Below are 127,068 nucleotides of genomic sequence, written 5' to 3' on the forward strand. Positions count from 1 at the left end.
CTCAATACATCTTCAAATTTATCATAAAAAAATTATCATACAAGTGTTTATACTGTGCGTGAAGTTTAAAATGCAATCTGTCATTACTAAATGTGTAATGTCATACTTTAACAACTTTTTTTTTTTACACAAAAACAATTGATTAATAAAATATTTAATCAGTAATCTTCCTCAAATGAAAGGGATGATGACGCAATCTTTGCAAGAGGGAAGGAATCTAATTACATTGGTCCTCAAATCGTGGCTCAGTCATTTAATTCAGGGTGAGTGAAGTTCAGTGGAGGCTGGTGGGATGAGCTATAGGAAGGCTGGCTTATAGTAATACATTGAACGTATCAAACATATGGAAACCATGTTTGACTCAGTTCCATTTATTACATTCCAATGACCCTGTCCTCCTATAGCTCCTCCCACCAGACTCCACTGGTGGAGTTAGCTGTGAGCAGGTTAGTTCTGAAGGGTTCGTTGCCATATAAACTTACCTGGCTAAAAGGTGAGCCACTTTCATATGACCCGGTTATCCCGATCAGAGTTGACCAAAGATACCTCTCTAACTCATTAAGAAAGCTAAACTTAGATATGTATTTTTGGTTGTTGAAGCAGTTAACCTTGAAATGGGCATGGTCCATCTTTGTGAAAAAATAGAAAGTGATTTCAGAATATTAAGGCAAGTTAGCTGGCTAATGCATTGATCTTGCTTTGGAGTATACTCCCCTCTGCTCTGTCTCCCCTCAATCACCCATAACATAATGACATGTACAGTGACTGTAGGCCCACTAGGTAACTGATTTTAGAACCTATTGATCCTGCGTTCTGGAACAGCCCCTAGCAATCACAGCTACAAACCAGAGTGCCAATAAGAGGTTTATTTCAATGAAGTCAATATTGTTTTAAAAAAAAATCAGGATATTTTCTTCTGACATTGACATACACGTCATTACAGTGATTTTGGAAAATCTTCTGCGCAGGAGAAAACAAAAAAGGCCAAAGGAGATGTCTTCTAGTATTAAAACCCAAGCAGGTAAAAAATGCCTATTTTCCCCAAAATCAAACCAATAAGTGTACAAAATGTACACATTGAATTCTGAATAATCAAAACAAATATTTACAACTCCTTTTATGAAATGTGTATTACAACAAATGTCTGAAAAGATGGCGGCAAAACACGAGGAGATAAAAAACAAAACAATATATATTTCTGCTTTATCCACACCAAAGCATTTTGGAACTACGAAAGAAAACTACATTCACTACCTTTTGAGAGCATTTGAAATAATGAGAAAATGAAATCCTACATGATATTCATTATATTACCATTCTCCTCTCCCCGATTCCTTTTCTCATAAATATCTTTAGTGTCATCTTCCCTGATGCCTGACTGCACATCACCGTTCCTCTGTATTCTATGGGAGAAAGAGAAAGTGTGTGGTTTTTATACTTCGCTAGTTTAGATAGCAGGAGTCATTCAATCCACAGTGAGACCAGAATTAATGTGCCCTTTTTGGTGGCTGAAGTATAATATAAGCTACCACTGCTGCCAGAACAACACAAACTAAAGACGTCCCTTCATGCTTTACAGGAGAAAATAAAAAACAGATGTTATTTCTGGTAAAATAGAGCTTCACTGCCCAGAGTGTCAGTGTCTATATGGAGCTGTGATGTGAGGCAATGGAGTGATGAAGTCTATAAATGGTTGTTTTTTTCTGCTAGATATGATCTAATATTTCATTGCTACATATTTCATTAATCTCAGGTTCCATTGTCCTGAGCTGAAAACATCTCATCCAAGCACCTGCTACAGGTACATCTCAGAAACACATCTGAGCTCAGCATAAGGTCAAGGAGGAAAATGGTATCAGAGCATGGAAAACATGTAGCCTTACTTCTATTATAGTTGTTGCAATTGACTTAAGCAGCGCAACAGTAAAATGAAGCATATCGCACCAGTATGTCCAACTCGGTGGTTTGGCCTAGCGTCTGTCTACATGCAGTGAAACCTGCCTTCATTTATCCTCTAGAGCCAAAAACACTGAATCTTTCAACACTGCATAAATCAACTCTGTAGCCAAAACACAAAACACAATTTCAGCTTTGTAATTTTCACTTTCATAGCAAGCCTAAAAAGCAAATTAATATTGAATAGCTGAACTGAAAATAGAAAAACACAGGTTGTGACCATATTCCCATGAGGAGACAGAGGGTCAGCCGGAAGGCCACTTCATAAGGAGTGTGTTTAGATTGCCCTCCAACACTGATAAGCTCTGATACACACCAGCCTGCGTCTGATCTGGGAGATCGCCATTCAAATCATCATATCAAAGAGAAAACCTAAAAAAAGTTCTAAACAATGGACCGTCAGTAAACTTTCTGAGCTGCTTCATGTACTCAAGAGATCTCCAAAAATAAAAGGGAAAAGTAAGAACAAAGGAGCTCATGCATTGTGTTTGCTCTAAATTAGGAGAGAAGGAAAGGTAGTCCATAGTTTTCTTTCTCCTGTCTAAACAGACCAGTCCCAGTGTTGGGTGTAAGGGGGGGAGCCTATTTGATCAGCCTCTTGGCCACGTCTTGGTAGGCGATCTCGATCTCTTTGTCACTGGGGCAGGTGTTGGTGAACTCCTCGTGTGTGTAGGCGTTCTGCAGGTACTGCCAGATACCTATCATGTCCTTGGGGATGTCAAAGCCTCTGTACTTCTTGGTCACCACCTGTGGATGGAAGGGGACATTGACTAATTAATGTAGTCTTAGATAAACTTCTAGAGAAGAGGTCCCACTGTAGGCCAAGGATGGTACAAAATGATTTGGGTAGCAGAATGCATATATCACTAAGTGCTCTGGGCTTTGCTGTGTCAAGATGTAGATTTGTCCAAAATAAGCATTCCATTTTACAATAAGAATTCAACTGTGTGTGTACACTGAGTATACCAAACATTATGAACACCTTCAAAATATTGAGTTGCGCATGGACGGGCATTCGTCGGGGCATGGACTCTACAAGGTATCGAAAGCGTTCCACAGGGATGCTGGCCCAATGCTTGACTCCAATGCTTTCCAAAGTTCTGTCAAGTTGGCTGGATGTCCTTTGGTCGGTAACCATTCTTGATACACACAGGAAACTGTTGAACATGAAACTATGCAGCGTTGCAGTTTTTTGACGCAAACCAGAGCACCTGGCACCTACCATCATACTCCATTCAAATGCACTTAAATCTTTTGTCTTGCTCATTCACCAACTGAATGACACACATACACACCAATCCACGTCTCAATTTTCTTAAGGCTTAAAAAGTATTCTTGTAGTGAATTTAACAGGTGACATCAATAAGGGATCATAGCTTTCACCTGGATTCACCTGGTCAGTTTATATCATGGAAAGAGCAGTGAGTATACAATGTTCTGTACACTCAGTGTATAATGTCATGTTTATTGGCCTCTGCTCTTACCTTGACGATGTGCAACTTGGGAAGAAGGTTGCAGTCAGCCAGTGTCATGTTGTCACCATCCAGGAACTTGCGAGTGGAGTTCTTGACGTCCTCAATGCTGTTGTGGTCGATCTCGTCGGGCAGTGGGGAGCGCAGGTACTCATCCAGCTTCTGCAGGGTCTTCAACAGCCCACGCTCCAGACCTACAGCAAAAAAAGGAACATTTATCATCTCTATCTAAGTTTGTTGGAACCTCTCCAGCTTGCTGATACTAAATAATGATTAATTTAAGATTGACTTCAGGTGTCCCTGGTGGTAATTACCACAACACTAGCACAACAACTATAAACTGCATATAGCAATCACAAACCAGCCTGCCTGCATTGTGTTGAATATTCTAGACCACTTTTCAAACCGACACCACAGGATACGCACAGCAGTTCTGTAGTCTGCCACGCGAGGGCGGCATTTTATAGCAAGATGGCAGAACTTAAGCTGCCTTGCTGAAGTATTTTGAGAGAGTACATTCCTTGATCCCAGTTTTTGGCATTATCTTGAGAGCCCAAATAAGGAGTAGTTCATACAACCAAAATAGATAGCTGGGGTTGGACTAATTGTGGCTCACTGAGCAAATTCGACTTATTGGAATGTTATGTATTCAAGTCAGTTGGAGAGTGTGTGACTGGGCATATTGTGTTTTACATTTTACAGTGTGACTGTCCTATAAATAGGGCATGCCTATCATTCAGATATGACTTTCAGCAATAAAGTACTGTTGACATAGCCCAGAAGACATTCAAAGCCAACCATAACGATAGGTCAATATTTCCACAGGGTGGAGAATAGAAAGAAACCATACCATCCAAGATACCAGAGGACATGAACTGATACTGTGTCATAAACAGCTTACCCCAGATTAACATGGCATACAGACAGAGAAACAATAGCCAATATGACGGAGGCAAAGCTACAGTATACTGTCATCTGTTGTCTTGTACAAAACAATGCCTGTTGGCAATATATTTATAGCTGTGGCATGCCTGTTAAACAAAAGCCAGGGGAGACAAGAGAGTTGCTGTGAGCTCATTTCCAGACCATCTCGCTCTGTTGTTTTTACCAGGCTGTTTGGTTGTTTCTTTAGAGAGCCCAGCCAGGTGACATGGGGTACAGGGGGACAGTGTCAGGAATGGTACTGGGGACAGAGAGAGGCCACCACGGAGAACAAAAGCTCTATGTTGACATGTTAGCCAGCCCCCCCCCCCCCCCGCGTTGTCACCCAGCCACCAATGACCTCAGGCTACTGCTGTCACCTAGCAACCACAAAACTGTTGAAGCACATAGGTTTATGTGTGTGCTTGTTAATTCTGTTATAGGGAGTGGAAGCTCACCTTCGTTGGCATTGGGTTTTGAGTTTTTGATGAAGGCTGAGAACTTGGCAAAGATGTCCATCCCAGCTGTGTTGGACTCAGGGTGTCTGGCACTAAGCTTGGTGAACCTAAACACACACACACACACATACGATACACCTGGTTAGATCTCAAACAAGCAGAGTGTATACTGTAACCTAGGTATCTACACTTGGAGGCAGTGTGATGTACTTAGTGGGCGTGACGAGCTGTTACCACCCAGACTCACTTGGGTGGGCTGAGGACATCCTCCAAGAACTCCTCTATCTTGTTGACGTCTGTCTTGACCTCCCCGTTGAAGGTGATGAAGGGAGGGTGTGTGCCTGGGGCCAGGTTCTGGAGGTCTGCAGGCTTCCTGGGAAGAGGAGAAGACAGGGGATTTAGTGGGCATGTCACAACACACTGGTAAATACCCATATCAGCCAAATGCAATGCATACCTTATACTGTGTAAAGTCCTTAATGTTGTTGAAATGTCTGTCTCATTTGTATGGATGACTTTGCTGCAAAACCAAGTTCCCCCTGGGGATAAAGTTTTATACTACTACTATACAACTGAGACGTCACTGATTACTCACTAACCTTTCACTTTATATCCCTATAATCCATCTGGTCTCGGTCTAGTCTTTGACAATCATCAACTATCATTAGTGTTATTCTGTTTCTTCCCAGGGCCCAGTTCTATTGCTTTCTCATGTCATTGGAGGTGGCTGTGGCCCACGGACAGGACACAATTCCCAGTCCCAGTTCCATGCTGAACTGTTCTAGACTTTTCTAGCCCTCTCTAGTGCTCCCCTCACACACACAGACCCTGGGCTGGAATTTATTTTCAACAGGATTGTGTACGTGTGTTTGTGCATGTGTGTGTATGCCAAGTTCATTCCTCTGTCCACAGTGCTCAGAGCAGGCTTGTTTTGTTCCAGGTGACTGGGAGGTGAGATATGATGAGAACACACACAACATAATGAGGATGTGATGAAGGACCTGTCAACAGCACAAAGCACCTTTGTCATGTTTCATAATGACCCACACAAACCAAATCACTAAATTACAAAGCAAAATAAAAACCTTTTTAGGTCATACAGTGTAGAAGTATTAGCATTGCCATGACTGAGTTAATTGACAAAATAATATGGAGCAAATTAACTTTGATGCAGAGAACAGCCTACCACTGACCTATCCATAGAGTGATTCACATGCAAGCCAAGTCAGTGGTTAAGATGTCCCTATAAGGGGAGATGTGAAACACATTCATAGGACCAACAAGTCACAGGGGCACCAAAACAGGAAGTGACCTCAACCCTTTGGAATGAGCACAGGAAGCACACTTGCCCCATGGCAACATTAAGGGGGAGGAGGTAAAAGTGTTCACTCAAGAAGATAAATAAAAACGCTTTAATCATAGACCAAAAATAGTTTTCCATACCAAGGTTGCAAAATATAAGATTAGAAATCGGAATTCTACATCTTTCCTTACTAAGTGGGCTACTCACAATCACATCAATGTGGAACGGTAGTAAATCAAATGTAATGTATTTTGAGTTCCATATAGTAATAAAAAGGGATAAAATAAGACAAATGATTTTGCAATACTTTGCCTTTCTGTTGACTGGAGAAAAAGTGAAGCCTTTATCAGTCCTGGTCTGAACAGCTGAACAAAGACATGTTTGACAGAGGGGGAAACAGACACTGTTAAGTGGGCGGACATCCTCCACTGCCTTTTACAAGACCTCCAGAAGCTTGTTTCCCATTACACACCCTCACCACAGACATAGACGTACATGCACAAATACATTCACAGACACCCACAGACAACATTCACAGACACTGAACGACAACATTCTCAGACACCCACAGACAACATTCACAGACCCCCACAGACAACATTCACAGACAACTTTCCAGTACCTTCAAAAGTGAAAAGGTTGCTCTTGGTACTACTCAATCTTGTCTTGTCTAGATTACCCTCAGGACCGACCCTGGCAGAGGTAGCAGTGTTTCTGAGCTCTCTCAGGAGAAGAGATGCAAAGCGATAGAAAAGCATCTACGTGGATGAGCTTTCCCCTCTAAAACACTTCATCAGAGAGCCTGCTTTATACTGGACTGTCTGAGTCAAACAGCAATGATGAAAGGCCCATGGAAATGAAGAGTTCATTTGACCATATCTGAAAATAATCACACATATGCCAGCAGCCTTGGCCTGGGAAGAGGAAAAATAATCAGGTTGACTCATCGAAGGACATAATGGCTGGGTAAGGAGCTGCCACGCAGCATTACAGTGAACATGGGGAAGAAAGTTTGCTGTAGTTCCAGCCGAGGCTAAATAGTGTTCAAATGACTTTGGGAGGGGAAGATTATCATTTTAGATCCTGTTTTAGAGTAAGAAAAATAACATCTAGGGAGGAAGTGAGCACAACCTCAATTAGCCCCTCCAAAACGCAGCTTGTTTATTTTCCAGATTTCTCGGGTTTGGAAAGGTCATGAGAAATAAGACCAAATAAGCAATTAGGGCGGTGTGCCTGTTTGAGGTGTGGCTGGATCAAAGTGTTCTGCTAGGCTACTAAGGTCTTAGTGGAGAGCCCAGAAAAGCTCTGAGAGCCAATGAAAGAGGAGAGCAGAGAGAGAATATTCCCCTGGCTTTCCAGGAGCTAGTTGAGAGCTAGGGGACTGAGCTAGCTAGATAGTGTGACATGTGTTGGAGGAGTGAGCAAGCAAACTAGTGTGATGTCTGGTGGAAGAGTGAGCTAGCTAATGTGACGTGGTGGTCTGGTGTCTCCCTCACCTCTTCAGGTCCACTGTGGTGACGTTGAAGACCACTCCCTTCAGCCACAGGATCATGAAGAGTCTCTGGGAGAACGGGCAGTTCCCAATGCTCTCGCCATCACTTCCCGCCTGAGAGAGAGAGGGAAAGAGAGGGTGAGAGAGAGAGAGAGGAGAAGAAGGTTAGATTAGGTAAGACTACATCAGCATTATTCACGTGGCATTGTTTTCACACAACCACAGAGAAAATGCACCATGGCTGGAAGGATAAGAGGCAGGGAATCCAACATGGCTGACAAAGATTTAAATGGCTCTTGTAAACTGATCACAATCAAGTTAAGGTTGAGCCTTAAAATGGATAAAAGTCTTGGAACACTGATATTATCAGACCTCTGTTCTACAATCCAATGACCAGTGGTGTTTTACTGCACTGACCTATTTTGAGCAGACAATGTTTCTTTCACTCAGATTAGAGACTAGCTCCCTGAGTCCCAGAGAGCAGGCTAACCTCTGTCTCAAACCCTTTAGCACACTTCCACAGCCGCCTCCATTCATCCACACTACCAGGCAGCCAAGTGGAACACAAACCCCTGAAGTGACTGAGAGGGACTCTGAGAGGGAGCTGGACAGCTTCTTGTTTCTTTAGACCTAAAGAGAGTCTGATGTATTTGAGTGGGAGGGGGGATGATACAGTATGTCTACCAGTGTCTAATCACTGTGCTCAACAATCACCATGACAACATCACTGAAGGTATTTTGATTTGTAACACATGCATATTGATGTGTTTGATGTGTATTGAATCATGTATACAGGGCCATTCTGTGAGACAATTGGTCTCAGCATGAGTCCCTGTTAAAATAAAGGTTAAATAAAATGTAATTTATAAAATGAACAATCGACTACATGCCATCCAAACAAGAGACATGGACAAACTAGGCAACTGTTCTCAGACAATCACTGGACATGGGGAAAAACAAGCAACTACCCACTAGTACAGGCCCACTTTCACGTTGGGGATTTTCCTAACCCAAAATAGATCTGCCACCTTCACCTCCCTTTCATGACAAACTACTACCGTGCATTATGATAGTGTACACAGGCCTCCAGCCCTAGCAGTAAAAACGAGGCAGTGAGAGAGATATTCTAAACACTCCGCTGGCAGACACACTGTCCTATAAACACACCAGAGATCTCTCCAACTACCACTGTCAGCACACTCTCCCTCTCTCACTCCCGATCATCCTCCTCAAGCTGGTTCATATCAATGATGCTCTAGAGTACAAGCAAATCCCAGTTTCCAGCTTAGGTTGTGTGTACAGAAATAGTTGTGGGAGTAAGGAAAAAACGGTAGATCGAAGAGAGGGAGTTTTTGATGCAACTATCCTCCTCTCATGTAACATTAATATGTTACACGTGTGTAGTAATTACTAAATAGGAAAGTGAAATTAAATATTCATTAGTAAAGATCTTGCTTGTGTAAACAAACATACTATAGCTGGAGGAGCCAATCGCCGTTGATTTGACTCCTACTAGTAATTAGTAGGAGATTGACACCCAAACTACACAACACAAATAATTTGACTGTCACTAAAATGTCTTCTCTAGGCCGTCATTGTAAATAAGAATTTGTTCTTAACTGACTTGCCTAGTTAAATAAAGGTTCAATAAAACAAAACAAAAATTATCTGACATTGGCCCCAATGTCCCAGTTCCTTATGCCTCTTCCTCTTTTAAGAGGATCAACTCAAGCATGGTCTCAGCAGCCCCTTTCACACTGTCAAAATCTTCCCCCATTCGATTTACAGAACTGGTTATGGAGTGTTCCATAGACGGTGAGCACATAGAAGAATGCCATTCTTCTCAGTGCCAGTTAATTCTGAAGAATGCCCCGTATTCATTCATTCTGAAGGACAGGGACTCAAGGTAAAAGGAGCATTAAGAAAAGGTATGTATATTTTCTCACTGTGTATTACTTTAGCAAGTCTTGGCTCACTGAAAGGCGGCATGCTCATCAATTTGTCTCTCCTTGTCAGTCACTTTGTAGCCTACTCTCCCTTCTACCTAGCCTCCTGTCCATCTCTTTCACTTTCTCATTCCATGTCTCTCCTTCTGGCCAGTGCAGAGGGCATCTTAAGGAAGAGATAATTCCTCTCTGAGATTCAGGCCCATTCCAATGTCAAATACACGAATTAAAATGGCATACTACAGCCTTTTGAGTAATGGACTGGCGGACCTGTGCCAAGATAGGGCTGGGCTTCATGACACATTTATAAAACTTTATTTTTATTCCCATGGAGCTAACGTCCCCCTCTACCACTAGAAATCCGATAAATAATACGTATCCAAAACTTTTTTCAAAAGAGGTACGACCTGAAGTGATCTTGTGAATGAATAGGGAACTTTGTTTCCAGAATGTTCCTGGCAGTGTGTCCAGCTAACAGCACTCTGCTGGTGTGCACAGACAGTCTGTTTGTCTCTCTGTGGTGTGGAGGCCCAGTGTGTTCTCTCTGTTTGATCTGCCTGCTGGCTGTCCTACAGGCTGGAGTTGCTGTTCTGTTGTTAGAGCTCAATTCAATAAATCAAAAGGTTAGATTAGATCACAGCCTTTGTTCAGTGTCCCCTCCTTATGATTCGATTCCTGTGTATGAAAGGCTTGCCATCAAATCGTATTTCTCTGTTTGGAACCTCAGGCAATTGTTATCTAACAAGAGACCAGTAGCTGATACTTGTGGGACTATAGAGACAACAATGTGTTATTTTCTGCTTTTATCCAGAGATTGTATTCTTGTTGGTGTGTCAGGGGTAGGAATGACAGCACAACATGGTGACTATTCCCATGACGATCGAGACCAGACTCATAATAAAGAACTGATTATCATTGCACAGAGGTAACCATGTGAATGGCATCTTTCAGAATAAAATGGTACGTAAACATAAAGGACATGGGCCGTGTCTGAAATCTGTCTTGCCTACTACTTACTTAAAGTGCATACTGTGTACTATCAATACTACGTACTATTTATCACGTACTGTTTGGTAAAAAGTATGCCACAGGCGAAACAGATACTTTTGGTGCGTTCAAGACAACTGGGAACTCTAAAACAACGAGCTCAGACTGGGAAAAATCGCAACATCAGTGATCTTCAGCTCAGAGAAGTCAGAGCATGTTTTTTTCCCAGTTGTCTTGAACGCACCATCTGTTATGGCTTCACATATGAACCAGACAAGATCATTTATAGCCCCACCCAGTGACCTTTCTCCATTGCCTTTCACTAACACCGGAGTGTTGTTTTGGGCTAACATTAGCTAATTAGCTAGCATTTAGAACAACATATTTGGGGTAAACTTCTGTACCGTAGGTCTATGCAAGTATCAATTGAAGAGTCAACTGAAGCTTAAAAGGAATGGGAGATGAAAAGCGCTATAGAAATATTATCAATTACTATACCAAAGATGGTTTATTTAGAACAAAAAAATATAACAAAAAATCTCTGACAAAGGCCAAGAGGCCGAAGCGTAAGCTTCAATAGAAAAAGTGATGCTAGCAAGAGCAGTGTGTAGGTTTCTTTTTCCTTTCAAGTTATCTGATCGTTACCAGTCACCTGCAACATGATAGCTCAGATGTAGGAATGTATTTTTGAATGTTGAAAGTAAAACACACCAACAGTGGATGTACTGGTATCAAATCAAATGTTTAACAAACAACAAACACATTTCAATGAAAAAAAACTGAAATCCCCCCAAAAAATGACACCAAAAACATTAGAAAATGAATAGCTAAATTAAATACCATACAAAATACATAACTACTTCATGGCCTCTAAAATGGTCATAAGACGTGCCTCCCTGTCAGTCACCTCCTTCTCCTGACTGGACCTTTCTGGGAGGGAGAGGAGCCCACAGCTGCACCTTGGGAGGATGAGGAGATGATGTTCATGACCGGTGGGGTGATGGAGTGGCAGCCCCCCAGCGCCTCATCCATCACCACTTTTAGGATGCAGCTGTGGCCTCCCCTCCCTCAGTGCTGACTCCAGTGGGGGGAGCTTTCAACTCCTGAAAAATGATCACTTTCAGCATCAAACATACTACATGTAAAGCCCTGGTATTATGCCAATTACAGTACATTTCTCTGGAATACGTGAACCTTTCTAACATGTTTCTTTTCACACTTATATACATGAATGTGCAGTTGAAGCATAGGAAATATTTTTGGAAAGTTTTGGTGCTCTCAGAGAAAAGGGTAACTTTATTAGCCAAGTACAGCTCAGCAATAAATGTCAAGCTAACATACAGTAGCATACTGTGTATTTTTGCTTAAGGTTCTCCCACTTCTTTTTTCACCCATGCAGGTAATAGAGGCCCCTCCAGCTCACACTCCTTCACGTAGATCCTGAAAAGACACAAGATCAAGTACAACATTAACCAAAACATGAGCAAAGTAGAGTTGTGTGAACTTTATGTAGATAGCCAGACTGCCACATACATTATCAAATTGGAGCGCCAAGGTGAAACAGTAACGAGTGCATGTTACCATTACTTACACCATAGCAGGTTATGTGTGCAATGAAACTAGACCCATTCAAGCGGTAACCATTCAGGTATAAACTAATATTGCATGGCATGAACACTACAATCAGCTCAACGCAGATGAACCAACGTCGGGAGAACTAGAAGAGTTGTTGGGACCAGCACCGCTGTGGAAAATAGGAATGTAGGCTACCGCGTTACTAACGTTATAGCTAGTGATATTTACAAGTAGCAGCTAGCTAGCTAACATTAAATATGTTAGCTCATTAAATATAGTTGTCGCTCAACAGCAAGTGACCCTGTAGCTAAGGTTACTGTTCTAACAGTTAACTTCTAGACCTACTAAGGCATGTAGCTAGCTAAAGGCATGGTAGGCAGCAGGCTGCAGATCTGTTTTCAAATATCTATATACGATGAAATAGTTGTGATAATTTTAAGAAGAACAAAAACTACTTACATTTGAACACCACCGTAGAAGCTTTGCTATTCGCAATCTTCGAAGTTATTTACTCAAAACTTGCAGCCCCTCCACTTCCAATGCATTGTGTCTGTGAAATTCACAAAAAGTGTGCAGCGAATGCGTCATTGCGTTGTTCCCGCTATTCGTTCATTTCAGTTGGGCATCACCATATCTAATTGACAGCAGATGATCAACTGTCGTCAAATCCGAAATGAGTATGACATCCAAGCATTTCAAGTATATTTGATTTTCAAAATGTCACATACTCAAAAACAGCCTACTTTTTAGGACGAAAGTATTGGTATTTGGACACCGCCGTGTATTTCAGCCATGTTTAGTATATGAATGGAGTGAGCAGCAGCTTTAGGAATGAGCTCCTCTCCTCAGGCTGCAGAACCAGTGGTCAGAGATGGCCAGCCACAGTGCAGCAGCTGAGAAACCCTTTCTCTGTGTCAGAACATGGCAGGGATGCTGTCTACTGGAACTACAGCAGCAAAGAGCAGACACAGCCCTCTGGCATGTGTTTCCGGCAAAGAACCTAGCCCTAGTCTGCTATTTCTACTGAGACTCCCTGCAGCCCTACCTTATCTGAGACAGAGGAGAGGGGAGGGAGAATGGTGTAGGAGGAGGGAATACAGGAATAGAATAGACTGGTGGAATTAGCATAAACCTAGTTAAGGAGAAAGGGAGACAAAAAGGCTAGATTGAGTGGGTGAGAAGTGTCTAGGGGAAAGAAAGCAGAGCGCAAGCCACACCCTTCTCAGCACTGTGAGCTTCAGAAGCAGCATGCTGCTTGGCACTCTCCTCTCATCCTTCTTCCACAAACTCAAACTGTTTTTATGACATAGGAACAGAGTATGTGAGCGGTTGGAAATCCAGCTCATGAAGTCACTCCATCATGTCCTTTCCAACTGCTCACTCCACGCTCACAGGAGAAAAAAAATACTGCTGCAAATTCGCACCGTTCATTAAAATCACAATTTAACCAACGTTTTTGTGCCTACCTGGACTTGCCATTTGGGTTTGAAGTATTGAAACCAAACCATATGATTTGAATGAAATATATTTGAATAAACATTAAGGTGAATGTAAGAAGCGCACATAATTTCAAATAGTCTACATGTCACATTAAATGTCAAGCTGTATAAATGATTGGAGAAAGGAGCAGGAATACGTAAGAGGGGATTTTAATACTCGACCCAAAAATACAACATGCCATGAAAGGCACTGGGATGAAGCCCAAAACAAACACGTACACAAAAACACAGGGCTGTAACCCAAACAAAAGAGCGAGGTAAAACCTCTAATAAATACACAGGATGAGACCCATAATAACAAGTGCACAACAATACACGGGACGAGACCCATAATAACGAGTACACTGTACACTCAGCACCAAAACCACAGGTACTGACAAGACCCACAAACTTGGGAACAATAACCGACAAGACAATTGTGACAAGAGGGCACATGTATACAATTACTAATCAGGGGAATTGGAATCAGGTGTGCGTAATGAGACAGTTCAGTGTCACTGTAACCCCTGTCTGAAGCCCTTAATTGTCAATGAATCATGGCTTAGTTCTGTCTCTCTGGGTGGTGAAACAGGCCATCTTAACACTGTTCTCTCTCAAGTTTCCATTGCTCTGAGCAGTGTCTCAGAACCGTTACATTCACCAGTGTGAATACAGAGGTCCTTGTGGGGAATAACAAGCAGGAATATGGAGGAAAGGCACAGAGCTCTTTTGTTCGTGGACAGTTCTGTGGGTGTCAATGGATAAAAAAACAGACCAATAAAATTTGAAGTGAGGAAATAAATTATTTTGGGCCAGCACCTAATATGGTCATGAGATCACACAGTTTCCAGAAAACAAACCAGAATCTGGGATTCAACAGTAATCGTAATTTCACATGTTATATGTGGTAAAAAAATTACTTATTTAGAAATATTACTGAACAAGTATCATTCACTACACGAAATAGCCTAGCACTATCCATTTATCTTCTTACTTTTCATGTTAAAATTAGTCAGGAGTTGCTGATGATTGCATCATATTCCACATAAATTCCTCAGAGATTACACATTGTCCCAATGTTCTTTTGGTTTGAATAGGCCCATTTCACTTACAGCAAGCAACACGTGCTACAAAAGCTGGCAATTACCAATGAACGTTAGGCTTTTGATATGAAAGTAATGAGAGAACCTGAATCAACAGAGACACGGATCGACACGTGTATGCACACACACGCACACAAACGGTCACGTCACACACACACACAGCTGTCTGTCCGTTGGAGAGGATGACTCATGCCGAAGTCACAGAATTTCCAGGGACGCCCACCGGCGCACAATGAGACCTCAGTCAGTCCCCCATCTACAGGAGACACACATACTGCCAGGTCACCAGTGGAGAGGTCATAGATCATGATATCACTTCCCCCCTGACACGGTCTGATGGTAGAGCTACTGGTGTAAAGACAGTCTTGAGCCATGTCAAGACTGATGGTACAACTATATCACAACTATATTGAACAAAAATATAAATGCATGTAAAGTGTTGTTCCCATGTTTCATGAGCTGAAAAAAAAAGTGCCAGGAGTTTTCTATTCGCACAAAAAGCTTATTTCTCTCAAAATTGGTGGACAAATTTGGTTGCATTCCTGTTAGTGAGCATTTCTCCTTTGCCAAGTTAATCCATCCACCTGACAGGTGATGCATATCAAGAAGCTGATTAAATAGCATGATCATTACACAGGTGCACCTTGTGCTGGGGACTTATGTTCCCTCTAAGCTGCTTGCGTGTGCAGGCACACAGTGGCCCAAGACTGAGAAAAGCACGAGATTGAACTCAACTCAACTTTCTTGAGTTTTCCCTGTTATTTAACACTATTCATGTTTCCCTTTACTGTGGCAATTGTGATCGAATCAACGCAATATTAGCCACTTTCAATGCAACATACCGAAACAAAACAAACTATGCAAGAGATAATGTTGAAGGCAGAACGCATCAGAGTAGGATTCTATTGAATACGACTCAGCCCGTACTCTACACAGACCAGTGCAGCATAACCAATCAGTCAAGTGAAGAGCTTTTTTTTGTCTTGAATGGGCAGTGTTGTATTTTGAGACAGGCTTTAATAAGCTAAGTAGCCAATAGTCAGAGGGTAGCATAATTTGTCTGATTCTCTGTAATAATGGTATTGGAATAATAATGCATTTATTTTGTAAAGTGGTTTCTTGCATCAAACAACACAAAAAACATGTTCAGTCACCTCCTTGTCTGAAGGATAAGTAGATAAACAGATTAATGTCAAGCCAAGCATGTTTTTTGCAAAAGTTTTTTTTTTTTTTATGTAGGCCTACATTGAACATCCCATATTGGCTGCTACTGTAGGCTGAATGACAGAACCGCTATTCCCATGTTAAAATGTTATGGGATACATTTTCTCCATAGTTTTTGATGGTAGGCCACTCTGGCATTATCTACCAAGGGAATTCTCTTCGATTATAATCACAGCCGTATATATTCCCCCCAAAGCAGACACATCGATGGCTCTGAACGAACTTTATTTGACTCTTTGCAAACTGGAATCCATTTATCCGGAGGCTGCATTCATTGTAGCTGGGGATTTTAACAAGGCTAATCTGAAAACAAGACTCCCTAAATTTTATCAGCATATCGATTGTGCAACCAGGGCTGGAAAAACCTTGGATCACTGCTATTCTAACTTCCACGACGCATATAAGGCCCTGCCCCGCCCTCCTTTCGGAAAAGCTGACCACGACTCCATTTTGTTGATCCCTGCCTACAGACAGAAACTAAAACAAGAAGCTCCCGCACTGAGGTCTGTTCAACGCTGGTCCGACCAATCTGATTCCACACTCCAAGACTGCTTCCATCACGTGGACTGGGATATGTTTCGTATTGCGTCAGACAACAACATTGACGAGTACGCTGATTCGGTGAGCGAGTTCATTAGAACGTGCGTTGAAGATGTTGTTCCCATAGCAACGATTAAAACATTCCCAAACCAGAAACCGTGGATTGATGGCAGCATTCGCGTGAAACTGAAAGCCAGAACCACTGCTTTTAATCAGGGCAAGGTGACCGGAAACATGACCAAATACAAACAGTGTAACTATTCCCTCCGCAAGGCAATCAAACAAGCTAAGCGTCAGTATAGAGACAAAGTAGAATCTCAATTCAACGGCTCAGACACAAGAGGTATGTGGCAGGGTCTACAGTCAATCACGGATTACAAAAAGAAAACCAGCCCGTCACGGACCAGGATGTCTTGCTCCCAGGCAGACTACATAACTTTTTTGCCAGCTTTGAGGACAATAAAGTGCCACTGACACGGCCCGCAACTAAAACATGCGGACTCTCCTTCACTGCAGCCGACGTGAGGAAAACATTTAAACGTGTCAACCCTCGCAAGGCTGCAGGCCCAGACGGCATCCCCAGCCGCGCCCTTAGAGCATGCGCAGACCAGCTGGCTGGTGTGTTTACGGACATATTCAATCAATCCCTATCCCAGTCTGTTGTTCCCACATGCTTCAAAAGGGCCACCATTGTTCCTGTTCCCAAGAAAGCTAAGGTAACTGAGCTAAACGACTACCGCCCCGTAGCACTCACTTCCGTCATCATGAAGTGCTTTGAGAGACTAGTCAAGGACCATATCACCTCCACCCTACCTGACACCCTAGACCCACTCCAATTTGCTTACCGCCCAAATAGGTCCACAGACGATGCAATCTCAACCACACTGCACACTGCCCTAACCCATCTGGACAAGAGGAATACCTATGTGAGAATGCTGTTCATCGACTACAGCTCGGCATTTAACACCATAGTGCCCTCCAAGCTCGTCATCAAGCTCGAGACCCTGGGTCTCGACCCCGCCCTGTGCAACTGGGTACTGTACTTCCTGACGGGCCGCCCCCAGGTGGTGAGGGTAGGCAACAACATTTACACCACGCTGATCCTGAACACTGGGGCCCCACAAGGGTGCGTTCTGAGCCCTCTCCTGTACTCCCTGTTCACCCACGACTGCGTGGCCACGCACGCCTCCAACTCAATCATCAAGTTTGCGGACGACACAACAGTGGTAGGCTTGATTACCAACAACGACGAGACGGCCTACAGGGAGGAGGTGAGGACCCTCGGAGTGTGGTGTCAGGAAAATAACCTCACACTCAACGTCAACAAAACTAAGGAGATGATTGTGGACTTCAGGAAACAGCAGAGGGAACACCCCCCTATCCACATCGATGGAACAGTAGTGGAGAGGGTAGTAAGTTTTAAGTTCCTCGGCGTACACATCACAGACAAACTGAATTGGTCCACCCACACAGACAGCATCGTGAAGAAGGCGTAGCAGCGCCTCTTCAACCTGAGGAGGCTGAAGAAATTTGGCTTGTCACCAAAAGCACTCACAAACTTCTACAGATGCACAATCGAGAGCATCCTGTCGGGCTGTATCACCGCCTGGTACGGCAACTGCTCCGCCCACAACCGTAAGGCTCTCCAGAGGGTAGTGAGGTCTGCACAACGCATCACCGGGGGCAAACTACCTGCCCTCCAGGACACCTACACCACCCGATGTCACAGGAAGGCCATAAAGATCATCAAGGACAACAACCACCCGAGCCACTGCCTGTTCACTCCGCTATCATCCAGAAGGCGAGGTCAGTACAGGTGCATCAAAGCTGGGACCGAGAGACTGAAAAACAGCTTCTATCTCAAGGCCATCAGACTGTTAAACAGCCATCACTAACATTGAGTGGCTGCTGCCAACACACTGACTCAACTCCAGTCACTTTAATAATGGGAATTGATGGGAAATGATGTAAAATATATCACTAGCCACTTTAATATAATGTTTACATACCCTACATTATTCATCTCATATGTATATGTATATACTGTACTCTATATCATCTACTGCATCTTTATGTAATACATGTATCACTAGCCACTTTAACTATGCCACTTTGTTTACATACTCATCTCATATGTATATACTGCACTCAATACCATCTACTGTATCTTGCCTATGCCGCTCTGTACCATCACTCATTCATATATCTTTATGTACATATTCTTTATCCCCTTACACTTGTGTCTATAAGGTAGTAGTTTTGGAATTGTTAGCTAGATTACTTGTTGGTTATTACTGCATTGTCGGAACTAGAAGCACAAGCATTTCGCTACACTCGCATTAACATCTGCTAACCATGTGTATGTGACAAATAAAATTTGATTTGATTTGATTTGGTAGACCTACATTATGACCAAATAGCCACAGTAGCCCACTTGGCCACTGTTAAAACTGACTTAAAGCAGGTACAGCCTCAAGTGTTCACAGTAAACGCGCGCTGGAAGTTGCACAGAATTTTCACAATGTTCAAGTTTTCTCAGTGCTGAAAACAATTTGAGGGAACATTGCTGAGGACAATAAAAGGCCACTCTAAAATGTGCAGTTTTGTCACACAGCACAATGCCACAGGTCTCAAGTTTTTAGGGAGCGTGCAATTGGCATGCTAACTGCAGGAATGTCCTCCAGAGCTGTTGCCAGAGAATTGTACCATAGTTTTGGAGAATTTGGCCGTATGTCCAAGCGTCCTCATTACCGCAGACCATGTGTAACCACACCATCCCAGGACCTCCACGTCTGGCTTCGTCACATGTGGAATCGTCTGGAAGGGGCACTTAAGTGGGGAAAAACAGATTCTTATTGGCTGAGTCTAGCTACCAAGTGGGGCGGCAGGGTAGCCTAGTGGTTAGAGCGTTGGACTAGTAACCGGAAGGCAGCAAATTCAAACCCCCGAGCTGACAAGGTACAAATCTGTCATTCTGCCCCTGAACAGGCAGTTAACCCACTGTTCCTAGGCCGTCATTGTAAATAAGAATTTGTTCTTAACTGACTTGCCTAGTTAAATAAAGGTGTTCTCAACTAGCCTACCTGGTTAAATAAAGGTGTTCTCAACTAGCCTACCTGGTTAAATAAAGGTGTTCTCAACTAGCCTACCTGGTTAAATAAAGGTGTTCTCAACTAGCCTACCTGGTTAAATAAAGGTGTTCTCAACTAGCCTACCTGGTTAAATAAAGGTGTTCTCAACTAGCCTACCTGGTTAAATAAAGGTGAAAAAAAAAGAAGAAAAAAAATGATCAATGGAAACAGGATGCACTGGAGCTCAATTTCGAGTATCATAGCAAAAGTTGTGAATTCTTATGTAATTAAGGTTTCTGTTTTTTATTTGTAATAAATTATATTTTAAAAAATGTACTAGTTTTGGCTTTGTCATTATGGGTTATTTTGTGTAGATTGATGAGGATTTTAAAAAATGTATAACATTTTAGAATAAGGCTGTAACGTAACAAAATTTGGAAAAAAGTGGTCTGAATAGTTTCTAAATGCACTGTAGTTAGCTTCAGGATATTTTAATAAACTGGCTACTCAGCCTTTTAACTGGTATACACAAACAGTGTATTTTTCTCACGCCCCATAACGTTTTATGGCTAGGAACATCAGCAAGAAAATCATGAGATGTCCCACTCCGCCTCCCTCTCTCTCAGCAGCTCACTTTAGGGATTGTATAAATTACCAGTCAGGTCATTTTCATCAGTGCCTTTGTAATAACGATCATCCACCTAACCTTTTAAAAGGTCCTCATCTTTGAGGCCAAAATACTCCACTCAACCAAAGTGGTGGGAGATCAAAGCTTTAGACTGGGACCGGTAGCATGTCTGTTGTTTTTCCTTTGGAGAGTTCTGCCCAGTCTGCTCCAGGACTAATTTTAGTAAAATGACGGTCATATCCTCCCCTTCACTCACACTTAACATTCTAAATTGGGTGGGCTCAAATTCAAGCCACACTTTTACCAAATATGGAGCTGGCCGGCTGGCCAACAAGTGCTCCGCTGTTCTCCTCTCGTCTCTCTCCCAGTGACACAGGAGGAATTTCCTCTGGGAAGGGAAGAGCCACATCATGTTATGTCACGCCTACTCTGGGCTGGACGAGCATGCAGACTAGGCTGGGCTGGGAGGACTGGGCTGGCTGAAGTTGGGCTTGGTTTGGTGGACTGGTATCGGCAGAGTTGGCTGAGGTGGGCCTGTTACTTGGAAGGGAAGGGCTGGGACAAAGGCGGACTTGGCTATGGCTGGGTGGCTGTGGCTGGGTCTGTGGTCCAAAGGATGAGAGTGTGGAGGAGTCAGACCCTACGGGAAGGAAATGCAACACACCCTGGTGTGCCTCTGATTCATGTGGACGTCATGGAGTGGAAACCAAACATCTCCCAGACAGAACCTAACGTCTCCCAGACAGACAGGCCTACAGAGGTAGTAGAGGTATGGCTTGCAACATGAAGGGTTAATTGGGACACTGACCGAGGGGTGGAGAGGGATCAAATTTAGCTGACTGAGTTATCAGTAACATGACCCATTACTCTCTCCAGGTAAAGAATAATAACACAGTATGAAATTATAACTGAAAGTCAGGGATGAAGTTGAGTGAAACATGACTCAAGTAAAGTAAGAAGCAAAGAATAAGACAGAAACGGGGAGGGAGAAAAAGAGAGAGACACGTGCAGGAGATGTGAAGATGAAACCGTTCTGCTCATCTCCCTGTGACTGTCGTTTAAAGAGTTTGTTCCAACACAAACACTGAGGTCAGGTTGTGCTGTGACTCTCCACCGCCTTACAAAATAACAGACCCCAGACAGATGACTCCGAGACACACACTGCATTCCTCACCGACCATCCCAGTCCCACTCACTCTGTACACACACATCATTAAAACACTACATGTAGTCTTCAACATTAGTGGAGGCTGGGGAGGGGAGGATGGTTCATAATAATGGCTGGAATGGCGTGGTATAAAACAGATGAAAACACTGTGTTTGATACCATTCCATTCACTCCATTCCGGCCATTATTATGAGCCATCCTCCCATCAGCAGCCTCCACTGTTCAACATGCATATGATAGAGGCAACATCAATACAAAATATGGTGGTTCCCTGAAAAGATGGCTAGTCTAGACCACTTTAAAGAACCACCCTTTAGCTCAAACATTGTACTATGGGGGTTAGCCAGTTTGACATGGCAGCTATGCCTGCACCATGGACACACAAACAAACACTAGCCTCATTGCTCATTTTAAGTATTTGGTCCAACTGGCCAGAACACCAGACAACCCACCTTTGACCTACTGTAGCGTTTCATTCTGATCCAGAGTCTGGCACACACACAAAGATGTCCCAAAGCTTATGAGCTCATTCTTACAGTAACAATGCCAAGTACTGTAAGTGGTTGACTTGAGTAGCCCATCCACACGATTGTAAAAGGTGTAGAAGTATAGGTTAAATTGTATAATTAGCATACTATGGACCTAGTGGCTAGAGCAGTTCACCCACTGACACTGAAAACCAAACATGGCTTTAAATGACAGAGAAATTGATGTGGATAGAGTGAAGGAGGGAGTTAGAGGGATGGGTCCGGTTGGTCCCTTGCTACTCTATTCTCTATGTTTGGATAGCTCACTAAGGGTTATCTACACTAGGCATGGCTCACTGTCACTCATTTTACTAGTGTGGTGCTGTGAGGATGCAGGCAGCATGTGAAACATGAGCAGAGGGGATCGGGTAGTGACAGATTGGGTTACACTGCCTGCCCCGAGGGTAGATTCTCCTCATTTCTGAGGTTGAGCACTCGAGCACCCTCTTAGCGAAGTTGATGTAACAGAGAGCTAAAGATGTCAGAGGCCATGTCTATTTGTAAACTTGTTTAAATCTGATCTATAAAGTTGAATTTCAGTCCGAATTGTTGCCTGCCCTTTCCCAACACATCCTAAACCCTTTGCTATGTCCCCCCTCTCTTCTCCATTTTCTCACTCCATATCCATCATTCTCCCTCATTTCTTGTTGTTCTAAGCCAATCTTGTTTCCTGCCATTGGTCTACAAGATAAATGCCTCATTAGCAGAGGGCTTGCTTGGGACCAGAAGGATTAAAATGGCAACTTCCTCCCAACAGGCACCGAGCCTTTCCTCTGAACAGGATGGCATGAGGCACCGAGCCTTTCCTCTGAACAGGATGGCATGAGGCACCGAGCCTTTCCTCTGAACAGGATGGCATGAGGCACCGAGCCTTTCCTCTGAACAGGATGGCATGAGGCACCGAGCCTTTCCTCTGAACAGGATGGCATGAGGCACCGAGCCTTTCCTCTGAACAGGATGGCATGAGGCACCGAGCCTTTCCTCTGAACAGGATGGCATGAGGCACCGAGTCTTTCCTCTGAACAGGATGGCATGAGGCACCGAGCCTTTCCTCTGAACAGGATGGCATGAGGCACCGAGCCTTTCCTCTGAACAGGATGGCATGAGGCACCGAGCCTTTCCTCTGAACAGGATGGCATGAGGCACCGAGCCTTTCCTCTGAACAGGATGGCATGAGGCACCGAGCCTTTCCTCTGAACAGGATGGCATGAGGCACCGAGCCTTTCCTCTGAACAGGATGGCATGAGGCACCGAGCCTTTCCTCTGAACAGGATGGCATGAGGCACCGAGTCTTTCCTCTGAACAGGATGGCATGAGGCACCGAGCCTTTCCTCTGAACAGGATGGCATGAGGCACCGAGCCTTTCCTCTGAACAGGATGGCATGAGGCACCGAGCCTTTCCTCTGAACAGGATGGCATGAGGCACCGAGTCTTTCCTCTGAACAGGATGGCATGAGGCACCGAGTCTTTCCTCTGAACAGGATGGCATGAGGCACCGAGCCTTTCCTCTGAACAGGATGGCATGAGGCACCGAGCCTTTCTTCTGAACAGGATGGCATGAGGCACCGAGCCTTTCCTCTGAACAGGATGGCATGAGGCACCGAGCCTTTCCTCTGAACAGGATGGCATGAGGCACCGAGTCTTTCCTCTGAACAGGATGGCATGAGGCACCGAGCCTTTCCTCTGAACAGGATGGCATGAGGCACCGAGCCTTTCCTCTGAACAGGATGGCATGAGGCACCGAGCCTTTCCTCTGAACAGGATGGCATGAGGCACCGAGTCTTTCCTCTGAACAGGATGGCATGAGGCACCGAGCCTTTCCTCTGAACAGGATGGCATGAGGCACCGAGCCTTTCCTCTGAACAGGATGGCATGAGGCACCGAGCCTTTCCTCTGAACAGGATGGCATGAGGCACCGAGCCTTTCCTCTGAACAGGATGGCATGAGGCACCGAGCCTTTCCTCTGAACAGGATGGCATGAGCACACAGACACACAGTATCATAAGAAATCCCCCTAATCTTGTGTTGTGGTACATTGCTGGGTACATTTGGCCAAGGCCCAGTCCTGACAGTTTCAATGATGAAGCATTTTGAAGCCCAGATGCTGGAGGAGCAAGTCCATAGTGCAGAGAAGAGCTACCGCTCACAGTTAACAGCAGCGCTACACAACAACAGACCATTAATCTTTGTCCCCTAACTCATGATGCTGACTACAGCAGTACAATAGTGCTTGGGGAGAATAAACTGCTATATTGATTTGACTATAAAAACTGGCTACTCTCAATTGGCTTCAAATTGTCACCCCGGGGAAGAAAGAATGTCTTTACACTGAAAGATTCAGGTAAATATGCAAACAAGGGGCAAATTAAGATTGACATGCAGAAAAAAAGGTTGAGGGCAAGTTAATACTAGAATATACTTGTGAGGCCAAAAAACAGTTCCGTTTATTGATGGTGTTTTAACTGGATCTTACAACATAATGACATGACTAAGCAGAGGCAAAGGAGGGCAAAGATTAAACAAAACATATTCAAGCTATTCAAATATGTTCCTAATAATTCTCATGCCAAACTATTATTAACCTTTGATGGAAGATCTCACATTACATGGAGTCACATGCAATGTGCTATTTAACATTAAACAAATTGACAACATAATTTCAGCATGCTTATAGGGAAGGACACTCAACAAGCACAGCACTTACACAAATGACTGATGATTGGCTAAGAGAAGTTGATGACAAAATGATTGTGGGGGCTGTCTTGTTAGACTTCAGTGCAGCTTTTGACATTATCGATCATAGTCTGCTGCTGGAAAAAAAATGTATGTGTAATGGCTTTACACCCCCTACTGTAATGTAGATAAAGAGTTACTTGTCTAACAGAACACAGAGGGTGTTCTTTAATGGAAGCCTCTCAAATATAATCAAGTTAGAGTCAGGAATTCCCCAGGGTAGCTGTTCAGGCCCCTTGCTTTTATCAATTTTTACTAACGACATGCCCCTGACTTTGAGTAAAGCCATAGTGTCTATGTATGAGAATGACTCAACACTATACACGTCAGCTACTACAGAGACTGAAATGACTGCAACACTCAACAAAGAGCTGCAGTTAGTTTCAGAGTGGGTGGCAAGGAACAAGTTAGCCCTTAATATTTGTAAAACTAAAAACATTGTATTTGGACCGAGCTGACACCCCATGCATACCCCCACAAGACATGCCACAAGAGGTCTCTTCAGAGACCCCAAGTCCAGAACAGACTATGGGAGGCACACAGTACTACATAGAGCCATGACTACATGTAACTGTGTTCCACATCAAGTAACTGACACAAGCTGTTCAATTAGATTTTTTTTATATATATAAAAAACACCTTATGCTACTGCGGGAACTGTGAAGGAACAAAAACATTGGCACAGACACATGAATACACACACACACACACACACGATAACATACACACTATACATACACATGGATTTAGCACTGTAGATACGTTTTAGTGGTGGAGTAGGGGCCCGAGGGCACGCAGTGTGTTGTTGTGAAATCTGTGAATGTTTTTAAAATTGTATAAACTGCCTTAATTTTGCTGGACCCCAGGAAGAGTATCTGCTGCTTTGGCAGCAGCTAATGGGGAACCATGAGAAATACAAATAAACTCAGCAAGAAAAGAAATGTCCTCTCACTGTCAACTGCGTTAATTTTCAGCAAACATGTGTAAATATTTGTATGAACATAACAAGATTCAACAACTGAGACATAAACTGAACAAGTTACACAGACATGTGACTAACAGAAATTGAATAATGTGTCCCTTAACAAAGGGGGAGTCAAAATCAAAAGTAACAGTCAGTATCTGGTGTGGCCACCAGTACTGCAGTGCATCTCCTCCTCATGGACTAAACCAGATTTGCCAATTCTTGCTGTGAAATGTTACCGTCACTCTTCCACCAAGGTACCTGCAAGTTTCCGGACATTTCTGGGGGGAATGGCCCTAGCACTCACCCTCCGATCCAACAGGTCCCAGACGTGCTCAATGGGATTGAGATCTGGGCTCTTTGCTGGCCATGGTAGAACACTGATATTCCTGTCTTGCATGAAATCACGCACAGAATGAGCAGTATGGCTGGTGGCATTGTCATGCTGGAGGGTCATGTCAGGATGAGCCTGCAGGAAGGGTACCACATAAAGGAGGAGGATGTCTTCCCTGGAATGCACAGCGTTGAGATTGCCTGCAATGACAACAAGCTCAGTCCGATGATGCTGTGACACACCGCCCCAGACCATGACAAACCCTCCACCTCCAAATCGATCCCACTCCAGAGTACAGGCCTCGGTGTAACGCTCATTCCTTCGACGATAAACTAATCCGACCATCACCCCTGATGAGACAAAACCGCGACTTGTCAGTGAAGAGCCCTTTTTGCCAGTCCTGTCTGGTCCAGCGACAGTGGGTTTATGCCCATAGGCAACGTTGTTGCCGGTGATGTTTGGTGAGGACCTGCCTTACAACAAGACTATAATCCCTCAGTCCTGCCTCCCTCAGCCTATTGCATACAGTCTGAGCACTGATGGAGGGATTGTGTGTTCCTGGTGTAACTCGGGCAGTTGTTGTTGCCATCCTGTACCTGCCCTGCAGGTGTGATGTTCGGATGTACCGATCCTGTGCAGGTGTTGTTACACGTGGTCTGTCACTGCGAGGACGATCAGCTGTCCGTCCTGTCTCCCTGTACGGACATTGCAATTTATTGCCCTGGCCACATCTGCAGTCCTCATGCCTCCTTGCAGCATGACTAAGGCACGTTCACGCGGATGAGCAGGGACCCTGGGCATCTTTCTTTTGGTGTTTTTCAGAGTCAGTAGAAAGGCCTCTTTAGTGTCCTAAGTTTTCATAACTGTGACCTTAATTGACTACCATCTGTAAGCTGTTAGTGTCTTAACGACCGTTCCACAGGTGCATGTTCATGGTTCATTGAACAAGCATGGGAACAGTGTTTAAACCCTTTACAATGAAGATCTGTGAAGTTATTTAGATTTTTACTAATTATCTTTGAAAGACAGGGTCCTGAAAAAGGGCTGTTTCTTTTTTTGCTGAGTTTACAAATACAGAGACATATAGACACGGAGACAGTACTGGGAGAGAAGTGCAGGACATGAGCAGCTCTTTCCGTGACATCTCTCTGGTCTGAGACTGAGGGAGAAGTGTGCTGACCTTCAGGATGTTATCCTGGGAAGACATCCCTGCAGGTGTTCTTTAAAAAGCGGTGAATGGTACATTATTGGGCTCTGTTGCCATGGTGTCCGTGTGACTCTCTCCAGCAGCACATAACACAGACAGGGACATAGTAGATTACTTCCAATGTTTATTGTCACTGTTGTCATTATTGATAGGCGGTGGAGTTGTGCCTTTATCCCAGCATGAAACAGCCTTGCCCTTGGCAAACTTGCTGGCAGAGAGACAGCATACAAAGGTAACATACAAACTAAAGATTGAAAGCATGTCATTTCTGGTTTCATCTGTGGAGTCATCTGTATTGCTTCATGTTTCATTCAGTAACTAAGGTATATGGGTGCTGGGTGATTGAGTGGCCATTGTGCATTTGTCTGCCTATAAATGGCCGATGCCCTGAGTCTCGAGATAATATGAGTCATCAAGGAAAAGTGACCACACTTCCAGAGAGGGTAGTCAGGAGGGATGATTCAGCCTGAGGTGTGGTAGGGCTGGATGGGTACAGTAGGGGTCAGATTGGATTTGAGCCATCAAAATGACACCACGGGAGTCTTCAAGCCTTCATTAAAATCTCAGGCTGGGTATCATTCTGCATAACCACTTGCAGTTCAACTTTCTCTTGGCCAGATATCCCAATTACAGTTTGCAAACCAACTGTCTCATATGAGCAAACAGATGGCAGACATTACTAACTACCTATTTGACTGCTATGAGGAGGAATCAAGAGCCAACTGAGATCAACAACATTTACTTAGTATGTGTATGCCTACTGTAAAACAATAATTCATCTGCAGGGGATCAAGGGTTAAATTGACGTCAGGTTAATTCTGGAATTCCGCATCTATAAAACCTTGAGGTCTGAACTCCCTTCTACAATCCAAACAATTTCCATAGACTCCTGGCTAAACCAACAGTAAACAGTGTGAGTAGAAAATCCTGGACACTCAAATTAGCATTTGGATTTTAGTTTACTATCTTTCACACACCCGGACAATGGGGGAAGATCTTGTGTACACAAGTGCAGCAGAGAAAGATCACACAGCACAGTAACAGAGGGAGAGGTGCGGGAGAGTGGTTGTAGTCACATGTGTGGCGTCACCAGGGATGATGTAACTGCTCCTGAATGCGAGGGGTGGCTCACTCTGAGGTAGCTAGCTAGCCGTAGCTGGCTGTCGCTAACACCACCCTGTCTTCTGTTATGCAGTGAAAGCCCAGTGGCCAAAGGCAAACAGTCCAGCATTATCAATACAGAACACTCATCCTCCCTCAACAAAGGCCTCTCTCCTGGACGCTGAAGATCACCTCTGTGTCAGTAGATGAGAACAAAGGAGGATAAAGAGAGAGAAAGAGAGAGATCCCATCTGTCTACTGAACCCAAGCACCGAACAGAACAGGGCAAAGAGTTTTTGACCAATCTGTGATAACAATTAGGTATAGAGTTGTCTCCGTCTCCTTTCTCACACAGGCCGATGAAGAAGGCAGACTGCTAGATCCTGTGTCCGCCATAACTGCAGTCATATTGCAAAAAGTGAATGAGTCATCTGACAGATCGTGAGTCTGTCTATTGCCATTCACCCATTTCTTGCAGAAAAGAGACACATGTATCAAGATCTCACTGTCAGCAGCATCATAACCAGTGATGATCATAATCACTAGTGAAACACTGCTTGGAGGGGGGCAGTGAGTTTACATCACCATTAAAGCTTGTTTGCAGGCAAAAGGCCTCTGACGTTTTTCCCTAAATGAATTCAGGCCCCCAAACCCACTCACCCCTCCATTCCCCCGGGGTTACACCCCCTCCTCCTGTTTTCCCTCTCCCGCTCGTTTCCCGCTTTGCCAAGCAACTGGCAGAAGAAAATCAAAAACATTTACAGATCACAAACAGGGTTAATGGGAGTTTATAAAATATTTCAGTCCTATTCTAAGTCAGATATCAGTCTGATGTCCCGAATTTTCTAGTCTAGTTCATATACCTTTTTTTAAATGAGTAACTTTAGATTGATCGAAATGCAAGTTCAAAGATCTTCCTCACATACACTACAAGCTGTATTACTTCATCGCTAATGTATGCCAACTAAGAAGGGGGAGGTATCCTCATTCTGGCAGACTTGGTGAGGGAGAATATTGTGGGAGCCAAATGCTTCTTTCCCTTTCCTGTGTAAATTTCAGAAGTTTACTCTCCGACTTCTTATAAACTTGAGGAGGGGAAAGTCTGTTTTGTTGCATTTATTTGCACCACACCACCATCACTATCAGCCTAAGCAGGACCTAATAATAAACATATGACAGTAGTTGTATAAGATATTCGTTCATTCTCTCTTAAATTGACAAATATCACAAGTTCCATCCCCCTTTCAAGTGTGCCTCGACATGACAAAATAACAACTAAGCTCCCAGATATCCCACGACCGGAATTCTGTATTTAAGTCTAGGGCAGCAATTCTTTTGACCACAATGCGACCAAACCGTGCTACAATGTATGGTTTATCGATTGATTGAATGCAACAATGTTCCGCTGATTTAAGGGCTATTGCTGAACTTTCAATTACATTTACAATTCAAGCTTATTAATTAAAAAAATGTGTACCAAATCGAGACACACTTGAAAGGGGAGATGCTTTTTTCTTCCTCTCCCTCTTATGGTGGGAGAAGAGGGCCGTGGTATCCGCCCTACACGTCTGACATAAAACCACATGGCCACACTTTGGGAAATTTCAACAAAAAAAATGAACCTACTGAAATTGTGACAAATCTTAAAACGCTTGGGCAAACTTATCACCATGTTATTTGCAAGACTCGTTGACTTCTGTAGACCTATGTACGGTAAACTACGCTTCTCCAGGCAACCGTTTTTGCAAGCAAATGGCAGCAATATAACTAAAACCAAATGGTACATAAATAAGGACAGCCCACTTTTGTAACTGTCCTACGCACTCCAATAAATAAAAGTATATATTTTTCTACTGATAAATCCACAAACGACTAAATATATTTGTCAATGTAGGCTTAATAATAATTATGCTAACTTATTATTCAGAAGAATATTGATCATTAACAAACTAAACTTTTCCCAATGCCGAATGCGACGGCCGAAAGAGAGCCTGCTACTGGACAATCTATTCAGGGACGTACCTTCACAAAGAGCTCGATAACGGGTTCGTTATCCGCCTTGATTCCATTATGGGGTACAGACAGAGACATTGTGAACTAAACTTAAAAATGTTCCAAATGAAATATATATTATTTTCCAACAAACTTGTATCTTCAGCCTACTCGCTCTTCTTCGCCACCCTCTTTCCGCGCAGTATTCGGATAACAGCTTTTCCAAGGCTAGTGACCAGCTGGACAATCGCTGCAATTCTCACACAAGAGTGCTGAGGTGCTGGGAGGAGAAAGTCGACCACGAATATAGCAATGTGCTATTGGTGCAGCCAGTCTACAAAACTGACCGCTTTCCTCGGTGTTCAGCGATCGTTGATCCCTTTGACTCTTCAGTCTTTTTGATTGCTTGAGTGCTGGAGTAGGATGAAGAGAGGAGGACGGGAGGGAATAATATTTAAAGGCGTGATGTCCTCTGCAGAGCAAACAATACAAATGTGGGCAGGGTTTCAGAGAGGAGTCTTGATGGATGAAGGATGCCTGCTGCGCTCTCTGTGCGGCATGCGCCTTTGGGCAAAGTGCGAGCCTTGCATCCACAGCCGCGGGAAGCAGGGGTGCTGAGGGTGCTTGCAATAAACCAAAATATTTTTTTTATCACAAAAGTAGTGCACTGGGCCTTTACTAGTATTAGCAGACCAATCTAAACAACTGTAGCCAAGCAATTTTGTTCAGCATTTATGCTTTGGCATGGGTGTGGTATATGGCCAATATACCACGGCTGAGGGTTGTTCTTATGGATGACGCAACACAGAGTGCCTTTAGCTGTGGTATACTGGCCATATACCAAAACCCCCCGAGGTGCCTTATTGCTATTCTAAACTGGTTACCAACATAATTAGAGCAGTAAAAATAAATGTTTTGTCATACCCATGATATACAGTCTGATATACCACCACTGTCAGCCAATCAGCATTCAGGGCTCGACCCACCCAGTTTATAACAGACCGTATATCACGGGTATGACAAAATGTTTATTTTTACTGCTCTAATTACGTTGGAAACCTGTTCATAACAGCAATAAGGCACCTCGGGGATACCATGGCTAAGGGCTGTGTCCAGGCACTCTGTGTTGCGTCACGCATATGAACAGTCTTTAGCCGTTGTATATTGGCCATATACCACACCTCCTCGGGCGTTACTGCTTAAATATACCACTGCTGTCAGCCAATCAGCATTTAGGGCTCGAACCACCCAGTTTATAATTAAGAACAGTATCCTGCTAGATTCAAGTTGGAATTGTAAGAGTTGTTGCCCTGTCCCTTTCTCTGTGATTATCATTCGAATGGAATAACATGGAAAACAACCACTTTTTGTGAAGTATTAATTTACCATTCTTAAGAAACACCATGTAAATTACTGCATTGTACACAGGCTGGTCATCTAGGTTTTGTACCCGTAGACTTTCCATCACCATGAAGAAAAATAATGACCAATACAGTAATTGAGTACATTGAGACATTAAGTGGTTTGTGATGATGTGACTCAGTTGGTAGAGCATGGTGTTTGCAACGCCAGGGTTGTGGGTTTGATTCCCATGGGACCAGTATGAAAATGTATGCACTCACTGCTGTAAGTTGCTCTGGATAAGAGCATCTACTAAAATGGAAAATAAATGAATAGACCATTTCAGTTTTCACATAGAAATAAGTTGCATTTGCAAAGTATTATAAAAAATATATTTTTATATTCCACAAGTATTAACAGATTAACTGTTTTGTACAGATAATTATCAGACTCAAGTTACAAATGCTGGTAAACACACAAATGCATTTAATTACATTTTTTTCACAAAAGGCCTTTTCTAGTCCTTTATTTACAGACCTATATAGAAATCTGCATCCCCTCAGCACCCCCACCCCAAAACTGCTTCCTGCGGCTATGCTTGCATCACTTGTATTGCCTGGGCTTGCAGAACAAAACAGAATAAATTATAACCTTCATAAAATGTTATTGCAATTAAAATGTGCTGCCCATGATTCCCAAAAATGTTGATACAAAACATGTGAAGAAATAGTGATTTGCTTTCAGCCAAACTACTAACTAACTTTAAAAAATTATATGGTTATGGAATAGACAATCAAATAACATATACTGAAAAAAATATGAACGCAACAGGTAAAGTGTTGGTCCCATGTTTCATGAGCTGAAATAAAAGATTCCAAAAATGTCTTTATTTGCACAAAAAGCTTCTCTCTCAAATGTTGTGCACAAATTTGTTTTCATCCCTGTTAGTGAGCATTTCTCCTTTGCCAAGATAATCCACCTGACAGGTGTGGCATATCAAGAAGCTGGTCAAACAGCATGTTCATTACACAGGTGCACCTTGTGCTGGGGACAATAAAATCCACACAGAGACATGGATTGACACGTGTATGCACACAAACACACAGATGTCGGTCCGTTGGAGAGGATGACTCATGCCGAAGTCACAGAATGTCCAGGGAGGCCCACCGGCGTAATATGAGACCCCAGTCAGCCCCCCCCATCCCCCGTCTACAGGAGACACACATACTGCCATGTCACCAGTGGAGAGGTCATAGATCCTGTTATCACCCCCCCCCCCCCCCCCCCCCCCCCCCCCTCTGACACCATCTGATGGTAGAGCTACTGAGTTACTAAGATGCCAGGATTTTTCTATTCGCACAAAAAGGTTATTTCTCTCAAATTGGTTTGCATCCCTGTTAGTGAGCATTTATCATTTGTCAAGATAACCCATACACCTGACAGGTGTGGCATATCAAGAAGTTGATTAAACATCTTGATCATTATACATATATACCTTTGCTGGGGACAATACAAGGCCACTCTAAAATGTGCAGTTTTGTCACACAACACAATGCCACAGATGTCTCAAGTTTTGAGGGAGCGTGCAATTGCCATGCTGACTGCAGGAATGTGCACCAGAGCTGTTGCCAGAGAATTGAATGTTACTTTCTCTACCAAAAGCAGCCTCAAACTTTGTTTTAGAGAATTTGGTAGTACGTCCAACCGGCCTCACATCCTCAGACCACGTTGTGTGGCATCGTGTGGGCGAGCGGTTTGCTGATGTCAACGTCATGAACAGAGTGCCCCATGGTGGCGGTGGGGTTATGGTATGGGCAGGCATAAGCTAAGGACAACGAACACAATTGCATTTTATCAATGGCAATTTGAATGCACAGAGATACCGTGACGAGATACGGAGGCCCAATGTCGTACCATTCATCTGCCACCATCGCCATTCTCATGTTTCAGCATTGTAATGCACGGCCCCATGTCGCAAGGATCTGTATACAATTCCTGGAAGCTGAAAATGTCCCAGTGGCATGCATACTCACCAATGTCATCCATTGAGCATGTTTGGGATGCTCTGGATTGACGTGTTCAACAGCGTATTCCAGTTCCTGCCAATATCCAGCATCTTCGCACAGCTATTGAAGAGGAGTAGGACAACATTCCGCAGGCCACAATCAACAACCTGACCAACTTAACGTGAAGGAGATGTGTCGTGCTTCATGAGGCAAATGGTGGTCACACCAGATACTGACTGTTTTTTTGTGTTTTTTTTTAGGTATCTGTATTCCCAGTCATGTGAAATCAATAGATTAGGGCATAATTCATTTATTTCAATTGACTGATTTACTTTTATGAACTGTAACTCAGTAAAATCTTTGAAATTGTTACATGTTGTGTTCATATCTTTGTTCAGTATATTTATCTCATAATCTGTATAGTGCCTCCAAAACAGTATGACTAGTTTGGTTAAGATAGCCTACGGAAAATTGACAGAGATACCCAAGCATATTCAAATCGTTCATATTCAAATTTTTTCATACAGAAATCTCAACGAGACTGTGGAGCTCTAGTCCCCCTTTGAGACCTTGTTTTGACTGGCCTCTCTGCATGTTGCCTGTGGCAACAACGCTGATGTAGCAGCTTGTTCAGCAGACACACAGCCTGCGTCAGCCCGCCTCTGGAGCTGGTGTTACAACACAATTATTAACCATAAAGACAACAGGTTGTTGTTTAGTTACTTTAAAACCTTCACAAGATCTTCACTAGTACATTATATATCAAAAACTTCAGGATGGACTATTTTCAGTCAATTTTTTAAATTCTTCTGACAGATGTTGTCATTAGTGATAGCTGGCAGATGAGATACAAGGGCACTACAAAGTAATCCGTGTATCACAGCAAATATCTTTCAATTTTGTTTTAGCCAAACTATTCATTAACTGGCTTTTTAAAATTATATGGCTGTGGAACAAACAATCAAACAAATAACATATCTATCTCATGGTCTGTACAGTGCCTTCAAATTAGTATGCTAGTTTGGATGGGATAGCCCACGGAAAATAGATAGAGATACACAAGCATATTCAAATCGTTCATGAAAAGCAGGGATCATAAAGCAATCTCAACGACTGTGTGGAGCCGGCTCAACTCCCCATCCAGACCTTGTTTTGACTCGCCTCTGCATGTTGCCTATGGCAACGACGCTGATGTAGCACCCTGCTCAATGTGCACACACGGCTGGTGTCGGCCCGCCTCTGGAGCAGGTGTTACAACAAAAGCATTAACCGTAAAGACAATAGGTTGTTCTTCAGTAAATGTAAAACCCTCACAGGACGGATTGCCCTGTTGCTGTGTGAGTGGGACGCCTCTGGCCGGGTGGAGAGGTGCCGAAGTGCCCCTGAGGACTAATGGACCAGTAGCCTTGAGGTTAGCACATTGGGTCGCTGGTTCGAATCCAGGAGCTGTGCCCTTCAGCAAGGCACTTAACCCCAATGGTGAACCCTCTCCCTGTACGTGTCTAATGGGGAGTTGGGATATGCAAGAAATAACCACCCACCAAATTACTACATACTACCTCGTTATGTGCCCAATAATGTTTGTCCCATGTTGTGCTGCTGCCATGTGTTTCCGCCATGTTGTTTTCATGTGGTGTTGCTACCATGCTATGTTGTCTTAGGACTCTCTTTATGTAGTGTTGTGGTGTCTCTCTTGTCATGATGTGTTTTGTCCTATATTTTTAATTCCAGCTCCCGTCCCTGCAAGAGCCCTTTGCCTTTTGGTAGGCCGTCATTGTAAATAAGAATTTGATCTTAACTGCCTTGCCTAATAAAAATATGAATGTAAAGCCATTCAATGCATCTGCCCGCTAGATAGCCTTACTTGCAGGTGCTTTCCACCTAGTAATCAGTCATCTAGAGCAGCTGCTCCCATAGGCCCCAAATCTGGCATCCCAACAACATCACCATACAAGACAATAAAGGACAGGCTGTCATTACTAACACAGTGCATTCTGAAGTTCTCAGACCCTTTGACTTTTTCCACAATTTCTTACATTACAGCCTTACTCTAAACTTTATTAAATTGTTATTTTCCTCATTCATCTACACACAGTACCCCATAATGACAAAGCAAAAACAGTTTTTTAGACACGTTTACAAATATAACATTTACATAAGTATTCAGACCCTTTACTCAGTACTTAATTTTACAATTACAGCCTCGAGTCTTCTTGGGTATGATGCTACAAGCTTGGCACACCTTTATTTGGGAGTTTCTCCCATTCTTCTCTGCAGATCCTCTCAATTATGTCAGGTTGGATGGGGAGCGTCTCTGCACAGCTATTTTCAGGTTTCTCCAAAGACTCTCGATCGGGTTCAAGTCTGGGCTCTGGCTGGGCCACTCAAGGACATTCAGAGACTTGTCCCAAAGCCACTCCTGCATTGTCTTGGCTGTGTGCTTAGGGTCGATGTCCTGTTGGGAGGTGAACCTTCGCCCCAGTCTGATGTCCTGAGGGCTCTGGAGCAGATTTGTGTCAAGAATCTCTGTACTTGACTCCGTTCATCTATTCCTCGATCCTGACTAGTCTCCTAGTCTTCCCCACAGCACAATCAGTCCTTTAGGTGCCTTTTCGCAAACTCCAAGCGGGCTGTCGTGTGCCTCTTACTGAGGAGTGGCTTCTGTCTGGCCACTCTACCATAAAGGCCTGAATGGTGGAGTACTGCAGAGATGGTTGTCCTTCTGGAAGGTTCTCCCATCACCACAGAGAAAATCTAGAGCTCCGCCAGTGACCATCAGGTTCTTGGTCACCTCCCTGACCAAGGCCCTTCTCTCCCAATTTCTCAATTTGGCCGGGCGGCCAGCTCTAGGAAGAGTCTTGGTGGTTCCAAACTTCTTACATTTATGAATGATGATGGCCACTGTGTTCTTGGGGACCTGCAATATTTTTTTGGTACTCTTCCCCAGATCTGTGCCTCAAAACAATCATGTCTTGGAGCTGTATGGACAATTCCTTTGATGTCATGGCTTGGTCTTTGCTCTGATATACACTGTCAACTGTGGGACCTTATATAGACAGGTGTGTGCCTTTCCAAATCATGTCCAGACAATTGAATTTACCACAGATGGACTCCAATCAAGTTGTAGAAATATAAATGATCAATGGAAAAAGGATGCACATGAGCACAATTTCAAATCTCATAGCAAAGGGTCTGAATACGTAAGTAAATAAGGTATGTTAAATACTTAATTAGCAAATATTCCTAAAAACCTGATTTCACTTGGTCATTATAGGGTATAGTGTGTACAGCAGAAGTCAGAAGTTGACATACACTTAGGTTGGAATCATTAATAGTCGTTTTTCAACCATTCCACAAATTTCTTGTTAACAAACTATAGTTTTGGCATGTCGGTTAGGACATCTACTTTGTGGATGACACATAATTTTTCCAACAATTGTTTAGAGATTTCACAATTCCAGTGGGTCATAAGTTTCCTTACACAAAGTTGACAGTGCCTTTAAACAGCTTGGAAAATTCCAGAAAATGTAATGGCTTTAGAAGCTTCAGATAGGCTAATTGACATCATTTGAGTCAATTGGAGGTGTATTTCAAGGCCTACCTTCAAACTCAGTGCCTCTTTGCATGACATCATGGGAAAATCTAAATAAATCAGCCAAGACCTCCACAAGTCTGGTTCATCCTTGGGAGAAATTTTCAAACGCCTGAAGGTACCACATTCATCTGTACAAACAATAGTACGCAAGTATAAATACCATGGGACCACGCAGCCATAATACCGGTCAGGAAGGAGACGTGTTCTGTCTCCTAGAGATAAACGTACTTTGGAGCAAAAAGTGCAAATCAATCCGAGAACAACAGCAAAGGACCTTGTGAAGATGCAGGAGAAAACGGGTACAAAAGTATCTGTAAAATGAGTACTATATCGACAAACTGAAAGGCCGCTCAGCAAGGAAGAAGCCACTGCTCCAAAACCACCATAAAAAAAGCCAGACTATGGTTTGCAACTGCACATGGGGACAAAGATCATACTTTTTGGAGAAATATCCTCTGGTCTGATGAAACAAACATAGAACTGTTTGGCCATAATAACCATCTTTATGTTTGGAGGAAAAAGGGGGAGGCTTGCAAGCCAAAGAACATCCCAACCATGAAGCACGGGGGTGGCAGCATCATGTTGTGGGGCTGCTTTGCTGCAGGAGGGACTGGTGCTCTTCATAAAAATTGATGGCATCATGAAGCAGGAAAATTATGTAGATATATTGAAGCAGCAGCTCAAGACATCAGATAGGAAATTAAAGCTTGGTCGCAAATGGGTCTTCCAAATGGACAATGACCCAAAGCATACTTCCAAAGTTGTGGCAAAGCGCTTAGTATTGGAGTGGCCATCACAAAGCCCTGACCTCAATCCTATAGAAAATTTGTAGGCAGACCTACAACAAGTGTGTGCGAGCAAGGAGGCCTACAAACCTGACTCAGTTACACCAGCTCTCAGGAGGAATGGGTCAAAATTCACCTAACTTATTGTGGGAAACTTGTGGATGGCTACCCAAAACATTTAACCCAAGTTAAACAATTTAAAAGGCAATGCTAATAAATACTAATTGAGTATGTAAACTTCTGACCCACTGGGAACGTGATGAAAGAACTAAAAGCTGAAATAAATAATCCTCCACTATTATTCTGACATTCCACATTCTTACAAATAAAAGTGGTGATCCTAATTGACCTAACAGGGAATTGTTACCAGGATTAAAATGTCAGGAATTGTGAAAACTGAGTTTAAATGTATTTCGGCTAGTGTATGGAAACTTCCGACTTCAACTGTAGATTGACAAGAAATTAAAATATTTGTATCCATTTCAGAATAAGGCTGTGCTGTAACAAAATGTGGAAAAAGTCATGGGGTCTGAATACTTTCCGAAGGCACTGTACATAGTGTGGTGCAGGACTATTTGCAATGGACATCACTATGGTACAGTGCCCCTTTTACAAGTTTCATGCTGCACAATTAACTTCCATGTTTACAAAATGCAGTTTTTATATAAAACATATTTTAATTTTGAAAGGATGACAAATGCAGGAGTTTTTAAATACAAGTCAAATAGCACTTCCACAGCAATGAACGGCTTAATGCAAAAGAGTGGACCAGCGTGAACTCAAAGTATGACTGCATATCAACCCATGTGGGAAATCAAACCCCTGCTCTCTGGTGAGGTCAGAGAAGGGAAAAAAAGGGTCTAGTTCTTATTAAACGTGACTTTTTCCAAGCCAGAATTTACTGCAATGTCAAACACCTCTATTACATAAAAAAGGGAAAATCTGACTGTTATCCATTTTAGAGAGCAAACAGCATTCCCGCACCATACAATGCCTGCTGACAAAAGGGACAGATTTAATCTGTGCATTTGCTTTAGTTTACAGTCCATTTCATGCACATCAGAGGAGAGACTCGCTGGCTGCACATGCAATCCTAAATTACCACAGTTGAATATGTTGTATGTTGTAGAACGAGAGACGTAGAAGCTTGCACAATGCAAGCTTCATAATTAAAGAATTCCCCTCTATGATCCTATCTTGAAAATTGAGGGATCAAAACAAAGATACTTCTACAGTTTGGATATAAGCAATAACACATTTTGGGTCAAAGATATGGGAAAAAAATTAAATTAATTGGAAGATCGCGTGTGACAATTCAAGCGCTTGATAAAAAACATCCATCAATAGATGAGCAAAACTGTAAAAACAAAACTAAAGAATAAACAATTTGTACATTCTAAAGCTGAATCAGGTTAAAGACAAATAAAATAAAGTGTATGGAAGATTGAGGGAGGGGTGTGGCCGGGCTTCAAGACAGTGGCGGGGACAGCTTTCCAGCTTTCCTCATGGAACGCAGTGCCTTCTCTCGCAGGTGCTTCTCCAGGTCGTCCAGACGCTCTTCTACTTCACTGTCTGATTCCTTAAAGAAAGGTAGCATTAATTATATCATATTTCGGTTACGTTGCAAGGTAGGTGTGGTCATGCAGCAGGATGCGTCATCAAAGTAATAGAATAAATAAAAACATTAGCTGATGACATGCAATAAATGATAGCAGTGCACCATTCAACTTCTACAACCATGTCTAATTTGTTCATTTTGATTGAAATAAATGTGATGCTTAGATGCAGGGCTGGGCGGTAAACCTTATTTACTACAGTACTAGTCAAAAGTTTTAGAACACCTCATTCAAGGGTTCTTTATTTTGTACTATTTTCCACTGTAGAAAAATAGTGAAGACATCACAACTATAAAATAACACATGGAATCATGTAAACTCAGCAAAAAATGAAACATCCGTTTTTCAAGACCCTGTCTTTCAAAGATAATTTGTAAAGATCAAAATAACTTCACAGATCTTCATTGTAAAGGGTTTAAACACAGTTTCCCATGCTTAATGAACATGCACCTGTGGAATGGTCGTTAAGACACTACCAGCTTACAGATGGTAATCAATTAAGGTCACAGTTATGAAAACCTAGGACACTAAAGAGGCCTTTCTACTGACTCTGAAAAACACCAAAAGAAAGATGCCCAGGGTCCCTGCTCATCCGCGTGAACGTGCCTTTGGCATGCTGCAAAGAGGCACGAGGACTGCAGATGTGGCCAGGGCAATAAATTGCAATGTCCGTACTGAGAGACACCTAAGACAGCGCTACAGGGAGAAAGGACGGACAGCTGATCGTGTAACAACGGCACAGGATCGGTACATCACACCTGCTGGACAGGTACAAGATGGCAACAACAACTGCCCAAGTTACACCAGGAACACACAATCCCTCCATCAGTGCTCAGACTGTCCGCAATAGGCAGAGATAGGCTGGACTGTGGGCTTATTGTAAGGCAGGTCCTCACCAGACATCACCATCGCCTATGGGCACAAACCCACCGTCGCTGGAACAGACAGGACTGGCAAAAAGTACTCTTCACTGAGGAGTTACGGTTTTGTCTCACCAGGGGTGATGGTCGGATTCACATTTATCGCCAAAGGAATGAGCGTTACACAGAGGACTGTACTCTGGAGTGGGATCGATTTGGAGGGTCCGTCATGGTCTGGGGCGGTGTGTCACAGCATCATCGGACTGAGCTCGTTGTCATTGCAAGCAATCTCAACGCAGGGCGTTACAGGGAAGACATCCTCCTCCCTCATGTGGCACCCTGCCTGCAGGCCCATCCTGACAGGACCCTCCAGCGTGACAATGCCACCAGTCATACTGCTCGCTCTGTGCAAGACAGGAATGTCTGTTCTGCCATGGTCAGTGAAGAGCCCAGATCTCAATCCCATTGAGCACATCTGGGACTTGTTGGATCAGAGGGTGAGGGCTAGGGCCATTCCCCCCAGAAACTTGCAGGTGCCTTGGTGGAAGAGTGGGGTAATATCTCACAGCAAGAACTGGCAAATCTGATGCACTCCATGAGGAGGATGCACTGCAGTACTTAATGCAGCTGGTGGTAACACCAGATACTGACTTACTTTTGATTTTGACTCCCCTTTGTTCAGGGACATATTCCATTTCTGTTAGTCACAAGTCTGTGGAACTTGTTCAGTTATTGTCTCAGTTGTTGAATCTTAGGTTGATACAAATATTTCCACATGTTAAGTTTGCTGAAAATAAAACGCAGTTGCTAGTGAGACATCTTTTTTTGCTCAGTTTAGTAACCAAAAAGTGTTCAACAAATCAAAATATATTTGATACGAGATTCTTCAAAGCAGGGACCCATCGCCTTGACTACAGCTTTGCACACTCTTGGCATTTTCTCAACCAGCTCCGTGAGGTAGTCACCTGGAATACATTTCAATTAACAGGTGTGCCTTGTTAAAGAGTTCATTTGTGGAATTTCCTTCTTAATGCGTTTGAGCCAATCAGTTGTGTTGTGACAAGGTAGGGGTGGTATAAAGAAGAAAGCACTATTTGGTAAAATACCAAGTCCATGTCAAGAACAGCTCAAATAAACAAAGAGAAACAGTCCATTACTTTAAGACATGAAGGTCAGTCAACACGGAATATTCCCAGTACTTTGAAAGTTTCTTCAAGTGTAGTCGTAAAAACTATCAAGCGTTATGATGAAACTGGCTGACGAGGACCGCCACAGGAAAGGAAGACCCAGAGTTCCCTGCAGCACATAAGTTCATTAGAGTTACCAGCCTCAGAAATTTCAGCTGTTGGAATTGGCTAAACATTGAGATATTAAATACATGATAAAGACAAAGCCTTGAAAAGAAAGTTTGTAAAAGGCCCGAAGGCTTTGGAATGTGTTTGATGGAGGAGAGGAGAGCAATGTGTTGATATAGGGAAGACAGATGGATATCTGTGGATTAGGAGGTGAGGGGTGAGGTCAGTTCTCCTTAAGGGAGTAATCAGGGTTGGTATCTGGTTACCTTTCCTGTGGAGCCATAAGACACTCCTCCCCCTTACAGTTTAAGTAGGATGTATATAAACTGTGATGTCTGAAATGTTTTGCTGTCTGATTTCAGCTGTACAGAACCCTTGGGAAGAATCAACTTGGTTAAAGCTTCTCTAGTGTCCGTGGGTTATTTACTCTGAAAAATAAGAACACAGCCCAAATAAATGCTTCAAAGAGTTCAAGTAACAGACATCAACTGTTTAGAGACTTCGGGAAAATCTGGCCTTTGTGGTCAAATTGCTTTTTGATTTGTAGTAACTTTTGGTTACTACATGATTCCATGTGTTATTTCATAGTTTGGATGTCTTCACTATTAATCTAATATGTAGAAAGTAGTAAAAATAAAGCAAACCCTTGAATGAATAGGTGTCCAAACTTTTGACTGGTACTGTATACACACACCAGTACTGATGGACGGACCAGTTTGTATTTTTACTTTACCTTTCTACAAATGGTATATTAATGTATGGTGTATTAAATGTAATAACCACAGATGAAACTGGTGAAAATATGAAAGTTATGGCAATTATTACCGGCAGTAAGTTTAACAGCTGAGAACAGCCAACTTGCTAGCAAGAGCTTTAAATGCAGTCAGACTTCTCTATGAATGCTCGTTCCGTCTTTTTAGTCTAGTCTCTCTCGCTCCTCTGTATGTGCACATTCCCACCTACTCATAAACCAAGCCCATGCCACCCACAACAGAGCCCTCTTCTGACAAGCAGTTCCAAATCAATATTTTGGTTTGCTCCAACAGAATCGGTTATATGGATATAAAAAAAACTTAGATATTGTATTACTGTAAGAAAATAACAACCATTATAACGATACCATGTTTATGTCTCAACTCCCCAAATTGTGCACAGAGAAGACTACTGAAAACAGGAATATCAATGAACATTGATCCTGGAAGATTGCAACGTTTGTCAGCGCGCGGCATGAAGGTACCGCTAGCAGCATTTTAGCCACAGTGTTATGTGGTAGCTGTTTAGTAAATTTGAAATGAGCATAAAAGCAATTATATAAGGAATTTTCCTTCTGTGAAATAAGCATCTTACTTGATTTCAACATTAAAACAAAGTGAGCAGGTTAGCATGCTGTTCAAACAGGTGGAGATAGACAGGAAAGTGATTAGCAGTTCAACTGTTCTACCTTGATAGCTAGGTAATAGATCCAAGTTGGCTAGAATTGAAATATAAACATTAGCTGACTACTCATCAGCACATGGGCCTGTGCTTGGCAGATTGTTTATGAGACCTGTGTTAATTTTCTATAATGCATTCGCCTGCTACAAGAGCTTGGTCATTATTAGTGGCTGTGAATTGTTCTGGTTAAATAAGTAACAAAAGGGGCATTTTCATAGAAAGACTTAAAAGCCAGATCAGTGACTACTGCAAAATGGCAGGTTAAACTATTTTGATAAAATCATTTATTCATGGGTCCTATAGTTGTGGAAGGCTGACTGCTTGAAATACAGCGTATTGACCTTTAATTGTACAACAAAGGTAATTGAGAAAACATCTAGATGTAAATTGTTAGGGAAAAAAAATGTAGATTTTATTTTTAGGTCTTACTGCCCCGCCCTAATTCAAGTTTGATTGAACATCAAACAATCAGAATGGAGACAGACATTAAAACCACTTACAACTTATTTGTTGCCGCTCTAGTGTCATTATTATATGAAAAACTAAATACTGTCAAATTTGAAAAAATAAAACATCCTCATTGCTCACTCCTACTTAGAAACAGTGGAGCTGATGTGTGAAGCTGGCTAAACCCCCTCAGTAAATCAGAAGAGTAGACTTCACCTTTTTAAGGTCGGAGTCTACATCCTCTTCCATCCCCAGGTTCTCCTGGCCATCCCCAGCAGCAACCAGCACTCCACTCTTCTCCTTCTTGTGTTTCTTGTGTTTCTTGTGCTTCTTGTCCTTCTTGTGTTTCTTCTCCTTCTTATGTTTTTTGTTCTTCTTTCCTCCAGCCTCAGTGTCTGAATTCTGAGATGGAGAGGACAAAGCAGAGTGACTAAGTATTTAATTGGCAGTTGGGCCAAGAAGAGGGTGTGATGACGCACGTCATTACTATTTTACCGTCGACCACCACGTCAAGTCATCATAGTATTAGTACACAAAAACACACACCAGCTATTACTCACATGAGAACGCTTCCCCAACTAGCCACTTAGTTGAGTCAAACATTTTTAAATCTCACGTTGTACTATTAACAGACAGCAGCTTTAAACTCACCTTGTTTGGAGAAGGGCTGCCAGAGCCGCTGCTGGCCTTCTTGGCCAGAGGGGCTGATGGCGAGCCACTGGCCGAGCAGCCCGATGAGGGGAAGCCTGAGGCTGGGGCCGGCCGCTTCAAGGCTCCTGGTTTAGGAGAACCAGACGGTGACCTTGATGACGCTCTCCTCATAGGCTGGGGGCTCTGAGAGGCTCTGATAGGGACAGAAAAAAAATGTGATAACTGGAAAATACATTTAAAAATAGTGGTATGAGTTGTTGCTGTGCAGCACCTGCTTTGGCATCAATAAGACCAATTAGAAGCTGCTTACCTCTGGTTCTTGCGGGGCTCTGGTGTCCGGGACACCCTGCGGATTGCCCTGTTGCTGTGTGAGGGGGACACCTGGCGCCTCTGGCCAGGTGGAGAGGCGCCCGAGGAGTCAAAGCGCCCCTGAGGACTAGCAGACCCACGCATGGCCTGACCACGGTTGGCAGGGGAGGGGGAGAGGCGGTTACTGTGAACAGCAGGGGGGGAGCGCGTTCCCCGGCCTGGCCGGTTGGATGGGAGCATGGGGCTCCTCCTGTGTCGGGGGGGAGAGGTGGGGAGGGGAGGTGTGCGTCTCTTTTGGGGAGGGGGACTCCTGCGCTTCGGGGACCTGGAGGGATGGCGCTTGGGCATCGGGGAAAGGTATTTGGGAGGGGGAGACCGCGATAGCCTTCTCTTCTGTGGGCCCAGGGGAGTAGGGCTGTAGCGCCGCTGGATGGGGGGAGAGTAACGCCTGGGGGAGGGGGAGCGTCTGCGAGGAGGTGGAGAGGGAGACCTGGGGGAACAGAGGACATACGAGCCAAGTTATTATTTGAATCTCAGGTGTGGTACACAATTCTGGACAATGCTCAGTACTGAGGGAATCCGAGGAAAAAAAGAAGAGTAGCAAAAGTTTTTTTTACCTGCGTCTCGGAGGAGGAGAGGGAGATCTGCGACGGCGTGGGGGAGATCGGCGTCCTCCAGGAGAGAGGGAGCGTCTTTTTCTGTACAGGAAAGCAAACATTTAAATGAGGAACGCATGATGTGGGCAAAACCTCAACTTTAACCATGACATTGAGAGGGATAGGAGAAACCGTCTATAGCTGACCTGGGGGAGCCGTCCCTGTGTCGTCTCCTGGGGGAGGAGGGGGAGCGACTGCGCCTCCTCCTGACATTCCCGTTCCTCGCCGCTGGCCCTCCGCCCGGCCTCTTGGACCCCTCGTCCTCTGATGAGGAGGATGATCCAGTATCTGTAACCAATCCAAAAGTAGACAGCACATGTCATTTCCCTGTAGCAACAAAAGGAAAAACACCCAGATGGGGATTTGGGCACAACTTCAAGACCCACGAGATGAGGGTGCAAGACGAAATGGCTAGCAAAAAGATGGGGTGAGGGACAAATAAAAACAATTATAACCTGAAGACGTCTCCCGATTCTGCCTGCGATACTGACGTCGCTGCTGCACAGGATCTGCAGTAGCCCCCTCTGAAAAGCAAAGCAGTGAGACTCCATTCACTGCTTGAGAAAACACAGACCCACCCACACCCATTGTGCATCACACCACACAGACAAACGCTAAAAGGCAGACTCACCTGATTCCGATGCCTCAGAATGCCTGGGTTTTGGAACAGGAGACAGTGAATCATTCCTTGATCCTGGTTTCTTCTTTGAACCTAAAAATCAATAAGACGTTTAAAGGGCACAAAGTCTTTCCAGAAAGATTCATTCACAAATGCACTTGCTTGTATAACACCAGTGGTAGGACTGATACATTCTGGTTTCAGCAGCCCGAAAGGAGGTTTATGATTCAGTAGTTTCCATTAGTCACGGCCAGCCATTAAGCCCCCGCCAAGGACTTCAAGTGTCATACTTCTGTAACCAGGCCTGCCTAGGAATCAAGTAATCCAGGGATTTGAGATAATGAAAAATGTGTTTCCAGGTCACTGAGTTCAACAGGCATCTTCTGGCTGTATAGACATAGCCACCCCTGGTTGATTTTTTTTTTTTTAGACGAACGGTATATGTGTATCACACTCAGAGACTGATCATGTAACATGATGTCACTGGCAAGGTGAGGGAGTCCCACATCTGAGATGGTGATGGAGTTCGATAGGGATGATGGGCCAAGTTCATTACAGCCCTTTGTAAACTCCGATAGTACTTAATGTACATTAGAGCAGAGATGAGAAGGTGGCATGTAGCTATATTTAGAATGGAGAGAAGTAAGAAAAACCAACATACCAGCTGATCTGGACGGGGAGGCTGAGGACCGGCCCTTTCTAGCCCGAGGGGAGGCAGAGCGTCGGGCCTTCCCAGGGGGGCTACCATTGGGGGCTCTTCTCCTGGAGGGGCTGAGGGAGGGATCAGCTGCGTGGCCGCGGGGCTGTTTCCTAGGAGGTGTGGTTGACGTTCTCTTCATGGCCTTCTGAGGTGAGCGAGGCACGGAGGAGTTGCTCCCAGAGGATGATGGGGAGCGAGAGCGCCGCCTATTGGACAAACAAAGCACAAATCAGCCACAATGCAGGTTTACATGCTGTTTGGTAAGTTGGCTAGTTAATGACAGCTTCAGTAATGGACATTTCTGCACTCTGCTACACTTGCATGGCCCTCCACTCACCTGCGGACAGGGGAGCGACTGCGCCTGTGTCTGGGGCCTGGGGGGCCACGTCTGGGGGGGCTCCTTCGACGAGGGGACATCCGTCTCCTGGGGCTCGGCCTCCGGCGTGGGGAGTAAGATCTGGACCGCGATTTAGGTCGTCTGCGGGAATGGGAGCGAGAGCGGTGGCGGGGCCTGTCCCTCCTGCCGTCCTTCTCCCTGGGCTTGGGCCTCTCCTCCTTTTTAGAAGCCTTACCTGGGGAGGGTTCTTTGACCTTCATCACAGAGTCAGGTACCACAACCACAGTGTGCGGCTTCACCAAATCACTTGAAAATTAAAAACATACCACAAATTAGATTAAAATATTTTTTTAATCTAGAACTACCAAATCAGGAAAAATCACATCCCTGAATATTGCCAGATATGCCCAAACCAGCATCTTACCTGGTGGAAGAGGCCTCCTGAATGACTGGCTCGGGTACGGCGCTCTCAGAGGTGTCTGGCTCTGGCTGGGGCTCCTCAGTGCTCTGGGGCAATGTAACACTGACCAGGGTGACAGCTGGGGCTGTTGGTGGAGGGGAGCTGCTGGGACTGGGCTTACGCCTCGGGGAGCGGGAGTGACTCCGCTTTCTCTCTCTCTTCACTGGAGACCGTCGCCGTGGAGACTGTGACCTTGACTTCCTCCTGTACGACAACAACAAATGTGATAAGAACAAATGCTACATGAACCATCTTTAAATATTTTGATGGACATTGACTTCAAGGGATTTTACTTAATGTGATTTTCTCCCACCTTCTGGGGCTCTCCCTTTCTCTGTTATCTTTGTTTTCCTTCTCATCAATCTTCTTCAGAGAGGCAAGCTTCTCCTGCTCAATCTGCAACAAATAAATCTTATTGGTCACATACACATATTTAGCAGATGATATTGCGGGTGAAGCGAAACGCTTGTGTTCCTAGCTCCAACAGTGCAATAGTACCTAAAACTCTAATCTAAAAGTAAAATAATGGAGCGATGTTGGAGTGGCATCGAGTAAAATACAGTATATACACATAAAATTAGTAAAACAAGAAATTAGTAAAATATTATTAACATGACTAGTGTTCCACAGACAACATGCTAGGCCAAAGCCATAAAACACATACGTGACACCAATGAGGTAATTGTGAGATTGTGTCTAGTTGCTTACCTGTCTCTGTTTGATCTCCTCTTTCTTCTGCTCCAGGAAGGCAGAGGGGATACCGGCAATGTTGTCCTGGGCACTGAGCAGCAGAGGCCACAGGTCCCTCATAAACTCTCTGGCATTCTTCCCATTCAGGAATCCCGTCAGGTTGATCTGCATCATCTTACTGTCCGGGTGCTGCAACACACACCAAGGGGGAGAGAAAAACAACACACCAATTTAACATGGAGGGAGAACTCGCGAGAGCGAGAAGGGGGGGGGGGGGGGTCTCACTCAGACAACTGCCTTCCCCTTTGTTTCCTCACTAAGCTACACCTGCCTGCTAAATAATGGCAGCCATCTTCAAAACAAAAGACAATAGCTACAGTATATGACCCCTGGGCCCCAAAGCAGACAGTCATTGCAACCTAACAAACTTTTGTTGACTTGAGGCTGTGATTCCTTATCTCCACCCCATTAGTTCGGTAATTGAAACCCAAAACTGAGAATAGCTGAGGGGAGACATAAGTGCTACATCATCCATGTAAAGGACACCCACTGCATGCATCAAGGCTGACTTAACCTTCATAGAATATAATCTAATAAATATTTAACTATCCCACCCATCACCATTACTGTCAATAATCTTGATCATAAATAACTAGCATTCCTGTCCTGTTGTTCTCAGCCTCCCCACAGTCTATTCTTTGAGAGATGAACAGATATCCACAAAACAGAGTGCATCAAAACCCAAAACTGCATGTACAGTCCCGGTGTCTTCAGTGTGTCCCGCGGGATCAGTGGGTATGGAGCGCCCGTGTCTCCTGCAGAAAGAGACGCTCCCTTGGCTTGCTTCCGCCTCCCTACTGCTTGAGACTCAACCACCTTCAGTTTATTGTTATATCATTTATCTAAATTGCAAGAGACGAACAAGCAATAATGAGTGCACAAGACATTTAAAAAGGGGTTTTATTTCAACATCTAAGTCAAGAATGAAAGTTGGATACCCTTTTATCTAAATAATAATGACTAATAAGGCCTTTTATCATTACTGTGATGTTATAGCATTTAGCTTCATTTCTCTTTAAAAAAAAAACAAATTGCACAGAAACAAAAATTGGTAAGGCATAATTGAATGTATTTTCCCTCCCAGTATTAGGCTAAGTTCACTAAAACAGACAGTACCTTTACGAGATTCCAGCAACATATGAGAATGAATAAAAATCATCCGAGGATTGCTGTGAGTCATGCACCATTCATAAAAATAAGTTGTTGATTAATTATTAGGCTATCAGTAGAGTTAAACATTTCCTTTTTCTACATCCAATGTTTCATCCAGTGTATTATATCAAATTTCCCCTTGAAGTCATGTTTTATAGGCCAAATGCTACTTAAGTGGGGGAAGAATGAAGGCAATTATAATACACAAGTATAATTTGAACCATGCAATTGGACTTCCTAAATTGAGGGGCAATGAAATGTAACAAACTGGAGGGAAAACTTGAACAACTAGTGCACTGATGCAACTTATAATTTATGCAGAATAGGGTCCATGTGAATTGCAATGGATAATTTTAAAAGCACCGTTTTTCCGACAGCCCAGAAAGAAGATACTACAGATGTCATTATACTCTACACAAATAAAATAGGGATCAATGGCCTAACAATTTCACTGTATCCTCTCAACTTTAACACACTCCAAAGATAGGATACAGAGGAGATATAAAAGACAAACTAGGGGCGCAATTCAAAGGTATATGGAGAAAATGGCATGGCATTGTCCAATTGTTTCTATCACTAGCATGTTGATCCCTGACCAAAACTCACCTCAAACCACACACTGCATCAGGGAGTTGGGCTCAGTGACACTTTGGGCTCAGCAGAGAGCTAATAAGGTGTTGGTGCTATACTTCTGATGCAAGGTATAACATCCATATTGGTTCAGGCCTTTTGAATCATAAATCACATCATCATTAGAAAACTGTGGCACAAAGGCACTTTGTCACATATCACAGCAACAACTGTGTCATTCAAATTATGTATTTTTCCTTTACACTGGACACCGGTGGTAGCTCTTTCCCCATCTGCATTTATATTGCGTTTTTTCTAAGCAATACACTTTGTTACATCAATCTATCTTTTCCTCATTAAGTTCATATAACCAACATCTGATGTATGTACAAGAAAAGGAAGGAATTTGAGTCAATAGTATTACCTTTTCTTCTAGCTGGTTAAATATGAATTCTATGACGACATCATCCTCGAACCCCAGGATCTCCGTCACTCGCTGAGTGATCCAAGGTTTGATGACTTCCAGGTTCACCTTGGTCATATCCACCTAGGGAAGGAAGAATGAATTACTAACTTAAACCCATTCCACACTTAAACAAAAATCTGGCTATAGAGAAGCTACTGCCAATACCATATAATTTGTTGTGGGAACACTGAGCATTCAATTAGAAGATGTGCTAAAAGCAGTGTTGTTTATCATACCTTCTTTTCCAGACATTCTGCAAATTTCAGTTGTTTTAGAAGTTTCTTCTGCTTGTTGCTGAAGCGATTGTCCTGTTCTGCACTTGTGCCCTGTATGAGACAAGTAATAAACAGTTTACATAACTACTAGCTATATTAACTATTTCAGTTATAAAACGTTGGTTCTTTATTATTTGTACTTGTCCCTTTAGCAGAAACTAGTTACCTATGTCACAACATGGTGAAACATAATGTAAGCTAGCTGCAACTTTTGAAACAAGACTTAATTGAATAGGTGTCAAACAAAGTGGAAAATAAGTACCTAGGTAATCAAAACCCTTGTTATGGAGATACATGTGGGTTTATGTTGCTAGCCTGCCAACTACACTGAACAAAAATATAGATCCCATGTTTCATGAGCTGAAATAATAAAAAAAATCCCAGAAATGGTCCATACACACCACCTGACAGGTGTGGCATATCAAGATGATAAAACAGCATGATCATTACATGCTGACGAGTATTTCTGTCTGTAATGAAGCCATTTTGTGGGGGGAAAACTAATTCTGATTGGCTGGGCCTATGCACCCCCAAGGCCCAACCATAGCTGCACCCCTGCCCAGTCATGTGAAACGGTTTATTTTATTTAAATTGACTGATTTCCTTATAGGAACTGTAACTCAGTAAAATCTTTGAAATTGTTACATGTTGCGTTTATATTTTTGTTCAGTATAGTTGTGCTAATCTCGATGTGAGCTGAGGCCCGAATAGACATGCCCCGCCTCTTGTCTGGTTAGAATAAGCCAAACCAATTTTTCAACCAACAAGTCTAACACTAGGTAACACATGTAGCTAGTTATGACCTATAGTTACTGTACATCAGTAATGAACATAGTTTGAAATGGAAAAACACAACCTACGCATAATATAAATATATCTAGTTAGGCTAGTTTAATGCAGCCGCCATCTTTACATTAGCTTCCCATTGCAGCGGAATGGCGCACGAGCTCGTCTGTCTATAATGGCACATATTTACAAACCCAAAGGAATGTGCTATACATTTGTAACACCATTCAACAATTAATAGTAACATTGTAAATATCTTACGCGGAAGAATCCCGCGTCCATGTTATTAGCCGAGAAAGATGTAAAAGTTGATAGCGGAGTCTGGCGAAATACGTACTACCAAACCCCAGCATACAACACGCGACAGAACTCCTCCTTTACAGCAGAACGGAAGAAGTGAATGGACGATGACGAAATCGTTTTTTTTTTTTTGCTATCAAGAGTTTTACTTATCTTTTTTTAGTTACTGTTGCCAACTTACATCGACCTATAATTTAAATATCATACATTTTGTCGTGAATAGTATGTATATGTTGCAGCCTGATACCACAGATGAATGAACAATGAACCATATCTTTCACCGGATGTATAAATGTGAGGCATCCGGTTAGAGTTACCGCTCACTACCAAATATGAGTTTGAGAGGAAGCCCGGTAGTGGAATAACGTGGAGCGAGATGAATGTTGGCCGACATTCTGCAAATTTTCTCATCGATTAAACATTTGATCTCCATACAGTTTTGTTTCCAAAACTAAAATCTGTAACAAACTGAGTGGAATGCGTTTTGTAAAATTCACCTTTGCCAAAGTTGTAAAAAAAATGGCGTTGTTTAGAAGGAGCGCAAGGGCGAATGGAGTTATTGCACACTCGCACTTCGCAGAGTAGGCGTTCCCCAACGGAAATATGCTAAAATATGCTAAAACGCGCCAATGTGATCTCAGTAGCTCGTGCTTGGCTATGCCCACCCCTTCCTTGTTCTTCCCACTGTGATTCACTTGCTCCCATTGAAAACGAAAGGCTCTGGTCTATCTTGAGTTAGTAATACAAATATTTGCTGATACTGTAGGCAACATTCGCTCTCAATCAACTGTAGGCCTATGTATCTTTTGCACAAATGATTTATTTGAATTCCAGTCCAACTTATTGCTAGATTTATGAAACCCTAATATGTATTTCAGAATGATATAGGACTAGATCTGTTCAGTAACACACAGTAGGTTCACCAGTTAGCCTACTACCATAATAAATAACCTGAAAGCAAATAACAAAACAACAGAATGAGCAAATTAAGAGATTTATTCAATTTATGATCAAAAGTACACTGCAATTTTGTTCATTACTCACAAATATATTTCTAATTAGTTGTCAATTAAAAATAAGGCTTCAATTCTGAATTTATTTGGTACCCAAAATCACACTGACTGTAAAGAAATGTGGAGATGTTTGAAAATGTACTGAAGTTGTGTTGTAAAGGCAGGCCTTTTGTAAACATTGTGGATTTTATATTTCTTCTGATAGTTGTCCCTATATCTCTCACTGCTCCTGTGTCATTTCACTGTTCCCTCTATATTACCCTAACGCAACAGGCCAGGAAGGAAATCACTGTGCCCTCTATACTACCCTAATACAGCAGGCAAGGAGGAACATTTCCTTTTAGCACTAACTTTGCTGATAACTTCTTTATTAAGGAAAAATGTACTTACTATGACTGTGATATGTGGTTGTCTCCCCTAGCTATGTTAAGATGAATGCACTAACTGTAAATCGCTCTGGATAAGACTGTCTGCTAAATGACGTACTGTAAATGTAAAATGTAAATGAAACCCCTTGAGATACTGGAAACTGAAGGTAGGGTTATGACTAACTATATGTAAAATAATTTGCCTGAAGCCTATTTCCCCCAGACGTGTAAGGCCTATGTTAAACCTGCTATGATATTAAAATTCTCTATCACATTTAAAACAGAAACGGAAGACAGTCACAACATAAGAGAATGGTTGACAGTATGGTTCCCTGAAAAGAGTAAAGCTGCTATTATGAGAGGGTGCGGTGTGTGTGTGTGTGTGTGTGTGTATCTGTGGTGTCAATGTCCACTGTTGTGGAAAGTTGAGTGGTTCTGGCTGAAGATGACAGGTTTGAAAATAGTCCCTGGTTTATTGGTGTAATATTATCCTGATCTACAGAAGAGTCCTGGTTTGGAGATGATGCTAAGGAAAGAGGGTCTGTTGTGATAGGCAGACCCAGGCTGAAGCGGACTTAAGGGAATAGTGATTGGTAAGTCACTCTCTGTGGGCGGGACCTGCTAGCTGACTGGCAGTCCGGCGTTGGTCCTCTTGTCACGGATGGAGCTCAGCATGTCTGAGACGAGCTCCTCAAGCCCATATGTCGACTTCCAGCCCCAATCTCTCCGTGCGTTGGAGTCATCAAACCTCACCGGCCAGCTGTCCGCTGCACATCAGGGGACAATCAAGGTCAAGAGTTTTTACATATCACAACTTAAGACTGACTGTATGATGACATCATTCATGACTGGTGACCGTGTGAAAAATGAACATGCAAGGCTTTCAATATTTAATAATACTAGAAAAATACAATTTATTTATTTATATCTACTCTATACACTATGAAGGAGAAAACTTTCCATATACTTCTGCTATGGCTTATTTCAAATGATACATCTTGAAGTTCAATAACACTACACAGAACGTCAGACACACCACTAGGCTGAACAATGAACATACCAATTGTCTGGCGGACAGAGTCAGGGTTATAGGTGACCTTGAGGTGGGGCAGGTGCTTGCGGATTTCCGTGGCCACTTCCTCAGGGGTGAAGCTCATGGCATCGATGTTGTATGTGCGCAGCGACAGCTGGCATTCTGGGGCCTGCATGAACTCCACAGTCGCACGGTGGCAGTCACCAACATGCATCATTGGCAGACGCGTGTCAGCGCGTAAATAGCACTCGTGGTGACCCGTGCTGAGGGCATCGTGAAAAATCTGGACAGCATAGTCTATGGGAGGGCAAAAATGTACACAATGTATTGGAATATGTCCCTATAATGGTAACATTAATACTTTAATAAATGATTAAATGATAAATATGGGTTACCTGTTGTTCCTCCCCCAGGCTGTGTGTTAGCTGAGATGACGCCAGGATAGCGTAGGCAGCGGAAGTCCAGTCCATACTTGTGATGAAGATACTAATAGAGAGATTTAACACAATCGAAGGTACAGCAAATAACCAGCAAATGCATATTTCTGCAGCATACTTCTCTTAATCTGCCCTATCTGCTGTGTTAATGAATTTACTTACTCTCTCTGAAAAAGATAAATGGCAAACGATCTCGCTTTTCTTTCTAGATTTCTCTGTCTATAAGAGAGGACCAGCAGGTTGTGTGTGTGTGTGTGCATGCGTGCAGGAGTGTGCATTAGACAGCGATGTCGTTGCATTATGACTGCATCTACGACTGTTTGTGTGGGCATGTACAGTATGTATGTTTGTATGTGTGAACATAACAGGTCGCACCTCCCCCATCAGTTCGCCATGCACTTTGGACACCCCATAAATGGTGCGAGGCCTCTGGACACACAGGTCAGGTGCAGGGTCACGGGGAGAAGAAGGGCCAAAGGCTCCGATGGTGCTGGGGACAAAGAGACGTAAACAGCTCTCCAGAGCCAGGTCCAGCACATTATGAAGCCCTAGAAAGCACAGCAAAGAGAGAATCTTTAGACAAAAACATCCAGAAAGGGTGGTGCCCTGGATACTGTGGTAGCGTGTGTGTGTGATCCTAAAGCTGACCTGTGATATTGATCTTGCGTGCCAGGGCCACATTTGCCTCTCCCACAACACTGAGTAGAGCGCTGTAATGCACCAGCCAGGTGATGCGGTTATTCACCACCAACTCTCTGAGGTTCTTAAAGTCCAACACGTCAGCATACACAAACGGGCCTGAGGGAGAGGAGAAGAGAGACAAAGAGTTTGATAAGACTTTGAGACTTAAAATAGGATTAGTTATTTTGTAAAGGTGCTCACTAACGGAGAACAAACTGTATAAAAATAAAGAAAGTTGTACGCTATATTTTTTCCCAAAATTGTAATGGGTAAACCAAACCAACATTTCAGGTTTACCCATTGTTGGATATACATATATACTGTATACAGAGTGTACAACTTTATTTTTAATACAGTTTATTCTCCGCATTTTGAGCTGAAATGCTTAGGAAACCTAAGGTAGGAGACATGTTCTTTTATGCAGAAAATAAGAGGATTTGATAAGCACAGTATGGAGATGTGCATGGTATAGAGATTAAGAGAGAATTGTTGATCAGTCCAACAAAGAAATACGTACCACTTCTGCACACTTCTGGTGGAGGCTTCTTGATATCCGATAGGATAACGTTTTCTGTTCCGTACTGTTTCCTACACATTGATATTCAATTAATTTCTGCAATTTCAGTTCATTCCTGAATTTAACTGGAGTGAACCCCAGAATCCAAACGATCTATTTGTAGATGTTAAATGAGAATTCTACAATCTGGGGAAGATTCAGGCTATCAACATCTCTTACCCTTTGACGAAAAGATTGCTCTTTAGTTTTTTCTCACCTCAGGATTTCTGCAAGCCCCACACCTAACTGTCCAAGGCCACCTTTCCATGAAGATAAAATAAATAATACAATGCAGAATTAATAAAACACACCATCTCAATTGTTAATTTGTATTTGCTCAAAAGGTCTCAAAATTGAGAATATATGGGTGAAAATGTGTTTCTTGTATACAATATCAGAAAAAAATTGGTCTGGATGTTTTTTTCATATTCTGCTCCAACCAGGCTGTGACCTTTTTTTGTTTTCACCAAAGCTTTATGTAGCCTACAGACAAAAACTGTCCTCAAGCTATTATTCTGCCAGTGGTCACTCGCTGGGGCCTTTTTGTCCCTAGCACAGTCTGCTCACAGCCTATTGTAGTGAGGGAAAATAGGATTGCCACTTACTAAACAGTGAACACAAATCTAAATGACAAAAACGAGATTGACAACATGCCATTACCATTACTTAAAACATTTCAACAAATGGTTATATTTTCATAAACAAATCAAATGTATTTATAAAGCCATTTTTACATAAGCAGATGTCACAAAGTGCTTAAACAGAAACCCAGGCTAAAACCCCAAACAGCAAGCTATGCAGATATAGAAGCACGGTGGATAGGAAAAACTCCATAGAAAAGCAGGAACCTAGGAAGAAACCTAGAGAGGAACCAGGATCTGAGGGGTGGCCAGTCATCTTCTGGTTGTGTCGGTTGGAGATTATAAACACGTATAAAGCATATATAGCCTATAGTCCATAAAGTGTTATTTGCTATTTGAGATTTTTTTTAAATACAATTTAAAAAATGGTTTAACCTGTGATGAGAATTCGTGGGTTCTCCGCAGGAGGTAGGTCAATGGAATCTTGACTGTTCCACCGGCTGATCTTTCGGGGCGACCAACTAAAACCCCGGAATGACAAACTACGTGCCCAGCTGCGACAGCCATGGCACAACGAGCCGAATAGAGCTGCAGCGGAGGGCACACAGACCCGCATACCCGATAGCATGTCGAGCTGCTGCCCCTGAGGAAAAAGTTCGATCAAAGACAAGAGGCTATGTTATCAGTTTCATCCGTCAAATCAATCTTTCTCAGTAGGAAATTACACAACGTAGGTTATAGACACTATTAATTCTACGGATTTATGTAAATTTACCATGTTAGGTTTAGGCCAATAAGTTAGTTATGTAACATTGTTGTTTCATTTAAAACATAAACTTTCTAGTGTTCGTATTGACTGGAACACCACGCGTTATGTATCAGAAGAATTAATAGAAAACATTTTACCTGTGTGCTGACAAAAACCTGGAATCTGTCTCTGTTGATCGTGCCAACCACTTGTTGACCAAAATGAAGCTTTACAGATCGCACAAGCGCTTCCCACACTAGGCTAATAAACTAATTGATGTAAATTGCGCTGATAAAACGTTTTTCGTGGTATTTAACTCTTAGAATTAAAAGATTAGGCTACCCCCCGATTGGTCACTGAATAAGCGCACCGAGCATCCATTGGGTAACTAAATGGCTGAAGAAAGTCATGCTGGGATACGTGGTTTTCCTCGTTATGATGTAAGAACGCGAGAGGTCACGACTCAATTGTAAATTACTACAATATCCAGCCTGCTACGCTATAGGGCCAACAAGTGGGCAAACATGCTGACTACCTGCTCACAGGGGATTTGTATTGTTGTAATGTTGAACAGGGCTGCAGTGTAGAGGCTTACGTCAGAGTCAGAGAGGGGATTTAAAAAAAACTGACAAAACCCATAATGCTACTAGCAGGCAATGGGGAGGGGGGGGGGGGGGGGGGGGGGAGGGGGTAGGCTACATTTAAAAGCACATCACATTAGTCCCAGGGTTCTTGGGGTGGATCATCACACTACAAATGTTGTCAAGAAATAAGCTATACAATAAATTACATTCCTTTTAATAAAACGTTTGCATATTGAGTACCTTGACATGTATCAAATTATTCAAAACAATGCTAAAATGTGAAGTGTTTGTAGGTCGAAAATAAACATACACAATACATAATTTTTTAAAAATGGACTTGCAGTGAAAACGCTATAAAAAAGGTAGATAGAAAATATATGCATGTCACCATGAGAGAAAAGTATTTAAGAGTGAGGAACTTTCACAGTATGCAATGCAATTTGATATTCTTTGGGATGGATGAATACCTATCTAATTCATGTCCATAGGAGCATAATTGTCTCACAAAAAAAGTATTTATCTGTTCTCTTCCTCAACAGTCAATCAACCAGGATGAGTGTCACTGAGTGTTCCATCAGTCCAGTGTGTCACTGTATTTTTCGACCCCACTTTATCAGTGTTTTCAACTTGCCCCACGGCACTCAATGACAAGGTTCCGCAACTCCTCCTGAGCCTTCTCTAGGTGCACAGCATGTTGGGTCCAACGCAGGAACAGACCTGATACACATCCAGACAGAGGAATCTTGGTAGTAAATAAATGTATTTATTTACATGATCTACCATTTCATTGCTTATTACTCATCAATTAAGAAATTAATGTAATACCTATTAAAATTCACCCATCCAACATTTAGCATACTGTATGTCAGAGGGCTGCAGTAAGGGAGAGCAGACTCAGATCTGCCTGTGTTACTAACTCACCTCTCCAGAGCTGCAGGGACTGTGGCTGAATGGAGGGCCAGATGGCCAGCTCAATGGGCTCATACAGGGGGTTAGAATAATGCTCCCTCTCACTGGGCTTCAGGAGGAACTGGAACAGACAGTGGGTTCTCTCCTTCACCCCTGCAGCACACCTGATGAGAGCGAAAGAAAGAGGGAGAGAGAGAGAGAGATGAAGAGTAAGTGGAAAGGTACAGACAGATGGACAGACGGATGTGGATTTAGTGCAGATACACTAAACTCTTGGACAATGACTGTAGATTTAAGGACAGTCTGGACAACGCATGAATGTCTCACCTCTCCTGGTCACTGTTGCAGAGGAATGTGCCATAGTCTGAGGCGTAGACCTCCATGGCCAGACGCAGCAGCAGAGGCTCAGAAAAGCCCATGGCCAGAGGGAACTGTCGGGCCAGCTGCCACACACAGTCCAGCAGCAGCACGAACACTGGAGCCTCCAGCCTCAGACGGGCGTGGGAGTAGGCTGAGTGGGCACAGCGCTGCTGGAACGGGTGACCTGCCTGTGGAAAGGGAGTACACACACACACACACACACACACACACACACACACACACACACACACACACACACACACACACACACACACACACACACACACACACACACACACCTCAACAGATCAAATAACACACACACTGAGATAAAAACATACACACAGCTTCAGCTAGTATAGCTAGTTAGCCATTGAATGTACACAGGACTAATTTACACATTACCAGCTCTCAATCTACAGTATATGAGGGTTTGAAAATAGTTGTAACATAAGGAGGTAGCGTGTGACTATTTTAGGGGTCTCACCAGTAGCCACTCCCTCTCTAGGAGGCCCAGGAAGCCGGCCAGTGTGCGTGTGTTGGGGTCCAGGATGAGCTGGGCCAAAGAGCTCACCAGAAGGGTGGCATCTGTGCCCTCTGAGCCATGGACTAGAACAGAGTGGCCATCCCTGGCCAGAGCACCATAGAGGGTTACATAACATAGAACAATGTTACACGTAAACAAGATATTACACAATACAGGAAACAAAACAGCACATCAGCAATAAAAACAAAAAGCAAAACAACACGCATTATGACTCAGTGTAACACTATGCAGCAGTGTTCAAATCAAATTTTCAAGAATTCTTTCAGAATGCAATGCCATCGGCATTTGATGGTGTGGTATTCCAGATCGGGAGAACAAAATGACTTGAGTTCATGTACGTTACCACAATCACACCACTAGTAGTTAATTATGAAACATACACAAGAGCCTTTCCTTTTCCCAGAGAGTCCTTTCTTCCTGTCCGCACGAGAACCCTGCTGGCTGTATGGACGGGGACAGTATATCCGGAAAGAGCAATGATTCCGTGAAAGAGTATGTTACAAGTCCCTGATGTCTCTCTGGAAGAAGATCCTTGCCCTGAGCATGTTTACTTTATTGTCCAGGGATTGAACATTAGTGAGTAATGTACTCATAAGCGCTGGATGGTATGCACATCTCCTGAGTCGGACTAAAAGCCCACTCCATATTCGTCTTCTCATTCGGCGGCATCTTGGAGCAGCCCGTTACATGATGATGTACGATTATTATTATTATTTTTTTTATTTAACTAAGCAAGTCAGTTGAGAACAAATTCTTATTTACAATGACGGCCTAGGAGCAGTTGGTTAACTGCCTTGTTCAGGGGCAAAACGACAGCTTCTTACCTTGTCTGCTCTGAGATTCGATCTACCAACCTTTCAGTTACTGGCCCAACGCTCTAACCACTGGGCTACCTACCGCCCCAACCACTGGGCTACCTACCGTCCCATTCTGAAAACATTACATTTAGGGTTATGAGAGTAGAGTGCACATCTACCTCTCCACACACTCTGCCAGTAGGCCTGCTGTGGCCAGGGCAGTGTGGACGTGAGAGAGCCATTTGGAGTTCTCCAGCTTGCTGAGCCAGCGATCCACACTGTGGGAGTGATCCCCACAAGCCTCCACCAACTTTATCAGACTCTCCTGGAGCACCTTCCCCCTGGGGACACACACACACGCACAAATATAACTATTCAGTCAACAGGCATAGAGCTCCAAAAAAGTGGTTGGTTAAAGCAGAAACACCCTGGCAACTAGGTTAGACATACGTAGCCACAAACAAATGAAAAAAACTCACACACAACAGGCAAACACACAGACAGACACCTTTCCAGTTGACGGTGCAGTCTCTTCCAGCAACTGTAGCTAGATTTAGATTCAAACCCGCCCCCTGTCATCCTGGCCTGCTGAGCCTGTTGGTTGGAGCGGGTATCAATGATGTAACCCAGCCCAGAGCCGTCAATCACCGCCTGGAGGAGGAGCTCATCCTCTCTGCAGCGCTTCCTATTGGCTCCTGTCAGGGGTTGGCTGCTGCGCATGATGACCTGGGAAACACAATTTTGCTATTTGATAAAGAAGGGTTCCCGAGTGGCACAGCGTTCTAAGGCACTGCATCTTAGTGCTAGAAGCGTCACTACAGACCCTGGTTTGATCCCAGGCTGTATCACAACCGGCCGTGATCGGGAGTCCCTTAGGGTGGCGCACAATTGGGCCAGCGTCGTCCGGGTTAGGGGAGGGTTTGGCTGGGGTAGGCCATTATTGTAAAATAAGAATTTGTTCTTAACTGACTTGCCTAGTTAGATAAATAAAACATTATTTAAAAAAACATCTAATGTCAAACAACATTAATTACTGTACATTGTAGTGACATAAAAGTATTTGTGTGTGTGACTAAGTGCATATGTGTGGATCCATGCGTATCTCACCATGCCATTTTTCCTGTGGTAATAACAGAGGACAGGGAAGCGGCCCCCTTGTCTGAACTTGGCCACCTTCACCAATGTCTCATCGTCTATGGAGTGAGGGACAATAACAGCAGGGGGGTAGGAGGGACACACAGAGTAGTCCTTGTTCACATGACTCAGTCTCCACCTGTCCTGCTGCAGAGAAGGAGAGAAGATAGGAAGACACAACACAGATCAATAGGTGCATATTGGTCACTGTTAAAAATAAGGGTGATTTAGTGGTTAAGGGCACTGTACTGCAGCGCCAGCTGTGCCATCAGAGTCCCTGGGTTCGCGCCCAGGCTCTGTCGTAACCGGCCGCGACCGGGAGGTCCGTGGGGAGACGCACAATTGGCCTAGCGTCGCCCGGGTTAGTGAGGGCTTGGTCGGTAGGGGTGTCCTTGTCTCATCGCGCACCAGTGACTCCTGTGGCGGGCTGGGCGCAGTGTACGCTAACCAAGGTGGCCGGGTGCACGGTGTTTCCTCCGGCGCATTGGTGCGGCTGGCTTCCGGGTTGGATGTGCGCTGTGTTAAGAAGCAGTGCTGCTTGGTTGGGTTGTGTATCGGAGGACGCATGACTTTCAACCTTCGTCTCTCCCGAGCCCGTACGGGTGTTGTAGCGATGAGACAAGATAGTAGCTACTACAACAATTGGATACCACGAAATTGGGGAGAAAAAGGGGTAAAAAAATTAAAAATAAGGGTGATTTGCAGTTCTACAGTATAAAGAACCTTTTTGAGGGCCATATATGAAGCGAGCCATTGAACCCTTTTTGGTTTTAAATAGTATGATTTCTTATAACAGTGCCTACACCCACTATCTTGATTCTAATAGAGCACCTCCTCCCAGCTGCCCACTGCACTGAGACTAGGTAACATGGTCACCACCGATAAATCCATGATTATCGAAAACTTCAACAAGCATTTCTCAACGGCTGGCCATGCCTTCCGCCTGGCTACTCCAACCTCGGACAACAGCTCCCCCCCCACCGCAGCTACTCGCCCAAGCCTCTCCAGGTTCTCCTTTACCCAAATCCAGATAGCAGATGTCTTGAAAGAGCTGCAAAACCTGGACCCGTACAAATCAGCTGGGCTGGACAATCTGGACCCTCTATTCCTGAAACTATCCGCCGCCATTGTCGCAACCCCTATTACCAGCCTGTTCAACCTCTCTTTCATATCGTCTGAGATCCCCAAGGATTGGAAAGCTGCCGCAGTCATCCCCCTCTTCAAAGGGGGCGACACCCTGGACCCAAACTGTTACAGACCTATATCCATCCTGCCCTGCCTATCTAAGGTCTTCGAAAGCCAAGTCAACAAACAGGTCACTGACCATCTTGAATCCCACCGTACCTTCTCCGCTGTGCAATCTGGTTTCCGAGCCGGTCACGGGTGTACCTCAGCCACGCTCAAGGTACTAAACGATATCATAACCGCCATCGATAAAAGACAGTACTGTGCAGCCGTCTTCATAGACCTTGCCAAGGCTTTCGACTCTGTCAATCACCGTATTCTTATCGGCAGACTCAGTAGCCTCGGTTTTTCGGATGACTGCCTTGCCTGGTTCACCAATTACTTTGCAGACAGAGTTCAGTGTGTCAAATCGGAGGGCATGCTGTCCGGTCCTCTGGCAGTCTCTATGGGGGTGCCACAGGGTTCAATTCTCGGGCCGACTCTTTTCTCTGTATATATCAATGATGTTTCTCATGCTGCGGGCGATTCCCTGATCCACCTCTACGCAGACGACACCATTCTATATACTTCCGGCCCGTCCTTGGACACTGTGCTATCTAACCTCCAAACGAGCTTCAATGCCATACAGCACTCCTTCCGTGGCCTCCAACTGCTCTTAAACGCTAGTAAAACCAAATGCATGCTTTTCAACCGTTCGCTGCCTGCACCCGCACGCCTGACCAGCATCACCACCCTGGATGGTTCCGACCTTGAATATGTGGACATCTATAAGTACCTAGGTGTCTGGCTAGACTCTAAACTCTCCTTCCAGACCCATATCAAACATCTCCAATCGAAAATCAAATCAAGAGTCGGCTTTCTATTCCGCAACAAAGCCTCCTTCACTCACGCCGCCAAACTTACCCTAGTAAAACTGACTATCCTACCGATCCTCGACTTCGGCGATGTCATCTACAAAATTGCTTCCAACACTCTACTCAGCAAACTGGATGCAGTTTATCACAGTGCCATCCGTTTTGTCACTAAAGCACCTTATACCACCCACCACTGCGACTTGTATGCTCTAGTCGGCTGGCCCTCGCTACATATTCGTCGCCAGACCCACTGGCTCCAGGTCATCTACAAGTCCATGCTAGGTAAAGCTCCGCCTTATCTCAGTTCACTGGTTACGATGGCAACACCCATCCGTAGCACGCGCTCCAGCAGGTGTATCTCACTGATCATCCCTAAAGCCAACACCTCATTTGGCCGCCTTTCGTTCCAGTTCTCTGCTGCCTGTGACTGGAACGAATTGCAAAAATCGCTGAAGTTGGAGACTTTTATCTCCCTCACCAACTTCAAACATCTGCTATCTGAGCAGCTAACCGATCGCTGCAGCTGTACATAGTCTATTGGTAAATTGCCCACCCACTTTCACCTACCTCATCCCCATACTGTTTTTATTTATTTATTTTTATTTTTCTGCTCTTTTGCACACCAATATCTCTACCTGTACATAACCATCTGATCATTTATCACTCCAGTGTTAATCTGCATAATTGTAATTATATGCCTACCTTCTCATGCCTTTTGCACACAATGTATATATAGACTCCCCTTTTTTCTACTGTGTTATTGACTTGTTAATTGTTTACTCCATGTGTAACTCTGTGTTGTCTGTTCACACTGCTATGCCTTATCTTGGCCAGGTCGCAGTTGCAAATGAGAACTTGTTCTCAACTAGCCTACCTGGTTAAATAAAGGTGAAATAAAAAAAAATAAAAAAATAGGGTCTCTTGACATAGCGATCCCCAGGTTATGTGTTTTAGAACTAGAGTAAATTCCCCATGACAAGGGCTCCACAGGAAGCTGACTAATATATATATATATATGAGCATGGATTCATGTCGTTTCTCACATGTATTGTTTACACAGTCATAATGCAGTAAGTGGAACCACAGATAATCGGCTGCAGGGCTGGTATTGCGGCCTCAGCAGGATTGATTTATCTGAATCTTGACCCTTCCGTTTGGTATCCCCAGTGAAAAACCCAGCAGCGTTACAGTTCTTGACACAAACCGGTGCGGCTGGTACCTGCTACCATAACCCGTTCAAACGCACTTAAATCTTTTGTCTTGCCCATTCACCCTCTTGAATGGCACACATACACAATCCATGTCTCAATTGTCTCAAGGAGTAAAAATCCTTCTTTAACCTGTCTCCTCCCCTTCATCTGCACTGATTGAAGTGGATTTAATAAGTGGCATCAATGACGGATCATAGCGTTCATCTGGATTCACCTGGTCAGTCTATGTCATGGATGTTTTGTATACTCTTAATGTTTGTGATGATTAGCTCTGATTGTTGCATTTACTCTAAAACAACAGGACATCTGTGTGTGTGTGTTTGTGCTGCACTCACTAGATCCTCCATTTGAGCGTAGTTCTGTTCAGGCGATGAGAGGCCCCACTGGTCCTGCAGACTGAGTTTAAGTGGTCTGTAGAAGAATGGATACATATCGGACACAATGTCCAGAGAAGAGAGATACTAGAGAGAGAGAAAGAGAGAAAGAGGCAAAAAGTTACTGACTAGTCAAAACAAAAAGCAAAACACTAATTGTAATGTTGTCTAACCTTCATGACTGTAATACTAGTTTTTACACGCTTGGTATGTATGTACAGCCTGTGTGTATTCTACCATCCTGCTACTGTACCTCAATGGAACGGGCAATGTTCAGGCACTCCTCCATGCCTGGAATGTCCAGCTGCAGAACACACAGGTCCTTACACTTGAGGGTGATTGTTCCAGAGGACACGGAAGGCCTTCATATGAAATACACACACACATCATTATAGGGCTTCTGTCCAACCCCACATGTTACCCTCAACACTCCCCCTCAGGGTTCCATGATCTAGGCTGCCTCCCCTCCAAAAAAAACATTCAAAAAACCAAATCCAACCCAACCAGCTGTTGGGAGTGGAGATTCTCTCAGAGAAAGGATGTGAGGCCTGCATTTCCCCTCCATATCAAATCTTTGTCTGCACTACACCTCCAAATGTACTGTCTGAACCAGATTCATAACTGTAGTAAATGAGCACTGAAATTCCTGCATTTGGTTCTTCGCAGTTCATGACACAAAGCATATGGAGAGGATTCAAAGAGATGGCATGTGAGACAGAGCTTGAGCGAAGGTGGGATTGGTTATTATTCCTGCAGCATCAGAATCCTGTTATTTTCGCACAGTGCTGCACAGGACATGGATAGCAGCACACTGCAAAACGCACAAACACACACAGACTCACACGCAAGGTGTCACACTTATGTCAAACCTTTGACTCTGGCCTGTACTAGAGAAGAGACTGGAATAGCCCAACAGGTTTTCCACACTGGGCATGGAGGGAGAGAGACAGCGAGAAGGATGGAGGGAGAGAGACAGCAAGATAGGTTAGTGAGACATGTTTATTAACAGGCTACACAGGCACCCTGACCCAACATTCAGACTGATGTAGGCTGGGAAAATGTTAACATGTTAAACACTTTATTAGTAACTATTAGTTTCCCCCAATGTGACAATTGGCTGTCAGCACATTGAAATATGGGGTTCAGGCAATATGGCAGCAGTTCTGTATAAGGCTATATGGTCCATCATTACACCTTTGAATATGACATTTAAATACTTTAGTTGAAAAAGCGGCCACGTATTGCCCTCACTCCGTTTACCTTTTCTCTATGGCATCGATGTTTCTGAGAAGTAACAAGACCAGCCGCGAGCTGTCTCCATCTCTGTTAGAGAAGAGTAGGTGGTGGCCAGTGACACATAACGTTCCTTGCATCGGTGGATGAAACGGCCGTCTCAGAACGACATCTTCAACGTTCGCCGTCTTTATGTGCTCTGAAAACTCCATCGCATCAGCGCAAGATGACAAGAAGCGGACGGGAGATCCAAGTCGCGCGCGCCAGAAAAAGTATTCAGTTTATTTTCCTCTTCTGGATCTTGTTTAGGCTACTTATCTGAATTATTGAAATTAAACCACTTATTCTTGTCCCATGGGAAAGGGGCGTGACACGGTCCAAATGTTGACTGTAGCTTGCTGTAACTACAGCTAGGTGAAGTGTTTGTTTGAAGTTAATAACATCTTCATAGCAGTTATTTCCTTTCGTTTTCTCAGTAACCCACCCTTCCCGTGGGGACACCTCTTTAAGCCATACTTGGCTGCTTTCCAACCAGCCCCTAAAATGTGAAAACATCTTGTGGTTACAAAAGAAGGAAGTGAGCGTTTCCTGAAAGCAGTGGTGAGAGAACACAAAGTCAAAGATCCTATCTATACAGGGGCAATTCATTTCAAAATGCCTATTAGTGTGTAGCCTAATATTGGGTTTGCATTTTGTAGATAATCTTGCCTAAAAAAGTTCATACAATTCATACTCGGTTCATATTCATACCCAGTTCATGATAAGATAATGGTATCGTCTGCATCTAGTCAGTCATTATAGCGTATCCACAGGGCCCTGGTACCTGCTGGCGCCTGAAGAACTGACAATCTAAAGACAGCAAACCTCACCACTAGACCATTGGAGTTGAGTATGTATATAAATCACATGCTAGATTTTTTGAGTGAAATCAGCTGCTGACTGATTTCTGTCTCATTCAAACTGTTGTTGAACCGTACCAGACTAGTTAGTTTACATTACTCATTGATTTGATTTAGTAGCCTCTGCTTCCAACCAAGTAGATGCTACTCTAGTAACTTCAGGTCACTAACCTAAAGCAATACCCTTCTCATTTCCTTTGTGTGACCTGCATTTCCTGTGTGTGACCTAGTCTTTGATTTAAATATATATATATATATATATTAATCATCTGGAGATCAAGTAATAGGTGAGTAAATGTTTACACTCACATATTGTCTAAAACATGCAGCATATTGCTATCCATCTTTCCAGCACATAATTGGGAAATTGACCAGAAGTGTGTTCGAAAATTAACACTAGATGGAGGCATTGCCTCAAATTAAGACATTCCAATCCCTATTTCTAAGGAGTTTGTCTGTCAGGAAGACCATTAACTAATTACATTATGTTTGTACCTGCCCTATTAAACATGGAATGGCTACACCACAGTATTATCTGATCAAATCTAATCAAATAGCCTATTTTAATTACAAATATTTCATATAAACCCTAAATGTATCGAGGAGCCATCTTATATTGATTCTCAGGTACTTTTGTATACTTTTTAACCAGTAGTTCTGAAAGTAGCACTCAGGATACCAAAGTAGTCCCGAAAATTGCATACTATGTCACATATGTGCAGATATGTGCACCAGGTCATTGCTCTCACTCTCTTTCTCTCTATGCTTTTTCCACTGAGCCATTGGGCCCACACTGCTACCTTATTGGATAACACTGGACAGGCCTCTCACTAGCTTTCACTCAAATGTGAGGGGCTGAAGCTCATTTCCTAGAACTGGAATTGCTAGGGGCTGGCCCAGGTGGTGAGAAATGTAGGGAAAACAGCTTCAAGATAACAGTTGCTTTCAAACTAGGGATTTTGTGGCTAATTGAGGTAAGACAGTAAGTCTGCTCATAGATAATGCATTTATGAACTACACATCCTGCCCAAAGCTGGAGTTTTCAAAAATACTTTTTTAGTCGCTAACGTACAGGAGCATGTCTTTAACATAAAAGGTTTAAGAGATATGGCTAAATCAATTTCATCCCATTGCCATTTTAGTGTTTAAAGAATTTAGAGGGGACATTATACAAAACCTTTGAACCTGCACCTGAGTGCTGCCATAAGTGGACACAGCAAACTATTTATTTCACCTTAGTGTGGTCAGGTGGATAACATGAGGGAGGCTACTTGCATGAACTACACCTCTTCTTCATAATGGATATGGGAGGCCACTTCTGCTTCTCCTTATCATTCTATAAATAAAGGATCACCAGTACACTCCAATCTACATCTGGCAAGCCCAGTGACAGTACACTTCATGTGCTTCAAGAGGCATCGTGCTCTGTGAATAACTCATTCCAACTTTTTTGCAGCCTCTGAAATGTATTTTTACGGAGATCCTTTTTAAACGTCTAGAGCACTTGCAATGGATTTTAAAGAGCTGGGAGGTGATGATAACCCCGACGGAGATACTGATGGAGAAGCTGAGGATTTGAACAATGTGAAAGCACTTACCGAAAAACTAAAGTTACAAACCCGCAGACCATCATACTTTGAATGGCAGGAGCGCTTGCAGAGCCAACCATGGAAGGAGAACCCGAATGGTTCAAAAAATGGCCAAGAGACTGCAGAGAAATATGTGCTCTTGCCTGAAATTATTCGGGATGAGAACTCAGATCTAACCATCCGCAACATCTGTGGCTTCGATACCATTAATGACGCGTTGGAATTTCTTAGGAAAGAGTTGGTGAGCACACATTTTTTTGAATGCCGAAATTTTCTCCAACTCTGACACGGTTATTTGTACATGGACATGTTAGAAATTAATTAGGCTACACTATCTCTGCATTTCCTAGATATGTAGAATACAACGAAAATATTATAGTACATATGAATAAGCAGTGGTGTGAAGTACTTAAGTAAAAATACTTTAAAGTACTACTTAAGTCGTTTTTGGGGGTATCTGTACTTGACTTTACTATTTATATTTTTGACAACTTTTACTTTTACTCCCCTACATTCCTAAAGAAAATAATGTACTTTTTACTCCATACATTTTCCCTGACACCTAAAAGTACTTATCACATTTAGAATGCTCAACCAGGACAAAATTAGGACACTCTTATCAATATAACACTTTGTTATCCCTACTGCTGTCACGCCCTGGCCATAGAGAAGCTTTTATTCTCTATTTTGGTTAGGCCAGGGTGTGACTAGGGTGGGCATTCTATGTTGCGTTTTCTATGTTTTTGTATTTCTTTGTTTTTGGCCGGGTATGGTTCTCAATCAGGGACAGCTGTCTATCGTTGCCTCTGATTGAGAACCATACTTAGGTAGCTCTTGCCCACATGGGTTTTGTGGGTAGTTGTTTTCTGTTTTGTGTCTGCACCAGACAGAACTGTTTAGGTTTCATTTAGTTCTCCTGTTGTTTTTGTCATTCAGTGTTCTGTTCTATTAAATAATCATGAACACTTACCACGCTGCACTTTGGTCCTCACCTTCTTCCACCAACAGCAGTTACAACTGCCTCTGATCTGGCGGACTCACTAAACACAAATACTGTGGTTGTAAATGATGTCTGAGTGTTGGTGTGCCCATGTCTGTCCATAATTAAAAATTATAGTAAAATCGTGCCTCCTGGTTTGCTTAAAATAAGGAATTGGGTGTATAGCATTTACTTTTACTTTGTACTTTTACTTAAGTATTACGATTTAATACTTTTTCTACCACTGTACTTAAGTACAAAAAAACCAGATACTTTTAGACTTTTACTCAAGTATGACATTTTAGTACTTTTTCCACCAGTGTGAATAAGACGCAGTGCAACTATTTGGCAAACGTAACTACCAGGTAGTTACACTGGTTTGGCATCCTCATGACGCACACGTGCCAGAGCGTAGTCTCTGTGCCAGATGCCACTGTTGTGTGACGGAGAGATTTATGGGAAATAATCGTGCTTTCACTGTTTAATTTTGCTTGAATGCTTGTCTGACTAGAGCATGACTTTGTGCTATCTTTGCATCCAAAATAATACAAACATGCTTAAACAATAGGGACCTTGTGTTAATTTCAGAGCTGAAAAATCCCCAAATAGAAAGGCAAAGTATTTTTTCACATAGATATTGTGTCAGTATCATTACACATCAATAGCACCCACTAAATGCAAAAACCTAATCCTGGGGTCCGATTGCTAGAATTTTATATTTGATGACTGATTTCTCGCCATTCTCTCTCATCTCTCTCCTTTCCGCCTGCTATCCTCAGAGGGAGATGCGGTTCCAGGACAATCGTCTGGCTCGGCAGCTGATCCGCCTGCGTGTGGAGATCCACCGGCTGAAGGTGGAGCAGGTGTGTCACCGCCACAAGGAGATGCTGGACGACGCCACCTACGAGCTGAAGGAGTGTGGTGAGGAGTCTGACCTGCTCTGTGACATCCCCATGAAGGCTGCCTTCGCCCTCTCCACCCCCCTCAAACACCTTGGCCTCACCAAGATGAACATCAACTTCCGACGCTTCTCCCTCTGTTAAAACATATTCCACCCTGTGAGGATGGATTTGCTGAATTAACACCTCTGTCTAATCTACGCAGGGTAATCAGGGGTGTTTCACTGCAACGGTTTCTGTTATGACACGAGAGGGAAGATGAATGGCTGGAAGAGTGTGCAGACAGTAATTAGCCAAGTGGGAGGAAATGGAAACGACTCCTTTGATTTGTGCCCCAGCCCTGACTTGAGAGAGATAGATACAGGCCTCCATAGTAAAGCCCTGTAAGGGCAAAACCCAAACCCATCGCATAGCAGCACCTTTCTACTGTACCTCAGGGAAGGTGCTGACTGATAGGTCAGAGTTGACAGGGAAGATAATGATGAGGTGTGGTTCTGGGATGGAGCTGGTGCGAGTCTGGATCGCCATGGTGTCAGATATATTGCACTGTACAAAAGCAATAGTTAAGATGACCCTCTGATATAATGAATAAGACTGCCATGATGGTGAACACAACTGTAACTAGAGATGTCTCTTGAGATTTGCAAAGGGGAATTGTCTTTCTTCAGATTAAGAAACATCTATCACAGCGCTAACACACACTAACTTGAGTTCCATACTGTAACCCCAGCCCAGGAGCAAGTATATATAAGACACTAGTCACATCACTAGGGACATGTTCCCAAACTCTGTTGAAGGCCCCCCACCTCTGTGTTGGCAGTCCCAGACAGCAGTCCACAGGAAGCTGGAGGTCACATTCCAGCATTCTTTAACCTCTTTAGGGACCAAAAATAACAAGGACCTCCATGGGGTCATGGCTTCAGTGATATGACATAATTGAAGGCTATGTCCTATGTACTCCATGCATTTTATTTTCCATTAGATGAAGACAGATCACAGTCCAATCTGACAATGTTGTGTCAGATTATCAGGGTTGAGTTTAGATGTGTTTAAAGATATTGTTCTCAGGAAAAGAGATAGGAGGAGAAACTGAAAGTATCTTTGGGGAAATTAAGAGGGAGTTAATTTTGGACAGGGTTTGGTGGGTTTTTATCGATGTTTGCTGAATATTACCCAACAAAGTTTAAAACTTAAAAAGTTTAAAACTTTGTTACAAAGTTGTAATACATCAAAATGTAGATTTGTAAGTGCCTTATGTACAGAGTTTTCACCTATATAATGCAGGAATATGTTATGGTTATCATTTAATCTATGAGGGAAATATAAATGATTGGATACAGAGCTGTTCTTTCAAGATGCTTGTTAAAAGTTTTTTTGTTTGCTATTAACTCACATGTAAAAAGGCAACAAACTTGAAATTGAAAATAATGTTTTTTTTATTTGTCTGTCAGTCTGTCTATCCATTAGAGAACTGGTTAAATGACCTCTGTTATTACCTGTGACCTCACTGAGTGCTCATTTAGCTGTAACCTTTCACATCCTGAAATTCCATTAATGCACAGTTTCATCTTTCAACTGCATCAGGTATTCATCTTTTTAAAATTATGTGGTATAGGCTTAATTTATCAGAAAACCCCTTAAAGGTCCAATGCAGCCATTTTTTATCTCAATATCAAATCATTTTTGGTTAACAATTAAGTAACAATTGGTAGAGCCCCACCAGCCAAACCCTCCCCTAACCCGGACGACGCTGGGCCAATTGTGCGCCATCCTATGAGGCCACTCAGGAAGTCTTTTCAAACAGTTCTTACACCATGAGGGCAGTTGTCACCATTTTCACAATTTCACAGTATTATACCAACCTCATAGTGTGAAAACATAACTAAAACACAGAAAATTCACATTTTTGACTGCACTGGGCCTTTAAGGGGTACAAGCATAAATTGATGAGTTCATAACCATGTCAAGTTGTTATCAATTATTGTACAAAAGGGGTACATATACAAGCTGTGTGAAGTAGACGTGATATACTAGTTTATGAGATGACCTCATGTATGACGTGAGAGAGAGGGAGAAAGAGAGAGAACCAGGCCAATTGTAATGAATGATAGGATAAATACAGGGTACACAGGGTCTCAGGTAGTACCTTAAGGCCTGGTCTTTCATTGGATATCCTCATGTCATTTCCTGTGTAATGTGGCTTCTATTTCTAGTGTCTCTCACCTATGCTGTTTCCATTTTTTCATAAAGACCAACTGCCCTGCAGTTAAGATGGTTTTCTCTGTCCTCACTCCCCTCATATGCACTGCTAATCAACTAATAAACTGATAGCCCTAAGTACGTTATATCTTGACTGTTTCAGCATTTTCTTTTATCCTCCAGGCTAGGGTAGGCTTACACAAGTTCATTTCCTTTGTCTGCAATCAAATACATGCAGCTTTAACTCCCTCAAGTAACTATAGTGGCACTGTATTGTGTGTCTGTAGGGAAGACAAATGTCATTTCTGTCTATGTCTGTAGATTAGTTACGATACATAGAATAGTCTCACAGTGCAGCTTGTGAAATATTGTAGTGTTTACTGACTTTATTGTCCCCTTAGGGAAAATATGTTGGTGGCATTATCTACACGTGATGGTTGTGTGCAATAAAATACGAACACCACACAACTCAATGTAAAGTTTAATATTGCAAACTGCAGGCCAGCCCACTGGTCTAACTGACAAATAATACATAAGACTATGTAATATTACTATTTTAACCAGACATTCAAAAATGATACATACCGTACATTTTCAGTAAAACAAAGATAGGGTGACAGTAGCTTACTACCCCTATGATTTAATGGAGCAGATCAGGAAGCTTACGGGAAACAAAAAGCATAGCACAAAGCATTGTTTAGTTTTGAGAATAGCGGTAAGCTCATCCACTCATCAGCAGCCAGATAACACATGTATCATAGAGAAAAGCACTGAAGTGACAGGGTTGGAAAATGGGTTTTACTGCACCTAAATAGTTATCACAATGAGCCTGCGCAAGAGACATGATTTCAAACCCACGTTACGAATAAGTGACAATAATCTGTGGTAGAAAAGAGAAGAGGAATCCCCCTGATTTAGACAGATGCTAATTGCTGAATAGTTTTTTCATTTTCCGTCAATAGTTTTCACTCATTGTAGCTGCAGTCACTGCGAATGTCATGAGATTCCACATAATCACTTCACCAAGGTGAGGGCCTTACAATAGATTATGTTCTGTGCCTGCAGAATTGTATTTATATGGGGATAGTTGAGACATAAAGACAGAAATGTGTGGCATGTGCTTCTCCTAAAGAGGTTCCCTCAGAGTTCTGAGTAAGGGTTAATCAGTTCACTTAAAATGCACTTCAAAAGAAATTCATTAAAACCTTAGACTACCTGCAGGTATTGGATTATGTTTATGACACCAACATTACTTATCTGATTAGACGTTTACATTGAATTGGCCTTGTTGCAGACCAGGCTTCCTGAAAACGGGAAGCCTGGTGAAGATCATTTTGCTACTTCTTCTTCTTCTTTGGAGATTAATGGAGGTTGTCATCCAATATGTTGCATCACCTCCCCAAACTGGACTATAATATAAATCCATTATACTTTGTGATACAAAATGGGGGGGAAAGAAAACACCCTTCCAACTAACCCTACACTCAATTAAAAACCCACTACCCCATTCCACTACTTTGATCCTATCTACTCCTGTACTATGCCAACGGCCTGGGAGGATGGGACACCACCACTCAACACACACTGTAGCTTCTCTGAAGTCAAATCTTGTATACCCAAATACTTCTCTGCAGATGCCACCACATCTATTTTCTGTGATTTACGTTCCATTTATGTGGTATAGTGGATAACCATTGCTATGAACGCTAAGAAGCCAACCTTACTGAAGCATATATCACTCGTTGACCTCTCCCTCTATGCTGACACAGATCTACTACTCACAGGGATCCTCTCAGGATCCCTCCCCCTTGACCCATCTTCCTCTACTTTCTTCACTGCCACAGCATACGGCACTTTCTTCACAACTCTGACTCTAGCCACCTCAACCTACCTCTCTCGCACCGGACACTTCTGATCTCCAGCAACATGGGCACCCCTACAGATGACACACACAAAATTATCCACCAAAATTACACAATCCTCTATCCCATGCCCTGCTGCACCCTTCCCACATCTTGGAATCTCCCTCCTACAAACTGCTGCGACATGACCATAAACACTGCACCTGAAACAGAGCAGTGGATTCTGCAAAAAGCTCAAACTGGATAACTGATATCAGGATAACTGTTATCTGCTTTGCTCTTAGGAACAGGGCACCATTGAAAGGAGTGATTTCTGGGGTATAGTTAAGTGTGGAGGTGGAGTAATTGAAGTTGAAGATTCCTGGAGTTTGTGATGCCCGCTGTTTGGTGTGACGCAGACCCGGTGGTGAGTGTGGTGAAACAGAGGAGTCACTGTCAGTCCTTTTTGAGTTTTGAATCCTAACATAACTTTGACGGGTAAGACTGATTCAATGGTAAGGGGTGAAATAAGTAAGGGGTGAGGGGTGAAATAAGTATAGCCAGTTATAATTGTAACGGTTTAGCAGATCATAAAAAAATGTTTGTACCTTGTCAGCTCGGGGATTTAACCTTTCGGTTACTAGTCCAACACTCTAACCACTAGGCTACACTGTACATGGCTTATTAGAAATGGAATATAATATATACTGTTTACAGGAAACTCACTCTACATCCTTAGATGAAGTTGCGTGGAAAAGGGAATGGGGTGGTGAAATAATTTTCTGTCATGGACAAAGGAACTCAAATGGTGTGATGATATTAATTAACAAATATTTGTATCTGAATGTGCAAATAGTCAGGAATTATTCGCAAGGAAGGTGGATCCTTTTAAATATGAAAATGGATGAAAAAGAGATTTGGCTCATTAATCTATATGGTCCAAATCAGGATGATCCACACTGCTTCGAAAACATTTAAACCAATTTGTTGAACTTACAGACAACAAATGATCTAATTATTATGGTAGGAGACTATAACACAGTGTTAAGTACCTCAATGGACCGTAAAGGTAATCACTCTACCAACTATCATTACTGTGCCCTTAAGGAAATCACATATATTATGGACACATTAGAAATAGTGGATATTCGGAGAGTATAAAAACCCTGACATAGTGAGATATACTTAATCAAGCTAGTCGTCTTGACTACTTTCTTGTCTATTTCTCTCTTGCATCAAAGGTTAAAAAAGTTTTAATAGGAGACAGAATGCGATCAGATCATCATCTAATTGGCATTCACATAACTCCTATTGATTTTCCACATGGACAGGGATATTTAGAAAGTTTACTTGAGGACAACTTATTTTTAACTAAGACAAAATAATTTATAACTGAATTTTTCCAGTAAAATTAAGGTTCAGCAAATTCCCTTATTTTTTGGGATAAATGTACATTCAGGGGTCATTCAATTCAATATTCATGAATAATAAAAAAGCAGTTTATGGCTAAAGAGACTAGACTAACAAGGGAAATCAATGAACTAATAGTACAGGTAGATCACAATAAAAACGATACTACAGAGATACAAAATAAGTTAGAGGAAAAACAAAAAGAACTTGAGGAACTAGTTAAAGAACGATCTAATGTAATCTATTACAAAAATAAAGCAAACTGGATGGAATATGGAGAAAAATGCACAAAATTCTTTCTGAATCTCCAATACAGGAACGCTAACAAAAATAATTTGCAGAAACTCGTTACTGAAGACTGAGTCATCTATGATTCTCTGAATGATATTTTAAAAGAGGAAGCTAATTATTTTAAGCATATGTTCTCTTTTCCATATCAACCTTTCCCACTGAATGAAGATTATGGTAAGGAATTATATTCAAATAATATAAAAATAGAAAATTAACAAATGTACAGAAAGATCAGTGCGAAGGCCAAATTGCAGAGGAATAACTTTGAGGCTATTAAATCCTTTCAGTTTGGAAAACTCCAGGGCTTAATAGCATAACGGTAGAGGTATATCAAGTATTATTTGATGTACTAAAAGCTCCATTGTTAGATTGTTTTAACTACTCCTATATAAATGGTAGTCTGTCAGGTACTCAGCAGGAAGGTCTGAATTTATTTTTATTTATTTATTTTATTTTATTTCAATTTCGGTAATTCTCTTATAAAACGGGTAAAAATAATGTTTAGCAACCTCAGGTGTAAAATAGTAAATAACGGCTACTTCTCAGAGAGTTTTGAATTGTCAAGAGGAGTTAAACAAGGGTGTCCGCTGTCACCATATCTATTCGTTATGGCCATTGAAATGCTAGCTATTAAAATCAGATCCAATAACAACATTTGAGGATTAGAAATCCAAGGCTTAAAAACAAAGGTGTCCATGTATGCCGATGACTCAAGTTTTATATTAAGTCCGTAAACTAGATCCCTGCAATGTCTCATTGAAGATCTAGATAACTTTTCTGTACTCTCTGGACTAAAACCTAATTATGATAAGTGTACAATATTACGTATTGGATCCTTAAATATACAACTTTTACATTACCCTGCAGTTTACCTATAAATAGGCTGACGGTGAAGTGGACATATTTGGTATTCATATCACAAAAGATATAAGCTCTCCACAATGAATTTCAATAGAAAACTGCAAGATCCTGCAACCATGGAGAGGTAAACACCTGTCTATTTATGGAAACTCCTTAGTCATATCTCAGTTTACTCACTTACTTATGGTGCTGCCTACTCCCGATGATTCATTTTTCAAATCATATGAGCAAAAAATATTTAGCTTGATCTGGGATGCTAAACCAGACAAAATAAAATGTGCCTATCTATATAATGAAAATGAATTGGGTGGGTTGAGATTATTAAATATGAAAGCACTAAACCTCTCTTAAAAGCTTCACTCATTCAAAAGTTTTATTTGAACCCTAAGTTGTTCTCAGGTAGATTACTAAAATAAAAGCTTAAGTTTTAAAATTGCCTTTTTGGCTTTGTGCAGATTGCCATGTCTCATTTTCGATTAATTGAAAATTATACTTTTTTCAAGGTATCCTTCTTTTTCAAACAAGCATTGCAGAGCTGGCCACAATTTCAATTTCATCCACCTGAAAAGATAGAACAAATATTACAACAAATAATTTGGCTGATCTCAAATGTGCTGGTTGATAAAATACTTGTATTTATTTCTGGTCTCAGGTTCAGGAATGGTGGAAAATGCATAGCATTGAACTAAAATTGACCCTAGAAATAGTACTGTTAGGAGAGACCGGGTCAGTCAATTACTAATATACTAATACTCTTAGTAAAAGTATTTATCTTCAACTCGCAATCTGTGGATTCTATTCGATTAGATCGATTGAAATTGTACGTTAAACATCACAGCATAGTTGAAAGATATGTGTTGCGTAGAAAACCCGAAGTGGGTGGCCAGCAGATAGATGGGATGGGCTGAGGGAAACTGAGGGTTGGGATGTGGAATTGGAATTGGAGAGAAGTGGGAGTGGAGTTGCTGTGTGAGATATAGAATGAAAAGATAAGTTACAAAAATAAATACTAAAAGTCTGAATAAAATATAATAAAAAGTACATTTGAATGACACTAAGTGGCAGTGTTTTCACAACTGATGCCGGTTTGCCTGAGGCTGATGCCGTGCAGGTGTTTGTACACATGTATGCACACTCTCATTCAAATAAACACATACAAAAACACACACATACATGTAATCGTGCCAGACATGCACACAAACATATACAGTTGGCATTGCTGTTATGATTTTAGTTGTCCTTGATGTCCTTTGTTCTAAATGTATTATTTATTTATTTTATTGGCCTCCCTGACCAGCCCTGACCCTAACGGTCGGCTATCTAAGGAGTGCACGGGGAAGGGTGGGTCTATCGGCACCAACGGAATCCCCAACCTACAGGCGAGTCCACGATCCATAAAACTCCCATCTGCGCCTGAATCGACTAGCACCTTATGCTGGAGAGAGGGAAAAAACACAGAGAAAAAAAAAAAAAAAACATGTGACCAACAGGGTGCTCTGGGTGAGTTTGGTGCTTACTCACCTGGGGTGGCCGAGAAGTGTTCCGCCTGCCATCTCGACTCCCAGACGGACTCCTCCAGCACCGGTCCGAAGTGTGTCCTCTCCGCCCGCAGTAGGTGTAGGAGGAGCCTCCTCCTCCGGTCCCCCTCGATGCAGCTCCTCCCAACTCCATCGGAGTTGGAGCAGGAGGGCTGGGAGGTGGAACTGACAGGACCTCCTCTGAACGCCCGCGGGTTGCTAGCAGGTTGTCCAGCCGGATCGACAAGTCTATGAGCTCGTCGAGGGAGAGTGTGGTGTCCCGATAAGCTAGCTCCCTGCGGACGTCCTCCCGGAGGCTGCACCGGTAGTGGTCCATCAGGGCCCTGCCATTCCACCCGGCACCAGCGGCCAAGGTCCGGAACTCCAAGGCGAAGTCTTGCACACTCCTCGTCTCCTGTCTGAGGTGAAACCCGCCGCTCGGCCCTCAGGAGGGTGGTCGAACACGGCCCGAAAATGGCGGGTGAACTCCGAGTAGTGGTCCCGAGCAGAGTCTGGGCCGTTCCAGACAGCGTTGGCCCATTCCAGGGCTCTACCCGTCAAGCAGGAGACGAGGAGGCTCACATTCTCTTCACCCGAGGGAGTCGGACGAATGGTAGCCAGGTAGAGCTCAAGCTGGAGCAAAAATCCCTGGCACCCAGCCTCCGCTCCATCGTACTCCCTCGGGGGCGCAAGACGCAACGTGCTGGGACCGGACACAACCGGTGGAGGAGTGGGTTGCGTCGTCTGTGGGGGAGCTGGGGTGGATGTCGGGAGACCACTCCTCTCCCATCGCTCCATTCTCTCCATCATCAGGTCCATCGCCGAACCGATCCGATGGAGGACGGCTGTATGATGGAGGAGGGGTCGTCGCTGCTCCTGCTGACTCCATGGTTGGTGCGGGCTTCTGGAGGTAGTGGGTGGAGGAGTCAGGCGCAGAGAGCAGAGAGCAGGGTAGTTCAAAGATGTGGATCTTTTATTTCCAAAAACAGAGTGACGGTCAAGCCACACACACAAGGGAGCATAAAGACCCAGTCCAACAAACAGGACGAAACTGTTCGGAAAAATGGAATCCACATAATATTCACACACCATATACAGAAAAACAAGCCCACACAAAAGCCGGCAGGCCTACCAGGTTTAAATAGCCCAAAACAAAACTCAAACAAGAAACCGGTGAACTAATCAGACAAAACTAAATGAAACAGAAAATGGAATCGGTGGCAGCTAGACGACCGCCGAGCGCCGCCCGAACAGGAAGAGGCACCATCTTCGGCGGGATTCGTGACACATTTTAAGAGCATGAGAAGTGGCCTGTCACGAGAATTTTTATCCCAATGGTTGAACTCAACCATCACTATAGCTTTGACCAATTCCCAGAAGTTTGAAGACAAAGCCCCCAGTCTGCAATAGGTTAGTTCTTTATTCAGAGAACGTTCTGAAGTCAAAATGCAAACACAGTCAAAATTGAGCTCAAGTGCATCCTGTTTCTATTGATCATTCTTGAGATGTTTCTACAACTTGATTGGAGTCCACCTGTGGTAAATTCAATTGATTGGACATGATTTGGAAAGGCACACACCTGTCTATATAAGGTCCAACAGTTGACAGTGCATGTCAGAGCAAAAACCAAGCCAAGAGGTTGAAGGAATTGTCCGTAGAGCTCTGAGACAGGATTGTGTCCAGGCACAGATCTGGGGAAGGGTACCAAAACATTTCTGCAGCATTAAAGGTCCCCGAGAACACAGTGGACTCAATAATTCTTAAATGGAAGAAGTTTTGGAACAAATAAGACTCTTGGTCAGGGAGGTGACCAAGAACCCGATAGTCACTCTGACAGAGCTCTAGAGTTTCTCTGTGGAGATGGGAGAACCTTCTAAAAGGACAACCATCTCTGCAGCACTCCACCAATCAGGCCTTTATGGCATAGTGGCCAGACGGAAGCCACTACTCAGTAAAAGGAACATGACAGCCCGCTTGGAGTTTGCCTAAAGGCACCTAAAGACTCAGACCATGAGAATCAAGATTCTCTGGTCTGATGAAACCAAGATTGAACTCTTTGGACTGAATCCCAAGTGTCACGTCTGGTGGAAACGTGACCCCATCCCTACAGTGAAGCATGGTGATGGCAGCATCATGCTGTGGGGAAGTTTTTCAGTGACAGGGACTGGGAGAGTCGTCGGGATCGAGAGAAAGATGAACGGAGCAATGTACAGAGAGATCCTTGATGAAAACCTGCTCCAGAGCGCTCAGGACCTCAGACTGGGGTGAAGGTTTACCTTCCAATAGCTATGCAGCAAAGCTTCCCATCCAACCTGACAGAGCTTGAGAGGATCTACAGAGAAGAATAGGAGAAACTCCCCATATACAGGTGTGCCAAGCTTGTAGCATCATACCCAAGAAGTCTCGAGGCTGAAATCGCTGCCAAAGGTGCTTCAACAAAGTACTGAGCAAAGGGTCTGAATACTTATGTAAATATGATATTTCATTATTCTTGTTTTATATATATTTTCAAAAATGTCTAAAAAACAGTTTTTGCTTTGTCATTTTGGGGTATTGCAAACCAATAAAAAAAAAATCAATTTTAAGATAAGGCGTAATACAATTTGGAAAAAGTCAAGGGGTCTGAATACTTTCCGAATGCACTGTATATAAACTCCCAGTAATGTATTGGGTAAAACACCAATGTTTCTGCATCACTGTGCCTTTTACAAAGTAAAACTATAAAACATTGTTTTCTGGATACATAATACGATTTCTGAGGCACACTCATGCTTCTTATTAATAGAAAAGGTCTTCAATTAAGTGGTTTAATATGTGAGAATCACACGTGGCAGTCACAGTTGCACATATTTCAGTGCACTTCCTGTACATGTTTGGGCTGACTTCTGTACATGCTCTAGAGTCTAAAGTTGCAACCTGCCACTGCAACAAAGAGCTATGTGGTCCACAGCGTTGACAACGTTCCCTCACAGAGGCACAGAAGTGAGACCAGAGAGAGGAACTGGGGACCAATGACTCATTTGGCAATTGCAACTAAATGTTGATGACACAAATTTTCCCATAATAACGGTCTCATTGCGATACACAGAAGATCTGAATCAAAATGTCTATCGACTGCCTGAGACTCTCATTTACCAAGATCTTACCCAATTCCCAAATGGCGCCGCGGTCTAAGGCACTGCATCTCAATGCTAGCGGAGTCACTACAGACCCTGGTTTGATTCCAGGCTGTATCACAACAAACCGTAATTGGGAGTCCCATAGGGCGGCACAATTGGCCCAGCGTCATCCGGGTTAGGGGTTGGCCGGGGAAGGCCATCATTGTAAATAAGAATTTGTTCTTAACTGACTTGCCTAGTTAAATAAAGGTAAAATAAATAAATAATTGTGACTGATGGAACATTTACAAATATCTATTATGTACTTTTTAAAATGACATTGGACACATCCACCCCCCCCACCCTCTTCGGAGGACAAAAATAAACTTTTTTTTTTTTTTTACAGTTTTTTATTTTGTTGTTACATGTAAATTATACACACATTTTACATACATGCCACTTTTCTTTTTTACAGTAGTTACATAGCAAGAATAAAGTAATTTGATAACTTGATATCCACTACATCTAGATAGATATTACTTATACATTATACATCATATTTTCAGTCATAAATATCATAGAGCATTCACAAGTATTCACACACTAGGAGAGAGGTACTGTCTTGACCCATTTACAGAGGAGCCTAATGTTCCCTGTGTAACACACAGCTGCATGGGTAGCACCTGTCAGAGCCACTGCAGAACAACCCTCAACCTTTCAACGACAGGAAGCCCTTTGGGCTGCTATATCTCCACTGAGGTGTGTGTGCACGTGTGTGTATGTGTCTGTGTGGGTGTGCGAGTATACGTTTGGATGGCAATGCATGAGTGAGTGATGAGATCTTCACATATAAAACTCCCTGCCTGAAAAACTCACTCAACATCCTATTGTTTCTTACGTTCTCTCCAAAAGTAGTGTTATATTCTTAGTTGCTGTTTTTGATAGGATTACTAAATCCTAGATATCTAGATATAGATATCTAAATCATGGATAAAGCTGCTCTGGCTGTAGACCAGTGAAATCGCTGACACCCTGTTGAAGAACACATTGGGGAAGTTTCATGAGGTACGTCTTCAACCTGATGTGCTATATAATGCACTCATCTATATTGGTGTGTTCTCCCATTGAAAGCTTCATTTATCAGGATGATTGTACCACAATGTATAGACCTGTCTTCTACAGTAAATGAGCAGAGTCAGAAATGTTTAGGCTATATTCAATATTGAGAAGATGTTAACTGTACTGAAAAAACAACATTTGGCTTATAAGGTCATACAAAACAACAGGGGAAAACTGGTAATTTAAGTTAAAACATCTGGTTTGGTGAACGCAATTCTTGTGGTTATTATGCTTTTATTACAAGTTGACACACAATTGTTTAGGGTTTTTGTTTGTCAGGGAGGGATCTGGTGACCAAGAATGACTTTGTGATATAGTATCCATCTTTATAGCAAATCGTTACAGCTATAGAGTATCTAATATGCATATGTAAAATGTGATAATTTCATGAAAGCAACAACATATTTTCAGAGCAGTCTGGCAGATCAGTTGATGTACTTACGGAAGGCCATCTTGTCGATGTAATTCATGAATACAGCTCTGTGAAGAGCAATGCAGGTTAGTCATACCACTAGGTAGCCTAAAGAGCAGTGTGTCCAGTCTCCACCTCTGTGTGACCAATGTCCAACCTCCAGTATGACCTTCATCACACCACATAGCATCGCAGAGTGGAGGTGAAACAGACAGAATCAAAAACAATGTCTCGACAAATGCAGCACAACATAATGATAATAAAGTCAACAAACCAAAGGCAGCGCACTGTGAGTCACACAAACCAATCTGGCCTTTGGCCTTGAGAGGAGGGCAGCCCATCAGCAGCTGAATATGATTAAAATACGAAACCAAGAGGGGAATTTTGACTTTGTTTCGATTTATTTCTGTAAGAGGCTGCCAGACAGGAGCAGAAGAGATGTCACCCAAAAACAATCCCTCTCGTCCTCCACCATTCCGTCCCTGAGCATCCCAGTGTAGGGGTAGACTATCGCTACCGGGGTCAGGCATTTCCCAACCCGTCAGATTTTCTCGCGGATTTGTGCCCTTGGGACAGGCGGCGACTCCAACTAGTCCACTGACCCCGTTACATGAGCCGAACAATGGGATAGGAGTGTAGAACGGGCCTGAGAGCACAGGGTCATACTGTACTGCTGAGGGGTAGAGCACTCCATCCGCACTGAGAGCGTGCCACACATGGTTTAACACCGGATAAGTGTGATTTTACATATAATCACATTTTCTATCAAAGAATCCAAACTATGATTCATTCTGAAATGAAGTAAAATAATTATAACACAAAATGTACCTTGTGAAACACTTAGTAATTTGGCGTCTCAACAAAAAAGGTCTCATTAAATTACACAAAAAAAGTATGTGGACATCTGCTCCTCAAACTTCTCATTGCAAATTCATGAGCATTAATATGGAGTTGGTCCCCCCATTGCTGCAATAACAGCCTCCACTCTTCTGGGAAGGCTTTCCACTAGATGTTGGAACATTGCTGCAGGGACTTGCTTCCATTCAACCACAAGAGAATTAGTAAGGTCGGGCACTGATGTTGGGTATTAGGCCTGGCTCGCAGTCAGCGTTCCAATTCACCCCAAGGGTGTTCGATGGGGTTAAGGTCAGAGTTCTGTGCAGGCCATGGAAAGCCATTTCATGAAGCTCCCGACAAACAGTTATTGTGCTGACATTGCTTCCAGAGGCAGTTTGAAACTCGGTAGTGAGTGTTCCACTGAGGACAGAAGTTTTTACGCTCTACGCGCTTCAGCGATCCTGTTCTGTCAGCTTGTTTGGCCTACCACTTGCGGCTCAGTCGTTGTTGCTCTTAGATGTTTCCACTTCACAAAAACAGCACTTGCAGTTGATTGGGGCGGCTCTAGCCGGGCAGATATTTGACAAACTGACTTGTTGGAAAGGTGGCATCCTATGACAGTGCCACGGTCAAAGACACTGAGCTATTCAGTAAGGCCATTATACTATGTTTGTCTATGGAGATTGCATGGTTGTGTGCTCGATTTTATAAACCTGTCAGCAACAGGTGTGGCTGAAATAGCCGAATCCACTAATTTGAAGGGGTGTCAACATACTTTTGTATATACAGTATAGTGTATATTATTGGCAAATCTCTTCATTTAATCTGTCACCATCTTAAATCTATCATATCCCAGCAAACTACACAGTATATGGATCAGTTTTCAGTTCCATGCAGTTCCTCATCACATTACTATTGGACAAGGCCTATACAGTTTACTGAAGGTGTACATGCCAATGTGTTGTAGTATTTGAAATTGGGGATTTTTGGGGGATTTTTTAAAATCCTGCTACACTCTGGTTGTTGTGTATTGATGTGAAGCTACACAAAAACAAGAATGTATATTTAATACCTCCTGATCCATTTCACCTTTTGGTCTGGCCAAGATTATTACTTAATTTTTTCATTCTGCTGATTTAGTCATATCAAGACATCCTGAGTTGTTTGTGCAGGGCTTGGGACTTAAGGGATATTAGATGCTTACATGAATGTTAAAATAAAATACATTCTGGGTAAAAAGTTTTTCTTATTAAAGATTTTGTTTATTTGAAATTTGAACAGCTCTTTACTTTTAAGAGGGTAATATAATAAGCTACAGATATCTAGTTCACTAAGTCTCTTGGGAACCAAGTCTAAGTATGAGGCACTAAGCAACTATATTGTTTAACTCAAGTATTCAAAAAATTGTATTATACTTTGTCAATCAATCTCTTCTATTATGTGGTGATGTACACTGACAGAAACACTTGACTATGTTCCAGGTAAAATGGGATGCAACTATAGTTCAGATTATGATGATGACTGGATAGAGAACCTAGACGAAGTGTGTGACCACTGCAACTGCCCGATTCCCCTCAAGTCAGCTAAATTGGTGAGTGTGTTTCGACGGCGGTATAGCGTCTGGACGTGGCTGGGTAACTGGAGTGGAATGTGAAAACACACAAACATCTCCAATATGCATTTAATTGAGGTATCAATGAATATTACCTATGCAACCATGGTCTACCTGAAAGGGTGTTGTGCATGTCAGTGCTTGGGAATTGACAACTTACATCATTTGGGGGGAAGTTGGCTTTTGTGTGGGCAATTCATTTGGACTGTAAACATTCACTAAATTATAATTTTTTGGGTAACTGAAATTTTTTTGCCAAAACAATTCACTTTTTGCCCCAAATACAAAGTGTTATGTTTGGGGCAAATCCAATACAACATGTTACTGAGTACCACTCTCCATATTTTCAAGCATAGTGGTGGCTGCATCACGTTATGGGTATGCTTGTAATCGTTAAGTACTGGGGAGTTTTTCAGGATAAAAATTAACAGGATGGAGCAAAGCATAGGCAAAATCCCTGAGGAAAACCTGGTTCAGTACGCTTTCTTCCAGACACTGGGAGATTAATTCACCTGTCAACAGGAAAATAACCTAAAACACAAGGCCAAATCTACACTGGAGTTGCTTACCAAGAAGACAGTGAATGTTCCTGAGTGACCGAGTTGCAGTTTTGACTTAAATCTGCTTAAAATCTTTGACAAAACCTGAAAATGGTTGTCTAGCAATGATCAACAACCAATTTGACAGAGCTTGAAGTTTTTTGAAAAGAATAATGGGCAAATGTTGCACAATCCAGGTATCGAAAGGTCTTGCCCAGATAGATTTACAGCTGTAATCGCTACCAAAGGTGATTCTAGCATGTATTGACTCAGGGGTTGAATACTTATCTAATCAAGATATGTTAGTGTTTTATGTTTTATGAATTCTTTACAAATGTTCACATTTTTCTTCCACTTTGACATTACAGAGTATTTTGTGTAGATTATTGACCAAAACGTGTAGATTTTGTGTAGATTATGTAACACAACAAAATGTGGGAAAAATCAAGTGGTGTGAATACTTTCTGAAGGCACTATAGATTACAGATACAGAAGAAGAGAACATGTGAATGCCATTTTGTTCTGGGCCAGTTTGTTGGCACAAAGTAAACATTATGTAAAACCTGTTAAATGAAATTTAATCTTAATCTGGTTAAAATTGAATTGTTTTTTTTACCATCAATTAAATTGTAAGTGGAAACCCCCCAGACTTTTCTATTTACTGTTCTCATGCAAATAACAACTTGAACTTCCATATTGTTAGGACACTGAATGACAATCTTTGAATTCTCAAGTGGAAACCTAGGTTATTTTACTGAACCTTAACCTGCTTTGCTCTTATCAGTATACAGACCAAATGATCCCATACCCCTCTCATCTCACGCGTCCCTCTTCCCCTCTACCAGGTATGTTCTTATACTTGAATATGTGGGTAAATATGTGCCATCTTCTTGTGGGTCAAATCTGATCATTACTGTTTATGTTTTCCTAACCCATGCGGGTTTTGTGTTGTGCAGATAGCCTGGTGGTTGCCATATACAGCTATGAACCCAACCACAGTGATGACCTGGGATTTGAGAAGGGAGACAAGCTGAAGATCCTCAATAAGTAAGAATAGTAGAGGATGTGTGATGATGCCATTTACTTTTTAGAGGATGTGGTATATTTGTGTAGTTACGTAAAAGAGCGTAGTTGTTTGAAGGAGCATGACACATTGCCAAGGCTTGGAAAGTATGATATAGTGAGATGTTAGTTAGAACAGCTATAATACATGTAAGTGTTGTTGTTTTGTGTGCTGTCTAGGGATGACCCGGAGTGGTTCATGGCAGAGTCGCTCATCACAGGCCAGAAGGGCTTCATCCCATACAACTTTGTGGCCCCCCTGAACTCCATGGAGATGGAGACGTAAGTCAATTCAGAAACTCAAATAACTGTATTTAATGTCACTTGAAGTCACGTAGGAAGAACATACATCCCCCAACAGTCTAACTCAACCCCAACACCATCTCCCCATACACAACAGTCAACACCCGTTAAGGGAAAGGGATGTGGTTTTGTTTGAAGTTCTACGCCTGTTTCATGTGTTTCAGATGGTTTTTCAAGAACCTCTCCAGAAATGATGCCATGAGGCTCCTGCTAGCTCCGGGGAACACACAGGGCTCCTTCATGGTCAGAGAGAGTGAGACCACCAAAGGCTCCTTCTCCTTGTCTGTTAGGGAATTTGATCCGAACACGGGAGACACGGTCAAGCACTACCGAATCCGCAACTTGGATACTGGTGGTTTCTACATCACCGCAAAGATATCCTTCAACTCCCTGAAAGAGCTGGTCCAGCATCACTCACGTATGTGCTATGACTCACATCCTGTCTGAACTCCTGGAGCGATGCCTCCAGTCAGAACACAATAATACATCAGCCAAACAATACATATAGCTTTGGTACCAAAAACCATTACCATACCATCCATAGTGCACATACTCATCTGTTTTAAAATGTGAACCGTATAAGGTGGCATTGATTGACCTTTGACTCTGCCTGTGTTGCATGTGTCTGCAGGTGAGGCGGATGGCCTGTGCACCCGGTTGATGAAGCCCTGCCAGTCCCGTGTGCCCCAGAAACCCTGGTGGCAGGACGAATGGGAGATCCCCCGAGAGTCCCTCAAGATGGAGCGCAGGCTCGGGGCAGGGCAGTTTGGGGAAGTCTGGATGGGTGAGTAAATGAAATGTTGTACTTTTTACTCCATAAATTTTCCTTGACACCCAAAGGTACTCGTTACATTTTGAATGCTTAGCAGGACATGAATAGTCAAATTCACACACATATCAACAGAACATCCCTGGTCATCCATACTGCCTCTGATCTGGCAGACTCACTAAACACGTATGCTTTGTTTGTAAATTATGTCTGAATATTGGAGTGTGTCCCTGGCTTTCCGTAAATTTCAAAAACAAGAAAGTATATTTTAAACCAAATACTTTTAGACTTTTACTCAAGTAGTATTTTACTGGGTGACTTTTACTTGAGTTCTCTTTTCTTAAGGTATCTTTACTTTTACTCAAGTATGACAATTGGGTACTTTTTCCACCCATGTTCAGGCTATATTCAACCACAGTGGACATTTTCAGAATACAAATGAGTGTGTTGGTTTACATCGATTCCCTAGATATAAAGCAACCAGTTGCTCAATCTGGCTTTGGGCCTGTCTCTCTCTGTGTCTGCCAGAGCAGCTTTTTTTAGGCTTTAGTTCTGCATTGTTTGTAATTTCCTAAATACTGCCATGACTGCAGGGCTTGTTTGAGCTGGTATAAAGTCTCTTGGGATTGATGTCAGGTGTCAGTTGGATTACGCAAGAGCCAGTGAGCGTTCTAGGTTGAAGATCTAGTCAAAAACCAGTCTGTAGCTAAGTCTCTCTGAAGCTCTTCACATGCCTATATTAGTTCATACATGTGTGTCTATATTACAATATTTACTATCGCCCCTCCCATTGTGACCCTAAAATCAAACATTAGACAAAAAACTCCAATGTTTTGATGGTGAGAATATATTTTAATGTAATCTAAACCCTCCACACTACTTTTCCATTGAAGGGGGAGATTTCCCTATCGTCCATCTTCATGTATGTGAACACAATGCTACATTCAAAACAACCCCCTATATCAGACCTCAAAATAGCCTGCCATGGAACTTTGTATTAACAACTTCCTCCTGCATGCGATCTTGGCAACATAATTGTTTTTCCTTTCCTCATCCGAACAGCAGCAACTGAATACACCCACATCATTGGGGTGATTGTTGTTTCAGATTAAATGTTTATCCATGCATGTCAGATTGGAAAAAACTTCATCACCATTTTTGTTTTAGATAAAATGTAGAGAAGAATGCTTTCAATAACAAAACAAGTTGATTCTCACCATTACAGAATAGGTTATATAACTCAACTAGTTGAGAGTGACCGATAGTGAACTTGCATGTCCTCAACTGACTCAACTGGCCTACACATCGTATACTACACTACTGAATAATAACACTGTAGTGTGATAGTAGTATTACTATATACTGTATATTTATTTACTGTATCACCAATGGCCTTCCTCTATGCTGCAGGTCTATACAACAACCACAGACGGGTGGCCATTAAGAACCTGAAGGTGGGCACCATGTCCATGGCTGCTTTCCTGGCCGAGGCCAACCTGATGAAGGAGCTGCAGCACCCGCGCCTAGTGCGCCTCTTCGCCGTGGTTACCCAGGAGCCCATCTACATCATCACAGAGTTCATGGAGAACGGTGAGTGTCACTATCTAGGTTAACATTGTTATTAGGCTAATGGTCAATGCTCGTCTTTCAGGGTAAGACTAACTCCCTATAGAATAGGTAACCTTGATCCTATTCTTTTCAGTTCTGTTCTTCTAGTTTGATGAACCTGCGGCACTTGCCTTAACTAAAATAATCAAATCGACCAGCCGAGGCCTCTGATGTCTACACACCAAAGGGAAGTCTGTTCTGATGGGAAAAAGGTGATGTCAAATTGGAGAGTGGTGATTCACCGTCTCATTGTTCAGTGATGGGACCTGTGTCAACCCCCATGGGCACGTGGCTCCATTCCTGTGTCAGTACACAGACCCCCCCCACCCCCTTCAACCCCCATAATCCCCCAGTCAGACGAGGCCTTTCAGCCACTGTCCAGTGACTACTCTCTTTCTCTCCTCACACAACAAAGAGAGAGGCTGCCTGTAAAAGGGTAGCAAACCCAGACCAACAAAAATGTTGCCATGGTTACAGGTGCACTGCACTGCACACAGACTGACACTGAAAACGTAACTTCATAGAATAACAACATATTTTGATACCAATATGTTCTCTCCAGTAGCCTCAGTCTTAACCTTTGACTACTGTTAGTATATCACCTGCATGTTTTCAATTTGCCCTCAAAGTTTGTTGTTGCCTTTTTGAAGGCCTTACATTGCGATAGACAATAACAAAGCACATTGGAAGACACTGTTACTCGTGCATCAACATCTTCAGTATGCAAGTGCTCTGAGCTAGTGAATGTCAGGCCTTTGTATAGTCCTCTATAAACTGTCTCTTTGTTTGTGATTCACGTGTTCACAGACACAATTGTTGCCTCTGTTGTCACTAGAAAGGAAGGCTTGATGTTCCCATCCTCTCAATTTGTCCTTTTTTTAATCACTGAAGATAATACAACTGGAAAATTACAGGCATGGCACCCTTAAAACTTCTTAGGGCTGCAGTCCCGTTAACGGGATGATATGACAACCAGTGAAAGTGCAGGGCGCCAAATTCAAAACAACAGAAATCTCATAATTAAAATTCCTCAAACATACAATGTATTTTATACCGTTTTAAAGGTAATCTTGTTGTTAATCCCACCACAGTGTCCAGTTCCAAATATGCTTTACAGCGAAAGCACCACAAACGATTATGTTAGGTCACCACCAAGCTACAGAAAAACACAGCCATTTTTCCAGCCAAAGAGAGGAGTCACAAAAAGCACAAATAGAGATAAAATGTATCACTAACCTTTGATGATCTTCATCAGATGACACTCATGGGACTTCATGTTACACAATTCATGTATGTTTTGTTTGATAAAGTTCATATTTATATAAAAAAATCTGAGTTTACATTGGCGTGTTATGTTCACTAGTTCCAAAAACATCCAGTGATTTTGCATAGCTATATCAATTCAACAGAAATACTCATCATAACTGTAGATGATAATACAAGTTATACACATGGGATTATAGATATACCTGTCCTTAATGCAACCGCTGTGTCAGATTTCAAAAAAACTTTACGGAAAAAGCAAACCATGCAATAATCTGAGACGGAGCTCAGAAAAATAATCAAATTAGCTGCCATGTTGGAGTCAACATAAACCAGAAATTACATGATAAATATTCCTTTACCTTTGATGATCTGCATCAGAATGCACTCCCAGGAATTGCAGTTCCACAATAAATGCTTGATTTGTTCGATAATGTCCGTTATTTATGTCCAAGTAGCTACTTTTGTTAGCGTTAGGTACACATGTCCAAACGCTTGTGCACAAAAACTTCAAAAAGTTATATTACAGGTCGAAGAAACATTTCAAACTAAGTATAGAATCAATCATTAGGATGTTTTTATCATAAATGTTCAATAAACTTCTACCTGGAGAATTCCTTTGTGTCCAGAGGAGCAACGGAACGCAAGTCGATATCATGTGGAATGCGCATGACCAGGAAATGGCTCTCTGCCAGTAACCTGACTCATTCAGCTCTTATTCAGTCTCACAACACAGTAGAAGCCTCATTCAAGTTTCTAAAGACCGTTGACATCTAGTGGAAGCCCTAGGAAGTGCAACTTCCTTCATATCCCAATGTGAATTCAATAGAGCCTGAGTTGAAAATCGACCAACCTCAGATTTCTCACTTCCTGTTTGGATTTCTTCTCAGGTCATATGAGTTCTGTTATACTCACAGACATCATTCAAACAGTTTTAGAAACGTCAGAGTGTTTCCTATCCAATACTAATAATAATATGCATATACTAGCAACTGAGACTGAGGAGCAGGCCGTTTACTCTGGGCACCTCTGGGAACCTTTCATCCAAGCTACTCAATACTGCCCCTGCAGCCATAAGAAGTTTTAACATCCCCTGCAACCTTGGTTATACCGTGACCTTGGCTTATACTGGACCTTGGCTTATACAGCGACCTGGACACACATACATCAAAGGAGTCCTTCTGGACTGAAGCACAGAAGTCTGTTGCCTTTCTTTCCTGGAACAGTCATTCCTCTTTTCTTAAGGCATTTCCTGCTGCTAGCCTTGGCTGGCTGAGGTCCTGTGGCATCGTTCTGTTTTAATCAAACACAACATAGAGACGGAGGAGCCATGCCCTGTCAAATAGAAGCCATGCATCACATCGACTGATGGTGAACGGACTTTCTGGAAATGTTAATTTTCTCATTTAAAAATCTGTCTGAGACATCTAAATGTAGTTTGAATGGCAGTGTTAAGTGTCATTGATCTTTCCCACAAGGAATTTCACTGAACATAGTTTGAGATAACATTATTTGTGTCTTATAATAATTCCACCTACATTTTTGTAGGTCTTGCCAATTCATTGATATTAAAATTATTATTACATTCTAAAATATGTGAGAATAACATGGACATTGCCTGACTAAATAGATTGGATGCATGCATGCTGATTTTTCTGTAGCCTATGTGGCCGACACAGAGACACATAATAAACCCATGAATAGCGGTAGAATTCATCTCAACATTTTTATAATGACAGTGACCCAAAAACAGGTCTTCTTTTTATGGATGTATTTGTATTGGACGCCAAGTTGAAACCAACATTAGGTGTCGTCCTCATAATAACCGCACTTGGTTTTACCGCAACACCCTTTAAATGAAGTGACGGGAAACAAACGAAAGTAGCCACATCGCTCACAAAAACGGATAAAAAATGTAATCACGGGTAATTATAAAGGGAGCAGGAGAACTTCTAAATTGTCTAGAATAATTACAATAACTTTTCAAGCACCAAGTAAGGAAATGTCTGATTTTCACGGGTTGGCCTATTCCAGTACAAATTCATGTTCAATAGGCTAATTCAAGCCACTTGTATTGTTTCAAATTGCAGGTGTAACATGGAAAACTAAATGTATTTGTCATGTTATTTCATTAACAGATCATGTTGTGAATAAGCCCACTAGACGATGTCATTTGTTGTCATTTTATCCAGAATAACTCATATGAATAGCGTTGGGTGTTGCTCAATAGTCTGTCCTATACAAGTGTTCACAGTAGACTCGGTGTCCAATCCAAGGTACAAAAACATAAGAAAACACAAACTCATTACCTTGATGATTTCTCTGTTAAACCTAACGAGACCCTGCTGTAAATGAAACAGACAACAATAGATTATTAACCTCAATTCACTCGGGATATTAGATTCAATGTGGATTCAGGCACAATATATATTCTAGACATTCCTCACAAACACCTTTTTTCCCAGCACTTGGGCTGTTGTTGCATCGCTTCCCATATCACAACAGCTGTTCGTCACTTGACTGTCAATCGGAAAATTCCTTCCTGGTTCAGATGATGAAGTGTGAAAATATCACAGCATAACTAACCAATTGGACACCAAATGGCATTCATCAAGTATTATGCATAATTACTGAAGAACCACATTAATGACAGTATCGATTTAGGTTTTAAGTATCAAGGTAAGGTAGCTTTTTTGGTTAGATGCACTCGATTTTGCAATGCCTACATTATTTTGGATTTGTGTGCCCATGAAAACTGTTTTCACGCCATACCATAAGGAGACACTAAATGTTATGTGGCTACACTACATTTCTGATACCTCTATACAACAAACTGTCCAACAGCTAGATCCATGATTCTTACAGGGTTCAAGTTCAATGTCTAATTTAACTGATTAATGCTTAATATATGTATAACGACAACTTACACTGCCATAAATGCAAGGATTTTGGACAAATCCTTCAAGACACCAACCATGATAAAGGGTTAAACATAGGTTTTAAATCAACTCTTGAATTTGATTGACTATAGCTATGATCCCCTTATATCTTAATGTAATGACATGAAGAAAAGAATCTGCTGATTATTATCAATGACTTATCAACAGCTGTAACAAGTTGTCCGGTGTAGGAAATATTCACTGGTACCCTAGCTTATAGAAAGACCTATTTCTGTCATTTGAATAACTTGATCACACTTTATTACAGGCGCTCTTGTAGATTTTCTCAAGACGTCCGAGGGATCCAGAATACCCATCAACACCCTCATAGATATGGCGTCTCAGGCAAGTCCCCTGCTCTTTACTTCAATCTCAATAGCTCTCTATACACTGTCTCCCAAACTCTGTCTCACTATCCCCTCCATTCACTCTTTCATTTTCTATTCTCTCTGTATGATCCTCGTCGACAGGAAACAGCCCTTGCTATTATGAGGCTTATACTAATCTCACTGTAACAATGGAGACCCCTGTGTAAGGTTTATTAACAATAACACCATAAGACTAGACACATTGACACAAATCTAACTGTGTCACCACCGCTGTGTTACTCACCCCTTGAACTTCAAAAGATCAAGAATGCAGCTGTATTGCTGCTTGAGCCTCTCGTATAAGGACAAATTACTTAGGAGTAGTTTGACGGCCAAATATCGGGCCAAAGATGGGCGAACATCTGCTTACACCGACATCTAATTTAATTGGGCTACACTAACATAATGTTATGGTTCAATTATATTAAAAAACACGAGCTGGCGCACACCCAGAAAAATAGTTTGTGTGGAGGTGATGACTAACAGCGAATAAACTATAAACTATCAAAATAAAGAAAGTTGCACACTCCATGTATACTCCCAGCAATTTCATGGGTATTTACCAACGTTTCGGAATCACTGTGCATTCTTCAGGGTTCAATTATGTACCTCTCATTTACAGTAATGGAAATTGAGCCACATGGAGGTGTAATGGGGTTACAGGGATGTCAACTAGCCAAGCTCAGAGTACTTTCAAAGCCGCCTGTTACAGAGGAAGAGCCTAATCTATGGAAGGTATTATGGAAAAAGACAACGTTCCTGAGCAATAGCTAGAACACTGATGGCATTCAGCATCATAAGTTGCTGTGAGCGCGTAGTGAGTAAGAACCCAACTGCCATGGAATTGGATTTAGAATTCAAATGAGTCCTGTAAGAAATGACTCTGGCCCAACAGTGGAAACTCTGTGTATCGTGCTATTGAGAGCAGGGCTGCCTGTTTAGAGCCAGAATATCTTCACATCAACTGAAAGTGAGGGCAGAGGGGCATCTAAGATAGTTAGGGCTAAGGTTAGGGTTACTACCAGGTTAGGGTCGGGGCTTCTTGAAGATGAAGACTTTGTGTTATACTGTGTTTTTTTGTGTGTTACGTGACAGACAGTGAAAACATGAACCCTAGAGCTAGTGAGTGAAAATGTAGACATTTTTGGGCATGATGATGAGGTCAAGTTCATACAACACACGCACCTCTCTGTTTTCTCTCAAGGACCTCGGGCCCCATGACGCCTATCTGTGAGATTATTACGTCTGAAATATGCACCAATGTCTGCCTAAACACACACGTACATGAAGGGGGCGGTGAGAACACACTCCTTGCTACCACAGAAATACTTGCACACTCAAACCATCATATGTTTCATAATCATACTCATTTTTCTCACACAGGAAATGTTATGGTTTTACTTGTATTAAATTAATTTAGGGTAAAGACAAATATGATTAGATCAGCCACAATTATAACCTGCCTGTGAAAACTGGGTGGAGCACCAAGGTGAGGAACAGAGATTTGACCTGGGGAAGTGGGAACCTCCCTGTCACAGGAATCTTCCTCTGCCCTGTCTGTCTCTAATACACACACGCACGCACGCACGCACACACACACACACACACACACACACACACACACACACACACACACACACACACACACACACACACACACACACACACACACACACACACACACACACACACACACACACACACACACACACAGTGTATTCATAAGTCTTTGCCAGGTAAAGCCCTGCCTTATCTCAGCTCACTGGTCACCATAGCAGCACCCATCCGTAGCACGCGCTCCAGCAGGTATATTTCACTGATCACCCCCAAAGCCAATTCCTCCTTCGGCCGCCTTTCCTTCCAGTTCTCTGCTGCCAATGACTGGAACGAACTGCAAAAATCACTGAAGCTGGAGATTCATATCTCCCTCACTAGCTTTAAGCCTCATCCCCATACTGTTATTTATTTTGCTCCTTGAACCCCAGTATCTCTACTTGCACACTCAACTTCTGCACATTTATCTCTCCAGTGTTTAATTTAATTGCTATATTGTAATTATTTAGCCACTACGGCCTATTCATTGACTTACCTCCCTTATCCTACCTAATTTGCACCCACTGTATATAACATTTTTTCTATTGTATTGACTGTATGTTTGTTATTCCATGTGTAACTCTGTGTTGTTGTTTGGGTCCACTGCTTTGCTTTATCTTGGCCAGGTCGCAGTTGTAAATGAGAACTTGTTCTCATCGAGCCTACGTGGTAAATTAAGGTGGGAAAAAATCCTTCTTATGTTGTACTGCCTCCTGCAGGTGGCTGAGGGAATGGCCTACATTGAAAAACAGAACTACATCCATCGGGACCTCCGAGCAGCAAACATCCTGGTGTCTGATGAGCTCATCTGTAAGATTGCTGATTTTGGACTTGCAAGACTCATCGAGGACAACGAGTACACAGCCAGAGAGGGTAGAATGACTTTCCTTAGTTTACACTATAAAAATGGATGTGCTTAAATGTTCTAAGTGCTTTCTGCTATGCCAGGAACTCTCTCTGTACTATAGCCCCACCAAGTGTTCATGTAGAATGCATAGGGTGCTATTGAAATGAACATATGCATAAAGTAAACCTATTTCACTTTTCAGGTGCCAAATTCCCCATTAAATGGACAGCACCTGAAGCTATAAACTACGGAACCTTTTCCATCAAGTCAGATGTGTGGTCTTTTGGGATCCTCTTGACAGAGATAGTGACGTATGGTCGTATCCCATATCCAGGTATTTGACTGAGAATACTCCACACCATTCTCCAAATAGCACCTGTATACAGTAATCCTCAAAAATTACATATTTTGTTCACCAAAATACAACACTTTTCCCATATTATCAGCCAGACTGCATCCCCATCTCTTGTCTTCTCCCACTGTCAGGCATGAGTAACCCAGAGGTGATCCAGAACCTGGAGCGAGGCTACCGGATGCCCCGATCGGAGGACTGCCCTGAAGGTCTGTACAATATTATGAACCTGTGCTGGAATGAGAGCCCAGAGAACCGGCCAACCTTTGAGTACCTGAGGAGCGTTCTGGAGGACTTCTTCACAGCAACAGAGGGGCAGTACCAAGAACAGCCTTGCTAAGGCATACAGACATGGGATAGGAGAGGAGAGGTCATGACAGACATTAACTCCAACTGTTAAAACACAGAGATATAATCCCAGTTTATATGCTTTTGATACTGTCTGTCTGTGAACCTTACTGGATCTCCTTTCAAAACACACTTTGTAATCTTAGGCTCTGTAGACAGACAGATATACACCTAATACTTTGAAGAAGGATGCAATGAAAGCATATTTAGTGTAACATTTTAGAGAGCTCAAGGAAGATACCACAGTACTTTTGTATCATCTAATTTCTTTGACATTTCATGTCATTTGTTCCATTTTGTACTATTTAGATATTGCTATAATCTATTTGTATATTTTGCTATGCGTTTGAAGACTATAAATGGAAGATGACATGATGTATCTTACAAAAGCACAAATGTTAGGCCTACTCTGTTAATTTACCTGTTAATGCCATTGACAAGAAATTCATATGAAATGTCAATGGTGCTCATTCAATAAAAAGTCAAGTAAAACATAAAAAGGAATGTAAACATTAACAATACGTGTCAAAAGTTTTTTTTTTTATAGTAAAAAAAAAAAGAAGATGCCTACCTGAAATCCAAAACCATCCCTTGCGGGATGTGTAGCCTAGTGGTTAGTGCGTTGGGATTAGTAACCGGAATGTTGCAAGTTCAAACCCCCGACCTGACAAGGTACAAATCTGTCGTTCTGCTCCTGAATAGGCACTGTTCCTAGGCCGTCATTGAAAATAAGAATTTGTTCTTAACTGACTTGCCTAGTTAAATGCAAGCGTTGTGTCTGCAACGCCGTCTACATTGTAAACTACCACTTGATTGGTTCAAGTGACGTTCTACACAGTAACCGATTGTATACACCCCTTTTCTCAAGTACAGCTGCCGCTTTTCGCTCGTCTGTGATGTAAAATGGCGCTGAGTTCTCAAGGAACAAAGAAAAAAGTGTGCTACTATTACGATGGTAAGTACTGATTTTGCTATACATCGAGTACAATGTGCCATGTTAAAAGTGGTGCAAATGGTCAGATTAGCTAGCTAACTTCGATGTGCAAACGTGCAGCATCTCTAGCTAGCTAACGTTAGCTTTGTGAAAGAGCGAGGCATTTCCAAATTCTGTACGTTGGTCTTTGAGAAATGTTCACTATTATCAAATATTATTCTCCATTGTGTATTAACGTGAAGTTAGCGTTACTTGTCCACAATGTATATTTTCGGTTAACTTGGTAGCTAGCTTGTACAAAGGTAGAACCGATTAGTTAGCCAACTAACGTTAATTAGCTTATGCAAGCATTGGACTCCACAAAAACACTAAGCTAGCGCTACATTAGCTAGCTATACTAGCAAGCTAACAACGTTAGCTACTAGCTACCCTATTTCACTTCCTAGACGTAATAACCTTTCGATTTATAGGGATTTTCTTTTTAAAAAATGCATCGTTTCGTTGCATTGGCCAGATTGCTTGCTTAGTGACCGTCCATTCTCCTCAAATGTGCATACGTTGGTCAGAATTGTTACATCTAAAGTGATACTAAGGGATTTTGGATAAAGGCCTCATTTCCAAAATGGTCATAGCTAGAACTTTTGTCAGAATTGACTTTTCATAGCAGTTTTAGGAGAATACACGTTTCAGATGAAGGTTTGGAAAAGAGTTGGGGTTAGCTAAAACGCAACAACAAAAATATTAAAATTTTTGAATGAGTTTGACATGCTGGTTCCCAAGTAGATATGACTGCCGTAATTCCGGGTAGTATCTCTTCAATCAATGAACAAATGGTTTGTTACTGCAAATCACTTTTGGTCCATACACAGTTTAGCAGGTGTTATGGCGGGTGCAGTGAAATGCTGATGTTTATCATTAATACAGTAAATGTAAAACAAGTACACAGTACACACAAAAAATATATATATATATGACCAGTCAAAGGTTTGGACACTTGTTTTTTTTTAACTATTTTCTACATTGTAGAAAAATAGTGAAGACACAAACTATGAAATAACACACATGGAATCATGTAGTAACTAAAGTGTAAAACAATTCAAAATATATTTTAGATTCTTCAAAGTAGCCACCCTTTGCCCTGATAGCTTTGCGCAGTCTTGGCATTCTCTCAACCAGCTTCACCTGGAATGCTTTTCTAACAGTCTTGAAGGAGTTCCCACAAATGCTGAGTACCTGTTGGCTGCTTATCTTCCACTCTTTCACTCTGTGATCCAACTTATCCCAAACCATCTCAATTGGGTTGAGGCCAGGTCATCTAATGCAGCACTCCATCACTCTCCTTCTTGGTCAAATAGCCCTTAAACAGCCTGGATGTGTGTTGGGTCATTGTCCTGTTGAAAAACAAATGATAACCCCCACTAAGTGCAAACCAGATGGGATGTGTTTTACTGCAGAATGCTGTGGTAGCCATGCTGGTTAAGTGTGCCTTGAATATTAAATAAATCACTGACAGTGTCACCAGCAAACACCATCACACCTCCATGCTTCACTGTGGGACCACACATGTGGAGATCATCCGTTTACCTACTCTGCATCTCACAAAGACACAGCGGTTGGATCCAAAAATCTCAAATTTGGACTCATCAGACCAAAGGACAGATTTCCACCGGTTTAATGTCCATTGCTTGTATTTCTTGGCCCAAGCTAGTCACTTCTTCTTATTGGTGTCCTTTAGAAGTGGTTTCTTTGCAGCAATTTGACCATGAAGGCCTGATTCAGTCTCCTCTGAAAAGTTGATGTTGAAATGTCTGTTTGTTACTTGAACTCTTGTACGACTGCACATGAAGAAACTTTCAAAGTTCTAGAAATGTTCCAGATTGACTGACCTCCATGTCTTAACAAGGCATGCCTGTTAATTGAAATTCATTCCAGATGACTACCTCATGAAGCTGGTTGACAGAATGCCAAGTGTGCAAAGCTGTCATCCAGGCTACTTTAAAGAATCTTAAATATAAAATATTTTGATTTGTTAAACTTTTTTTGGTTACTACATGATTCCATATGTGTTATTTAATACTGTTGTCTTCGCTATTATTCTACAATGTAGAAAATAGCAAAAAAGTATGAGCAGGTTTGTCCAAACTTGACTGGTACTGTATATATTTTTAATAATCAAATGAAGTACAATAGTAGATAAAGGCTATGCTGTACAGAACAATTAGCTAAGATTAATTCATTGGACATCTGCTGATGTCCACTTTCTTCCTTCAAAGGTGATGTTGGGAATTACTACTATGGCCAGGGGCATCCCATGAAGCCACACCGTATCCGCATGACACACAACCTCTTGCTGAACTATGGTCTCTACAGAAAGATGGAGATATACGTATGTTGAGAATCCTGGAACTATTCATAAGAGCAGCAGAAAGCCTGCAAACTCAATAGTTCTGAATTGAAAGGTTAATACCTAGGTAGTGAGGTCTCGGTAACTGATCTTCTCCCTGTCGGTCTCAGCGACCTCACAAAGCCAGTGGAGAGGAGATGACCAAGTACCACAGTGACGACTACATCAAGTTCCTGCGTTCCATCCGGCCTGACAACATGTCGGAGTACAGCAAACAGATGCAGAGATGTGAGTTTTAGGCAGAGAGGATGTCATGTCTCAATATACCTATACAATTGAGCAGTAGCCCATGAAAAGTCAGAAATAAATACTTTGAAAAGCTTTGTCCTTATGTTTTTGAGATTAACACATTTTCTGCAATTCTCACATAGTTAACGTTGGTGAGGATTGCCCTGTGTTTGATGGCCTGTTTGAGTTCTGCCAGCTCTCAACAGGAGGCTCTGTTGGTAAGTTAATATACAGGTGTAGGTCTACTCTTTTAGGTGAGACACATTTTGCCTGGATAGATGGAATATTCTCTGGCTTACTTGGCCTCATCTGTGACTGTCCATTACAAAAATGTAGCCATAGTTTTATGCTCTCTGATTGGCTTCTTTTCCCCTGTGTTTTAGCTGGAGCTGTGAAGCTGAACAAACAGCAGACAGACATTGCTATTAACTGGGCTGGAGGTCTCCATCACGCCAAGAAGTCTGAGGCGTCAGGTTTCTGCTATGTGAATGACATTGTGCTCGCCATTTTAGAGTTACTGAAGTGAGTACAACCTCTCCACTGCAGTTCATCAAGTTTGTGAAATGTAGGGAATGATATACCCTAACGGATCTCAATAGTAACTTCACTTTGGTACGCCATATTTAGGAGATTTTTATTCAACCTGTTGATGGTAAATCTTCTCTTCCCCCAGATACCACCAGAGAGTTCTGTACATAGACATTGACATTCACCATGGAGATGGAGTGGAGGAAGCGTTCTACACCACAGACCGGGTCATGACCGTGTCCTTCCACAAGTACGGAGAGTACTTCCCCGGCACTGGAGACCTGAGGGTGAGGCTGTCATGTCATCATCAGGGGATGCAATTTGGTGGCATTGTTTATTAAATGATGTCCAAAGGATAGATTTAATTCGTACTTAGAAAACTTCACGGCCTGGTGATTGTAGTTTCATAATTGCTTTGTTGGTCAGAGCTTGTGTCCACATTTGTAGTTGACTGAGTCTGCTTTGTTATTTCTCAAGGATATTGGCGCAGGGAAAGGCAAGTACTATGCTGTGAATTACCCTCTGAGAGATGGGATAGATGACGAGTCTTACGAAGCCATATTCAAGCCTGTAAGTATACTAACTTCTTATCTTGGCTGTATTTAATCTTTCCTCCCTGTAACTCAAACAGACCCAAGTGTAGATGGACTACATTCTACTTTCCATTTAGCCAACCAAGCTCTTCTCTGTCCTGCTACCCCAATGGTGGAACCAGCTTCCAGAAGCATCTGAAAGGGAAAGGGGGATACCTAGTCAGTTGTACAACTGAATGCATTCAACTGTGTCGTTCTGGGTAAGCGTTTCGGGTAAATGACTAAAATGTAAATTTAATTTATGTCTGTGTGTGTGCAGATCATGACTAAAGTGATGGAGATGTACCAGCCTAGTGCAGTGGTTCTTCAGTGTGGAGCTGACTCTCTCTCGGGAGACAGGCTTGGCTGCTTTAACCTCACCATCAAAGGCCATGCTAAGTGTGTGGAGTACATGAAGAGCTTCAACCTGCCCCTGCTGATGCTCGGTGGTGGAGGCTATACCATCCGGAACGTGGCCCGCTGCTGGACCTATGAGACAGCCGTGGCCCTAGACAGCTCCATACCAAACGGTGAGCTCTCCTGCTGCAAGCTATAAAAAATAAATGGTTGCACACACATTTTTGGGGGGCCCTGAAGGTGGCCGTTTTGGGGTTTTACCCAATAAATTACTGGGAGTTTATATATATAGTGTGAGACTTCTTAAAGTTTTATAGCGTTATAGTTTATTTGCCATTAGCACCTCTACACTAAATACTTTTCTCTGGGTGTGCTCCAGCTCATGTTTTTTATTAGAGCCATCCTGCTACACTGTTGATTTATGTACTTTTACTTTCTAGCATTACTATGTTTACAGTAGTATTTGACAGGTCTGAGAGGGGCATGAGTGTTTTAGGATAGATTCCACTACAGTAGATATGTCACTATGTTGATAAATTCATGTTTTCTCCACAGAGCTTCCATACAATGATTACTTTGAGTACTTTGGGCCAGACTTCAAACTGCACATCAGTCCCTCCAACATGACCAACCAGAACACCAACGACTACCTGGAGAAGATCAAGTGAGTTGTTGACCACACTTTGTTGTGCTCTTTATACCTACTGTACTTAATTAGAACAATATTTTTGTTCACAATCATACTATATTAGTCATAATGAAGTAATGTTTTTAGATTTGGGTCATAAACAATAACCGTTATGTAAGCTAGTTATTGACGAGGTCATTTCAGATACCACATAGGTCATATTACGGCACTTGTTATACATATTATCCTTGACACGTGTATTTTTGCCACTGTTAGTTGAAGTGATGTTGCGTAGGTTAATGCATCTCACTTGTATGTGTCCATTCAGGCAGCGTCTGTTTGAGAACCTTCGAATGCTGCCCCACGCCCCGGGGGTCCAGATGCAGGCCATCCCAGAAGACGCCGTGCAGGAGGACAGTGGAGACGAGGAGGAGGAAGACCCTAACAAACGGATATCCAGTAAGTCCCCTGTCCAAATGTTTAGACCCAACTGACAATGAGGGGGGGGGGGGGGGGGGGGGGGGGGGTCAAATACAGTGCAATTGGAAAGTATTCAGACCCCTTAACCTTTTCCACGTTTTGTTACATTACAGCCTTGTTCTAAAATGTATTACACCCCCCCCCCCCCCCCCCCCCCCCCCCGGTGAAAACAGGTTTTTGGAAATGTTTGAACATGTATAAAAAATAAACATGCCTTAATAACATATTCAGACCCTTGGCTATAAGACTCGAAATTGAGCTTAGGGTGCATCCTGTTTCCATTGATAATCTGATGTTTCTACAACTTGATTGGAGTCCACCTATGGCAAATCCAACTGATTGTACATGGTTTGGGAAGGCACACACGTCTAAGGTCCCACAGTTGACAGTGCATATCAGAGCAAAAACCAAGCCATGAGGTTGACGGAATTGTACATAGAGCTCTGACAGAAGATTGTGTCGATGCACAGATCTGGGGTAGGGTACCAAAAAATGTCTGCAGCATTGAAGGCCCCCAAGAACACAATGGCCTCCATCATTCTTAAATGGAAGAAGTTTAGAACCACCAAGACACTTTCTAGAGCTGGCCACCTGATCAAATTAAGCAATCGGGGGAGAAGGACCTTGGTCAGGGAAGTGACCAAGAACCCGATGGTCACTCTGACATGGCTCCAGAGTTCCTCTATAAAGCTGGGATAAACTTCCAGAAGGACAACCATCTCTGCAGCACTCCACCAATTAGGCCTTTATGGTAGAGTGGCAAGACAGCAGCCACTCCTCAGGAAAAAGCACAACAGCCCGCTCGAAGTTAGCCAAAAGGCACCTAAAGACTCTCAGACCATGAGAAACAATATTCTCTGGTCTGATGAAACCAAGATTGGCCTGAATGCCAAGAGTCACGTCTGGAGGAAACCAAGCACCATCCCTATGGTGAAGCATGGTTGTGGCAGCATCATGCTGTGGGGACGTTTTTCAGCGGCAGGGACTAGGAGACTAGTCATGATCGAGGGGAAAATGAATGGAGCAAAGTACAGAGAGATCCTTGATGAAAACATGCTCCAGAGTACTCAGGACCTGAGACTGGGGTGAAGGTTCACCTTCCAACAGGACAACGACCCGAAGCACACAGCCAAGAAAACGCATGAGTGGTTTCGGGGCCAGTCTCTGAATGTCCTTGAGTGGCCCAGCCAGAGCCCCGACCTGAATCCGATCAAACATCTCTGGAGAGACCGGAAAATAGCTGTGCAGCAACGCTCCCCATCCAACCTGACAGCTTGAAAGGATGTGCAGAGAAGAATTGGAGAAACTCCCCAAATACAGTTGTGCCAAGCTTGTAGTGTCATACCCAAGACTCAAGGCTGTAATCACTGCCAAAAGTGCTTCAACAAAGTACAGAGTAAAGGTTCTGAATACTTAGTAAATGTGATACATTTGCTTAACCTGTTTTTACTTTCTCCATAATAATGACAAACGATTTACTCCATTTTAGAATAAGGCTGTAACATAACAAAATGTGGAAAAAGTCCAGGGGTCTGCTTCCTGAATGCACAAAGTGCAGTGAAATGTTTTACAGGGTCAGCAATAGTAGTATAGTGCTCCTGTAGCAAATTAGGGTTAAGTGCCTTGCTCAAGGACACAGATTTTTGTTCACCTTTGTCTCGGGTATTCAAACCAGCAACCTTTTGGTTACTGGTACAACGCTCTATCCTCTAGGGTATCTGCTGCCACAAGCCTACAAGTTTTAAAACCTGACAAACACAGCCACAACACATGCGTCTCTTGGTAACACAATCTTTGCACCATTGGCATGCCTACTTTTTCTCAGAATTAACATATGAGAAATATACCTTCTATATGCCCCCACCACGCAAATCTTTGTCTGAGATGCTCATGTCCTCTTGTGCAGTTCGCGCCCATGACAAGAGGATAGCGTGTGACGAGGAGTTCTCAGACTCTGAGGACGAGGCTGAGGGTCAAGGGGGCGGACGGAGAAATGCTGCCAGCTTCAAGAAAGCCAAGAGAACAAAGACTGAAGAAGACAAAGAAAAAGAGGGAGAAGAGAAGAAAGTAGGCGATGACAAGAAAGCTGATGACAAGAAAGGTATCTCAATCAATTTTCTCATTCGTGTGGAATACTCATGCTTTTTGTGTGGTGCACAACTGCAGTCATCTAACATTTTGAAGCCTTATAGACATTAAGTTCTATACCATGTCCCATTGTACATTGAGGATCATTTTTTGTTGCTTCTTTATGATAGAAGTAAAAGAAGAAAAGTTGCCAGAGGAGGAGAAAATGGACACAACAAAGGGGTTAGCAAACATTCATTTTAAATGTTTAGGGAATATCTGATAGTCAATGTGTTTTAAGTCATTTTCCCTCTGTTCAACAGACCAAAAGAGGAGTCCAAGACACCGTGAGGAGCTCCTAGCCATCTTTTTTAAAGCATCTGAAGGCTAAATTCGTTTTATGGATTATTTCACTTTTGGGAAACCGGGCCCTGTTGAGAATAGTCCTGTTTGCCAGACCAGTCACCTTTACTGGCTGCTGCAAGGGAAAAATCCCACCCCTCCAGATTGAAATGGACTAAACATGTATTTTCTAGAACACTTAATGTTGCAATTTTTATAAATACTGCTGTTTTTGTATTCTTTAAGCCCATTTAGCTTTATCCTATCAATACTGCTCCCCTTACCCAAACAAATGTTGTCTACAGTATATTAAAGGCCTGGCACAAAATATTATGCATTTTATAAATTTCAGATTTAATTTAAATCATAAATATGTTGACATCTCTTGTACCCCCTTTTGTATGTTGTCCTGTGCCTTTGGAAACATAGTTGAAGCATGACATGAAGTCCACTTCTTAAAGATGTATTCATTCTGTGTTACCGGCTAAAGCTACTCTGAGCAATATTGTCCGGAGGATAGAATTAACCTGAATACTACACCAGGCCTACCGTATGTGATAAAACAGAAATAATCCAATGATTTCCATGTATTGTAGTTTTTTTTTTTAAACAGGTAATTGTTTAGTTCCAGTGACTAATTCGGACCCAATTTCAATTAAATCAGCGTTCCTGGATTGATGTTCAGCAATGATATTTTGGTAAGGGCACATTCCTTTAATGTCATGACACATTTACTGATTTTATTCTGCAAACATGAAATTGAAGATGTCTTCCCAGTAGTGCTTACAAATATGAAGGGCCACACATTAAGAAACCAATGCTATGAGAATCTACAGCTATATACTACAAATGCATTGAATTGTTTAGTCCAGAACATCTTCAGTTGCTCCTTGATTAACTTAGTGTATTCTTTTTTTGATTTACATCTGTCCATCTTGTACATTAATTTCTAGTGGATAGAACATATGTTCAAGAGGAAATAGCCTAATTAATGGAGAACTAATCAACAATGGCATTATCGTCAATTAACTCTGCAACTGCTCCAATATGACTTTCCATGTGCCAAAACATTTACAAAGTGATTTCATGTTGAAACCCTCAAATGGTATTCACTAAGCTTGTTTTACAGGTTAAAAAAACTTTATCGTAATTTACCTGTGATAATCTGAAGTACCTAAAAGGCCACTAGATGTCATGCGATAAAGTTCTGGTAAACCTCGACAGTAATATACCCACCCTTTGCAACCCTACTCCTTTTCCATGGCAGGGGAAACGAGTTAAGTAAACAATATTTACAGTGACATCGAGGTTAGTCTTGAACATATTCCTTTCAAGAAACAGTAATCATGTGACAAGAACCTCAAATTTGGCTAGTTATTCAATAGCACTACTTCCTCCAGTCAACATACAGGAACCATGGGTCCTGAACAGTCAGTGCAGATGGTGGATTAGTTCAGACCCATTCACTCCTCTCGGTCGGTGAGTCAGGCTTCAGCAGTTCATGTTGCTCTGCCGGCTCTGACTCAGTTTCTGACTCAGGAGAAGGCGACACCGGTAACATTTCACCTGGAGTCTGAATGCGCACCTGCAACAAAGAGGTATAAAACATGATCCACACACCCACACATTAGTTATGAAACCTTAAGAGCAAAGTTTTTCTATTGGACAAATTCAGGTAGGTACCTCCTGTTTTGTTTGAAAAATGTTTTGCAACATAACAGGCATAATGAATATGCACACGGTCAGTGAAACGTTTAGCATTGCCGTTTGTAAGTGAAGATAGGACTTTGCAACCTGGATTTGATCAAATGTTATCCAGGCGCCTCAAGGCTGCATTAGCCCACACCTAGGGTTCAGAGCTAATACAAATCTTCAGGTCTCAGACAAGCTAACTCATCCTAAGGGTAGTTAACTTACCCTTCTGCCATTGACAATCTTCCTTCGTCTTCTGCACGTACAGAGGCGGAGAAAGGAGGTGCAGACAGCAAAACAGCGGCCTGAGAACACCACTTCCACCACACACATTAGAATGAGAGGAACCCACAGAATAATAGTCGTTTCCTAGGGAGAACAAAGGTGTGTTATACGCCTACAAGCCCGTACTAAGTCTATGTAAACAAACAACCTCAATTCTTAAAATGATCTTAATATTAAAATTCTACTGTTGTGTGCATTTGAAGTTAAAAACAAGTGCATGTCATTAATAGCTTTTGATAAATACTTACATAGATCCTTGTGGGGTCAAAGGGGCACTCATTGACACTGGAGTAGCCAATCGCGTCAGGGAACTTGCAATTCTTCAACAGGCCCCGACCTCCACTCATAATGGCCTTAACCATGGAAATGGTTAACCCCACAGTGGAGGCGATTGCCAGAAGGCCTGACACTAAACTGACCACCAACAGCGCCCACATCTGCAAGGGGCAATAAACAAAAAAAAGCTTGTGAGGGTTTGAGTGGAGCTGAAGGGTGGGACTAAAAACGTGTAAAATAGTATCTGTAAAAAATGTAAAAACTGGAAGTAGAAGCTTAAGTGTTGATGTCTATTAGTTTACTCCAATTAGGGGCGGTAGGGTTATGGGAATACAGAGTGCCTTGCAAAGGTATTCATCCCCCTTAGTGTTTTTCCTAATTTGTTACATTACAACCTGTAATTTAAAATGATTTTTTGGGGGGGATTTCATGTAAATGGACATACAAAATGTTCTAAATTGGTGAAGTGAACTTAAAAAATTAGTGCGTGCATATGTATTAGAGGTTGACCGATGATGATTTAACGCCGATACCGATTATTGGAGGACCAAAAAAAGCAGATACCGATTTAATTATTATTATTTTTTTTTTTAAATTGCCAATTTGTATTTATAATAATGACAATTACAACAACACTGAATTAACTTATTTAACAATACATCAATAAAAATCTATTTAGCCTCAAGTAAATAATGCAAAAACAAAGTGTTGGAGAAGAAAGTAAAAGTGCAATATGTGCACTTGGTTGCTCAGAACATGAGAACATGAAAGCTGGTCGTTCCTTTTAACATGAGTTTAATATTCCTAGTTAAGAAGTTTTAGGTTGTTATTATAGGACTATTTCCCTCTATACCATTTTTATTTCATTAACCTTTGACTATTGGATGTTCTTATAGGCACTTCAGTATTGCCAGTGTAACAGTATAGCTTCTGTCCCTCTCCTCGCTCCTCCCTGGGCTCGAACCAGCAACACAATGACAACAGCCACCATCGAAGCAGCGTTACCCTTGCAGAGCAAGGGGAAAAACTACTAGAAGGCTCAGAGCGAGTGACATTTGAAATGCTATTAGCGCACGCTAACTAGCTAGCCATTTCTCTTCGGTAACACCAGCCTCATCTCGGGAGTCAATAGCCTTGAAGTCAAACAGCGCAATGTTTGACGCACAACGAAGAGCTGCTGGCAAAACGCACGAAAGTGCTGTTTGAATGAATGTTGACGCTCCTGCTTCTGCCTACCACCGCTCAGTCAGATACTTAAATACTTGCATGCTCAGTCAGATTATATGCAACGCAGGGCACGCTAGATAATATCTAGTAATATCAACCATGTGTAGTTAACTAGTGATTATGATTGATTGTTTTTTTTATAAGATAAGTTTAATGCTAGCTGGCAACTTACCTTGGCTTACTGCATTGGTGTAACAGGCAGTCTCCTTGTGGAGTGCAACGAGAGGCAGGTCGTTATTGTGTTGGACTAGTTAACTAAGTTTGCAAGATTGGATCTCTTGAGTTGACAAGGTGAAAATCTGTCGTTCTGCCCCTGAACGAGGCAGTTAACCCACCGTTCCTAGGCAGTCATTGAAAATAAGAATGTGTTCTTAACTGACTTGCCTAGTTAAAAGGTACAAAACATTTAAATAAATAAAAAAAAAATGCAATTTTAAATATTATTTTATTTATTTTTTAAAATCGGCAATCAAAAATACAGATTATGAAACTTGAAAATCGGCCCTAATTAAAAAAAAAAAATTTAAACGGCCATTCCGATTAAAATCGGTTGAACTCTATGTATTCACCCCTCTTTGCTATGAAAGCCCCTAAATAAGATCTGTTGCAACCAATTACCTTCAGAAGTCACATAAGTTAAATAAAGTCCACCTGTGTGCAATACATACACATTGCAGATCCTTCAGGTTTCGGGGCTGTCGCTGGGCAATACGGACTTTCAGCTCCCTCCAAAGATTTTCTATTGGGTTCAGGTCTGGAGACTGGCTAGGCCACTCCAGGACCTTGAGATGCTTCTTACGGAGCCACTCCTTAGTTGCCCTGGCTGTATGTTGTTTCGGGTCATTGTCATGCTGGAAGACCCAGCCACGACCCATCTTCAATGCTCTTACTGAGGGAAGGAGGTTGTTGGCCAAGATCTCGCGATACATGGCCCCATCCATCCTCCCCTCAATACGCTGCAGTCGTCCTGTCCCCCTTGCAGAAAAGCATCCCCAAAGAATGATGTTTCCACCTCCATGCTTCATGGTTGGGATGGTGTTCTTGGGGTTGTACTCATCCTTCTTCCAAACACGGCGAGTGGAGTTTAGACCAAAAAGCTCTATTTTTGTCTCATCAGCCCACATCACCATCTCCCATTCCTCCTCTGGATCATCCAGATGGTCATTGGCAAACTTCAGACGGGCCTGAACATGTGCTGGCTTGAGCAGGGGGACCTTGCGTGTGCTGCAGGATTTTAATCCATGACGGCGTAGTGTGTTACTAATGGTTCTTTCAGACTGTGGTCCCAGCTCTCTTCAGGTCATTGACCAGGTCCTGCCGTGTATTTCTGGGCTGATCCCTCACCTTCCTCATGATCATTGATGCCCCACAAGGTGAGATCTTGCATGGAGCCCCAGACCGAGGGTGATTGATCGTCATCTTGAACTTCTTCCATTTTCTAATAATTGCACCAACAGTTGTTGCCTTCTCACCAAGCTGCTTGCCTACTGTCCTGTTGCCCATCCCAGCCTTGTGCAGGTCTACAATTTTAGCCCTGATGTCCTTACACAGCTCTCTGGTCTTGGCCATTGTGGAGGGGTTGAAGTCTGAGTGTGTGGACACGTGTCTTTTATACAGGTAACGAGTTCAAACAGGTGCAGTTAATACAAGTAATGAGTGGAGAACAGGAGGTATTCTTAAAGAAAAACTAACAGGTCTGTGAGAGCTGGAGTTCTTACTGGTTGGTAGGTGATGAAATACTTATGTCATGCAATAAAATGCAAATTGATTACTTAAAAATGTGATTTTCTGGATTTTTGTTTTAGTTACCGTCTCTCACAGTTGAAGTGTACCTATGATAAAAATTACAGGACCTCTAGATGCTTTATAACTAGGAAACCTGCAAAATCGACAGTGTATCAAATACTTGTTCTCCCCACTGTGTGTGTATGTATTTATGTATGTACGTATGTACACACAGTGGGGAGAACAAGTATTTGATACATGTACACTGCTCAAAAAAATAAAGGGAACACTAAAATAACATCCTAGATCTGAATGAATGAAATATTCTTATTAAATACTTTTTTCTTTACATAGTTGAATGTGCCGACAACAAAATCACACAAAAATGATCAATGGAAATCTAATTTATCAACCCATGGAGGTCTGGATTTGGAGTCACACTCAAAATTAAAGTGGAAAACCACACTACAGGCTGATCCAACTTTGATGTAATGTCCTTAAAACAAGTCAAAATGAGACTCAGTAGTGTGGCCTCCACGTGCCTGTATGACCTCCCTACAGCGCCTGGGCATGCTCCTGATGAGGTGGCGGATGGTCTCCTGAGGGATCTCCTCCCAGACCTGGACTAAAGCGTCCGCCAACTCCTGGACAGTCTGGTGCAACATGGAGTTGGTGGATGGAGCGAGACATGATGTCCCAGATGTGCTCAATTAGATTCAGGTCTGGGGAACGGGCGGTCCATAGCATCAATGCCTTCCTCTTGCAGGAACTGCTGACACACTCCAGCCACATGAGGTCTAGCATTGTCTTGCATTAGGAGGAACCCAGAGCCAACCGCACCAGCATATGGTCTCACAAGGGGTCTGAGGATCTCATCTCGGTACCTAATGGCAGTCAGCCTACCTCTGGCGAGCACATGGAGGGCTGTGCAGCCCCCCAAAGAAATGCCCCCCACACCATGACTGACCCACCGCCAAACCGGTCATGCTGGAGGATGTTGCAGGCAGCAGAACGTTCTCCACGGCGTCTCCAGACTCTGTCACATGTGCTCAGTGCGAACCTGCTTTCATCTGTGAAGAGCACAGGGCGCCAGTGGCGAATTTGCCAATCTTGGTGGTCTCTGGCAAATGCCAAACGTCCTGTACGGTGTTGGGCTGTAAGCACAACCCCCACCTGTGGACGTCGGGCCCTCATACCACCCTCATGGAGTCTGCTCAAACGGTCAGAAACAGACACACATTTATGGCCTGCTGGAGGTCATTTTGCAGGGCTCTGGCAGTGCTCCTCCTGCTTCTCCTTGCACAAAGGCAGAGGTAGCGGTCCTGCTGCTGGGTTGTTTCCCTCCAACGGCCTCCTCCACGTCTCCTGATGTACTGGCCTGTCTCCTGGTAGCACCTCCATGCTCTGGACACTACGCTGACAGACACAGCAAACCTTCTTGCCACAGCTCGCATTGATGTGCCATCCTGGATGAGCAGCACTACCTGAGCCACTTGTGTGGGTTGTAGACTCCGTCTCATGCTACTACTAGATCTAAAGCACCGCCAGCATTCAAATGTGACCAAAACATCAGCCAGGAAGCATAGGAACTGAGAAGTGGTCTGTGGTTATCACCTGCAGAACCACTCCTTTATTGGGGGTGTCTTGCTAATTGCCTATAATTTCAACCTGTTGTCTATTCCATTTGCACAACAGCATGTGACATTTATTGTCAATCAGTGTTGCTTCCTAAGTGGACAGTTTGATTTCACAGAAGTGTGATTGACTTGGAGTTACATTGTGTTGTGTAAGTGTTCCCTTTATTTTTTTGAGCAGTATGTATATATATATATATATATATATATATATATATACACACACAAAAGCACATGGACACCCCTTCAAAATTAGTTGATTCTGCTATTTAAGCAACACCCGTTGCAACATTCACTACACAGTTCCAAACTGTCTCTGGAAGAAACGTCAGCACAGGAACTGTTCGTCGGGAGCTTCATAAAACGGGTCCAATGCAGAGAAGCCGCACACAAGTCTAAGATTATGCAAAATGCCAAATATCAGCTGGAGTGGTGTAAAGCTCGCCGCCATTTAACTCTGGATCAGTGGAAACACGTTCTCTGGAGTGATGAATCATGCTTCACCATCTGGCAGTCCGACGGACAAATGTGGATTTGGCGGATGCCAGGAGAACGGTACCTGCCCGACTGCGTAGTGCCAACTATAAAGTTTGGTGGAGGAGGAATAATGATGTGGCGATGTTTTTCATGGTTTGGGCTAGACCCCTTTGTTCCAGTGAAGGGAAATCTTAATGCTACAGCATACAATGACATTCTAGACAATTCTGTGCTTCCAACTTTGTGGCAACAGTTTCAGCATGACAATGCCCCCATGCACAAAGCGAGTTCTATACAGAAATGGTTTGTCAAGATCGGTGCGGAAGAACTTGACTGGCCTGCACAGAGCCCTGACCGCAACCCCATCGAAAACCTTTGGGAAGAATTTGAACGCCCAATATCAATGCGTGTGGCTGAATAGAAGCAAGTCCCAGCAGTAGTCTTCCCAGAAGAATGGAGGTTGTTATAGCAGCAAGGGGAGGGCAACTCCATATTAATGCCCATGATTTTGGAATGAGATGTTCGACGAGCAGGTGTCCATATACTTTGTCACATAAATGTATTTACCAACATCAAAAAAGCTCACGTGACAGGTAGACTAGGATGTACTAGGTGTATACCAATATTATTGGATAGTAAAATAAGTGGCTACACATGGTGCAGTTCAGCACAATTTTATATATAGACACACTGTACAGCGCCTATATACTGTAAAGTCTACACCCCCCTTGGATTTCCTTTCATCTTGTGTTACAATTGTCCTTTGTCTATGATCTATACAAAATACTGTCAAAGTGGAAGAAAATGTATTATATTTAAAGATTAATGAAAAAGAAAACACTAATATACCTTGATTAGATAATTATTAACTTCAAAACATGTTAGAAACACCTTTGGCAGCAATTACAGCTGTCTTATTCTCTGCAATATTTGGCCATTCTTTTCTAAATTCTTCAAGCGCTGTCTAGGTGTTGGGTCCATGGCTAGACAGCAAGTTTCAAGTGTTCCCATAGAGTTAAGCAAACTTAAGTCAAAACTGTAACTTATCCACTCAGGAACATTCACTTGTCTCCTTGGTAAACAACGCCAGTGTAGATTTGGCTTTGTGTTGTAGGTTATTGTCCTGCTGAAAGGTGAATTCCTCTCCCAGTGTCTGGTGTAAAGTAGACAACCATGATTTCCTCTTGGATTTTGCCTGTGCGTCACACCATCCTGTTTCTTTTCATCCTGAACAACTCCCCAGTCTTTGCAGATGTCAAGCATACCCATATCACGATGCAGCTACCACAATGCTTGAAGATGAGGCAATTACTCAATGATGTGTTGTGTTTGTCCCAAATATAAGGTTTTGCGTTTAGGCCAAAAAGTCCCTTTGCCATGTTTTTTTGCAGTATTACTTTAGTGCCTTCTTGAATACATATTTTCTCAATATTAGTATTGTTTTATCATTATTGTAGTCACTACAGTGTCGTTGAATCATCCTCAGTTCTCCCATCACAGCCAATGGTCGTTTTAAAAATCAGTAACGGCCTCATGGTGACATCCCCTAGCAGTTTCCTTGCTGTCCTAAGGCTTAGTTCAGAAGGAGGGCTGCATCTTTGATGTGTGTGTGGTTTAATACATCATCCACAGCATAATTATTAACTTGACTATGCTAAAAAGATACCGTATATTTAATGTCTGATTTGTTATTGTTACCATCTACTAGTCACTGCCCTTCTTTATGAGGCTTTCAAAAAAGCTCCCTGGTCTTTGTCGTCGAAGCTGTGCTTACAAATGAATGAGGAAGGGGTAATCATTCAAAAATCATGTCAACCCCTATTATTTCAGAGTGAGTCCATATAACTTGTGATGTGTTAAGCCAACGTTTAGTTCTGAACTAATTTAGGCTTGCCTAAACAAAGGGGGTGAATACTTATGCAATGACTATATATTTTAGTTATTGAATTTATCACATTTGTAGTTTTTTTTTGACTTTGATATTATGGAGCATTTTGTGTAGATCAATGATAAAAGTATAGTTAAATCCCACTTTGTAATGCAACAGTGTAAATGTGTATATTATGCCTATACAGTATATATTCTTTGACTTGGCTGACAAGTTACAAATTATGTATGTGTATGGAGGGTGGGTTCCATTTTTGCATGTGTATTGATAATGCCTGCCTTTATTTGAATGTACATGGCACCCAAGACATTTTTGAATATGGGTTTAACTCACCCACACACATAGATAAAGAACCAGAGGATACTAAAACGTGCCCAGACACAAGGGCAAGTTCTGACAAATACAAACACAAAACAGTATTTTGCCCAGTCAATGATAGGTGGAGAAAGAAACTACTGTAGGAGAGAATGAAGCAATATTTACCAGAATCCTGTTTTTCAGGTTTTTGGATAGGACAATGGCTACTATTCCAGCTATGATTCCCTGAAGACACAGAAGTCAAGTCACATGTTAGCTAATACACTGTTCCTATTGGCCCACAGGCTAGAATGGTACGAACAACAATTCACTAACTAAAATGGCTCCAGTCTACCAAAGGACCACAAACGGAGATACTACTACTATCAGGTCACATGATAAAGTTACCAGAATGTCACCAAAAGGTCACAACCTTTACAAAATTGTGTTTGGGCTCTTTGTTACTACCGGCTGATACTGTATTCCAAACAAGAATCATAACTTGATTAAAGAAAACCAAAACACAATATACTGCTCAAATGAGCAATACACAATGTAAGGACAACACAGGGAATAGTTTGGCTGCTGATGATCAGTGCTTTTATTATCTGTGCCAGCCTCCAGTCACTCACCACGAGCCCTGCCACCAGGGCGATGATGATGTAGATGGCGTACCCCATGACCCTGGCTTGAACATGCACGTTGATGTGCCTGAGCACAACGCCGTGTACCAGCGCTCCCAGCAAGAAGTTGACGTGTCCCACCAGCACCAGTCCTAGGCCCATTTTCATAAGGGTCTTGTTGTCCTTCAGGTCTGCACAGCACACACCTGGAGCAGAGGATAGAAAAATTACTTCAATATTTCTCGTCACTGTAGATAATCTGTGGGTAAACAGTAAACACTGACTTCAATGTACACTACAGTTCCCAAAGTATGTGGACACCTGCTTGTCGAACATCTCATTGCAAAACCATGTGCATCAATATAGAGTTGTTCCCCCTTTGCTGCTATAACAGCCTCCACTCTTCTGGGAAGGCTTTCCACTAGATGTCGGAACATTGCTGCGGGGACTTGCTTCCATTCAGCCACAAGAGCATTAGTGAGGTCGGCACTGATGTTAGGGGATTAGGCCTGGCTCGCAGTCAGCGTTCCAATTCATTGCAAAGGTGTTTGATGGAGTTGAGGGGCTCTGTCAGGGCTCTGTGCATGCCAGTCAAGTTCTTTCACACCGATCTCGACAAGCCATTTCTGTATGGACCTCGCTTTGTGCATGGGGGTATTGTCATGCGCTAACAGGAAAGGGCCTTCCCCAAACTGTTGCCACAAAGTTGGAAGCACAGAATCGTCTAGAATGTCATTGTATAATGTAGTGTTAAGATTTCCCTTCACTGGAACTAAGGGGCCTAGCCCAAACCATTATTCATCCACCAAACTTTATAGTTGGAACTACACAGTCGGGCAGGTAGCATTCTCTTGGCATCCGCCAAACCCAGATTTGTCCGTTAGACTGCCAGATGGTGAAGCATGATTAATCACGCCAAAGAGCGCATTTCCACTGCGCCAGAGTCCAATAGAGGTGAGCTTTACACCACTCCATCCGACGCTTGCCGTTGCGCATGGTGATCTTAGGCTTGTGTGCAGCTTCACTGTCATGGAAACCCATTTCATGAAGCTCCCAGCGAACAGTTCTTGCGCTGACGTTGCTTCCAGAGGCAGTTTGGAACTCGGTAGTGAGTGTTGCAACCAAGGACAGATCATTTTTACGTGGTTTAGCACTTGGCAGTCCCGTTCCGTGAGCTTGTGTGGCATACCACTTTGTGGCTGAGCCGTTGTTGCTCCTAGATGTTTCCACTTCACAATAACAGCACTTACAGTTGACCGGGGCAGCTCAAGCAGGGCAGAAATTATACGAACTGACTTGTTGGAAAGATGGCATCCTATGACGGTGCCATGTTGAAAGTCAAAGCTTTTCAGTAAGGCCATTCTACTGCCAATGTTTGTCTATGGAGATAGCATGGCTGTGTGCTCAATTTTATACATATGTCAACAGGTGTGGCTGAAATAACCAAATCCACAAATTTGAAGAGGTGTCCACATACTTTTGAATACACTGCCGTTCAAAAGTTTAAGGTCACTTAGAAATGTCCTTGTTTTTGAAAGAAAAGCAAATTTGTCTATTAAAATAACATAAAATTGATCAGAAATACAGTGTAGACCTTGTTAATGTTGTAAATCACTAATGTAGCTGCAAACGGCTGATTTTTAATGGAATATCTACATAGGTGTACAGAGGCCCATTATCAGCAACCATCACTCCTGTGTTCCAATGGCACGTTGTGTTAGCTAATCCAAGTTTATCATTGTAAAAGGCTAATTGTCCATTAGAAAAACCTTTTGCATTCATGTTAGCACTGCTGAAAACTGTTGTTCTAATTAAATAACCAATAAAACTGTTCTTCTTTAGACTAGTTGAGTATCTGGAGCATCAGCACTAGTGGTTTCAATTACAGGCTCAAAATGGCCAGAAACAAAGTACTTGATTCTGAAACTCGTCAGTCTATTCTTGTTCTGAGAAGTGAAGGCTATTCCATGCGAGAAATTACCAAGAAACTGAAGATCTCGTACAACGCTGTGTACTAACTACTCCCTTCACAGAACAGCACAAACTGTCTCGAACCAGAATAGAAAGAGTGGGAGGCCCCGGTGCACAACTGAGCAAGAGGAAAAGTACATTAGTGTCTAGTTTGAGAAACAGATGCCTCACAAGTCCTCAACTGTCAGCTGCATTAAATAGTACCAGCAAAACACCAGTCTCAAAGTCAACAGTGAAGAGATGACTCCGGGATGCTGGCCTTCTAGGCAGAGTTGCAAAGAAAAAGCCATATCTCAGACTGGCCAATAAAAAGAAAAGATTAAGATGGGCAAAAGAACAGACACTGGACAGAGGAACTCTGCCTAGAATGCCAGCATCCCGGAGTCGTCTTTCTCAAACTAGACACTAATGTACTTGTCCTCTTGCTCAGTTGTGCACCGGGGCCTCCCACTCCTATTTCTAGTCTGGTTACAGACAGTTTGAAAACAAGGCGATGTATAGTGTAATTACAACTGAATCAACATATCTAACCCAGGGCAACACCAGAAATGGTAACTGTTGTGAGTATAAAGACCAATTTCCATTCTCTGCAAGTTAATTATGCATTTGTTGAGAAGAAAATACAGTATGCTAAACAATGCACAAAGTATAAGACTATTAGGCTACCAGCCCCTGTCTATGAAAATAAAAGAGGGGCCTAGATAATTCACTTTATGCCACCTTCTCTAAAGCAAATTGAACCAGGTAGTTTTAAAGTTTAGCCTCCTCTCACCCAGCTAAACCGAAATACAATTGGTCAATTCAGGCCTGCTCCTTAGTGTAAGTGATGATATTGCGATCCGCTACTATTCCTCATCTACTAATCCATCAGTTGTTTACGAATAGGCATACACAACCAATATTATTACTTTACGCCCGCCTAATGAGCAATCATTGTTCAAACTGGGAAATGACGTTATTGACCCACGTTCTGTTATTCATACTGTTTAATGTTACTATATTAAATCAGATAGCCAGATAGTTAGACTACATATGTAGTATATGCATTATACTGGAAACGACATTTGCTAGAAACACGACGACATCCCATGGTAGTTCCTTTTATGACAGACACTCTACAAAAAAAAAAAAAACTTCGGCATGCCGACCCCACCCAGAAAATAATGCTCAGATTGGTAACTCACACTTCTGAAGTAGCCTACGTATCTTCACTTCCATTTAAACTACATATCCGTACAATGAATACAAGTAAACTCACCTAAATTCCCCATGTTGAATTCCGTTTGCACTCAAGTCATTTTAAAGGTATTTCTGTATCGCCAGTTGGCTCTTGAAACAGCGAACGCCGCTTCTGCTTTGTTCGTTCTCTTCTCTTTCCGCACACCTGCATGGAATCCAACCCGTGCTTCAGTTTGAGGACGCTACGCTCCGCCTCGAGTTGGCTATTACCTGTGAAATAATAGTTCTCTGTCAAAACTGATCAGAAAGGAATTTATACTGTATTTCCAATGACGTAGCCTACCTACACATATATAGGTAAACAAGTAATGTAAGGCTGCGTTTATACAGGCAGTCCGTTTATTTTAACTTATCTATTATTATTATTATTTTTGATATTTTTTATTAACTTCTTAAAGCGTTATTGGTTAAGAGCTTGTCAGTACGCATTCCACTGTACGGTGTACGAAATACACTATACGAAATACAATTCGATTTGATATTTTTTCACTAATTGGTCTTTTGACCAACCAGATCATCTCTTTTAATTTATTTAACCTTCATTTAACTTGGCAAATCAGTTAACAAGTCAGTTAACATAAGGACGCATTCTTATTTACAAAGACGGCCTACCAAAAGGTAAAAGGCTGAGATTAAAAAGAAAATAAAAAAACAAGTATTTATCCGTTATTTTACAAGGTAAATTGACTGAGAACACGTTCTCATTTGCAGCAACAACCTGGGGAATATTTTTTTATTTTTTTTATTTCAATATTTTTTTATTTTTTTTATTTCACCTTTATTTAACCAGGTAGGCTAGTTGAGAACAAGTTCTCATTTGCAACTGCGACCTGGCCAAGATAAAGCATAGCAGTGTGAACAGACAACAACGCAGAGTTACACATGGAGTAAACAATAAACAAGTCAATAACATATTAGAAAAAAAATAATCTATATACATTGTGTGCAAAAGGCATGAGGAGGTAGGCAATAAATAGGCCATAGGAGTGAATAATTACAATTTAGCAGATTAACACTGGAGTGATAAATGATCAGATGATGATGTGCAGGTAGAGATACTGGTGTGCAAAAGAGCAGAAAAGTAAATAAAATAAAAACAGTATGGGGATGAGGTAGGTAAATTGGGTGGGCTATATACCGATAGACTATGTACAGCTGCAGCGATCGGTTAGCTGCTCTGATAGCAGATGTTTAAAGTTGGTGAGGGAGATAAAAGTCTCCAACTTCAGGGATTTTTGCAATTCGTTCCAGTCGCAGGCAGCAGAGAACTGGAAGGAAAGGCGGCCAAATGAGGTTTTGGCTTTAGGGATGATCAGTGAGATACACCTGCTGGAGCGCGTGCTACGGGTGGGTATTGCCATCATGACCAGTCAACTGAGATAAGGCGGAGCTTTACCTAGCATAGACTTGTAGATGACCTGGAGCCAGTGGGTCTGGCGACGAACATGTAGCGAGGGCCAAAACGGATGGCACTGTGATAAACTGCATCCAGTTTGCTGAGTAGAGTATTGGAAGCTATTTTGTAGATGACATCGCCAAAGTCTAGGATCGTTAGGATAGTCAGTTTTACTAGGATAAGTTTTGCAGCGTGAGTGAAGGAGGCTTTGTTCCGAAATAGAAAGCCGTCTCTAGATTTGATTTTGGATTGGAGATGTTTGATATGAGTCTGGAAGGAGAGTTTGCAGTCTAGCCAGACACCTAGGTTGCAGGGGAGAGGAGGGGGAGGAATGAGCCAATTGTAAACTGGGGATTATTAGGTGACCGTGATGGTTTGAGGGCCAGATTGGGAATTTAACCAGGACACCGGGGTTAACACCCCTACTCTTATGATAAGTGCCATGGGATCTTTAATGACCTCAGAGAGTCAGCACCCGTTTAACGTCCCATCCAAAAGACGGCACCCTACACAGGGCAGTGTCCCCAATCACTGCCCTGGGGCATTGGGATCCTACTGGCCCTCCAACACCACTTCCAGCAGCATCTGGTCTCCCATCAGGAACTGACCAGGACCAACCCTGCTTAGCTTCAGAAGCAAGCCAGTAGTGGTATGCAGGGTGGTATGCAGCTGGAATGCTGCCATTTACAGTATATACAAATATAGGACAAAACATACATCACGATAAGGGAGACAACACTACATAAAGAGAGACTTAAGACAACACAGCATGGTAGCAACACAACATGACATCAACGTGGTAGCAACACATCATGGTAGCAGCACAAAACAGGGTACACACATTATTGGGCACAGACAACAGCACAAAGGGCAAGAAATTAGAGACAACAATACATCACGCAAAGCAGCCACAACTGTCAGTAAGAGTGTCCATGATTGAGTCTTTGAATTAAGAGATTGAGAAAAAACTGTCTAGTTTTTTTTTGCTGAAAAAGAGCTGATGTGAAAATATCTAATGTGATTGGTCAAAAGACCAATTTTGTGGAAGAAATAATTGGGCTGCCTGTGTAATAATAGCCTAATAACACACCAAACAATAAGGCTAGCTATTAAAAAATAAAAGATTGGTCAGAAGTCAGTGATATAGGGAAACTGGTTGACAATGACATTGGTAGAAGTTTATGCATTTTTACAGTTTTTCACAGATGGATCCAAGGACCCAGATTGTGGGCGCACAGGAGCAGGCTTTTACATTCCTGAATTTTATCTGCAGATATGTAGAAGACTAACAGATTAACTGTCTGTACTCTGTTGAAATGTTGGCAATAGTGGCTGCCCTCCAGTAGGTGGAGGATGTTCAACCTGTCAGAATTGTATTATGCTCAGATTCTCTTTCTGTATTGAGTAGTTTATCCTCTGGAAAATCTAATAGGAGTGATCTACTATTGCAAGCATTAACGCTATTAAGGAGAATCGAGAGACTGGGTGTGGAAGGGAGTGAAATTGTAGACCAGATAGGCAAAGGGGCTTTAAAACTAGATATAATTGATATTCATGCTCCACTGGATGGAGCTGAGGCCAAATGTAATATCAGAGCAATTTTGATAGATGTGTGGCAGAAGAGATGGGACTGAGACCAAGGGCCGGTATTTATATGCCCTCCAGAGAAATGTCGGTGGACCAAGATTCAAAGGTCAGAATAGGAAGGAAGAGGTGTTGTTTGCTCGGTTGCGCCTAGGACATTGAACTCGTCATTACATCTGGTTGGCAAGCATGTAAATGGTATGTGTCTGGATTGCAGGGTCGATGAAACGGTGGAGCATGTGTTATATTGGTGTAAGTATGTTGCAGAGAGGGAAATATAGAAGTGTAGGGTTATTGATGTTGGGAGGGGATGGGGTAGGGTTTTTTAGAAGTTAGTAGGGCTCTTTATTTTTTATTATCTCCCTCAAAGCCCTCCTGAAGGATTAGCATATGTTTGTATAATGCATACATCTATATTTTAGGTAACTAATGATAGGATACAATATATATAGGGGTGACAGGAAGCCTAGTGGGGTCGGCAGGTAGCCTAGTGGTTAGAGCGTTGGGCCAGTAACTGAAAGGTTGCTAGAACGAATCCTTGAGCTGACAAGGTAAAAATCTGTCGTTTTGCCCCTTTACAAGGCAGTTAACCCACTGTTCCTAGGCCATCATTGTAAATAAGAATCTTAACTGACAAGACTGCTTCAAAACCTCAAAAGGACAGACAGTATCTTCTCAGTTTCACCATGCTCACCACCGGGTCTGCGTTGCACCAAACGGCGGGCGTCACAGATACAGGGAATCTTCAATTTCAGTTACTCCACCTCAACACTTAACGCAACCCCAATAATCACTCCTTTCAAAGGCACCATGCTCCGGAGAGCAAAGCTAGTCACAGGTCTTGTTCTGAGGTGCGTGATGCGATGTGCCCGCTCCCTCTGGGCAGAAGAAACACAGAAAATCCTCACAAGTCCACTTCGAGCTACCTTCACTCATTTAACAGTACTCAAATTATTTTCTACCCAGCCTGATACTACATATGGGTCAGACAAAAGGCAGGGGGGATCCACTTTCTTCAAGAACTTCACTTCCACTGAGCCAGAATCATCCTTTGCATGACCATAGGGGGCGAGGTTTGGACTCGGAGGTCTTCACCGCACCTGCCACCGCAGGTAATTCATTCTCATCAGGTTACATTTCTGAGCCATCAGAGACAGCAGAGTACAGTTTGTACTTGGTGCTATTCTTCCTCAACACGCATCTTCCCTCTGCACTTCACCTTCTTCTTCACTGCTCATAACCACGTCTATCCGTTCACCAAGTTCATGCACCTTCATCAGCTGTATTGTCTGGTAGAACTGATGGCCTTTCTCCAATATCCAGCTTCTGTTCCTTAGCACACTTTACTAGTCTGACTATCTCTACCCTCTCCATGCTCGCAAGCACGTCCTCCTCAGCTCAATCTTCAGATTCCTGGACCTTGGTGAATTTCCAATGGTGTCTCCGGGTCGGTCGGTCCACTATCGCACCCCTCTCTCATACTCCCAAAAAGACTTTCGCTTGAAAAATGAGAACAAAGCGGAAATATTACTGTTGTATGTCTCTCTTGACCCACAGTAGCAACAACATAGAAACACTTACTAAATCAAGTAATCTGTCATTCATTTATACATTTTTCAAGAGGTCATAGTCACACAAACTTACATCAAGCTAAGATGTTTGGTGCAGTATTTCTCAAGTAAAAACATCTACATGAAAACTAGTCTTCTCTTGTTGAATGACAACAAACACTTCGGGCCGGTTTCACAGATAGGGTTTAGATTAAGTCAGGAGTAGGCCTTAATGTGTACTAGTTAAACTAGGGCATTTAAGTAGTTTTCATGAACGTGGCTTAAATTTGGCTTAGTTAGTCTGAGACTATGGACTCCTGGAGTAAGGTAAGTAAGCCTAAATGAGAACACCGGGTTAATTCTGTGTAACCGATGTGAAATGGCTAGCTAGTTAGTGGGGTGCGAGCTAATAGCGTTTCAATCGGTGACGTCACTCACTCTGAAACCATGAAGTAGTTGTTCACCTTGCTCTGCAAGGGCCGTGGCTTTTGTGGAGCAATGGGTAACGATGCTTCGAGGGTGGCTGTTGTCGATGTGTGTAGAGGGTTCCTGGTTCAAGCCCAGGTAGGGGCGAGGAGAGGGACGGAAGCTATACTGTTACACCTGATTAGGTTATGTATGAGCACATTGCTGTTCATGCTGTTATGTATGAGCACATTCAAACATTTGTTTGCAGACCACCATGATATCATAGAAGTTTCCATTACCTATGTAGGCCGAATATTCTCATTAATACATTGGTGACGGTTTACATGCCCTCACACCGATCTGTGTAATGTATCAGATCGCCTATAGCCTGAGAAAGCCAGCCTGTAGCCTATAGAGTTCTATAATTGACATATTATAATAATTCTCATGTCCCAATGTATACAGTCCGTGCCATGGTGAAACTTGCACTCCTGTAGGCTAGATCTGAAATAATTGGATGGTGAAACTTGCACTCCTGTAGGCTAGATCTGAAATAATTGGATGGTGAAACTTGCTAGCCAACCAGAAAAGCAAAGCGATGCACTTCAGGCATTCTAAGTCTTTGTCCTGCAAATAAACATTTTTTACAGTTGAAAAACATTGCAAGCAGCAAGCCTAGGCATTTAGAATTAAATGTGGAGTGAGCATTATGGTTACATAAATCACAGTCCAAAGACACTGATGCAATAGTCTAGTATCCCATTGTAGCTACATGGCACTGAGACCACCATGTGCAGGGTACAAACAGCCCTAACCAGCACCTCCCCACAATTCCCAACCAATGCATCACCGGTATGCATCCTCTATTCATTTTAAAATGTGTTGACAGTTGGAGAAATTGCTTGATCTGCTCTGAAAATTTGAAAAGTATGAAAGCCAACAGTCCAATATTCTAGAACACTGCTGTGCATGTACGTACAGTGCATTCGGATCGTATTCCGACCCCTCGACTTTCTCCACATTTTGTTACATTACAGCCTTATTCTAAAATGTACTCATTTTTTCCCCTCATCAATCTACACACAATACGCCATAATGACAAAGCAAAAACAGGTTGACATTTTTGCTAATTTATTAAAAATGAAACTGAAATAACACATTTACATAATTATTTAGACCCTTTAATCAGTACTTTGTTGAAGCACCTTTGGCAGTGATTACAGCCTCGAGTCTTCTTGGGTATGACGCTTCAAGCTTGGCATACCTGTATTTGGTGAGTTTCTCCCATTCTCTCAAACTCTATCAGGTTCGATGGGGAGCATAGCTATTTTCAGGTCTCTCCAGAGATGCCACTCCTGCATTGTCATGGCTGAGTGCTTGGGGTCATTGTCCTGTTGGAAGGTGAACCTTCGCCCCAGACTGAGATCCTGAGGGCTCTGGAGCAGGTTTTCATCAAGGATCTCTCTGTACTTTGCTCCGTTCATCTTTCCCTCAATCCTGACTAGTCTCCCAGTCCCTGCCGCTGAAAAACATCCACACAGCCAGGGTTGGGGTGTAACGGATTACATGTATTACGTTACATGTAAGGGATTGCAAATAATGGTAACTGTAATCCATTATATTACCAGCAAAAATATTGTAATCAGATTAGACATTTTTGAAAAACTAGATTACTTCAAGGAGTACTTTGAAATTCAGAAAAGATGTTAGATTTTTTTTGACACTTCTCTGTTCTCAATGACATTCAAATCATAATTGAAAACAGGCAAAAGTTTAAGTTCGTTCCACCTGATCGAGTCTGACCACAAGTCAGAGAGCACTATGATGACACACCAAATGTGTTTGATGGATTGCGGGAAAAGCGTAGGAGTGGGCTTTTGTAGGCTACAGTCCAAACTATGTCTTCCAATGATGCGACTGCTGTCGGCAACCTAAGATGATCCAACTTGAATAAACACTTGGAGGTAAGGATGACAGCAGAGGTGTTGTCTATGGCGATACAGATATAACTTATTGATATCTACATAGCGCATTGATGTGAATCAGCATTATGCTGCCACCATAATGCTTCACCGTAGGGTTGGTGCCAGGTTTCCTCCAGACGTGACACTTGGCATTCAGGCCAGAGTTCAATCTTAGTTTCATCAGCCCAGAGGATCTTGTTTATAATTGTCAGAGTCCTTTAGGTGCCTTTTGGCAAACTCCAAGTGGGCTCTCAAGTGCCTTTCTCATGGTCTGGCCACTCTACCATATAGGTCTGATTGGTGTTGTGCTGCAGAGATGGTTGTCCTTCTGGAAGGTTCTCCCATCTCCACAGAGGAACTCTGGAGCTCTGTCCGAGTGATCATTGGGCTCTTGGTCACCTCCCTGACCAAGGCCCTTCTCCCCCGATTTCTCAGTTTAGCCGGGTAGCCAGCTCTAGGAAGAGTCTTGGTGGTTCTAAACATCTTCCATTTAAAAATTATGGAGGTCACTATGTTCTTGGGGACCTGCAATGCTACAGACAT

At 42.5% G+C, this 127,068-nt stretch overlaps 8 protein-coding genes across 20 annotated transcripts; 3 read left to right on the plus strand and 5 right to left on the minus strand.

Moving 5' to 3' along the window:
• Nucleotides 1–851: 851 nt before the first annotated feature.
• On the minus strand, nucleotides 852–30,714 carry LOC110498013 (chloride intracellular channel protein 4). 4 transcript variants are annotated; one of them, XM_036954939.1, is made up of 8 exons: nucleotides 12,854–13,118; nucleotides 12,570–12,660; nucleotides 11,877–11,975; nucleotides 7,607–7,716; nucleotides 5,055–5,180; nucleotides 4,808–4,914; nucleotides 3,441–3,622; nucleotides 852–2,703 (listed from the first exon to the last, which is right to left on the minus strand). In XM_036954939.1, exons 3-8 carry the CDS (start codon nucleotides 11,928–11,930, stop codon nucleotides 2,539–2,541), a joined length of 744 nt encoding a protein of 247 aa, XP_036810834.1. In that variant the 5' UTR covers nucleotides 11,931–11,975; nucleotides 12,570–12,660; nucleotides 12,854–13,118; the 3' UTR covers nucleotides 852–2,538. The 4 variants fall into 4 exon arrangements, with proteins under 4 accessions (XP_036810834.1, XP_036810835.1, XP_021430219.1 ...); XM_036954940.1 differs by lacking the exons at nucleotides 12,570–12,660; nucleotides 12,854–13,118 and adding an exon at nucleotides 30,211–30,714; XM_021574544.2 differs by having other exon boundaries at nucleotides 12,570–13,112.
• A 7,847-nt stretch (nucleotides 30,715–38,561) lies between these two features.
• srrm1 (serine/arginine repetitive matrix 1) lies at nucleotides 38,562–51,891 on the minus strand. Of its 4 annotated transcripts, none has more exons than XM_021574546.2 (16): nucleotides 51,552–51,891; nucleotides 50,466–50,555; nucleotides 50,188–50,310; nucleotides 48,000–48,170; nucleotides 47,605–47,687; nucleotides 47,256–47,495; nucleotides 46,832–47,137; nucleotides 46,456–46,700; nucleotides 45,807–45,887; nucleotides 45,631–45,699; nucleotides 45,322–45,463; nucleotides 45,137–45,217; nucleotides 44,521–45,009; nucleotides 44,211–44,403; nucleotides 43,776–43,961; nucleotides 38,562–39,479 (listed from the first exon to the last, which is right to left on the minus strand). In XM_021574546.2, exons 1-16 carry the CDS (start codon nucleotides 51,570–51,572, stop codon nucleotides 39,468–39,470), a joined length of 2,532 nt encoding a protein of 843 aa, XP_021430221.2. In that variant the 5' UTR covers nucleotides 51,573–51,891; the 3' UTR covers nucleotides 38,562–39,467. The 4 variants fall into 4 exon arrangements, with proteins under 4 accessions (XP_021430221.2, XP_021430220.2, XP_021430222.2 ...); XM_021574545.2 differs by having other exon boundaries at nucleotides 38,562–39,486; XM_021574547.2 differs by having other exon boundaries at nucleotides 38,562–39,486; nucleotides 48,000–49,919; nucleotides 51,552–51,808.
• Nucleotides 51,892–52,550: 659 nt separating this feature from the next.
• On the minus strand, nucleotides 52,551–57,651 carry LOC110498016 (L-threonine 3-dehydrogenase, mitochondrial). The gene is made up of 9 exons (XM_021574549.2): nucleotides 57,166–57,651; nucleotides 56,695–56,902; nucleotides 55,896–55,938; nucleotides 55,640–55,710; nucleotides 55,090–55,239; nucleotides 54,817–54,989; nucleotides 54,400–54,490; nucleotides 54,032–54,301; nucleotides 52,551–53,738 (listed from the first exon to the last, which is right to left on the minus strand). The coding sequence occupies exons 2-9, from the start codon at nucleotides 56,885–56,887 to the stop codon at nucleotides 53,593–53,595; spliced, it is 1,137 nt and encodes a 378-aa protein (XP_021430224.2). The 5' UTR covers nucleotides 56,888–56,902; nucleotides 57,166–57,651; the 3' UTR covers nucleotides 52,551–53,592.
• Nucleotides 57,652–57,789: 138 nt separating this feature from the next.
• On the minus strand, nucleotides 57,790–67,074 carry zgc:154055 (PH-GRAM_MTMR9 and Myotub-related domain-containing protein). 6 transcript variants are annotated; one of them, XM_021574554.2, is made up of 12 exons: nucleotides 66,946–67,074; nucleotides 66,223–66,733; nucleotides 65,832–65,888; nucleotides 65,216–65,324; nucleotides 64,924–65,049; nucleotides 61,312–61,482; nucleotides 60,713–60,930; nucleotides 60,384–60,545; nucleotides 59,348–59,489; nucleotides 58,828–59,048; nucleotides 58,513–58,664; nucleotides 57,790–58,308 (listed from the first exon to the last, which is right to left on the minus strand). In XM_021574554.2, the coding sequence occupies exons 2-12, from the start codon at nucleotides 66,405–66,407 to the stop codon at nucleotides 58,214–58,216; spliced, it is 1,638 nt and encodes a 545-aa protein (XP_021430229.1). In that variant the 5' UTR covers nucleotides 66,408–66,733; nucleotides 66,946–67,074; the 3' UTR covers nucleotides 57,790–58,213. The 6 variants fall into 6 exon arrangements, with proteins under 6 accessions (XP_021430229.1, XP_021430228.1, XP_036810837.1 ...); XM_021574553.2 differs by having other exon boundaries at nucleotides 61,312–61,485; nucleotides 66,946–67,073; XM_036954942.1 differs by having other exon boundaries at nucleotides 61,312–61,485; nucleotides 65,805–65,888; nucleotides 66,946–67,073.
• An 876-nt stretch (nucleotides 67,075–67,950) lies between these two features.
• Nucleotides 67,951–72,906, plus strand: fam167b (family with sequence similarity 167 member B). The gene is made up of 2 exons (XM_021574557.2): nucleotides 67,951–68,924; nucleotides 70,442–72,906. Exons 1-2 carry the CDS (start codon nucleotides 68,604–68,606, stop codon nucleotides 70,703–70,705), a joined length of 585 nt encoding a protein of 194 aa, XP_021430232.1. The 5' UTR covers nucleotides 67,951–68,603; the 3' UTR covers nucleotides 70,706–72,906.
• A 9,682-nt stretch (nucleotides 72,907–82,588) lies between these two features.
• LOC100136287 (LCK1) lies at nucleotides 82,589–98,265 on the plus strand. Its single transcript, NM_001124541.1, is given in 12 exon segments — nucleotides 82,589–82,843; nucleotides 85,628–85,737; nucleotides 87,082–87,142; nucleotides 87,254–87,344; nucleotides 87,540–87,641; nucleotides 87,827–88,080; nucleotides 88,294–88,446; nucleotides 89,842–90,021; nucleotides 94,510–94,586; nucleotides 96,922–97,075; nucleotides 97,252–97,383; nucleotides 97,536–98,265. Coding segments are annotated over 11 exon segments (1,515 nt in total). The 5' UTR covers nucleotides 82,589–82,843; nucleotides 85,628–85,632; the 3' UTR covers nucleotides 97,742–98,265.
• Nucleotides 98,266–98,402: 137 nt separating this feature from the next.
• On the plus strand, nucleotides 98,403–106,869 carry LOC110498019 (probable histone deacetylase 1-B). The gene is made up of 13 exons (XM_036954944.1): nucleotides 98,403–98,704; nucleotides 100,957–101,069; nucleotides 101,198–101,315; nucleotides 101,459–101,533; nucleotides 101,699–101,837; nucleotides 101,989–102,130; nucleotides 102,321–102,413; nucleotides 102,696–102,945; nucleotides 103,328–103,436; nucleotides 103,729–103,859; nucleotides 105,787–105,981; nucleotides 106,139–106,190; nucleotides 106,271–106,869. Exons 1-13 carry the CDS (start codon nucleotides 98,653–98,655, stop codon nucleotides 106,296–106,298), a joined length of 1,497 nt encoding a protein of 498 aa, XP_036810839.1. The 5' UTR covers nucleotides 98,403–98,652; the 3' UTR covers nucleotides 106,299–106,869.
• Nucleotides 106,870–106,988: 119 nt separating this feature from the next.
• Nucleotides 106,989–119,851, minus strand: tmem54a (transmembrane protein 54a). 2 transcript variants are annotated; one of them, XM_036954945.1, is made up of 6 exons: nucleotides 119,643–119,851; nucleotides 116,423–116,619; nucleotides 115,977–116,036; nucleotides 108,515–108,703; nucleotides 108,207–108,298; nucleotides 106,989–107,874 (listed from the first exon to the last, which is right to left on the minus strand). In XM_036954945.1, the coding sequence occupies exons 1-6, from the start codon at nucleotides 119,653–119,655 to the stop codon at nucleotides 107,781–107,783; spliced, it is 645 nt and encodes a 214-aa protein (XP_036810840.1). In that variant the 5' UTR covers nucleotides 119,656–119,851; the 3' UTR covers nucleotides 106,989–107,780. The 2 variants fall into 2 exon arrangements, with proteins under 2 accessions (XP_036810840.1, XP_021430234.1); XM_021574559.2 differs by having other exon boundaries at nucleotides 108,207–108,350; nucleotides 119,643–119,849.
• Between the last annotated feature and the right edge of the window lie 7,217 nt (nucleotides 119,852–127,068).

This window comes from Oncorhynchus mykiss, chromosome 19 (genome assembly GCF_013265735.2).
Source record: "Oncorhynchus mykiss isolate Arlee chromosome 19, USDA_OmykA_1.1, whole genome shotgun sequence".
Taxonomy (NCBI): domain Eukaryota; kingdom Metazoa; phylum Chordata; class Actinopteri; order Salmoniformes; family Salmonidae; genus Oncorhynchus; species Oncorhynchus mykiss.

Excerpts from the sequence above, each read along its gene's own strand:
- LOC110498019 (XM_036954944.1), top strand. The coding sequence starts at position 98,653 with ATGGCGCTGAGTTCTCAAGGAACAAAGAAAAAAGTGTGCTACTATTAC. Across the intron at positions 101,316-101,458 it reads CAGCAAACAGATGCAGAGAT|TTAACGTTGGTGAGGATTGC; the intron begins GTGAGTTTTAGG and ends ATTCTCACATAG. Across the intron at positions 106,191-106,270 it reads AAAATGGACACAACAAAGGG|ACCAAAAGAGGAGTCCAAGA; the intron begins GTTAGCAAACAT and ends TCTGTTCAACAG.
- fam167b (XM_021574557.2), top strand. The coding sequence starts at position 68,604 with ATGGATTTTAAAGAGCTGGGAGGTGATGATAACCCCGACGGAGATACT. Across the intron at positions 68,925-70,441 it reads AATTTCTTAGGAAAGAGTTG|AGGGAGATGCGGTTCCAGGA; the intron begins GTGAGCACACAT and ends TGCTATCCTCAG.
- LOC110498016 (XM_021574549.2), bottom strand. The coding sequence starts at position 56,887 with ATGCTATCGGGTATGCGGGTCTGTGTGCCCTCCGCTGCAGCTCTATTC. Across the intron at positions 55,240-55,639 it reads ACCAGAAGTGTGCAGAAGTG|GCCCGTTTGTGTATGCTGAC; the intron begins GTACGTATTTCT and ends CCTCTCCCTCAG. Across the intron at positions 53,739-54,031 it reads CTCTGTCCGCCAGACAATTG|CGGACAGCTGGCCGGTGAGG; the intron begins GTATGTTCATTG and ends CCTGATGTGCAG.
- LOC110498013 (XM_021574543.2), bottom strand. The coding sequence starts at position 30,279 with ATGTCTCTGTCTGTACCCCATAATGGAATCAAGGCGGATAACGAACCC. Across the intron at positions 7,717-30,210 it reads TTATCGAGCTCTTTGTGAAG|GCGGGAAGTGATGGCGAGAG; the intron begins GTACGTCCCTGA and ends TCTCTCTCTCAG. Across the intron at positions 5,181-7,606 it reads ACCACAGTGGACCTGAAGAG|GAAGCCTGCAGACCTCCAGA; the intron begins GTGAGGGAGACA and ends TCCTCTTCCCAG.
- zgc:154055 (XM_036954942.1), bottom strand. The coding sequence starts at position 66,407 with ATGGAGTTTTCAGAGCACATAAAGACGGCGAACGTTGAAGATGTCGTT. Across the intron at positions 60,546-60,712 it reads CTGCACCGTCAACTGGAAAG|GGGGAAGGTGCTCCAGGAGA; the intron begins GTGTCTGTCTGT and ends GTGTGTCCCCAG. Across the intron at positions 59,049-59,347 it reads TAGAGAGGGAGTGGCTACTG|GCAGGTCACCCGTTCCAGCA; the intron begins GTGAGACCCCTA and ends CCCTTTCCACAG.
- srrm1 (XM_021574545.2), bottom strand. The coding sequence starts at position 51,572 with ATGGACGCGGGATTCTTCCGC. Across the intron at positions 47,688-47,999 it reads AGGAGATCAAACAGAGACAG|ATTGAGCAGGAGAAGCTTGC; the intron begins GTAAGCAACTAG and ends TATTTGTTGCAG. Across the intron at positions 47,138-47,255 it reads CAGGAGGCCTCTTCCACCAG|TGATTTGGTGAAGCCGCACA; the intron begins GTAAGATGCTGG and ends TTAATTTTCAAG.
- tmem54a (XM_021574559.2), bottom strand. Across the intron at positions 108,351-108,514 it reads TTGACCCCACAAGGATCTAT|GAAACGACTATTATTCTGTG; the intron begins GTAAGTATTTAT and ends TGTTCTCCCTAG. Across the intron at positions 107,875-108,206 it reads AGATTGTCAATGGCAGAAGG|GTGCGCATTCAGACTCCAGG; the intron begins GTAAGTTAACTA and ends TCTTTGTTGCAG.